This window comes from Callospermophilus lateralis, chromosome 18 (assembly GCF_048772815.1).
Source record: "Callospermophilus lateralis isolate mCalLat2 chromosome 18, mCalLat2.hap1, whole genome shotgun sequence".
Lineage (NCBI taxonomy): Eukaryota > Metazoa > Chordata > Mammalia > Rodentia > Sciuridae > Callospermophilus > Callospermophilus lateralis.
In genome coordinates, this window is record NC_135322.1 from 6,167,439 (window position 1) to 6,293,634 (window position 126,196).

General features: G+C 57.0%; 9 protein-coding genes across 24 annotated transcripts in view; 4 read left to right on the forward strand and 5 right to left on the reverse strand.

Annotated features, from left to right (window-relative positions):
- The first annotated feature begins 10,292 nt into the window (after positions 1 to 10,292).
- On the forward strand, positions 10,293 to 29,703 carry Lrrc4b (leucine rich repeat containing 4B). Its single transcript, XM_076839380.1, has 2 exons — positions 10,293 to 10,589; positions 27,868 to 29,703. Exons 1-2 carry the CDS (start codon positions 10,293 to 10,295, stop codon positions 29,701 to 29,703), a joined length of 2,133 nt encoding a protein of 710 aa, XP_076695495.1.
- Positions 29,704 to 32,599: 2,896 nt separating this feature from the next.
- Positions 32,600 to 34,805, forward strand: Aspdh (aspartate dehydrogenase domain containing). Its single transcript, XM_076839375.1, has 7 exons — positions 32,600 to 32,654; positions 33,019 to 33,163; positions 33,403 to 33,487; positions 33,575 to 33,724; positions 33,806 to 34,026; positions 34,096 to 34,250; positions 34,762 to 34,805. The coding sequence occupies exons 1-7, from the start codon at positions 32,600 to 32,602 to the stop codon at positions 34,803 to 34,805; spliced, it is 855 nt and encodes a 284-aa protein (XP_076695490.1).
- A 378-nt stretch (positions 34,806 to 35,183) lies between these two features.
- Josd2 (Josephin domain containing 2) lies at positions 35,184 to 39,298 on the forward strand. Of its 8 annotated transcripts, none has more exons than XM_077105798.1 (6): positions 35,184 to 35,414; positions 35,847 to 35,875; positions 36,092 to 36,254; positions 37,868 to 37,993; positions 38,741 to 38,935; positions 39,043 to 39,298. In XM_077105798.1, exons 3-6 carry the CDS (start codon positions 36,109 to 36,111, stop codon positions 39,140 to 39,142), a joined length of 567 nt encoding a protein of 188 aa, XP_076961913.1. In that variant the 5' UTR covers positions 35,184 to 35,414; positions 35,847 to 35,875; positions 36,092 to 36,108; the 3' UTR covers positions 39,143 to 39,298. The 8 variants fall into 8 exon arrangements, with proteins under 8 accessions (XP_076961913.1, XP_076694695.1, XP_076694693.1 ...); XM_076838580.1 differs by lacking the exon at positions 35,847 to 35,875 and adding an exon at positions 35,876 to 35,955; XM_076838578.2 differs by lacking the exon at positions 35,847 to 35,875 and having other exon boundaries at positions 35,184 to 35,456.
- Positions 39,299 to 59,972: 20,674 nt separating this feature from the next.
- On the reverse strand, positions 59,973 to 65,947 carry Emc10 (ER membrane protein complex subunit 10). Of its 5 annotated transcripts, none has more exons than XM_076838375.1 (8): positions 65,732 to 65,789; positions 64,936 to 65,026; positions 64,757 to 64,829; positions 63,868 to 63,977; positions 62,961 to 63,065; positions 62,463 to 62,644; positions 62,239 to 62,332; positions 59,973 to 61,169 (listed from the first exon to the last, which is right to left on the reverse strand). In XM_076838375.1, exons 2-8 carry the CDS (start codon positions 64,978 to 64,980, stop codon positions 61,059 to 61,061), a joined length of 720 nt encoding a protein of 239 aa, XP_076694490.1. In that variant the 5' UTR covers positions 64,981 to 65,026; positions 65,732 to 65,789; the 3' UTR covers positions 59,973 to 61,058. The 5 variants fall into 5 exon arrangements, with proteins under 5 accessions (XP_076694490.1, XP_076694485.1, XP_076694487.1 ...); XM_076838371.1 differs by lacking the exon at positions 64,936 to 65,026 and adding an exon at positions 61,362 to 61,448 and having other exon boundaries at positions 61,091 to 61,169; positions 65,678 to 65,947; XM_076838374.1 differs by lacking the exon at positions 64,936 to 65,026 and adding an exon at positions 61,362 to 61,448 and having other exon boundaries at positions 61,091 to 61,169; positions 65,732 to 65,945.
- Garin5a (golgi associated RAB2 interactor 5A) lies at positions 65,255 to 71,009 on the forward strand. 2 transcript variants are annotated; one of them, XM_076838377.1, is made up of 5 exons: positions 65,255 to 66,225; positions 66,442 to 66,560; positions 66,945 to 67,075; positions 70,141 to 70,429; positions 70,780 to 71,000. In XM_076838377.1, the coding sequence occupies exons 1-5, from the start codon at positions 66,183 to 66,185 to the stop codon at positions 70,834 to 70,836; spliced, it is 639 nt and encodes a 212-aa protein (XP_076694492.1). In that variant the 5' UTR covers positions 65,255 to 66,182; the 3' UTR covers positions 70,837 to 71,000. The 2 variants fall into 2 exon arrangements, with proteins under 2 accessions (XP_076694492.1, XP_076694491.1); XM_076838376.1 differs by having other exon boundaries at positions 70,141 to 71,009.
- A 374-nt stretch (positions 71,010 to 71,383) lies between these two features.
- Positions 71,384 to 92,485, reverse strand: Mybpc2 (myosin binding protein C2). Of its 2 annotated transcripts, none has more exons than XM_076838369.2 (28): positions 92,378 to 92,485; positions 90,874 to 90,951; positions 90,282 to 90,368; positions 89,973 to 90,121; positions 89,502 to 89,619; positions 88,791 to 88,839; positions 88,578 to 88,637; positions 86,959 to 87,155; positions 86,573 to 86,705; positions 85,639 to 85,763; positions 85,462 to 85,567; positions 83,987 to 84,159; positions 82,051 to 82,216; positions 80,978 to 81,084; positions 80,663 to 80,692; positions 80,362 to 80,501; positions 79,115 to 79,274; positions 78,931 to 79,035; positions 78,366 to 78,554; positions 77,842 to 77,976; positions 75,736 to 75,903; positions 75,492 to 75,580; positions 75,215 to 75,410; positions 74,904 to 75,043; positions 74,010 to 74,169; positions 73,728 to 73,864; positions 72,281 to 72,467; positions 71,384 to 71,499 (listed from the first exon to the last, which is right to left on the reverse strand). In XM_076838369.2, the coding sequence occupies exons 1-28, from the start codon at positions 92,394 to 92,396 to the stop codon at positions 71,489 to 71,491; spliced, it is 3,414 nt and encodes a 1,137-aa protein (XP_076694484.1). In that variant the 5' UTR covers positions 92,397 to 92,485; the 3' UTR covers positions 71,384 to 71,488. The 2 variants fall into 2 exon arrangements, with proteins under 2 accessions (XP_076694484.1, XP_076694483.1); XM_076838368.2 differs by lacking the exon at positions 71,384 to 71,499 and adding an exon at positions 71,560 to 71,740.
- Positions 92,486 to 94,341: 1,856 nt separating this feature from the next.
- On the reverse strand, positions 94,342 to 101,282 carry Spib (Spi-B transcription factor). 2 transcript variants are annotated; one of them, XM_076838539.1, is made up of 6 exons: positions 101,254 to 101,282; positions 100,348 to 100,375; positions 98,403 to 98,475; positions 97,914 to 98,128; positions 97,423 to 97,573; positions 94,342 to 96,213 (listed from the first exon to the last, which is right to left on the reverse strand). In XM_076838539.1, exons 1-6 carry the CDS (start codon positions 101,274 to 101,276, stop codon positions 95,915 to 95,917), a joined length of 789 nt encoding a protein of 262 aa, XP_076694654.1. In that variant the 5' UTR covers positions 101,277 to 101,282; the 3' UTR covers positions 94,342 to 95,914. The 2 variants fall into 2 exon arrangements, with proteins under 2 accessions (XP_076694654.1, XP_076694653.1); XM_076838538.1 differs by having other exon boundaries at positions 98,403 to 98,478; positions 101,254 to 101,281.
- A 914-nt stretch (positions 101,283 to 102,196) lies between these two features.
- Positions 102,197 to 121,628, reverse strand: Pold1 (DNA polymerase delta 1, catalytic subunit). The gene is made up of 27 exons (XM_076838537.2): positions 121,548 to 121,628; positions 115,120 to 115,322; positions 114,697 to 114,807; positions 113,957 to 114,103; positions 113,760 to 113,885; positions 113,524 to 113,692; positions 113,349 to 113,430; positions 113,154 to 113,283; positions 112,719 to 112,885; positions 112,395 to 112,499; positions 110,926 to 111,066; positions 110,736 to 110,846; positions 110,190 to 110,381; positions 110,007 to 110,095; positions 109,819 to 109,935; positions 109,523 to 109,636; positions 109,068 to 109,215; positions 106,055 to 106,150; positions 105,811 to 105,948; positions 104,785 to 104,960; positions 104,357 to 104,509; positions 104,146 to 104,248; positions 103,462 to 103,594; positions 103,267 to 103,380; positions 102,937 to 102,989; positions 102,770 to 102,867; positions 102,197 to 102,345 (listed from the first exon to the last, which is right to left on the reverse strand). Exons 2-27 carry the CDS (start codon positions 115,319 to 115,321, stop codon positions 102,240 to 102,242), a joined length of 3,321 nt encoding a protein of 1,106 aa, XP_076694652.1. The 5' UTR covers position 115,322; positions 121,548 to 121,628; the 3' UTR covers positions 102,197 to 102,239.
- Positions 121,629 to 123,026: 1,398 nt separating this feature from the next.
- Nr1h2 (nuclear receptor subfamily 1 group H member 2) overlaps positions 123,027 to 126,196 on the reverse strand; it is a 6,475-nt gene continuing 3,305 nt past the window's right edge. For both annotated transcript variants that reach the window (XM_076838728.2, XM_076838727.2), the window contains exons 8-10: positions 125,977 to 126,076; positions 123,874 to 124,082; positions 123,027 to 123,535 (exon numbers count right to left, since the gene is read on the reverse strand). In XM_076838728.2, the coding sequence (XP_076694843.2) occupies positions 123,389 to 123,535; positions 123,874 to 124,082; positions 125,977 to 126,076 (456 nt within the window). In that variant the 3' untranslated portion in view covers positions 123,027 to 123,388. The remainder of the gene's footprint in view (positions 123,536 to 123,873; positions 124,083 to 125,976; positions 126,077 to 126,196) is intronic.

The window sequence follows — 126,196 nt, forward strand, 5'->3', positions numbered from 1 at the left end:
GTGCTCAGGTGCTTAGGGCCACTGTCCGTCCTCTCCTTCTACCTGCCTCATCATTAGTCTCACCTCCACATGGCTCAGAGTCAGCTGAGTTTTCACCCTGCTATTTTCTCTTCTCTCTTCCTCTCACTGGCCCTCTTTTTGCCCCATCACTCCTTCAACTCTCCTCCCCTTGCTTCCTTTGCCAGGGACTCTGTCTCCCCTCCTGTCCTCTATCCTCTTCCTCTAATAGTAAACCTCCCTGGTCTGGGCCTGTGTCCCTCATGCCAAGAGCAGGAAGAGTCCCTTATTTGGGCAGGGCTGGTTCCTGAGTACCAGGTTCAGAGCACACTCTAGTTCTCCAGGGCCAGGGTCTGGTTGAAACTGCCAATCATTCTCCATGCCCTAGGGTCAGCCTTGCATGAAGCCACCACGTGGCAGCCTGTCCTCTACTGGCTGGGACAGGAGTGAACCACAGACCCCACATTCTGGTCTCCAGTGTGTCAGGTGGCAGACCAGGGGCAGGGCTGGGTTTCCCTATGTGATGGGGGCGAGCTGCACCTTTGGCCAGGGGCAGGAGAGAGTTGGGCCTGTCCTAGAGGACATCGGGCATGGTCCTTACAACAAGCGGCAGTTATAGGCCTGGGTCTCTGATCCAGGAGACGGAGGGCCTCGCTTGTCCCATCTCCAGGTCAGGGTGCAGACAACAGGTCCCCTTGGTGTCATAATAGCACTCAGGTCCGTCACCTTGGTGGGGGAGGGAGCACATCTTATTTCCTCTCTGGCAGCTGCAGGAAACGCCATCATCTGTGAGTTTAGGGATGGACCTTCCACCTTTCTCTTCCCTTCCACCTTTCTCTTCCCTTCCTGGTCCCTGAGGCAGGGGTGGCTTTGCCAGACAGAGGGTGGCAGGAGAGTAAGAAGAGTGGCAAGATGCCCCTTGTTGCCTGGAAACCCACTTGCGACTGTTGTCATGGCAGGCAGAGGCAGAGGGGCTGCGCAGACCTCGGAGATGGGCTGGCAAAGACCCTGCAGTCAGGGCCAGACAGGAAGCCATCGTGGGAGACTGGTGGGCCCCCAGAGGGCGGCTAAGAGTGAGAAAGGGGTGGGGGTTCTGGTATCTGGTAGTATGTGGGGTCCTAGTGGAAGGCCACACAGGAAGAGAGCAAGGTGGCTCTGAGGACAGCACAGCAGCAACCTCATAACCACAACCTGCCTCAACCCACAGCTGAACTTAGACCCAGAGCTCTGTAACTATTCCAAACACTGGAACAAGACCCAAAAGCCGCACCAGCCCCAGCTCCACGGGGGAGGGAGCCCTGGAGAGGTGCAGGAGCTTCACCCTCCTCATGCCTCGAACCCTCAGTGCAGAGCTGGAGGCAGCGATGGCAGCAGCTAACGTGTACTGACAGCTTACTGTAAGCCAGGCCCTGTGCTAAGACTCCTCCACCAATTCCTTTTGGAGACCCTGCAAGAGAGGCACAGTCACCTCCAGTGTGGCAGGTGGGGGAACCTAAGCACAGGGGCAAGGCCCATGCCCAAGATCACACAGCTAGAAGGGGCAGAGCTGGGAGTTCAAACCCAAGCACAAGCTTCTTTTACAGACGGCCTCCTACTCTGAGGCCAGTTTACACAAGAGAAATTGAGGCACAGAGGTGAGACCAATCTGGTGCATTAGGCCCACCAGGTGGAAATTAGGATTGTTAATAAGTGATAACGACATTGCTGACAGTGGTAGATGGTAGGAGGTTGGACTTTTCAAAAGACATCAATAGTTGTATAGCTCAGGGGCTCACCTCCTCTGCAGAGAGAGAGGACACTGCTTCTGCTAGTGGAGCATGGCCCTTCCCAACATGGCGCATGTAGGATCTTGTTCATGAGGAAGAGAAAAGACCTCAGACGTGATTCTGTGAGTGTCTACAGGCAGCCAGGTGGTTAGGACCTGGCCAGACACAACGGATTTGTATATGGGAGGAGCAGGGAGTGTCATGGAATGGGGAAAGATTTGTTCTTCTGATCCAGGAAGAATCAATGACAACTTTGAACATAGCTGTCATTTAAGACCCTGGGCTGTACATGTGCCCTTGAATCCCCAGGGAGCTGGGTATCAATCATCCTCAGGCTGCAAGATGGCAAGAGGGAGGGAAGGGGATATGAGAAGGGGAGAGTCAGAGTGTAACCCAGTTTCCCACCCCGGCGCCCTTCCCACCTCCAGCCTGCCTCAGACAGCGTGAAATGCGGAGGGACTTGATGGTCATGGAATAGTTTTATCACGTGCGTTCCCTGTGCCGGGTGTTGAGTCCCTCACCTCACAGACACTGGACCTTCCCATTCACAGATGAGCTAAGGCCCTAGGGGTGATGTCTCTTTTCCAAAATTTTGTGACTAGTAATGGTGGCATTTGAGGCAGACCCAGCCTACCCTGAGTCAGACCCCTCCACAGAGCTGGGACAGGGAGGGGATGATCATTCTTCTTCTGACAGTGGAATGTGAGTGCATGATGACCCTGAGAGACGCCCAGCATCCCACTTCTTGCTCGTGGCCAGCATCCCTGAGCATGGCAGAACCTTGGCCTGGCTGGAGCACCCGCTCAGAATCTGCCTGTCAGCAGTTCCAGGTGATCTGGACGCAAGTCGGAACTGAGTGTCCACTCCAGTTCCAGCTGCTGTCTACCCGCTGTTGCTCTCACTAGTGCCCTTTTAAAACATGAAACAGTTTTGCACAACCCTGAGAGAAACTCAGGGAGACCAGGGTTGGCTTGGATGGTGCCCCTGCAGGCTCCCCCTCACACCCCCGCCACAGCTTCAGCCGTGGACACCTTCAACACCTACCAGTGCAGGCCCGGTCCCAGTTCTCTCCCAGGTAGGTTCAGTCCAGGGTGTGGGCCACCCTTCCCCATCAGCATCCAGGGGCCTGAAAGCTCAGGCCTATCTAGTTGCAGGTGCCCCTGGATTCCAGGATAACTGGCCTGGCCACCATGTGCCCTTCTGTCAACTGGGCTGCTATGGCTCCTCCCTGTGTATTACTGGCTGGTCTGGATGCAGTCTCCATCCACAGAGGCCAGCAGCCAGGCTCTTGGTGTCACTCTCAGTGATGTTGGGTTTCTCGGGAGCTGTGATTTCCATGGCATCTCTGAGAGTCCTAGGGCTCCTGCAAGACCCCTAGGCAGGGTCATGGGGTGGAATGGGCCCTGTTTTGGGAATTCAGACCCAAGAGCTCCAAGCTGGACTGGAATCAGCCTCCCCAGACCACTGCCTACCAGGTGGTCCCTAACACACATAACCACGGGCATTCACATCATCACACCATCACAGATCAGTCCTCAGTCACCTTCCTTCCCCACCTGCCAGACACCCCATCCTGTCTCACTGAGGGCCCAGGCTGGCATGGGTCCCCTTGATATGCCCCAAGCAGCCAGGCATCTCCTGTCAGGGGAGCAGAGGGAGCCAGATAGGCAGAGGGGCACCTGTGTCACCCAGCCAGGGCCTGGACAGGGAGGAGGCAGGCTAGTGTCACCCGCCTGCCGCTGGCATGAAGGGCTCAGTTCCTGTGAGCAAGATGGGCCTAGAGCTGCTCCAGCCTCCTCTCCGGTCCTGGCTTTAAGGATCTGACTCCAGGTCCTTAGAGCCTGGCTCCTCCCCTCCTTCACCCCTGTGCTTCCTGGTGTTCCGCCCCATCTCCCCTTCTTTCTCTCCTCTGCCACCCTCCCCCACCCCTGCCAGGGCCTCACCTTTCCCCTTTCCTTGACCAGGCTCCTTGCTGGCTTCCGGCTTCTCTGCTCCAGTCCACTCGGGGATCTTTCCCATCTAGAGCGGATGCTGCCCCTCCCTTTCACTGACCCCCACCCCATGCCCAACGTGGTGAGGGAGGAAGGTGGCCCCAACCCCCATGGCTTCCATCTTCATAAGTGAACTGGACTCCAAGGTGCCCACCCATTCCTCTGCCCCCAGGCCTCTGCACGCACTTTCCCCCTGACACACGCCCCTACACATCTCCCGCTGTTCTTCAGGTCTCAGCTTTGACATGGCCGCCTCCAGGCCCACCTCCACCCAGACAGGGGGCCACCCTCCTGCGCATTCCAGGCTTCCACCGTGTGCGCCCTCTCCTGGGCCTGGACAGCTCTCCCTCTGGATCACAGATTCCCCCAAGACACAGGTGCCAGCAGAGAGCTCACTCCTTCCTTCATTCAGCAAGTGTGGACCAGGCTCCAGGCGGCCAGGCGCTGCTCCAGGCCCTGGGCACTCAGACCAAGCCCCTGCCCTCGGGAGCCCTTCTAGTGGAGGACAGACGACAAGGTGCTGAGTGTCAGATAAGGAAGCAATGCAAGGGGTTGAGATTCAGGCTCAGAGAAACCTCTCGGCCAGGCAGAGAACAGACCAGGAGGCGCGGGAGCCATGTGGACCCAGGAGCACCTCTGAGCAGAGGCAGTGGAGGCAGAGACCCCCAGGAAGGAATGTGGATGGCCAAGACCTCCTGCCCAAGCAAGTCACCTGCCCCCAGCACCTGCCCCCAGGGCTGAGTGAGTCAGGAGCCTGCTGCCCAGTGCTGGGACTGGGGGGGCAGAGGCTCCCTGAGCCCCCACCCTGCTTCCTCTGCAGCAGCTCCAGGGGCCAGCCCTGTCCTCAGGGCTCTTGTCTCTCAAAACTTAGGGGTGCTCCATTCTTGGGCTGCAGAGCTGCTTTTGTTTTGAAAGCATTCAGACTGACTCAGAAGGACAAGCCTGCAGCCTGCTCTGCCCTCCCTGCCCCCTCTGCCTTAGGCCCTCCTGGCCTTCCCACATGACAGGCTTCCCAACTTTGATGCCTCTGCACCCTCCTGGCTGCAGGCTCCACTTCCATCCCAGTCGCTCACAGTTAGAAAGTTCTTCCTTAGCTCTAACCTCCATTCCTCGTGCTGTGATGGCAATTTCCTATCTTTTCTCTCACCTTCTGAACTTACCCAGAAAAATGAGTGTGCCTGACAGGAATGCTTCCTGCCTCCCTTTTCTCCTCACCCCGCCTCCCCTGGGCCCCCGAGTTTCCGATCTGCCATCTGCCTAAATCCTCTCAGGCACAGTGCCCGAGATCTCTCAGAGCTTGGGTTGGGGAGGACGCGAAGCTGGTGCTGCCTCGGCACCTCCCCTCCAGCGCCCAGGCCTCCATGCCCTGCCTCCTGGCCTTGTCCCTGCGGCTGGTCCTTGCTCACTGCCCCGCCCCCGCCTCTGCCTGTGTGTGTCCCCGCCTCTGATGTCCCACTCTTCCTCTCCTGGGCCTCTGCCCTGCATCTCAGCCTATACTCGCACCAGAGATCTGGGCGGCTGGAGGCAGCGGTGGCTGGCCCGGCTCTGAGCCTGTACCCCGTACCCCGTCTGTGAGTGGGCACAGGCACTAGCCTCCCCAGGAGGGGAGCAGAGCCCGTGGCACCCGGCAGATGCTTCCCCCACAGTTAAGGGAGTTAGGGGCGCCTGGTGTGGGGCATCAGGCACAGGTTGCCCCTGTGCGGTGGCCTACGGGCAGCTCTTGCCCATCATGCCTGTGGCCTGGCCTGCCCCGCCCTGCCACCACCTCCACAGGGATGATTGCTGCCTTCTCAACAAGCTTGTGGGCCTCTGGGCCCCCTGGCCTCTGATGAGACCCACCTGGGCAGCCCCTTTCTAGCTCTGCTTGGCAAGTGGCTGGGCCTCTCTGGGTCCCAACTGCCCTATCTGGGAAATGGGGATAGAAGCAGCCCATTGGCGCCTGGCCAGTGCCAGGAGTGTGGGGACACTACCATCTCTTGATGATGCTGGTTCTCAGTGAGCAGGTACCAGCCGCATGCGTGCACAGGTGTGGCTTTGGCAGTGCTCAGAGCAGTGGTCAATGCTGTCCCTCTGTATGGGCCTCAGGGCTCTGCACACAGCCGCACAGGGCATAGCTCACACTCGCTTTCTGGGTTTGGGGGCAGAGTTTCAGCTTTCCTCCAGGCCTGGGCGTTTAGTAGGATGCACACAACTGTGCTGGGGACCTGGGGCAGCATGTGGGACCCGGCCAGCCAGCTGGGCAGCACCACAGCCTGGAGGGAGGCCAGGGACAAGCTGAAGGTTGTGCTGGGAAGTGCCCCTCTGCTGAGCAGGCCACCTGGGGTGGGAGGGGACATTGGGGTTAGGGGACATCAGGGCTGGTGGGCCTGGGGTGTGCAGCTCCAGGAATGTGTCCAGGTGTCCAGGCCTGGACATGGCCAGCCGGTGTCCCTGCATGAGTGTGGGAGGGCATGTGGGGTCACTGGGGAGACTGAGACAACAGCACTGGTGGCATGTTCATCCACTCCTTCACCCGTGTTTGCTAAGCCCCTGTCATAGGTCCTGGAACAAAGCAGATGCAGGTCCCACCCCAGGTTCCATTCAAGTGCATGGGAGTACAAGAGGTCAGATGGCAGCAAGCCTCATGCAGAAAAGTAACACAGGCTTCTGACAGTTCAGGTGCCGTCTGATGTAGGAAAGCCTGGCCATGAGGGCCTCACTGACAAGGTGACTGAGGAGGCAGGGAGAGCCCTGAAGACTGCTGGGAGCAGTGTTGAGGCAGAGGGAAGAGCAAGTACAAAGGCACTGCGGCCAGTGTACACAGCCTGCTCAGGAAATAGTTAAGAGGCCAGTGTGGCTCTAGTCAGTGAGTGAGCAGGGACAAAGCAGGAGATGGGGTCAGAGGAGCAGTCTGTAGACCATGGAAAAGCCCTTGTCCTTACTGTGCATGAGCTGGGGGCCACGGAGGGTACAGAGCAGAGAGGGGCAGGACCCGACTTGGATGATGACAGTACCCCTCTGGCTGCCTTTGGGGCACAGACAAGGAGGGGCACAAGTAGGAGTGAGCGTCTTGGTCCAGGCTGGGAGCTGGCCTGCAGGTGGGGCTGAGAAGTGGTGGACTCTGCCAGGAGGTAGAGCCCTTTATCCAGCATTGGCTCTTCTACCCTCCAGCTGCCCAGGAGGTGGTACTTTTATCATCCCTCTAGAAGCACAGGAAACTGTAGCTCAGAAAAATGAAGTCATTGCCCTGAGGCCACACAGCAAATAAGCAGCGGCTTCAGGACTCAAACCCAGGCTCTGCCTCAGCCAGTGGGCTCTGCTACTGCTGCCGTCACCTCCTCAGCCCAGGGAGAGCGGCCTGCACCGGCATCTCCACCAATGTCTGGCACATAGTAGGGGCTTTGGGAATAGTTTTGGATGGTGATGGATAAATCAAGTGGATGGACTTGGCTGCCCTGCCCATCTGCAGAAGGGTATCCGCAGGCAGGTGTCAGTCTGTGGCTGAGGTCCAGGGTGGGGGCAGTTGAAGAGGGGCTGGCCCCCCTTGGCGGACGGGTGGTGGTGACGCGGGCCCAGGTTCACTGGCATATCAGGATGGGGGTTGGAGGAAACGGCATGTGGTGTGCTTCGGGGCCTGGGGAGTTCCGGGTACTGAGCTGGGTCAGGGATAGGGTGGTGCCCAAGCGGCAGGGGATCAGCGCAGCCCAGCCCAGCTTTGCCACCATGAGGCCGTCTGAGTGCCACGAGGCTCCTCAGGCTCCTCGGCTTGGCACAGCCCGAGCCCCCTCCCCTGGCAGCCCAGCCGTCAACCTTCCTCCCCCCCCCCCCGCCCCTTCCCGACCTTCCCGGCTGCCCAGAACCAATGGGTTAATTAGATAACGGAGCCTTTGATTAGCGGGGGAGGGGGAGGCCTCCTGGCAGCAGGGAGGGGGTGAGGAGGAGGAGGCCCTCCCCGAGCAGAGGCGAGGAGGAAGGAGGGAGGGGGCGGAGAGGAGGGACGAGGCACAGCTTGGCTCTGCACTGCCGTGTGACTAGAAATTGTAATCACGGAGAAAGAGGGAGAGACAGCCGGGAGAGAGACCAAGACAGACAGACGGACAGACCTGACTGAGCCTGGCTCTGCTAGGAGAGGGCGCTGGGGTGCAGCCAAAGCCAGGGATAGATGGAGGAGAAAGAGAGGGGGCCCCGGCGGTCCCAGGGGGGCCGAGACAGTGACGGGGTAGCCTGAGGAGGGGGCCAGAGCCGGGTGGGGACCGAGCCGGGCAGGGAGCGGACCGAGCTGGGTCTGCGGGTGCAGAGGAAGGAGGCTGCGGTGGGGAGAGGAGCCGGGGCAGGAGCGGGGTGGAAGGAGACCAGGCTGTGAGCGGGGACGGGGCAGAGGACTGCTGCAGTGGCCAGGGACAGCCCTCCCCAGGGGCGGGAAGGGCGACAGGCCAGGGGGGGGCGCGGGGAGACCCAAGAAGCCCCTGCGCCCCCCCCAGCAGCACCTCGAAGGGAGCCCTGGAGAGCTGGGGAGGCAGCGCCCGGCCTGCTGGAGGCATGTGCAGGGGGGCCTGGGGCACAGAGAGGCCCAGCGGAAGCCAAGCCACCAGGGTGAGTGTCCCTCAGTCAGTGTTGGGGGGAGGGAGGCAAGGACAGAGATGGCGGAGGGCGAAGCAGAGGAAGGGAGGGAGGCTGAGCCTCTGCAGAAGCTGCCTTGGGGGGGATGCGGGCTGGCAGCGGGAGAGACGGGGACAGATGCGGAGGTAGATGCGAGGCAACAGCAGGCCCAGAGGACCGGGCGGGTGCTCTGGGGGGCCCTCAGCCTCAAACCCTGGCCCTGCTGCACTGTGTCAGCCCCTTGGCGAGGAGGGTGTGGGTTGGGTCATTACCAGATCTTGGAAGGTGGGAACGGTGGACCCAGGACAGGGAGCATGGACCTCCCTGGTCACCTGTGGGGAAACAAAGACCCTGCCGCTCTCACACAGACGTGCCGGCTCAGACACACACACACACACACATAGTCCGGGGTAGGGTGGCCACGGGCACAGCCACCTCTCCCCTGGGCTCTCTGCCTTGTCCAGCTCCTGCCTTCTCACGTGCACACGCAGGCATTGTTATCCAGGGTAAATGGTTTTGGACGCTGCAGGAGGAGGCGTGGATGTGCCCCTGTGTGTGTGTGTGTGTGTGTGTTTGTGTGTGTGTATGTGTGTGTGTGTGCCCACGTGCGCACCTGCGTGTGCCGGGTGGCCCTGCGTCCCTAGATCTGAGGGTCCACCTGTGAGGGCGTGCCCTGTCGTTGCCGTGTGAGTGGGTGGCGTTGTGGTGGCCTGCACCCGGCTCTGGTGGCTCTCGGGGGCTGTGTTGGGGCAGCTGGCTGCGTGGCTGCATTGTGTGGATCCGGAGACACTGAGTTGGAAGCCAGAGGGCAAGTCCCAGAGCTCCTGCACTGGCTACTTCCATTCCCCTCCCAGTGACTTGGTCCTGTCTGTAAACTTGGCATCTGGACAGCTTCCTCCTGCCGATATTATGAGGCTGAGGGAACAGGGAGCAGTTTGGTGCATGGGCAGGCTGGCCCATGCTTGGTGAGATTACTGCTATTCCTGTCATCATTGTTATTGTCCTCGTGAGCCCCTCCCCCATGGTCTTATGGAGATGAGGGGAGGGCAGATTGAGGAGGTATAGCAGGACTTCTCAGACGACCCAGCTCCCCTCCTGAAACTCAGGCGCAGAGTCCCCAGGTGGCTGTCCCCATGTCCACTGGCTCCCAGCACTGTCCTGCGGCAGCTGCTGGCACGGGTCCCACAGACGCTCGCCTCAGCCTGGAGCACCTGCAATCTCAGGGCACAGGTGGGCTGCAGGGGCCTCCAGCTGTGCTGCCACCCCAGGCCCCACTGGAGCCTCCAGCCACCTCTCTCCAGCCCTCAGCCCCCACCTGTCCCCCCAGTCAGCGCCGTGGACACCTTCCCTCTCCCTCCAGTTCTGATCTGATCCAGGCCCTTGAGCTTCTGCGGGGTCTGCAGGACCCCGGCAGGAGAGGGCCACCCAGGGGTGGGATGGAGGTGTATGGGGGCGGCCACGTGGTTGCGAGGATGCTTACATTCCTGCAAGGGGAGGTGAAGGGACAGGGAGAGAGGCCAGGACACACTGCCCAGGGGCCTGGCAGGTACCATGCTGGGAGCCAGGTCCTAACCCACACTGTGGGCTCGACCTCTCTCCACCTCTGCCTCAGGGTTGGGGTCTTTTTCCATCTCTACCTATGCAGTGACCTTTCTAAAACTTTCTGTTTTCCATTCACTGGCTGAGTAACCCTGGGTAAACCCCTCCTCTCTCCCAGCCTCAGTTTTCCCTTCCTCAGAATGGGTGGAAAGCCTCCCCACATGGAAAGGAGGATGGTGCAGCCTGCGGCCTGCCCGCCAGCCTCTCTCCCGCCGCCTCTTTGTGAGGAGCCCCGGGAAGGGAGGTGGTGATGGAGCTGCCTGGGCGGTGGTGAGACCCAGGCCACCCTGTCCCTGACCGAATCTCTCCTGTCTTCCCTCTCGCAGCCCCCCAGCGGCCGCGCGGAGCATGAGCATTGAGGATGGCGTGTGCCCGCGGCTCCCAGTGCCCCCCGCTGCCGCCCGGTAGGATGTCCTGGCCCCACGGGGCACTGCTCTTCCTCTGGCTCTTCTCCCCACCCCTGGGGGCCGGCGGGGGCGGCGTGGCCATCACATCCGCTGCTGGAGGGGGCTCCCCACCGGCCACCTCCTGCCCCGCGGCCTGCTCCTGCAGCAACCAGGCCAGCAGGGTGATCTGCACGCGGCGAGAGCTGGCTGAGGTCCCAGCCAGCATCCCCGTCAACACGCGCTACCTGAACCTGCAGGAGAACGGCATCCAGGTGAGCCCGGCGGCCGCCGTCAGGCTAGGCGGTCGGGGAGGAGGCGCAGGTGGTGCTGGGGGAGGCGCAGGTGGCCACCACCCCTCTTCCCTCTGGTCAGTCTCGCTTCCCTCACATCCGGGAGTCCGCACGCCCACCCCGGTGCCTGCGTGAGATGTCGTTTGCGTCCCATTTACTAGAGCTGGATGGGGGTGGGGCCAAGGCCAGGTGGGTTTTCCTGGGGCTGTGCCCGCGGCACAAGGTAGGACACGGAGCCCTGGGCCTGGCGCAGCCGGGTGGAGTTGGGGCCGAGGCGGCCTGACGCCGAGCCCCAGTTTCTTCCTCCAGAAAGAGAGGAGAGAGCCCCTGCCCTGAGGGCCACATACTTGTCAAAGATTTACAGTTGGTTCTGGCGCCTCGCCAGCAGTCCTGGATGTAAGTTCTTCCTCTTGTCATTTGGGGTGCAGTGCAAGGCTCGCTAACCCACCCCCTGGAGTTGGTGTGCAAACTGGAGAACCCGCGCTGTTGGGCACGTGGTTGGCGTCCGAATTGGGCTGTTGCCATTCGATTAAATATGATTCTGATTAAGATAGGCCATAAACGGTGCCGGGGGCGCAGAGCAGTGCTGTCGTGAGGCGGGGTTTCTCAGCCTCCGGCTGTAATCGCGCGTGGGTCCGGGTCATCCTTTATTGTGAGGCGAGGGAGGGGCTGTCCTGTGCACTGTAGGTGTTCATCCCCGGCCACTAGATGCCAGTAGCACCCTGACCTCAGTTCCAGAAATTCTCCTGCCATTTCCACCCCTGCTGGGAACCACTGCATTAAGGGCATTTGGTCAGTCTCCTGCCCCCACACAGGCCTCCCTAATCCAACCCAGCTCATAAATTGGGGGAGAAGAAGTTTCCCATGCTGAAGGGACCAGCCACCCCCATCTGACTGTCTGGGAGAGCCAGGCTGGGGGACAAGAGGAGACAGTCCTTCCTGGTGGCTGTGGTGCAGAACCAGGGTCCAGAAACCTGAGACCCATCACCAGCCCCGCTCCTGAGGAACTCTTTCAGGACAGGTGGCCCCAACAGCCACCTCCTGGAACAGGTTATAGGTTACAGGTTAGAGTCACCCCTTCTGCTGATCTTGTGAACCCACCCCATCCTGCCACCACAGCCTCAGCTGAGCAGTCACGTCTCCTTCACAGGACCAAAGTCTGCACCAGGCACCCGCCTTGTCCCCTATCCTGTGTGTCCCCTTCATTTCTTCCTGTGACAGTCAACAGATACCACAGCACCAACTGCCAAGCGTGGTCTAGGCGATGACCCACACAGGCCAAGCCCAGCTCCTCCCTGGCATCTTACACTGTAGAGAGTAAGAGAGAATAAGCAAATGGTCGACGCCCTAGAGTAGCCGAAGCAGACCTGGGGACCATGGGGCCAGCTGAGCCTGAGACTTCAATGGCAGCCAAGGCCACAGTGGGTCCCTTTGGAAGAACCTGCCCTGGATTTCCTTTGGAGAGTCCAGGGGGCAGCTCAGTCCCACAAACACCTGCTGAGTGCCACTCATGAACATGAATTTATTCACGCATAAATCACGCACAGGTCTGCTGTGTCCAGGCACATCGTAAAGCAGCCACCGAGGTAGCTGTGGTTAGAGGATGAGAACAGGAATAGCAACCGCACGCCTTCATCTCCATTCCGGGTTCTCACACCCGACTCCAGACCATGAGCGAGTGCTGGTGAGTGGTCAGTGGACTGGGCCTCCCCCAGAGGACACTTTCCAGACAGCAGCAGGGGCGTGCCATCTCCAGAGCAGGATAATTACAAAGTATTATTTTTTCCAAATGGAAAAATGAAAAAAAAATCACTGCAGTCCCACCACTATAAATAATTTCTGCTTTCACTTTGGGTTAATACCTTTCTGGCTCTTTCCTGTGCATCTGTAAATGTATTTTTAATTATTTATTAATTTAGAAAAATTAGAAAATACACCTAAGTAAATAAAAACACAGACAAAAGCCAGTGGCACTACACAGGCAGGCAAGAGCCACTCTGGGAGTCCCCATGAGCAGCCTCAGCAGGTCACCATGGGACTATTTCCTTTTTTTTTTTTTTTTTTTTTAAGAAAAAAAATTGAGCTGGGTGCAGTGTTGCACACCTGTATTCTCAGCGACTCGGAAAGCACCCTGACCTCAGTTCCAGAAATTCTCCAGCCATTGCCAGGTATTCCCACCCCTGGTTGGGAACTGTATTAAGGGCATTTGGTCAGTCTCCTGCCCCCACACAGGCCTCCCTTGTCCAACCCAGCTCATAAATTGGATCACAAGTTCAAGGCTGGCCTGGGTGCATTAGGGAGACCCTGTCTCAAAACAAAAAAGGGCTGGGGATGCAGTTTAGTGACAGAGTGCTTCCCTAGCATGTGAGGCCCTGGGTTAGAACCCCAGAACCAGGAAAAAAAAAAAAAGAAAGAAGGAAAGGAAAGAAAAATGGAATCACTATTTCTGAAACTGGCTTTTGGCACTAGTAGCATTACCATGAGTATCTTTCTCTGTGGCACTAAATATTCTCTGGTGTCATTTTATTTTTTTTTTTAAAGAATTTTTTAATATTTATTTCTTAGTTTTTCAGCGGACACAACATCTTTGTTTGTATGTGGTGCTGAGGATCGAACCCGGGCCGTGTGCATGCCAGGCGAGCACGCTACTGCTTGAGCCACATCCCCAGCCCCCTCTGGTGTCATTTTAAATGAGTGTATCGTATTCCAGTGCATGGGTGTCCTGTTGTTAAAGAGGGACTTGCTAAATGACAGGATACACAAGCACTAGAACACGATAGCCATTGATAACCGTCCCAGGGAGCAACCAGGGAGCGGTGCCAGGCCCTTCGTAGCTCCAGGCTGCAGTTGACCTGAGCTACGCTGCAGTCAGAGGCCCTGCTCTAGGCTCTGGCCCTCTGGATTCTGCCCTTGGGATAAATTCCTAGAAGTAGACTTGCTGGGTCAGAGGGAAGATCAGAGAAGGGCTACCCCTGAGTCCTGCGTCTTACTCATCTGCACGTCCACCCCCTCATACCCAGCCGGCACCAGAGCCTCTGAAGAGACAGGCTGAATCCCAGAGACTCCAGAGCCTCCCATGTTGCCTGGTTACCTGGCTGTCACCTGGTTCCTCAACTGCACCATCACTTCCATGAGGACAGGGACCTCGTGCTATTCCCTGTGTCCCCAGCATCTGGAACAGAGCCTAGTGTGCAATAGACACTTAGCAGATGCTTGTGGTGAAGGGAAGGGGCGCTCAGGAGCTCTTGCCCTGGCCCTTGGCAGAAGCCTGGAATCATCTGTTGGTGGGATTCCCACGGGGCCCTCCTGGGAGAACTGGGGAGGCTCAAAGGTCCCCATCACCTGTTCCCATGTGCTTCTGGCCTGGGGTGCAGTACAGGCAGCAAGGCCCTCAGCAAGCTCCTGGGGACAAAGTACCCCAAGGGAGGTCCCTATCCTCACTCTGGGGGTTGTCACCTGGGGACAGAGGGGGATAAAATGCCCTCCTGCCACATAAGAGGAGTGGTAGGTGGTGTCCAGATGTAGAATGAAGGATTTATTTCACAGTTTATGTTTTTCTGATGGGGACTGAACCAGGGCGGGGGTTGTTTTTGAATCAGCAATGGTTCCTGGGCCCCAGTGGTTTTTGAGAGAGGTGGGGCTTCAAACGCCCAGACCCTCCTGAGATGAAGCCTTCTAAGGCAGCAGCCAAGAGACTATCCTCTGGCCCTCCACCTCCCAGCCCCAGGCTGGTCCAGGTGCAAGGTGGGCCTGGTGGGCACCCCTCGGCCTCGCCCTCGCCAGCATCCAGTGTGTTGCCCCTGATTCTTTCTACCGAGTGTGCTCTTGCGAAAGCTCCTTGTTGCTTTGTGTGTATGTATTTTTAATTCATGCAAAGGGAGCTGTGTTAGAGATCGCTTTCTTTGTCTTGCTATTTTACCGGGCCTGACCTTCTTAGAACCTTGCATGTGGCTGCTTCTGTGCCCTCAGTGACCTCAACTGTGGCAGAGTTCCCCTTGATGGGCACCCACCCCCCTTGCCCTGGCTTCCCCATCATGGAGCCTCACCAGGCCCCTGTAGGAGCTGAGTGATGATTTCTCTGGATATGTCCCGGGGGAATTGCTGGGTCATTGGATAGCCATGTATTTAGTTACACTAAGTATCCCTGGGACCACCTGAGGCTTTTGCGGGCTATCCCAGTCCCTTCTGGGTCTGCCATGAGGTCAGATGGCAAGGAAAGCTCCCTCCTAAGAAACCACCAGTCCCAACCTAAAGAGGTCGTCTCAGAGAGTCATGTCAAGGAGCCTGGCAGCTGGCATCCAGAGCTGCCTCAGTCCCCGGCCATGGGGACTGCTGTACAGCTGACCATGGAGCACTCTAGGCCTCCAAGGTGGAGGTTAGCAGGTGTCCAAAGCACAATTCTGAAATTATGAGCTTGCAAGGAAGGATCCAAGTAGCATCTCCAGTTCATTTAAGATCAACAATGCTATATGTGTATGTATATGTGTGTGTATGTATATATATATATTTTTTTAAGTTATTGGTGGACCTTTATTTTAATCATTTATTTATATGTGGTGCTGAGAATCGAACCCAGTGCCTCACACATGAGAGGCAAACACTCTACCACTGAGCCACAACCCCAGCCCTCAACGATGCTTTCTTTAAAGACTGGGGACACCCTGGATGTCAACAGCACCTTCTCTCTGCACTCGAATCATGAGGGGGAGTGGTGTTTAATTTCTTCTTTATGTTTTCTCTATTCTCTAAATTTCCTGCAGTAAGAGCTTTTAATACTTTTTGTAATCAGGGAAAAACAATAAATGCAAATATGTGTCGTACAAGCTGAAGAAAAAATCACCCCTGGTATTTGCTCACCTTTGCCTGGAGAATGGGAGTGTGCTTGGTGGGGGGGCCTCCTAGGTGGGAGGGCCTCCTAGGCAGGGCCGCCTCTCCCATTTTACAGATGTGGAAACGGAGGCTCAGCTGGCTCAGAATGACTTGGCCAGAGTCGTCCAGCTAGCTGTGGCCCTCTGGGCTTGCCCTGTGCCCCCCGGAGTCACTGTGGGGAAGCCAGGCTGGAGAGCCATGATGTGTGGCTTCAGGAACAGGAACGCAGCCACCCTGTGGGGCTGTGGCAGGCACTGAGTGGCAGGCACTGAGTGGCTCTGCAGTCACTGCTAGCTCAGCACTTTCCAGGACGGATCCCCTCAGGCAGCAGGGAATATGGAGTTTTTGACTGAAGGGACATTTCCCTGCTAGAGGAAGAAAATGGTAGGGGAGAGATCTAGAAGGGCCCCCTCCTGAGGTCAAGGACAGCTCCCTGCAGGAGGTGGTGGAGTGGGAGGGAGCAGCCTCCCTCTGCTGCCCCCCCAGGACTTCCTGTCTAACTGCAGCCTCTCCAGCTTCCATCCCAACTGTTTCCTGGGTCCCCTCAGGAGCACCGACCAGGGCCCAGGTTTCCACACTTGTCAATGAGACCCCCTTAATTTGTGGGTTCCTGCTTAACCTTTTCATCTCTATATAACACACAGAGAACATGACACTAAATGCCCTTCTCAGAAGATCATCACAAAAGGAACAGTCCTGTAAATACCACCCAGCGCACAGAGGGCTGCACAGGCCTATGATCCCAGTGGGAGGCTGAGGCAGGAGGATGGCAATTTCAAGGCCAGCCTGGGCGACTTAACGACTTGACTTAAGGAGACCCTCCAAATAAAGTATAAAAAGGGCTGGGGGTGTGGCTCAGTGGTAGAGCACCCTGGGTTCAATCCCTGGTACTAAAAAAATAGAGGAGGGTCTGGCACGTGCTGGGTGAAATAGCAGAGGGCGTGGTGAAGGGCAGCAGCTGGGAAGGCTGGTGAGCAAGAGTCGCCAGTCTCTGGTGAGCTCCGGCCATACCCCACGGCCCCACGGCCTGAGCTGTGGTCACTGTGTGTCCATCTCAGTTACCACTGACCCCAGCACCTAGCACAGAGCCCACACACTGCAGGTGCCCAGAATGCAACTGTCAAACTGACGAATGTGCAGAATGGCTTGCCATCTGGCAAAGCCATCTGGCCTCCCCGCCCAGAGGCAGCCCCAGGAGAAGGTAGCAGGAATGTCACCCCCACTTCTCCGTTGAGTAGACTGAGGTCCTGAGGGACTCAAGACCCCTGTTCTTCTGTCCATGAATGAAGTCAAGGCCTCCAGTCATCTCTTGGGGTCCTTTATCCAGAAAAATAGTATCAGATTCCTGCAGCCCCTGGAGGAGGAGGGAGGGGCCGAGGTGGCTCCCAACATTGCTCCAAGCAAACCTTGGCTTCCTCGGTGAATTCCATCCTCAGGGCAACACTAGGAGTAGGTCCCCTTCTTGTCCCCATTTTACAGATAAGGAAACTGAGGCACAGGAGAGGAAGGCTCTCCCACCCAACACAAGATCCTCAGTGATTACTACGGCCAGCTGGCTGCGGAAGCGACTTCTCCAGCACGATTCCCGATGCCTCCTAGTGCACACCTGTCCCAAGCCCAGGTGACTTGATGATAGGAGTGTAACTGAGTCCTGACACTCTGTGCCTCACAGCCCTGGCCTGTCAGGACATTCTCTGGGCTTCCTCCTAGCTTCCTGGCCTGTCAGTGGCCCTGCCAGTTGCCACATCCTCCACCCACAGGGGACTCCCTTCCCCAGCTGTCCCGCCTCCGTCCTGCAGCAGGACTTGGCCAGCACTCCCAGCTCCTCCACCCTCAAGGGCATGCTCTCCTCTGCCCCATATGCCTGTCCCAGGGACTGGCCTCACCCTCCACAGCCACCGCCACAGCGCACCTGCCTCGTAGCCCTCTTCCTCCTGGATCTGGCCAGCCCCCATGGTCCACCTGCAGCACCCAGCTCAGCCCCAGCTCATTGATGGAGCACCTACTGTGTACCAGGCACCACTCTAGGCCAGTGGGTGAGCAGACACAGTCCTCTGTCCACACGCTGCAGATGGAGAGGCAGTAGAGGAGGTGAGAGAGAGCCATCCTCTGTGCTGGAGGCAGGGAGGTCAGGGCCAGGGAAGATGCCTGGGAGGGAGGTGCCCGCCCACGGCTGAGCCTCCACACCGCACCGCACCCGGCAGAGGTTAGGCGCACTGTCCCGCTGCCCAGGCGCAGCAGGCTGCACTTAGCCCTCATGTACCCTCTGCTTGGACCTTGGTGCCTGGCTGTTTGCGCCAAGTTCAGATGCCTGTCTGGGCTCCTCAAGGGGAAACAGGCCAGACCTGGTACCTAGGAGAGGGCTTGTACCCCGGAGCACTCGGGAGGCAACTCAGGGGTTATAAGTGGGAGGAAGGAGGGAGGGAGAGAGCAGCTTGGGCGGTCCAGCACCCACACTGGCCCCTGCAATGCTGCCAATCATGTCCTGGCCACCAGGGAAGTCCTGATGAAGAAGGGGGTATAAATCCCTTATCTCAGAACTAGGAAGAAATAGAAGAAGTCCAAGTCCTCATAAAAACAGAGTGAAAACAACAATGTATTTAAATTTTGAATATAAAAATTTGAGGAGAAAAAAACACCCAGTAAGCTTTACTAGACTTTTGTTATTGGTTCATTACATTCAAAACACATTGGGCTGCGTGTGGCTCAGAAGTAGAGCGCGTCTAGCAGGTGTGAGGCACTGGGTTCCATCCTCAGCACCACGGAAAAATAAAGAAAAAAAGAAAGGCCCATCAACTAAAAATTTTTAAATAAAAAATAGAAACAATTTATCTTAATAGCATTAAGATGAACAATTCACTTAGTCATTTTCCTACCACAGTTAAATTTTTTTTACAGCATGTCTTTATTTTATTTGTTTCATTTTTATGTGGTGCTGAGGATCAAACCCAGTACCTCACACATGCCAGGCAAGCGCTCTGCTGCTGAGCTACAGCCCCAGCCCCCACAGTTAAATTTTTAATAAAGGATTTCTTGACAATTTATTTTCTTAAAAGCCCCAGCAAGGGGGCTGGGGATGTGGCTCAAGCAGTAGCGCGCTCGCCTGGCATGCGTGCAGCCCGGGTTCCATCCTCAGCACCACATGCAAACAAAGATGTTGTGTCCGCCGAAAACTAAAAAATAAATATTAATGGTCACTTCCATGACTGAAATAGAAAGTCCCCAGAAGAGGGCCAGTTGCAGGGTACAAGGGTGAGGAAGAGCCCATTGGAGGCTGGGAGGCAGCCACTGAGGGACCATGTCCCCTGCCTGAATCCCCCTGCATCCTTGGCCCTGGCACAAGTGGGGTGAGCCCAGCAAACGGGGGCTGAAGGGCTGAGGGGTCTTGGAGGCATGGCCAGCTGGGTGGCTCTCCCCCAGGCTCCTGTCCTGGTTCCTCCACTGTATGACAGAACTTCAACATCTTCATTAGGCCAGATGTCAGGGTGGGGACAGGTGTCAACACCCACATGACCCTGCCATGGCTCCAGAGATCATTTGCTCTGGGGTGTTTCAAACTGTGCCTTAGGGAACCCCAGGCCTGCCTCCCCCACAGTCAGGCAGCTGCACAGCCTGCTGACACCATCCCCATGAAGCGATCATCTGCATGATTACTGTGGGCTCTAGGAAGGCAGGCCCCTGTCTGTCCTGCTCCCAGCTGGACCCCCAGAGTCTAGCACAACACCTGACACAGGGCAGCTCTCAAAGAAAATCCTATCAAATGAGAACCTGCCATGTTTAAGCAAATGGGCTCTACACTCTAGGTGGGCATGAAGCCCACGACAGCCCAACTCCATTTAGGGCTGTAGATGTGATGGAGATGCTGTGTTTGGATTCAGGAGAAGCAGACTCTGAGTCCTGGCTTGGAGCTTGAGGTTGAGAACAAGTGATTTTACCTCTGTGAACCTGGGTTTCCTCAGCCATTAGACCATCAAATATGGGGAAGGGCCAGGGGCATATGGTTAATAACCTCCATGTGATAGGATTTCCACAGGATTAATGAGATTATAACCTCAGAGCATAAAGCACATATGGCATATAGTAGGCACCTAGCAAATAGTGATTCCCCTTTTTTACTTTATTGGGAACCTGCTCAGGATGACTCTTTGTTTTAGAGTCAGCCTTGTATTATTTGGGAGCAGAAGAATGGAATTGACAAGCTTTGCTCTTTAGGTAGGCATGTTAAATGTTAAGGAGAAAATATATAAATCCTGAAAGCATAGAGATAGGAAATGGAGTCAGAAGAAATTCACATAATACAAAATAGGATAATAAATAGGAAAGAGTAGCTTACAAAAAAAAAAACAGAAATAGCACAAAATATTAAAGACTATAGGAATAATCCTAAGTATATTATAGTAATTATAATAAATGTAAGTGGACTAAACTTCCAGTTAAAAGGCAGAGATTTCCAGACCAAATTAAAACCAAAACCCTAACTAGAAGATGAGGATGAACTATGCAAGTAGAAATGATACATACACCAGCTGAAAGAAAGACAGTGCTGCTTTTGTAATCTCAGACATGTGGACTTTAAGGCAAAAGGCAGAAGGATTAGGAACCAGAATATTAGAACTTTCCCACTCCCAAGTTCTGCTACTGAGGATTTTGATGTGCTGTCACTGTCACCAAACCAAAATGCCTGTAGGCGCATCAGCCAGTACAACTGGGTGTTCTCCAGTTCACCTGGGTCCACTGCTCATCAGACCTGGCTGAGGTCGACCATGAGTAGGCCTCACACTGGGTGCTGGATGCAGACCTTGTTCCAACAGAATTTCTGCTCCTGGACTCACAGGCTGGACAAGGAGACAGGTGCATTGGACCAAATGACAATCAGCATGATGGGGCCTCAGAAGAGAATGTGTGTGATGAGTGAGGGAGTAGAGGTCAAGGAGGGCTTTTCTGGGAAGAGCCATTGGAATTTCCCAGAGAACAAGGAGGGTGACATTCCAGGAAGTGGTTCAGAGCCTGTGCAAAGACAGACAGTGGCAAGCATAGTGAATTGTGTCCATCTCTCTCTAGTGGCTGGAATAGCAAGGAGGCAGGGGGCAGGTTCCGAAGGGACTCTGACACCAGGTGAAGGGGCATAGAGAGCCTTGGGAAGGCAGGAACAGGGACATGCTGAGTTCTGAACTGCACCTTAGATAATTCTAACAGCCAGTATGAAGGAAAGATGCTGGGGAAGGAACTGGAAGCCCAGAGACAGAACAAATGTCAGTACGGCCATTATCAGCTTGCATGGACGGTTTAGAAGTGAATGCTCTTGTGCATTTGCTCACTGTCTTATCCTGAGCACACACTAACTTGTCAGAGCCTTTCAACGACTCAGGATACCCATAAAGAACATGAGCTCAGAGAGGCTAAGACATGCCCAAGATCTAGCAGCTGGTCAGCAGCACAGCCCAGATCCAAGCCACCCACCTCTTCCACCGCATTGCTCATGCTCAGAGGGGTCCTGCAGAGGAGGACACATGGCAGTTCTGTTCAAAGGAAGGGACCCACTGTCTACAGCAACCCAGGCTTCTTTTGCAGCAGCACCTCACCCTGCTTACTTCTCCAGTGCATTTGATTGGAGTGATTGGCAGGGGGACCCCACCCCCTTGGGGAGTGCCCCTTCATCTCGGTTCACATACATCTTCTCACTGCAACAGGACAAGGCACACTGAGTGGGAACAGGCTCAGGCTCCTCTGAGGACATGCCATCAGCACAGTCCTCTGTCCAGAGACTCCAGAGATGCCTGGAGAGCAGCCTCGCTGAGCTGGACGCTGACCCCAGCCCTGCCTGCTGCACACTCCCTGGCCAGCTCTGCTGAGTCACTTGGCCTCAGTGAGCCTTGGTCTCCTTGCCTCTCAAATGAGTATGATGTTTGCCTGTGGGGTTGGGGAGGGGAGTAAATGGGAGCTTGGGGAGGTGCAGAGGTGGGGCCATGCCTGGGCCCAGACCTGGGCTCTGTCCTTCCTCCCTGTGTGCTCTGCCGAGCCTTCTCCCTTCTCTGAAATGGAAGCCCCAGACCACCGCCTGTGTGGCTGCTTGTTTCAGTCAGCTTTTCCGTTGCTGTGACCAAAAGATCTGACAAGGACAATCCAAAGAGGAAAAGATTCTTTGGGACTCACAGTTTCAGAGGTCTTAGTCCATGGATGGCCAGCTCGGCTGCTCTGGGCCTGAGGTGAAGGACAAGACAGCAGAGACCGGGGTGGAAGAAAGCCCCTCAGGACGTGGCAGTCAGGAAGCACAGACAGCAAGCTCCACTCATCAGGGACACCCCACCCCCGTGGCCTGCCTCTGCCAGCCGCACCCCACCTGCCTGCAGTTATGCCCATTGGACTGATGCACCGAGTGGGCGAAGGCTCTCTCCACACAGTCGCCCCCCTCTGACCTCCCCTGCATTGTCTCACATGTGAGCTTTGGGGAGCACCTCACAGCTAAGCCATAGCATGGGTGAAGAAAAAGCTGGGGTGACAAATGTAGAACGCCCAGCCCAGCCCGGCATTTGTCACCTGTGCTCAGTGCACCCTTACAGGAGCCAAGCCCTGCATGGACTGTGTCTCGCAGAACGCCCAAGTCTCCAGAGCAATGCTGCAGGGCGACCCTGTGACACACCTCCACAGGTAACGACCCCCCCCCGCCCCCACCTGATGGATGATGGTTTCACTCATCCAAGAGCCATGGGTGCCTGAGTGAACCAGAGCCCTTGGGGTTGGGCCAGCAGGGTGACAGGTAGAGGAGGGGGCAAGGCAGGGGGAACAGTGTGTGCAAATGTGGAAGGCCTGGCTAGGTGGCCCAAGGACTGGTACCGGCTATTGGGCATCTGGAGTGAGGACAATGAGGGGCTATTCAGAGGGAAGGGACAGGCGGGTAGATACCAGTCAGGCAGGGCTCCCTGGGAGCACTGGGGAGCCCTGGAGGGGTCTAGAGGAGGGCAGAGTCAGGGTCAGCTCTGGGGGTTGCAAGATCCCAGAGACGGATTGGAGGGGAGAGGCTGGAGGCCAGGCAGGAGGCTTGAGGCAGGGTCCAGGGACAGAGGGTGGCCTGCACTGGGCTTGGAGGTAGAGAAGAGATGGAGGCCATACAGAGGAAGTTGTGAGACTCCCAAAGAGGTAGCAGGGCAGGCCTGATGGCCAACCCCATGCTCGGGACAGCAGAGCACCTTTTGACTGAGAAAGTGAGCCGGAGAGGCCTCTCAGAGAACAGGAGCCCTGGGAGGGGGAAGGGGCAGGAGCAGGGCGCAGGTGCTCCCTGGGAGCTGGGGAGGACTTGGACCCTCCAAGTGTGACCAAGACTCAGGGAGTTCTTGCTGGCACCTGGACCAGAAACCCCTTTGCTCTCAATTTTTCTGTCCGGACTCGTGAGTCCAACCTTTAAAAAGTGCCTGTTCCCTCCCAGGTGATGGGCCTGACCAGAAGCTCCTTCTCTTCTTACTGTTTCGTTGTTGACATTAGTATCAACAGCAGCAGCAACTGAGCACAGGCTTCATTCATTGCCAGGGTCTCCCAGGGCGCAGGGAAGGCGTCCTGTGCTAGGGTCCTAAGGCGGATTCTGTTTGGGGGACCCAGAGCAGAGCCCAGCAAGGCGGCTCTCCCAGCCCAACTTCATGGAACTTCAACACCATGTGCGCGGGAGGAGGCGGGGCAGGTTCCAGGGGAACTTGATCATGAGATTTCTGTTGCCTAGCATCCCGTGGGACAGGCCGTGAGAAGCGCCAGGCTGGGTGTGCCTGAGATAATCTCACTGAGGGGTAAACTGAGGCTCCACGGGCCCGCAGGGAAGAGCCGGGGTCCCTAGGCTCAGAAGCCAGAGACTTTCTCAGGCCCCACCTCGCCTTCCTGGGAGATGCTCCTGCACCATCTCCCTCAGATACAGCCATGGCCACTGGGGACTTTCACCAACCTTCAGGACCCACAGTCTTTCTGAGTGTCCGACCAGTACAGTGGAACTTAGAAAAAGCAGAAATATACCAAGAAAAATAAAGACCACCTTGACAATTTCAGCTCAGTGTCCAAAAGCAGGCACAGCCCTGGGCCTGAATTCCAAAAAGCCAAAAATGTTTAAGCATATTTCATGACATTAGAAAATGCTCCTGGTATAATATTATTAGAGGGAAATACAGGACCCTGGAAAGTATATTACACCATCAAAATTTTCTGAAAAACATTAAAAGATGGTGAAAAACATACCCCAGCACAAGAAGCGATTGGCAGGAGGTTTACACCAATCAGTTCATAGTGTAATTCTCTTGACTGATTTCTTATAATTTTTTACTAAAGTGATCACATATGACTTTTTCAGCAGAAGAGAAAAGCATATTAAAGGGACTTTATCTGTTGTTCTAACTTGGTACCCAGCCCAGGCCTGGCCCGTGGGAGACTTCAATTAGGTGTTCTAAAGGGGTTCCCTTCCCGTGATCCTTCCTACTCTGAGCTCTGCATTTCCATCTTAGCCCAGATTCCACTCATTGTACCCATAAACCATTCAGAGTGGCCTGAGAATCATGGAGTTGTAAGGGCCTGATTATATCTCCTGTCTCTTTCACCTTGGGACAGCGAAGAATCCTCCACCAGGCAAGTGCCCTGGCTGTTTTCTGTGACCTCAGGAAATCTGGTTTCTGGGCAGGGACTGAACTTCAGTTCTGGTCAAGAGGGCCCCTCCTGAGCAAGGGGTACAGCTCAGGGGCAGAAGCATGCTTGGCATGCTGGGGCCCTGGCTTCATCCCCAGCATAAAAACGGGGATGGCAGATGAAACATTCCAGAAGGGGCTATAAGCTGGGCACAGTGGCACACATCTGTAATCCCAGCAGATAGGGAGGCTGAGGCAGGAGGATCATGAGTTCAAAGCCACCCTCAGCAAAAGTGAGGTGCTAAGCAACTCAGTGACACCACGTCTCTAAATAAAATAGAAAACAGGGCTGGGGGTGTGGCTCAGTGTCCATTGCTCCTGAGTTCAGTCCCCAGCACCCCCTCACACAAGGGGGGGAGCTGTTTTCAAATCCACACCACTGAATGCCTGGGAACTGCCCAGAGCCACCATGCTCTCCCAAACTCAGTGGTCAGATGCAGACCCTGTCCTTGCTGGAGGGGCCCAGATTCTGGTGGATGAGATGAAAATAGAAGTCAGCTCAGCACAGATGGAGGCCCTGAGTGGGGGTACCATGACCAGGCTGGGTGGGCAGATGGGGAGGGGGCAGGACTCCTCTGGAACAGGTAACACCAGAGTTGGGTGTCAAAGGGAGCAAGGAGATAGCCAGAAAAAGTAGTGGAGGGAGCAGCAAGGGCCAGAGGGTGAGCAGGTGCAGTTGGCTGTGTTCAGGGATGGGCTAGGACGGGATGAAGGGGAAGGTCCTCAGGGATGAGCTGCTGGGGCAGGGTCCCCTGGGGATGGGATTGCACCAGGAATGGTGGGAGGCCTGGGAGGACTGCGAGCAGGGAGGGTCAGGGGATCTGAGGGTAAAACAGATTCTTCTGTTGCCGTAGGTATGGAGAGGAGGGGCTGCAGTGGGACTCACAGGCCCAGGAACAGGCAGGGGACTGAAGGGCCTGGGCTGTACCAGGTCTACGCTGCCCATTTTCATCATCGGAAGCAGCAAGGGTCTCCCTCCACGGGTGGCGCACAGTATGCGGCCTGTGGTCAGAAAGGCTCTGCGCTCTAACCCCAAGGGCAGGGTTCAGGTTACTACACGCCAATAAAACAGTAAGAATAACAGTGTGATGAGAGGCGCTGAGCGCTTGCACTCGACCTCTCTGCCCTCCGAAGTGGCTTTCATCAGCCTCCCTTCATGGCAGGAGTGGACCCCAGGCACAGAGAGCTCCAGTGACAGGTCCTACAGCCAAGGAGGAGGAGGCAAGATGTGAACAGGGCTCTGCCATTCCAGCCACACCCGCGGCCTCGGTTTCCTTATCCATCCAATGGGAACAGCGGTGCTGCGGGTGCGTTGCGGCCCAGCCAGGGAGGGCGGGCACAGGCTGGCCAGCCCTGCCCAGCTCTGCCCACCAGCTAGCCGCTTCTGTGGGCCTCGGTTTCCTCCGTTCTAAAACGGGGCAGCGATAGTCCTTGTTCATAGGGCCGCTGGAGGATAAGGCACAATTGTGTTCATAAAGCATCACAGGGCGCTGAGAAGGCTCCTGGTGAAGCTGCGCCATCTAATACTTGGGCCCAAGTCCCACCGAAGGTGCACCCGGAGTGCCAACGTGCTCGATTTGGGAGCGCAATTGACTCATTCGTAAGTTTTCATCTTGATTACAAGGATGATATAATTGGTACATCAGCTTAAATAAAATATTATTAGAATTGATTTCATTATGTGTCAATTTTAAAAGAAACAAAGAATTTGATTTCACCTGTTCAATTTTGTTTTGTTTTGTTTTTAATATGTGGATCTAGGAAATTTAGGAAGTGCACATGTGGTTCACATGGCATTTCCACTGGGCAACATGGGTGTAAGTAGTGGCCACTATTATCATTCTGTGACTATGACTTTGCCAAGAATATTGCATTCCTTATACTGAATGCCTTTCAGGTACAGTTTTTTTTCTTTACCTTTTCTTTGTTAGTTTTGTTTTTATTCCTCCTTCTTATTCCTGCATTTTGTTCATTGGGGGAAAAATAACAAAAGAAAAAATTGCCTATAATCCCCAACATCTGGAATTCAGTGCTAAGAACAGCTTGGAGGATTTCCTCCCAGGCTTTTTTGGCACATGTAGACAGATACCTAATTCTTAGTTTTATGAAATTGTGATTGTACAGTATCCTATCTGGGGCTCCCCATCCCCACCCCCAATATTCTACACAAGCATCGCCACATCACTAGGCTTCAGACATGTGATCTGACGGCTGTGTGGCCTTCTGTGCCTCAGCGCACTCAGCATGGCGACAGGAGGACCCTGTGAGACTACCCACCATGCCCCAGCCCAGCACTGTCTCTCCTGTGGTCCCCAGCCCCAGCCCCTACATGTAACTGGTAGCCAAGGTCATGGGCTAGGAGCTGGGACTCCAGTTCCAGAGGGCCTGGATCTAGTGGCAAGTACTATTCCCTCTCTATGTCCTTGGACAAGTCAATGCACCTCTCTGTGCCTAATTCACACTCCCTCAAGTGAAAACCCTCGAGGCTAGATGTGTTTGGGCACTCTGATATTAGAAAGGTGGTAAAATGCAGCATATATTTTAAAACATACTCTTGATCAAATATGTAACTATTTCTATAGTGAAATGTTTCAATAGTCAAGTGAGACCAATAAGAGCCTTAAATAAACCAGCTCTGTGGTACACACCTACAATTCCAGCTACTCCAGAAGCTGAAGCAGGAGGATCACAAGTTCAAGACGAGCCTGGCAACTTAGTAAGACCCTGTCTCAAAATTAAAAAAAAAAAAAAAAAAAAAGGAAAGCTTTTGGGATGTGGCTCAGTGGAAAAGCAGTTGCCTAGCATGCATGAGGCTTTGGGTTTTATCCCCAGCACTGCAAAAATAAATAAACAAAATACTTTCACGTGGAGTTTGGTATCAAAATTATGAAAAATATGGCTTTCAGGGTTTTGTGAATTTGGGGACTGCAGGTATTGAATAAGGACTCCTAACAGTACCTACCTATGGCATAGGGCAGTTAGAGGGTTAAATGAGTTATTACCCATAAAGCATTTAGAGTAGTGCCTGGCACCAAATAATGTTCAATGCCTGTTAGTTACTACTATTCCTATTCTTGATCTTTTATTATTTTTTACAATAAGTATAATTTCCACATAATAAAGGACCCTGTTTTAAGTGTACAGTTGGCAATTTTGACAGTCACACTCACCCACATAACACCACCCCAATAGACAACATTCCCATTGCCCCTGAACGTTCCCTCATGTCCCTTCCCACCTGCCCCCACCCCACCCACACTAGAAGACACCCACTGGGGACCCCTGGAGCGTGGCATCAGGCCTCTGGCTGCCTGGTGGGGCTTCCTCTGCTCCGCCCAAGGCTGGAGGGAGCGCGGGGGGCGGTTCCTTCCTTGAGGGCGAGGGGTAGGGCTCTGTTGTGGGGACGAACCACTGTGCTTGTTGTTCACCCGTTGGTGGACATTTGGGGTTTCCATTCCAGGCTGTAATGAACAGAAATGCTGTGAACACCCACGCCGCGACTGTTGCGTGGACATCTGTTTTCGTTACTCTTGAGGAAGAGCCCAGGAGTGCAATGGCGGAGGCGTGGCAGCCCCGTCTTAACATTGTCAGCAGCTATAGTCTCTTCCAAAGTGGTCTCACCGTCTGATTCTCCCACCAGCCAAGTATGAGAAATCCGGTGGTTCCACACTCTTGTCAGCACGTGGTGCCCGTATGATGGTCAGTATCACTGATCCGTTTCTCCTCCCCACCCCCAGGTGATCCGCACAGACACCTTCAAGCACCTGCGGCACCTGGAGATCCTGCAGCTGAGCAAGAACCTCGTGCGCAAGATCGAGGTGGGCGCCTTTAACGGGCTGCCCAGCCTCAACACGCTGGAGCTCTTCGACAACCGGCTGACCACGGTGCCCACGCAGGCCTTCGAGTACCTGTCCAAGCTGCGGGAGCTCTGGCTCCGCAACAACCCCATCGAGAGCATCCCCTCCTACGCCTTCAACCGCGTGCCCTCGCTGCGCCGCCTGGACCTGGGCGAGCTCAAGCGGCTGGAGTACATCTCGGAGGCAGCTTTCGAGGGGCTGGTCAACCTGCGCTACCTCAACCTGGGCATGTGCAACCTCAAGGACATCCCCAACCTGACCGCCCTGGTGCGCCTGGAGGAGCTGGAGCTGTCGGGCAACCGGCTGGACCTGATCCGCCCGGGCTCCTTCCAGGGCCTCACCAGCCTGCGCAAGCTGTGGCTGATGCACGCCCAGGTGGCCACCATCGAGCGCAATGCCTTCGACGACCTCAAGTCGCTGGAGGAGCTCAACCTGTCCCACAACAACCTGATGTCGCTTCCCCACGACCTCTTCACACCCTTGCACCGCCTCGAGCGGGTGCACCTCAACCATAACCCCTGGCACTGCAACTGCGACGTGCTCTGGCTGAGCTGGTGGCTGAAGGAGACGGTGCCCAGCAACACGACGTGCTGCGCCCGCTGCCACGCGCCGGCAGGACTCAAGGGCCGCTACATCGGCGAGCTGGACCAGTCGCACTTCACCTGCTACGCGCCGGTCATTGTGGAGCCGCCCACGGACCTCAATGTCACCGAGGGCATGGCCGCCGAGCTCAAGTGCCGCACGGGCACCTCCATGACCTCCGTCAACTGGCTGACGCCCAACGGCACCCTCATGACCCACGGCTCCTACCGCGTGCGCATCTCCGTCTTGCACGACGGAACGCTCAACTTCACCAACGTCACCGTGCAGGACACGGGCCAGTATACGTGCATGGTGACGAACTCAGCCGGCAACACCACCGCCTCCGCCACGCTCAACGTCTCGGCGGTGGACCCCGTGGCCGCCGGGGGCGCCGGCGTGGGCGGGCCCGGGGGCGGGGGCGGCGGAGGCGGCAGTGGCGGCTACACCTACTTCACCACGGTGACCGTGGAGACCCTGGAGACGCAGCCCGGGGAGGAGGCCCTGCAGCCGCGGGGGACGGAGAAGGAGCCCCCGGGGCCCACGACGGACGGCGTCTGGGGAGGAGGCCGGCCAGGGGACGCGGCCGGGCCTGCCTCGTCATCCACCACGGCGCCCGCTCCGCGCTCCTCCCGGCCCACGGAGAAGGCGTTCACGGTGCCCATCACGGACGTGACGGAGAACGCCCTCAAGGACCTGGACGACGTCATGAAGACCACCAAGATCATCATCGGCTGCTTCGTGGCCATCACGTTCATGGCCGCCGTGATGCTGGTGGCCTTCTACAAGCTGCGCAAGCAGCACCAGCTCCACAAGCACCACGGGCCCACGCGCACCGTGGAAATCATCAACGTGGAGGACGAGCTGCCCGCAGCCTCCGCCGTCTCGGTGGCCGCCGCCGCCGCGGTGGCGGGCGGGGCCGGCGTGGGCGGGGACAGCCACCTGGCCCTGCCCGCCCTGGAGCGCGACCACCTCAACCACCACCACTACGTGGCGGCCGCCTTCAAGGCGCACTACAGCAGCAACCCCGGCGGCGGGGGCTGCGGGGGCAAGGGCCCGGCCGGCCTCAACTCCATCCACGAACCTCTGCTCTTCAAGAGCGGCTCCAAGGAGAACGTGCAAGAGACGCAGATCTGAGGCCGCCGCGCCTCGGCCCGCAGGACGCGGGCGGGTGGGGACCGCGGCTTTCGCCCCGCCGCGCGCGCTTGGGTCCGGGCACGCGCTTCCGCGCCCCTCGCCGCCCCACCGGCCGGGCGACCCGAGGGGACGCGAGACCAGGAGAAGCGGCCGAGCCCGCGCGTTTCCTCGCGCCCTGCGACCAAGTCCCGCCCGCCGCCTTCCAGGGGAGAGGAGCTTTTTTGAGGGGTGTCCTTTCCCCTCGTCCCAACAGCCCTCCTTTTACGGTTCATTTTTTGCAGTTTGACGCCTCTCCCTCCCTCCCCTCCCCCACCCCCGAGACCCAAGAGACAGACACCGTCGGAGACACCCGGCGTCCCCGCGCTAGCTCCGCTCCCGGCTGCCGGCCGGTGGCTGGGGTCGGGGCGGCGTCCGCGCCCCAGCCCCTCGTGCCCGTAGACTCTTTTGATACTGAAGGGAGGTTTGCGTCAACGACTACCTGCTCTGTAATTACTTTAAAAAAAAAAAAAAAAAAAAACACGGAAAAAGTAAAAAAAAAAAAAAAAAAAATTTTTTTTTTTTTGGTCATGAAAGCATGGAGGAGATCCAAAACAAAATGGATATGGGTGGGGACCACGAGGGGGTGGAACCGAAGCCTCATAGGTCCCAACCAGCTGGGCTCATCTCCAGATGGTCTTAGGCGCCCCCCTCACCCCAGACCCCAGAGAGGGTCATGGTCACCTGGTGCACACCTGCTGCTCCCACGGCACCTCCCGGCAGCCAGTCTCTGCTGGGAATTCTCACACTGCCTCCCACGTCTCGGCTGACAACATGGCGGGGGCCTAGGGCTGCGAAGTACCACAGGCTGGGTGGCTTAAAACAACCGCGTGCATCCGCGGCAGTGCTGGAGGCTTCAAGTCTCAGCTCAGGTGCCAGCCTCGCTTTGCAGCATCGTCCCCCAGTCCTTCCCCTGTGTTGACACATCACCTTCCCGCCGTATGTGCCTGTCTGTATCCAACTCGGCCTCCATATAGGGTCAGGTAACAGGGGATTAGTTAGGAGCCCACCTCCAGGAAAACCGTCTCTTAACCTGATCATCGGAGACACCCAAGCATCAGAGGCCACATTTGAGGTACCAAAGGTCAGGACTTCAACATCTCTTTCCAGATGGCAAAATTCAACCCATGACAGGGTCCAAATCAGAGGGTCGTTCTCCACTGCAAATCCCCCCAAGCCTGCTGGGGAATGAAGCAGGTGGCTGAAAGGGAGCGTGGCTGGTAGGGGTGGGTGTGACAGGAGGGTGGCTCCAGCTACAGGAGGCCTGGGGAACATCAGGGGAGTTGCAGAGACAGGACAAGTGCCCAGGAAGGGGAAGGGGACTGAACTCGGGGACAGACTCTGGGGTCCTTCCAGAAAGAGTGGTGCTGGGCCAGGCCAGGGGGCAGCTGCAGAGGTGAGTTGGACATCTCCGGGGGTACACAGTCTCCAAGATTCAACCTCAAGAAGGCTGGAGTCCCCAGGGCTGTCATCAAAAGCAGGAGGAGACAGAGGGAAGCAGAGGGAATGAGGAGCCAAGTCACCCAATGGCCCCTCCCCCATTTACTTTGGCACAGCTGCCCCTATATACCAGTGCCCTGAACACCAGGGGGGACACTCCAGCCCTTGGTAGAGGCCACCACACAAGGTGGGGAAGGAGGAAACCCCCACTGCATGCATCTGTGTGCCCCAGAGGGGTCTGGTCAAGGGTCTGCATTCCTGGTGCCTGCCCTCTTTCCTGGCTGTCTCTGTGTCCACAGCATCTTCTCTTCCCCCACCCAGGGCACTTAAAGCGAATTCTTATCTTCGGGGACAGTGCCACCCCTGCATCAACAGTAGGGCCTCTGGCCCTATCTGCCTGTGCCTGTCTCCTCTGGGTAGGTCGACCTGGGACAAGGGCCACTAGTTCTGGATCTTTCATGCTTTCTCCAGGCCCTTTCAGTGCAGATCCTGGTTGCCATGGCAACACTGTGGTGGTACCAGGTGGTGGTGGGGGCAGGGAGCCAGGCCTGCTGCAGCTCAGCCATCTCTAGTGCCAGGCCCCGCCAGGCCAGGCGCAGGGACTGTGCTGATCCTGGGGGCACTCGGGGACTCCCCAGGCTGCGCAGGTTCCTCCTCTGTGATGTGCTGCTGGTGGGGAGAGGGAAGGACAGACTGAGACGGGGAGCAGGAACACAGGGAGAAGGGGAATATGGGGGAAGCGGCTTCGAGGCTGGGGGTGAAGGGTGGAAAGACAAGGTGAACTGAAGGACAATGGGCACTGGAGGGAGGTGGGACTTGCTAGGGCTGAGGGGTGCAGAGAGCACACCCCCTCCATGGGACTGGGGGACACTGGGACCTGGAGCCCCTGCTGCCTTTGGGGAGAAGCTGGGGCACAGCCAGGCAGAGGCCTCCCTCCCACCTACCACTTAGGGGAAGTGGGGAGCGGAGGGGAAAATGAGGACCTGGGAGCAAGGGGACCAGCTGAGGGCCCAGAGTCCCTGTCACTGGCTCCTCTCCACAACCCAAGCAGGATGCAGTTTCCATGACAACCTGGCCAGCCAGAAAGCGGGCGGGGGACTGCAGAGGGAATTTTCCACATCAGCAGGAAGGAGCAGTGTGGGCTGCAGAGGAAAGAACTGCCAGGAAGGCGGGGGCCATACCAGGCCTCGAAGCCCCAAGTCCCCACACCTCTGCCCTGTCCTCCCAGCCAGCCCAGGGCAGAGGGAATGCAGGGAAGGAGCCTCATCCTGCCCCATTCTGGCAAACCCACCTCCGCCCACTGTGCAGGAGGCTCAGGAAAGGGACAAGGGTCAACTGTCCAAAGATCAGCAGCTGCCCAGGCCAGCTGGGCAGTAGGCAGCACAAGGAGCTCCTGCCACAGCCAGCCAGACTCAAGGGCATGGCCCTGGATAAGGCCCCTTGGAAGGTGGGGGTGGTGGGCTATGGCCGCCTTGGTGAGTCGATTATCATCTTGGGCTCCTTCCTCAGGACCCTTCCCCAAACCACCACAAACACATTTTTTATCTGTGTCCACCTACCCAGTGCCTTCCCAGTCCCTTTCTCTGTTCCCATATGGGCCTCTATCGCTGCTCTCTGGGGATGTTCCCCTTTCTCTGTAGGACTCTCTGTCCTCCTCCATCTCTGTCCATCTATGTCTGTCTCTCTGGACCTGTCCGTCCTTCCTCCCCCTCCCTCCCTCCCTCCCCCCCCCTCTCTCTCTGAATCTGTTCCTTCTCTGTGTGTCTCTGTCCCCACCCTTCTTCTGGCCCTCATCTCCCTATCTCTAGGTCTCTAGCCCTCTCCTTTCCCTCTCCGCAGGACAATCCCTTGTCTCCCACCTTCTGGCTCAGGGACCCGAACTGGGCCTAGAACTTGTTTTTGTTTGGAATCGTGACCCAGGACGCATGGCAGGGAGCGTGCCCTCTTCTCTGCAGCTCCAGGATCTTGCTGCCCTTGGGGAAAGGTCAGTGGCCTTCAGTGAGAGTGGGGCGTCCTAATGCTCCTGTTCTGGCCTTTGTGAGCTGTGTCTGATGTCAGGCAAGTCCCTGACCCTCCCTGGGCCTTGGGTCACTCCAACATGAAAAGGAACAAGCACACCCAGGCCAGGCCAGGGAGACTGACAGCCCTCCACAGACTCTGAGAGAACCTGGGGAGGGGAGGCCTGATTACTCCCCAAGGCCCCCCATCTCTCCCCTCTTCCAGGCACCCTGATCTTGTGGTAGAAGTGGCCCATCCCCAAATAATCCATGAATCTGGGGCACAAATCCTGCGCCATGCCAACCTCCTGGTGAGTCCCCTAAACCCACACCCAAGCCCTGACCCCTTCAGCCATCTGACCCCTGAACTCAACCCTCCCTTCCTTCGTCCACCCCAGGTGGGGTCCCCCTCAGCCCTGGCTAACCAGACCACAGAGAGGCAGCTCCTGGGGGCCTCACACCGCTGGAACCATGCTGTGTTTGTGGCCCGAGGGGCTCTATGGGGCACTGAGGACATCAGCAGATTGGATGCAGCTGGAGGCCTCCAGGTGAGGACCCACTGAGATCCCCAGGGACAAATAGGGGCTTGCAAAGACCCCAGTCCCCCTGACCACGGCTGTTGCTTCCAGAGCCTCCGTGTCACTATGGCCACACACCCGGATGGTTTCCGGCTCCTGGGACCCCTGGCTTCAGCCCACATCACTGGGCCTCGCACTGTGCTCTATGAAGGTCCTGTCCGTGGCCTCTGCCCATTTGCCCCTCGAAACTCCAACACCATGGCAGCCGCTGCCCTAGCTGCCCCTAGCCTGGGCTTTGACAATGTGATTGGGGTGCTTGTGGCAGATCTCAGGTGAGCCAAAATGAGCAGGGGTTTGGTCTGGGTCCCTGCCAACCAGACTGATTGCCCTGCTTCCTGCAGCCTCACAGACCTACACGTTGTGGATGTGGAGCTGAAAGGCCCCCCAGGCCCAACAGGCCGAAGCTTTGCTGTCCACACCCACCGAGAGAACCCTGCTGAGCCGGGCGCTGTGACTGGCTCCGCCACTGTCACAGCCTTCTGGCGCAGCCTCCTGGGTGAGGCTAGACCCTCCTCAGTGCTAGTGGCCCCTCTCCCTGGGCTCTGGGTGCTTGTTCACAGAGGCTGGGGTCTTGGGCTCTGGTTCTAAGTTTTGCTTCTCTCTGTGAGTCTTTATTTCTGAATCTTCTTAACCTTTCCACTCCACAACTTGAATTTTTGAATGTCTCCATCTCTGTCCATGTCTCGTCTGAAGTCTCTGTCCCACCTTCTGAAGACCTCTGTCCATACCCCAATCATCTCTCTATCCACACCCCAAGTCAGTCTCTATCTGTCCTCACCACAAGTCTCTGTCTCTGCGTCGCTATCTGTTCACACCCCAAGTCAGTCTATCCATGTGTCCACACCCCAAAACTCTCTGGGTTGCCGTCCTTCTTCACGTTTCTTTCAAGTTGGTAGTCCTTTCACTTTTCTGCCCCACCCCCAAGCGTCGGTCTCTTCTCTTCGTCTTTTCCTCGCTCTTTTCCTTCAGTGGTCTTTCATTGTTCATCTTCCCCGCTCTCCCTGCAGGATGCTGCCAGCTTCCCTCCAGGCCTGGGATCCATCTCTGCTGAGAAGCCTCTTTTACCCTTGAGGACATCTTGTCTGACTGATCTCTCCACCACCTCTGCCCCACTCTTGTCCCGACCGCACTTTCCCTGGACTCCCTACTGTCACAGTAAACCAGAGACTTTTCCAGATATCTGTCTATCGGCTGCTTCCGTGATTCCCTCTGTGACGTCACTACGTCTGCACATTGTACAATTGACGCCATAGCAATGGGCGGGCCCACACCTCAACAAACCCCCTGGAAACTATCGCGAGAGCTTACGCACTACATTTCCCAGAAGCCTCTGGGTAATAGTGGGCGTGGGAATACGGGAGGGGTCCACCTTCCGAGACACATTTCCGGCACGTGCCGCAGGGACCGACGGAAGTTGTAGACCTGTTTTTTAACGGGTGATAGTACACTTCCGGGCCACGCAGCCTGGATATTCCGTGAGGAGAGAGAGTTTCGCGGGTGCCGCCGGGAGTCGTAGTCCGGAGCGCGGGTATCGCTGGGAGCTGTAGTCCGTCCCGCCTGTCCAGTCAGTGCCGTGCCGCCGCCTTCCACTCGGAGTCTAGAGCCGCCGCCCAGGGGGATGCGGGAACCCCTGGCACGGGGGAACAGAGAGGCAGGCGGGGTGAGGGGCATTACCAGGCAAAGGGCGAGCGCCGCGGTTGGGGTACGGGTCGGGGAAAGGGCTCTAATTATTCGGTGTCCGGGGAGGGGGCCTGTTTGCCATGTGATAGAAAAAGGAGATCCTGTTGCTTAGTGACTGGGGAGGGGTCCCTGTTGCCAGGTGACAGAGGAGAGGACCTTGTTTAATGACAGGGGAAGGGGAGTCTTCTGTTGCTAGGCAACCCGGAAGGACCCTGTTACCTAGAGACAGGGGAGGAGAGGAGAGGAGAGAATTCCTCTATTGCTAGGTAATCAGAGGAGGGACTTTGATACCTTGTGTATGGGGGAGATCATCTGTTGCTAGGTAACCAGAGAGAGCTCCTGTAACCTGGGAACAGGGAAGAGGGGATCCTCTGTTACTAGGTGACAATGATAGGGACCCTTTTACTTACAGACATGGCAGGAGTGGTTCTCTCTTGCCAGGTGAGCAGAAGAGAGACTTTTTAATTTTTTTTGTAAGAATCGCCTCTGTTGCCAGAAGACGGCCCAGGGAACAGGGTCAGGTACCCAGTGTCCTCCCAGGCTGCTCCTAGCCCCACCTTAATCTCCGTGCCCAAGGGGCCTGCTGGGAGGTTGGACCTCTGAGGTTGGCCCTCCAGATCCTGGGCCCCTGAGCACCTTCTCCCCTCCCAACCTTAGCAGGAGCTGAGGACAGCATGTCCCAGGCCCCAGGAGAACAACCCAGCCCGCCCTCCGTGTACCATGAACGGCAGCGCCTGGAGCTGTGTGCAGTCCACGCCCTCAACAACGTCCTGCAGCAGCAGCTCTTTAGCCAGGAGGCTGCCGATGAGATCTGCAAGAGGTGACTGTCACCTGCCCTGACTCTCTCCGGGCCGGCTCAGAGAGGCAGAACAGCCCACCTGGGATTCACTGTGGGGCCCAGACATGCTCCTTTAGCTGCCTGAACTGGAGCCTGGGACTAGGCATGGAGATGCTGCTTCTTCCACCCATCAGTCCCCGAGTCTCAGCCCAGCCAGGCCTCACCCTCTCTTATCACAGACTCTCAGTGGCCAGTTTTAGTCCTCCAGTACATCCCACACCCAGCCTCCGAGCTGACCCTGCCCCTCCCCTGCTCCTAGTCCTCTGACTCCCCAGCCTTTCTCTGAGGAGTGTCCCCTTGGCCTGATATCCAAGGCTCTGCATGCTCTGGTCCCTGCCTGCCTCTGCAGCTTCATCTCTCTGTTCTCCTCAAACCAGAATCTCTGCAGCCCCTGAAGGGGCTCCCCTGTGGTAATGCCTCTGGAACTTTGCATTGGCTGTCCTTTCCACCTAACATGGCTCCTGCCTCTTGGCAGCCTTCATGTCCTGCCTCAAAATTTCAAGCATCACTTCTCCATATCTCCTTCTTTCCCTCCTCTGGCCCCACAATCTGGCCCAACGCTCTGCTGTCGGGACCTTCCACCCAGCCTTCTCCTCAGCCTCCTCACCTCTAGTCTCTCTTCCAACAGTGCCCCATGTGACCCCAGAGAAATCTCTCTATATCCAAGGATGGTCCCGCCTCCCTCCCCCAGCTCCCCAGCATCCCAAGACTGATTGTTATAGGATTCCTTTGTCTCCTCTGTCATTCAAAATAGGGGTTAATCTACTCTTTTATGCCAAGGCCATGATGGGGGCCCAAAGCAGCCCTGCCTTAAGAGAGGTGCAAGGGAAACAGACCCACAGAAACATAAAACTCATTTCCTCCTTCCCCTGCCCTGCCTTCCATGGGCCCAGACAGGGAACAAAGGTACAGTTGTGGAGAGGAGCAGGGCTGAGGGAGATGTGTGGCAGGGTGGGCCCTGGGCCGGAGAGAGCTGGGGAGAACAGCAGGCAGCTGGGACAGGTGGCAGGGAAGGACCACAAATGCTGGGTGGAAGAGGTGGGGCTCTGCTGGGGAGACAGGCACCCGGAGGGCTGGGAGCAGGGAGAGCCAGGTAGCCCTGAGTGAGAGGCGAAGACCTCAGAACACAGTGGTCTGCCAGGCCTCATACAGGGGGCTTGGTTCACTGGGGGAGCCCGAGAGCCCCAAGCCCAGCTGGAGGCCAGGAGACTCCCTCAGAGGTAGTGACATCTGAGGTGGCTCTGGAAGGACACAGAAAGGAACTGATTATGCTGAGAAGGCTGCTGGGTGGGACTCTGTCCAGGACTGCTGGGAAGCCACGGGGAGGCTGAGAGCAGAGGAGGGATGGGGGCAGCTCTGGGCCACGAGGGAGATGGCTGGAGGGGAAGGCTGGAGGCTGAGTGGGGATCCAGGTAGAAGGAGTCAGAAGCCTAAGCTGGAGCCCTGGGAATGGGGGGAGTCAGGACAGGAGGGACAGAACTTGGGGTTGAAGAGAGGAGGGGTCGGAGGGGAAGCCCTGGGACCCTTGTGATGCATGGGAAGGTTGAGACCTTTCCTGGATCCCAGCTCAGACTCTGATCACCCACAACCACCAGGTTGGCCCCAGACTCCCGACTGAACCCCCATCGTAGCCTCCTGGGCACTGGCAACTATGACGTCAATGTGATTATGGCCGCCCTGCAGGGGCTGGGCCTGGCTGCCGTGTGGTGGGACAGGAGGAGGTAGGACCCAGCATGCTGTCCTGCTTTGGCAGCACAGTGCTGTCTGGCCGGGTGGGATGAGGGAGATTTGCACAACCTGCGCTGCAGCAGGCGGGTCAGAAGGCGGGTGAAGGACAAGGTGAAGGCCAGAGGGTCAGGAGAAGCTGGCAGAGGATGACGGACAGCACGATGGTCACTAGCAAATTAAAGGAGGGCGAGTGAGAGGCTGGGTGTGCCAGGCAATGGGAGTGCATGGATGGGTGGGTGAGTGAATTAAAGATGGACAGCACGCGTGCAGTGGGTCTCTGACAGGTGGCTGGTAACTGGATGGATGGGTGGGAGGTTTTGGTGGGTGAAGGACGTCAGGATAAATAGAAGATGGATCAGTGGGTGGTAGTTAATAGTTGAGGGGGGTTTGGAAGGTGGGTGGCTCGGTGGGATTTAATGCCTGGAGAATAGATGAGCAGGTGGGACGGTGGCCGTGGCAGGGGTTCTGGTAGGATGGATGGATCATGGAGGACCGGTGGGGTGAAGACTCAGTTGCTGGGTAGGTGGATGAATGGACAGATTGGTGGTGGGTGGAGCTGGTGGGATGGTGGAGGTCTGATTGGCTGGGAGGCTTGAATAGGTGGACTAATGGATGGGTAAGAGGGAACAGGGGACTGGGGACCATAGAGGCCCACACCATCAAGAACCTCAGTAACATTTGGCCAGCTCATCAAGGCCAGGCAGAGCAGGCCTGACCCACGTCCCCTTCCCACTCCCCAGGCCCCTGTCCCAGCTGGCCCTGCCCCAGGTGCTGGGGCTCATCCTGAACCTGCCCTCACCTGTGTCGCTGGGGCTTCTGTCCCTGCCACTGCGCCGTCGGCACTGGGTGGCTCTGCGTCAGGTGGACGGTGTCTACTACAACCTGGACTCCAAGCTGCGAGCACCCGAAGCCCTGGGGAATGAGGATGGTGTCAGGTGAGCCAGGGCAGAAGTGACTGAGGCTGGGGCCTCGATGTTGGAACCCCGCTCTGCCCCAATTAAATGTGCTGGCTGGGCCTCAGTTTCCCCTTTTTCCCATCCAGAGCCTTCCTGGCAGCCGCCCTGGCCCAGGGCCTGTGTGAGGTGCTGCTGGTGGTGACCAAGGAGGTGGAAGAGAAGGGTTGCTGGCTGCGGACAGACTGACCTATGGCCTACTCTGCCTGTGTGGCTGCACCCAGCCTGAGTTCCAAGTGCCGGGGAAGGGCCTGCGCTTCAGGCACCTGGAGGAGGCTCTTCCCCTTCCCCAAGTTCCCACTCCCCAATGCCGCTGCTGCCTCAATAAATCTGCCAATTTGTTCCCTGCCTGATCTGTGTCCAACTGACCCCCTGCACCTGCTGAGGGTCCCTTTCCATCCGAGAGGCCAGATACCCTAGTGAGAGAGACAAGGGGACCAAAAATACTGCTATACTCTGATGTGTGTGGTAGGGTAAGAGCTGAGCAGAATTCGAGGTTTATTTTTTGAGTCTCAATTGGGAGACAGGCAGAAAAATGGTCCCCACAGATGTTTAGGAATCCCAGAGCCTGGAATATGTTAGTTGACAGCAAGGTTGCAGTTGGAATTTGGTGACCCATCAGCTGGCCTCACAATAGAGACATGATCCTGGCTCAGGTGGGCCTCATGAAGCCACAGGGGAAGCAGGAGGGAGCTCATCCTGGGTCTGACCTCGAGAGGCGTGAGATAATCCACCAGCTGTGGACAGTGGCAATTCAGGTGGGGTACCAGGCCTCAAAGAAAGGCCACTGGGCAAGGGCTTGAAGAAGGTGAGAGAGGGGCTCGGGGGATGTTGGAGAAAGGCCTCCCAGGTGCAAAGCACAGCCCCACAAAAGCTTGAGGGACCGGGGAAGATGATGGCTGGCCTTTCTGGCCACGGTACAGACCTGGCTCTGACCCAGGAGCCAGGAGCAGAGGAGCCTGCAGTGAGGATCTACTGCATCTCCACTTGGGCCAGGTCTGCCCTTGGGCCTCCTCTGCATGGTCCTGCAGGGCCTGTCTCTCTCCCTGAGATGCCCTTACCCCAGTGGAGCCAGCCTCTGGGTCCAGCCTTGCTGAGGGACACCCTGGGCTAGAGCAGTCAGAGGCCCGCCATCCAGGCTCCATGCTGGGGGAGACACAAGAGGAGGCCAGGTCTCCTGGCCCAGCAGTGTGGGGGCCAAAGGGGGTCTCCCAGGATGCTGTGGGAAATAGCAGAAGGTGAAAGGACAGGGAAAGGGGCAGGTCACCTGCAATGGAAGAGACAAGAGTGGCCGTGGGGAGGGCCTCCAGAATGGGAACCGACTAGGTGAGACAGTGGCAATCCAGGGGGGTGCGGGGCCTCAGAGAAAGGCCACCTGGGCAAAGACAGGAAGAACATCCTCACAAGTGCTGTCCCAGTAGTTACCTGAAGAGGTCACCGGGCGAGGTGATCCTGGCCAGAGCAAACCAGGCAGACCAGGCAAACCCTGAGGAAGAGGAGGTGATGGATACTGTGCTCGCAGGGATGAGACAGGTCAGGAACAGTGACATCCAGGAGGTAGATTCAGGGGTCACAGAGCTGTCCTCAGAGGTGAGAGTGTGAGTAGAGGGAGAGAAGCAAGTAGAGAGAACCAGGCCGAACCTGGGGACCCCCTTACATGCTACCCAGGAGGGTGGAACCAGTGGCACAGGGACACTGGGGCCGCAAGGCAGAAGGGAACCTGGTTAGGTGTGACTCCCCACCTCAGAAGCCACCAGGCAATAAAGTACCCCAGGACCACAGATGCCACACCCTGATGCCAACATGGGCAGGGCAGACGCCATGCAGGACGCCTAGTGAACCCTGGAGACACAGAGGCTCAGAAGTAGGTCCCGGTTTCCCAGATTTCTGAAGTCAGAAGTCAAGTTGTAAAGTGAAAGACAATGTGACACAGGGACAAGCTGCTGGGGCAGTCCGGCAGGCTTCCCTGCTTCCCTCCCTCCACTCCACGCCCCACCCATCTCTGTGCCCTAGGGGTGTTTCTATGCCTCTGCCTTAATCCCCTCATTTCTGGTCACCTCTGTCCCTATCTCCCACAGTCCCTTTCTCTCAGCCCAGATTCTCTCTTCTTATCTCTCACCTTCCTGGTCTCTGGATTTTTCTCAGCCTCTATCGCCCTCCTCCCTGCCCCCTCACTCATGCCTGTCGCCTGTCCCATCCTTGGTGGCAGACAGCTGTCGGGACTCCTGAGTGCTTCTATTCTTGGTGTGAGGGGCAGCAGCTGTGACCTCCCAGGTGCTCCCTCAGCTGTGGCCAAATAAGGCCCGGAGCGGGAGCCCGGACCCAGAGGGGCCCGGGACCCTGGCCGTGCACAGGTGGGGGCTGGGCGTGGGCGCCTCCTTTGCCCGGCTTTTGCTGAGGCCGCCCATCCTCCCCACCCCCGCCCGCTGGCGCCCCCAATGCTCAGGGAAGCGCCCAGGACTCGAGGCGCCCCTCGATGCTGGAGTCGGCCAATCCCAGAGCTGGGGGGCTCCCAAGACGCCCCCGTGCGGACCCCAGGGCCATGGGCGCCAGGCTGCAGGACGGCGGTCACGGGGAGGCGGCGGGCGGGCGGGGTCGGGGGTGCAGCTGTCCCGCCGGCGCCGGTGCCGACAGCTGAGGCCCGATTTAGCTCCCAGGGCCCGGGTCTGGCCAGATAAGGCGACGCGGGGCGGGCCGGGCCCCAAGGCGCCCCTTTAAATTGCGAGGCCCGGGGAGGGGGGCGGCTGCCGCCATCGCCAGGTGAGGGGCTGCGGCCCGACGGACCGCCCTGCCGCCCGCGCTTTCATCTGTCCCCCACTCTGCGGGGTTTCTGCGTCCTGCCCGCTCTCCCTGGGTCTCCCCCTCGCCCGTCCGCCCTCTGTCCCCCTCCCGGCGCTCTCCGGTGCTTCTCTCCCCCGCGCAGTTCCTCCAGCCCGCCCCGGTGCCCAGAGCCGCGCTCGCTGCCCGGCCGCCTCCCTCTCCCGCCTCCTCCCTCTCCCGCCTCCTCCGTCGCTCCTCCGGTCCCTCTGCCCCGCTTTCCCTCTGGGTCTCCCTCCCTCTGTCTCCCTCCCTCCCTCCTTCTCTGTCTCTCTCTCCCTCTCCGTCTCTCCCTCCCTGTCTCTCTCCCCCAATCTTTCGGTTTCTCCCCTTCTGCTCACTCTCTCCCTCCCTCTGTCTCCCTCCCTCCCTCCTTCTCTGTCTCTCTCTCCCTCCTGTCTTCCCTCTTGCTCTCCTCCTGTCTCTCCCTCCCTTTTTCCTCCCTGTCTCTCTCCTTCTCTCCTTCATCTCTCTCCTTCCCTCTGTCTCTGTCTCTGTCCATCTTTATTTCCCACCCCATCTCTCGCAATCAGTATCCCCCCACCCCACCTCTGCCCATATCTCTATCCCCACCACCCCATCTCTCTCCATCTCTCTGTGTCCCCAGACCCCATCGCTCTCCATCTGTCTCCCCCTCCACCCCATCTCTCTCCACCTCTGTCTCCCCCACCCCATCTCTCTCCATCTGTCTCCCCCTCCACCCCAACTCTCCCCACCTCTGTCTCCACAACCCCATCTCTCTCCATCTCTCTGTGTCCCCAGACCCCATCGCTCTCCATCTGTCTCCCCCTCCAACCCATCTCTCTCCACCTCTGTCTCCCCCACCCCATCTCTCTCCATCTCTCTGTCTCACCCCACCTCATCTCTCTCCATCTCTCTGTCTCCCCCCACCCATCTCTCTCCATCTCTCTGTCTCCCCCCACCTCATCTCTCTCCATCTCTCTGTCTCCCCCCACCCCATCTCTCTCCATCTCTCTGTCTCACCCCACCCCATCTCTCTCCATCTCTCTGTCTCCCCCCACCCATCTCTCTCCATCTCTCTGTCTCCCCCCACCTCATCTCTCTCCATCTCTCTGTCTCCCCCCACCCATCTCTCTCCATCTCTCTGTCTCACCCCAACTCATCTCTCTCCATCTCTCTGTCTCACCCCAACTCATCTCTCTCCATCTCTCTGTCTCACCCCACCTCATCTCTCTCCATCTCTCTGTCTCACCCCAACTCATCTCTCTCCATCTCTCTGTCTCACCCCACCTCATCTCTCTCCATCTCTCTGTCTCACCCCAACTCATCTCTCTCCATCTCTCTGTCTCACCCCACCCATCTCTCTCCATCTCTCTGTCTCACCCCACCTCATCTCTCTCCATCTCTCTGTCTCACCCCACCTCATCTCTCTCCATCTCTCTCTCACCCCACCTCATCTCTCTCCATCTCTCTGTCTCACCCCAACTCATCTCTCTCCATCTCTCTGTCTCACCCCACCTCATCTCTCTCCATCTCTCTGTCTCACCCCACCTCATCTCTCTCCATCTCTCTGTCTCACCCCAACTCATCTCTCTCCATCTCCCTGTCTCCCCCCACCTCATCTCTCTCCACCTCTGTCTCCCCCACCCCATCTCTCTCCACCTCTGTCTCCCCCACCCCATCTCTCTCCATCTCTGTCACCCCCCACCCAATTACTCTCCATCTCTGTCTCCCCCACCCCATCTCACTCCACCTCTGTCTCCCCCACCCCATCTCTCTCATCTCTGTTTTCCTCACCCCATCTCTCTCCACCTCTGTCCCACTACCCCATCTCTCTCCACAACCCCATCTCTCTCCATCTCTCTGTCTCCCCCCACCCATCTCTCTCCATCTCTCTGTCTCCCCCCACCCATCTCTCTCCATCTCTCTGTCTCACCCCACCTCATCTCTCTCCATCTCTCTGTCTCACCCCAACTCATCTCTCTCCATCTCTCTGTCTCACCCCAACTCATCTCTCTCCATCTCTCTGTCTCACCCCACCTCATCTCTCTCCATCTCTCTGTCTCACCCCACCTCATCTCTCTCCATCTCTCTGTCTCACCCCAACTCATCTCTCTCCATCTGTCTCACCCCACCTCATCTCTCTCCATCTCTCTGTCTCACCCCAACTCATCTCTCTCCATCTCCCTGTCTCCCCCACCCATCTCTCTCCATCTCTGTCTCCCTCACCCCATCTCTCTCCATCTCTGTCTCCCTCACCCCATCTCTCTCCACCTCTGTCCCACTACCCCATCTCTCTCCATCTCTGTCTCCCTCACCCCATCTCTCTCCATCTCTGTCACCCCCCACCCAATTACTCTCCATCTCTGTCTCCCCAACCCCATCTCACTCCATCTCTGTCTCCCCCACCCCATCTCACTCCACCTCTGTCTCCCCCACCCCATCTCTCTTATCTCTGTTTTCCTCACCCCATCTCTCTCCACCTCTGTCCCACTACCCCATCTCTCTCCATCTCTGTCACCCCCACCCAATTTCTCTCCATCTCTGTCTCCCCCTCCACCCCTCACTCTCACCACCCCATCTCTCTCCACCTCTGTCCCCCAACCCCACACCTCTCCATCTCTGTCTCCCCCACCCCATCTCATTCCACCTCTGTCTCCCCCACCCCATCTCTCTCCATCTCTGTCTCCCACCACCCCATCTCTCTCCACCTCTGTCTCCCCCCACCCCATCTCTCTCCATCTCTGTCTCCCACCACCCATCTCTCCATCTCTGTCTCCCACCACCCCTCTCTCTCCACCTATCTCCCCACCCCATCTCTCTCCATCTCTCTGTCTACCCCACCCCATCTTTCTCCATCTCTGCCTCCCCCACCCATCTCTCTCCATCTCTCTCCATCTCTGTCTCCCCCTCCAACCCATCTCTCTCCATCTCTGCCTCCCACCACCAACTCTCTCCATATCTGTCTCCCCCCAGCCCATCTCACTCTATCTCTGTCTCCCCCATCCCATCTCTCTCTATCTCCCCAAACCCATCTCTCTCCATCTGTCTCCCCCTAACCCATCTCACTCCATATCTGCCTCCCCCACCACATCTCTCCACCTCTGTCTCCCCCACCCCATCTCTATCTCTGTCTCCCCCACATATCTCTCCATCTCTGTTTCCCCCCACCCAATCTCTCTCCAACTCAGTCTCCCCCAACCCATCTTACTCCATATCTGCCTCCCCCACACTATCTCTCTCCATCTGTATCCCCCACCCCATTTCTCCATCTCTGTTTCCCCCATCTCTCCAACACTGTCACCCCACCCCATCTCCCTCCATCTCTGTCTCCCCCAAACCCATGTATCTCCACCTCTGTCTCCCCCACCCCATCTCTATCTCTGTCTCCCCCACATATCTCTCCATCTCTGTTTCCCCCCACCCAATCTCTCTCCAACTCAGTCTCCCCCAACCCATCTTACTCCATATCTGCCTCCCCCACACTATCTCTCTCCATCTGTATCCCCCACCCCATCTCTCTCCATCTCTGTCTCCCCCCACCCCATCTCTCTCCATCTCTCTGTCTCCCCCCACCCCATCTCTCTCCATCTCTGTCTCCCCTACCCCATCTCTCTCCATCTCTCAGTCACCCCCACCCCATCTCTCTCTCTCCATCTCTGTCTCCCCGCACCCATCTCTCTCCATCTCTCTCTCCCCCTCCACCCCATCTCTCTGTCCCCCCATCCCATCTCTCTCTGTCTCTCTGTCTTCCCCACCCCATCTCTCTCCATCTCTCTGTCTCCCCGCAACCCATCTCTCTCCACATCTGTCTCCCCCCACCCCATCTCTGTCTCCCCCACCCCATCTCTCTTCACCTCTGTCTCCCCCCACCCCATCTCTCTCCATCTCTCAACTCCTCCAACCCAATCTCTGTCTCTCTGTCTCCCCCCCATCTCACTCCATCTCTGTCTCCCCCCACCCATCTCTTTCCATCTCTCTGTATCCCCCACCCCATCTCTCTCCATCTTTCAGTCACCCCCCACCCCATCTCTCTCCATCTCTCTGTCTCCCCACACCCATCTCTCTCCATCGCTCTCTCCCCATCCACCCCATCTCTCTGTCTCCCCCCACCCCATCTCTCTCCACCTTTGTCTCCCCCACCCCATCTCTCTCCACCTCTGTCTCCCCCACGCCATCTCTCTCCAACTCTGTCGCCCCCCACCGCACCTCTCTCCATCTCTCTGTCTCCCTCACCCCATCTCTCCATCTCTGTCCCCCCACCCCATCTCTCTCCATCTTTGTCTCTCCCCACCACATCTCTCACTATCTCTGTCTCCCCCACCCCATCTCTCTCCATCTCTGTTTCCCCCTCCACCCCATCTCTTGCCACCTCTATCTACTCCACCCCATCTCTCTACTCCTCCAACCCCATCTCCTTCCTCTCTTGTCTCTCCCTACACCCCATCTCTTTTCACCTCTGTCTCCCCTCACCCCATCTCTCTCCATCTCTTTCTCCCCACCACATCTGTCTCCATCTCTGTCTCCCCACCCCATCTCTCTCCACCTGTCTCCCCCAACCCATCTCTACTTCTCTATCTCCCCCACCCCATCTCTCTCCATCTCTCTGTCACCCCTACCCCATCTCTCTCCATCTCACTCTCCCCCCACCCTATCTCTCTCCATCTCTCTACTCCTCCAACCCTTCTCTCTCCATATCTCTGTCTCCCCCACCCATCTCTCTACTCCTCTGTCTCCCCCCACCCCATCTCTCTACTCCTCCAACCCCATCTCACTCCATCTCTCTGTCTCCCCCACCCCATCTCTCTCCATCTCTGTCTCCCCACCCCATCTCTCTCTACCTGTCTCCCCCAACCCATCTTTCTCCACCTCTCTATCTCCCCCACCCCATCTCTCTCCATGTCTGTCTCCCCCTACCCCATCTCTCTCCATCTCTGTCTCTCCCTACTCATCTCTCTCCATCTCTCTGTCTCCCCCCACACCATCTCTCTCTATCTCTCTGTCTCCCCCCACCCCATCTCTCTCCATATCTCTGTCTCCCCCATCCCATCTCTCTCCATCTCTCTGTCTCCCCCAACCCTTCTCTCTCCATTTCTCTGTCTCCCCCACCCCATCTCTCTCCACCTCTGTCTCCCCCCACCCCATCCCTCTATTCCTCTTGCCCCATCTCACTCCATCTCTCTGTCTCCCCATCCCATCTCTCTACATCTCTCTGTTCCCCTCCCTCTCCACCTTTCTGTTTCCCCCCACCCCATCTGTCTACCCCCACCCCATCTCCCTCCATATCTCTGTCTCCCCTCACCCCATCTCTCTCCATCTCTCTCCTCTAACCCCATCTCTCTCTACCTCTCTGTCTCCCCATCCCATCTTTCTTCATATCTCTGTCCCCCCATCCCATCTCTCTCCATCTCTGTCCCCCACCCCACCTCTCTCCACCTGTCTCCCCTACCCCATCTCTCTTCATATCTCTGTCCCCCACTCCATCTCTCTCCATCTCTGTCCTCCCACCCCATCTCTCTCCACCTCTGTCTCCCCCCACCCATCTCTCTCCATCTCTGTCCCCTCCACCCCATCTCTCTCCATCTCTGTCTTCCCCCACCCCATCTCTCTCCATTTCTGTCTCTCTCCAACCCATCTCTCTCCATCTCTGTCTCACCACCCCATCTCTCTCCATCGGTCTCCCCCTCCACCTCATTTCTCCATCTCTGTCTCCCCCCACCCCATCTCTCCTCATCTCACCTTCCCCCACCCCATCTCTCTGCACCTATGTCTCCCCCCACCCCATCTCACTCTGTCTCCCCCCACCCATCTCTCTCCATCTCTCTGTATCCCCCACCCCATCTCTCTCCATCTCTTAGTCAACCCCCACCCCATCTCTCTCCATCTCTCTGTCTCCCCACATCCATCTCTCTCCATCTCTCTCTCCCCCTCCACCCCATCTCTCTGCCTCCCCCCACCCCATCTCTCTCTGTCTCTCTGTCTCCCCCACCCCATCTCTCTCTACCTCTGTCTTCCCCCACTCCATCTCTCTCCATCTCTCTGTCCCCCCACCCCATCTCTCTCCATCTCTGTCTCCCCCTCCACCCCATCTCTTGCCACCTCTATCTCCTCCACCCCATCTCTCTACTCCTCCAACCCCATCTCCCTCCTCTCTTGTCTCTCCCTCCACCCCATCTCTCTTCATCTCTGTTTCCCCCACCCCATCTCTCTCCATCTATCTCCTCCACCCCATCTCTCTCCATCTCTGTCTCCCCCACCCCATCTCTCTCCATCTCTGTCCCCCCACCACATCCCTCTCCACCTGTCTCCTCCAACCCATCTCTCTCCACCTCTCTATCTCCCCCACCCCATCTCTCTCCATCTCTCTGTCACCCCTACCCCATCTTTCTCCAACTCACTGTCTCCCCCCACCCCATCTCTCTCCATCTCTCTACTCCTCCAACCCTTCTCTCTCAATCTGACTCCCCCACCCCATTTCTCCATCTGTCTTCCTCTCCAACCCCATCTCACTCCATTCTCTGTCTCGCCCACCCCATCTCTCTCCACCTCTGTCTCCCCCCCACCCCATCTCTCTACTCCTCCAACCCCATCTCACTCCATTCTCTGTCTCCCCCACCCATCTCTCTCCACCTCTGTCTCCCCCCCACCCCATCTCTCTACTCCTCCAACCCCATCTCACTCCATTCTCTGTCTCCCCCACCCATCTCTCTCCACCTCTGTCTCCCCACACCATCTCTCTCCATCTCTTTCTCCCCCACCACATCTATCTCCATCTCTGTCTCCCCTCACCCCATCTCTCTCTACCTGTCTCCCCCAACCCATCTCTCTCCACCTCTCTATCTCCCCCACCCCATCTCTCTCCACTCTGTCTCCCCCTACCCCATCTCTCTCCACTCTGTCTCCCCCTACCCCATCTCTCCATCTCTGTCTCTCCCTACTCATCTCTCTCCATCTCTGTCTCCCCCCACCCCATCTCTCTCCATCTCTCTGTCTTCCTCACCCCATCTCTCTCCATCTCTCTGTCTCCCCCACCCCATCTCTGTCTCCCCCTACCCCATCTCTCTCCATCTCTGTCTCTCCCTACTCATCTCTCTGTCTCCCCCACCCCATCTCTCTCCATCTGTCTCCCCCACCCATCTCTATTTCTCTGTCTCCCCCACCCCATCTCTCTCCATCTCTCTGTCTCCCCCCACCCCATCTCTCTCCATCTCTCTTCTCCTCCAACCCCATCTCTCTCCATCTCTCTGTCTCCCCCCACCCCATCTTTCTCCATCTCTGTGTTCCCCTCCCCATCTCTCTCCACCTCTGTTTCCCCCCACCTCATCTCTCTCCATCTCTGTCTCCCCCCACCCCATCTCCCTCCATATCTCTGTCTCCCCTCACCCCATCTCTCTCCATATCTCTACTCCAACCCCATCTCTCTGTCTCCCCCACCCCATCTCTCTCCATCTCTATCTCCCCATCCCATCTCTGTCCCCCACCCATCTCTCTCTACCTCTCTGTCTCCCCCCATCCCATCTCTCTCCATCTCTGTCCCCCACCCCATCTCTCTCCATCTCTGTCTCCCCCACCCATCTCTCTCCACCTCTCTGTTCCCCACCCCATCTCTCTCCACCTCTCTGTCTCCCCCCACCCCATCTCTCTTCATATCTCTGTCCCCCCATCCCATCTCTCTCCATCTCTGTCCCCCACCCCATCTCTCTCCACCTCTCTGTCTCCCCCCACCCCATCTCTCTTCATATCTCTGTCTCCCCATCCCATCTCTCTCCATCTCTGTCCCCCACCCCATCTCTCTCCACCTCTCTGTCTCCCCCCACCCCATCTCTCTTCATATCTCTGTCCCCCCATCCCATCTCTCTCCATCTCTGTCCCCCACCCCATCTCTCTCCACCTCTCTGTCTCCCCCCACCCCATCTCTCTTCATATCTCTGTCTCCCCATCCCATCTCTCTCCATCTCTGTCCCCCACCCCATCTCTCTCCACCTCTCTGTCTCCCCCCACCCCATCTCTCTTCATATCTCTGTCCCCCCATCCCATCTCTCTCCATCTCTGTATCCCCTCACTCCATCTCTCTTCATCTCTCTGTCTCCCCCACGCCATCTGTCTCCATCTCTCTGTATCCCCCACCCCATCTCTCTCCATTCTTAGTCAACCCCCACCCCATCTCTCTGTCTCCCCTCATCCGTCTCTCTCCATCTCTCTCTCCCCCTCCACCCCATCTCTCTGTCTCCCCCCACCCCATCTCTCTCCACCTCTGTCTCCTCCACCCCATCTCTCTCCATCTGTCTCCCTTCACCCATCTCTCTTCATCTCTCTGTCTCCCCCACCCCATCTCTCTCCATCTCTATCCCCACCCCATCTCTCTCCATCTCTGTCTTCCCCCCCATCTCTCTCCATCTGTCTCCCCCACCCCATATTTCTCCATCTCTGTCTCCATCACCACATCTCTCTCCACCTTTTTTTCCCTCCACCCATCTGTCTCCCCCCATCCCATCTCTCTCCATCTCTGTCACCCCCCAGCCCATCTCTCTCTGTGTGCCTCACTCTGTCCCTCCCAGACCCCTCCCTCCCCTCCCTCCTTTCCAGGTCTGGTCCCCTCTGCAGATGGAAGCCCTGCCTGCCCTCTGAGTTTTCTGCTGAATAAAGCCGGTTCTGTCCCCACCTCTCTTGCTCCTTTGCCTCTTCTTTCCTCCCTCCTTCCCCTGCCTAAGCCTGGTGCCCCCAGCCCTAGTCCTCTTGGAGAACAAGGGGATGAGCCTACCCGGGGGTGGGAACAGGCCTCCTCCCTCCCAGACACAGCAATCTGAGAAAGACCAGGAGACAGAGAGGATCTAAGGGAGAACCAGGGACTGGGAGACAACAGGGACAGAGGCAGACACAGGGACGGGGACTCAGACACCAAGGGGCTCCCACATCATGCCCAACAGATCCAGGGACAAGGGCTGGTGGCTGGGTTGCTTCTTCCCCCTCTGGACCAGGACGTGCCTGACTCAGGACAATGGGCCCTTGTCCCCATCCTCAGGCAGCCTGTGGGCTGGCCAGGGAGGGCCTGCAGAGAGGCCTGTGGCACCCTCAGCCCCCTCCACCCTCTGGCCCTCCTTTGGGGGCCTCCGACTGCTCTATCTGCTTTTGATTCTGCCTGGGGAAGGGCATTTATGGGCACCTACTGTGGGCAGTGGAAGCCTCCTCACCTCTCTTCACCCTCCCACCCGTCCCTCCTTGTCCCTGTCCCAGTCCCTTCCTGTGCACCCTCTGCTTGTTTCTCCTGTGCTTCCGCTCCAGCCTGGGAGGAAGTGGGCATTTATTAACCTCATGTTTTCGGGCAGTTTCCACACACTGCCTCTGTGCCTGTCCTTTTGCTATCCTGCACCTTTCACCTAATTCTTCTGATTTGTAGGCTCCCTCCTGGCAAGGAGGTGGGCAATTACTGGGCACCTGCTGTGTGCCAGACACAAACACTGGCTCCTCCTCCCTATATCTGTCCCCCACCGTTTGCTTCCTTCCCTCTTTTGACTTCCTCTCCTTTCTGACTTTCTGCCCTCTCCTGGGGGAGAGAATGAACACATTTTGAGCACCCACTGTGTACTGGGCACTTTTCATACCATCTCGCTGTTCAGCCCCTTTCCCCCTGCCTTCTTCTTTGCCCTGTCCTTTTCTTTCTGGGATCCCTGCCCTCTGCCAAGGCAAGGAACAAACTTACTGAGCACTACTGGTGTGCCAGGCCATTGTGTGCTTTGTTCACGGCATTGGCATCCCACCTCATTCCTCTTGCCTCTTTCTCTCCGCCCCTCTTAGTCTGCCCACCTCTCCCCCACTTGAGTGTGGGCATTTATTTAGCGCCTCCTGTGCACCCCAAGATTCGCCCACACCTGCCCTTCCCTGTATGCTGTCTCCCTTGCTGGCTTCTCCCCTCCTATTCTCCCAGCGCCCCCTACTCCCCTCCTGCGGACCCTTCTTGCCAGGCTCCTGAGCATCATGCCTCCCTGCACGCCTGACCCAGCTCCCTCCTCCTAGCTGGAGCCTGGCTGAGCACCTCCTGTGTGCACCTTGGTGTGCACCATCCACCTGTGAAGCCCCACAGGCTCTGTTCCTTCCTCCTGGCTTCTTTCTCCGTGCTCAGGGCAGGGAACAGACATTTATTAAGCACCTACTATGTGTCAGCCACTTTATGCACATTATCTTCTTCCCCCACAACTTTTCTTCTCTTTGTTCTCTCTACTGACATTTTCCTCTCCTTTCTCCTGGAGAACACTTAAAGAGCACTTACTGTATACCTAGTACTTTCTACCCATTACCCCACTCCTTAGGCTGATTTTCTCCCCCTGTTTTCCTCTGCAATGGCTTCTTCTTTCTTATCTATCTATCCTGAAGAAGGGAAGGGGCATTTATTGAGTGCCAGCTATGTGCTGAGCTCTTCTTCAGCAATTCCTTCCCTTCTCACAATCTGCTCCCCCTTCTCCTCCTTCCTGCTCCCCGTATTCTCCCTCAGAAAAGGGAAGGGACACTAATTGACCACCAGCTGTATGCTAGGCAATCAACACACATTGACGCCCTCTTTCTAGCTCCCTTTCTCTTTCTCTTCCTTCTCATCAGTGGAAGCTCCAAATTTTCTAGGTGGAAGGGGTTTAGGTGTCCTCTGGAGCCATGGAAAGGGCAAGTTGGCATTGCCTCATGGGACTGGGAAGACGGAAATGAGGGCAGATTTGGGTCCCCATCTGACTTCTGGGAAGCACTGTGGGTGAGAGCAGCACTCCCTTGGAGCGGGCACTGGGGTAGAGTCCGCCCCCCAGAGCACTGACAGCCATGGACTGGGCCAGGCTGCAGCGGGAGCCAGGCTGAGCCGCTGCTCCCCTTCCTCTGCCTCCCCCCTCCCCTGTCCAGGCAGGGCAGGGGCTGTGGGTAGCCAGGGCCCCTGTCCCAGCCTCCTTCCTCTGCACCCCACCCACTCTGGGACCCACTCTCGGCCCCTCTCATTCTATCACAGGCTCCCTCTCTTCTCCTCTGTCCCCTCCTCTGCCACACATTTTCCTCCACAAGCTGGTGCCCTCACCTGCAGTTCCCTCCCTGCGCTGTGTCCCTGAGGGCCCCCAGGCCACTGCCCCCTCCTGACCTTCCTTCCTCCACCTCCTCCTCCATGGTCTTTTCCCACTCTCCTTCATCCCTCTGCCATCCTCCTCCTCCTCCTTTCTTCCCCCTCCCCCTCCCGTTCCTCAGCCACCTTCCTCCTCCTCCTTCCATCCTTGCTCCCCTGGCTCCCTCTCCTCCCCCTTCCTCCCCCTCTCCCCCACTCTCCTCAGCCCCTCAGTCTCTTGTCCCTCCTTCATCTTCACGTGTTGACCCCTTCCCTCGTGGTGTCTGTCCCTCACCTCCCCCGCATTTCCTGACTCCCCACCTTTTCATTCCCGCCTTTTAAAGACCTTCACACCACCCCTCTCCCCACTCACCACTCTGCCCAGTGTGCTCCCGGCTGTGCTGCCCCCCCCCCACCAACCTGGAGAGGAGGGGGATGGTGGGGCGAGGGCAGGGTCCAGGCCACTTCCTGGGAAGTTTCTCTTCCTCTCAGGCTCCCTGCACTCCTGCCCCTTCCCCCCTTTCTCTCCTGCTCCCCATCCCTTCCTCATCTTTGCTGTTTTTTCCAGAACCTTCTCTTGCTTTCCCCCTGCTCTCCTCTTCTGAGTCCCCTTGCTCCCTCCCCACAGCGTCCCTTGGCCACCTTGGCCCTGGCTCCTCTGAGGCACTAGGAGCTGCTTCCCTGTGCCCTGAGCTTCGGGGCCTTTTATCTTCTCTGCCTTGACGTCTCCAGCCTCGGGTCCTTCCCGATGGCTAGCGCTGACACCTCCGCCCTGCCCCTTCCCTGTCCCTGAGAAAAGCCAGATGCTAGTGACCAGGAGGACTGGCAGGCCCCCTCCACAAAACTATGACTTTACCCCCATCGGAACAAAGGTCCTCCCACCTGTGCTTTGCCCTGTACTGGGGTCATGTCTGTCCAGGTGCCAGGACTTGGCCCTCGTGGCTCAGCAGCTCCTGATTGATGCTGATGGGACCCAGGGAAGGACATTTGTCCTGTGTGGAAGGTGGCCAGAGCCCAGCCGGTGCCCCTTCCAGTTTCCTCCTGTGCCCACTCTGACCCCTGCTCTGAGCTGCAGTGCCAGGGGCTCACTCCCAGCGCCCAGCGGCTCCAACTCAGAGCAGCCAGGCTCTCGCCATCCCTCCCTGACCATGGCTCTGGCTCATGGTCCCTTCTTCCCTTGCATTCCCCCACGGTTCTGCCAGCCAGAGGTCAGGGCAAGACTTGAGGGTCCCTGATGGCTAGCTGTGTGGGGCAGTCCCCCAGCTGAGTAGAGACATGGTGGGTGGGCCTCTGCAGCCCCCTGTGAGGGCCCAGGGTCGAGACCACCCACATGAAAGTCTAAATTCCCAGGTCAACAGGTCCCTTGGGAAACGATGCACAGGGCCTGTCCCCCTCACTGTCCCCTAACCCTAACCCTCCTCCCTGACCCCCACCTCTGTGGTCTTAGCAACAGTTGGGTGCTTTTCCAATTCACAGAAATGTTTTATCTAGTTGTCAGCTACAGTGTTGGGCCAGTGACCAACCCAGCACCGCAGGCAGGCCGGGGTGACAACCTCCCCCCCATCTCTTGTCTCCTCTCTCTTCCTCCATTCTCTTGTCTCTCTCTCCCCCTGTCCTTCTCTTTCTCTCCCTCTTTCTCTCTCTTCTTTTTCTTCTTTATCTTCCTCTCTCCCTACCTTCCCTCCCTTTATTTTTCTGTCTTCTTTCTCATCTCTCTTCCCTTTCTCTCCCTCCCTCTGTTTCATCTATCTCCCTCTCTCCTCTGTCTTCTCTGTCTCTTCCCTCCCTCCCTCTCTCTCCCTCCCTCCCTCTCTCTTTCCTCTCTTTCTCTCCGGTTCTCTGAGTCTCCTTCCCTCCTGCCCCCCATCCCTCCGCGTCCCCGTGAGGACCCTGCACTGGGCTCTGCACACCTCCTCCGCCTCTTCCAATATCCTTCGCTGAGCTCGGCGGCTGGGTCAGCCTCCCCTCCGCCTCTGTCTCCTCTTCTCTTCCATCCCCACCTCCTCCCTCCTTGGCCCGTCTCTTTGGCTTCCCTCTTTCTCCTCATTTTCCCCAGTCTTCTTCCTTTTAGCCCTGGCCGCCCATCGAGACAGGGGGAGGCCTCTGCGGGGATGGGGGTCGCCTTCGCCGGTGCCGCCGGGTCCTGGCAGCCGTGGCTGGGCTGAGCGAGAGCCAGGGTCCCGGACGGCGCTGGCGCTGCCTGCGGGCTCCAGGGACCTGCCGCCCAGTCGCCGCGCCGCTTCCCGCCCGCACCTCTGCACCCGCCTCCCTCCCTCCGCGCGTCCCCGCAGTGTCCCCGCTCCTTTCCTCTCCTCTCCTCGGAGCCCTTCCTCTCCCGGGTGCGCCCTGCCCAGCCCTGCTCGCTCCCGGGCCTCTCCCCCATCCCTTCCCTCCCACTCGTCTCTCCGCCTCCCGGGCTCTTTCCCCCCTTCAACACCCAGCAGGCCCTGGCGCCTCTTCCGGGCTCAGCTTCGGCTTCAGGTGCGTGGTCCCTACAGTTCGTCGCTGCAGCTGCCCTCTCCTCTTTTCTGTCTCTCCTCCCCACTCCTTCCCCTGACGTTTCCCCTTCTCCCTCGCCCCCTCTCGCCAGCCCTCCCGCTCGGCGTCCCCTCTCGCTGTGCTCCCCTTCTCTTCTATCTTGTCCTCTTTCCTCTTCCCCTCTCACTTTTATCTCTTCTTCTCTCCTCCCCTTGTCCTTCGAGCTTTCTCTCTCTGAATCTGCCTCCCCTTCCTCTCCCTCTTGCTCCCCTCTCTCTCCTTTGGGAGATCCGTGAATCTCCCCATGCCCTCTCCCTCCTTTCCTCTCTGAATCTCCCCACCCTCTCAATCCTCTGGAGTCCAGCCTCCTCCAGTCTCAGGGAGGCGCCTGCACTCTCCCTACTCTTCTCCTGCTCGTGCCCTCTCCCTCCCTCCCTCCCCTGCCCCAGCACTCAAGGTTTCCAGGCTGAGAAGGAGGTGGCTTCCACCCAGTGCAGGAGGTGGGTCACCTGAGGCAGAGCTGCCAAGCCAGAGCCAAGGAGCTGAAAGAACTTTGTGACGTTTGTTCTCTCTCTTTTCTGTCTGTCCTGGACGCTGGATACCCCCTGGAGATATCAAGCCCACCCAAAGCCTGGGAAGGAGGAAATGAGGAATGGGACCAGAGACAGAAGCAAGTTGCATGTAAGTTGCAGGGCCAGGACTGGGTGGGCCCCTGGGGCCGGCTAGGGATCAGCTCCTGGACTGGAGTTTGAACTTGGTGGGAAGGGGATGAGACCTTCTGCTTTGTTCTCCTTCCCAGCACTCCACCCTCTTCTCAGACAGCAGAGAGCACGTCCATGTGGAGGACCTTCCTGGATCTCCTTTTCACCCATGAGAAACAGGCGCCCAGGGCTTCAAAAGACCAGCAGCAGTGAGGACGGAGACTCCAGGGAAGACCTGGCCTGAAGGACCAAGAGCGCCACCTGCAGGGCACTTCATCCATGCAGGGCCCTCAGTTACCACCTCCTGGCAGCAGATGGAACAGCACCGGGGCTCTATTAGAACTGAGTCCATCCTCAGGGATAAGGACAATGCCAAGAATGCCTGGGGGAGGTGGGGAGACTGGGTGGGGGAGGACAGATTTGCAAAATGCTGCAGAAATGACCACTTTTACTTCCAATATATAAAGATCCTGCCCCACAAGTTTCCTCCAGCTTACACCCAGATCCTCCCGTGCTGTCAGGGCATCCATTCAAGGAGTCTCTCCTTCACCCTGTGACCATGCAGTGGGGGCTGCATTATAGGAGAAAAGAGCCTGGGATCTGGCTTACACCGGCTTGCTTGAAAAACTTTTTCCAGGGACTGGGCCTAATCGAGTATGTCCCCTTTGTAAAGGGAAGGTAGATGTGAGCCAAGGTGGGGGACCAACAGCTGGAGGCCCAAGAACAAGTCCCTGTTCCTTGCCTTGGAGTCTTCCAAGGGTAAAAAGCCCACAGACTTATTTCCAGAAGCCACAGTGGGGAGCAGTAGTCTTATAATATCCAAAATTTAGCCTTCCACATCCTAAGGCCACGTGCCACACAATTAGTGCTAAAAACAGCCAAATGCCAGTATGAAACCCTAGATTGGAAAGGGGGAGTACTCACATGCCAGGGACCAGAAAAGGGTATTGGAGGGGTGAAGCAGTCCCCTCACTGAGGCCTCACGTCTTAGACCTGAAGCCATGCTGGGGACAGAGTCCAGAAGAGAATGAGGACTGAGCTGGGGCCAGGACCATGGAGCAGAGGAGGGAACATGGCAGAAAGAGACAGGAAGGATAAGGCTGGGGATGGGCAGGTGAGAACAGTGCCAGAGGTTTGGCCTGGTGATTATCTAATTGATCCCTCAATAAGGGATATGGAATCCCTCAATGCCAGGAGGAGATGGCATTTTGTCCAGTGGATGCTGGGAAGCCACAGGAGGGCTTCAGTAGAGGCAAGCTGTGGTATCAAGCTCCTCATGAGGAGGATGGATCGCGAGTGGGGAAAGCTGGAGGCTGGGAGGCCAAAGAGGATGCTGGGCTGATGGACCAAGATTAGGCTTGAGCTGAGGCTGTGGCCACATAGGAACAGAAAAAAGAGAGAAGGGACCTGGAGGGGTAGAAGAGTGGAACAGGGTCCTGGGCAGGATCCCAGAGCAACTAAGGGTGGGAAGTGCTGACTTCTTCAGTGCTCCTTAAGGCAGGAGCCAGGAGGTAGGTATGGTCCAGGTGATTTGGCTCCCTGGTCACCAAGCCATGCAGCCAACCCACTGGACCCTGCTGAGAAGTGGCAGGGAAACAGTGAATCAGCAGAGTGGCAGCTGGGCACACAAAGCACAGGCTGAACACAGGGTGCCTTGGGAAGCCCGCCATGCCAGCGTGGATCTGAGGTGCGGTGGACCAGCACCTAAGTGAGCCGGGAGAAACCAACCTGTTACCCCACAGCAGCCCAGCCTGCACACAGGCGTGGATGCCTGTGGAAGTGCACTCCAGTGCTGCATCTCCAGACACCTGATACAGTTACTGAGCATGTACAATTCAATGACTTCAACCTCCCACTTCCCAAAGTTAGGAGAAAATGGAAGCAAAGTAAACCTGAGTGGAATTCAGGGCTAACCAATAGCGGTATTAATTTTCCAACCCTACTTAGGTTAAGTTTGGGCCAAGAGCATTGGCCCAAGTGCTATATAAACCCCTATCACACTCAGACAGCAACCTGTCAGGTCCCCTCTAATCCTGTGAGGGTTGTTTCTATGCACCCTTAAATAAATCCTGCTCTTATACTCACTCATCCTGGTCTCTGGATTTCATTCTTCAAATGAAATCGAAAGAGCCAGTTGGCATGGCGGGCTCCCCTAGGCACCCTGTGTTCAGCCTGTGCTTTGTGTGCCCAGCTGCCACTCTGCTGATTCACCATTTCCCTGCCACTTCTCAGCAGGGACCAGGTGAGCTGCTGGGTCTGCCGCAACACTAGAGGGTGTTGCCGGCCGTTAAGAGCTGCAACACTTCCTAGTGTCAGAGGCTGCAGCTTGTGCAGAACCACCAACCAGCGGAAATCTTTCCAATTTATGTTGGAGGAAGGGGTGGGTCAACAGCAACACACTTCTGCAAAACAAGAGCATCTACTTGTTGATGTAGAGACTGTCTCTAAATCAGTGGTCAGGTCACAAAAACCCCAGACTGCCCCCTGCCAGGGGAATTGGGGGCAAGAGCCTGGGGTGGGCAGAAGGCTCCTTGCCATGGATCCTAATGTACTGAAGACCCTGGAAACCCTGGTCAGTAAAATAAAACAGTGAATGAGTTCTATAGGGACAAGCAGGAATGGGAAGAGAAATTTAATAAGGACAAAGTCCTGGGACCTTGAAGAAACTCAGACATCTTCTAAAATACCAGAGTAAGTGCCAGCCTGAGAGCAAGCAAAAGTATTACAGGAAAAGAATGTGATCAGATATATAAAGATCCCAAAGCCTAATCCATTAAAAACCAGATGGCTGTGCAACTGCTGTGGGAAGAGGGATGTGCAAATTTGACCAAGGTTAAGAACTGAGTAGTGAACAGATTCCCAAAAAGCATCAGTAAACACTGCTGGGGTAATCTGAGACAGAAATCCACATGGAACAGACCTAACAGAGCGTGGTGGCATCACAATCTCTCACCATCAGGGAAAGACATGGAAGTCAAAGGAACCCTGGGACACCTTTTGTAGTACAGCTACAAAAACTTATTTAAAAGAGGTAACCCCATGGCTGACAGGCATGTGACACAGCAGACCCTTTGTAAATACTGAGTATGTAAACTGGCCAATGCCTGGGAACTCTCAGGCCTTATGCCAAAGTGCACAGGGGAGGGGTGTGAGCCACTGGAGTGCTGGGAAGGAGTGAGAAGGTGAAGGGCAGGCCCCAGTGAGAACATGCACACCTGAGCTGCCTCCCGGTTGGGCTTAAGTACCAGATGAGCTCCAAGAGCAACTCAAACCACACGCGTGTGCCACCCATGAGCTGGCTGGAGTTCTCCAGAGCCCTTCGCAGGACTCGCGCACACTCTGTTCTGTTTTTGGAAGCACAGGGTTGGAGCAACACATGCCGTTTTGGTTTTTGATGTAGGGCCTGGCTAAGTTGCTGAGGCTGGCCTAGAACTTGTGATCCTCTCACCTCAGCCTCCCAAGCAGCCAGGATTATAGGCATGCACCACCATGCCAGGCTGTGTGATACCATTTTCTAACCTATCAGACTGGCCCAGGTTTGAGAAGTCTGCTGGCAAGGATGTGGGGACAAGGCTGGCTGCCTGTGGGCCGGCCTGGAACCTCACCCAAGTTAGGCCTACGTGTGTGGAGCTGGGACAGGAGGGGTTGAATGGCCCCAGTACATCCTTCTGGCAGGGCAGAGAACAGGCCACTCTCTGTGTTGACAAGGAAACTCCTTGGGTCAAAGCAGGACGTGCAAGACAACATCCTTAATTCTTTTGTTAAAGGAAGATGCTAGGCCTTCACATCTGCTGGGAGGGAAAGAGACTGAACTGTGCGACCCTCATGCCGCAGTGACAAGCCTCACGAAGGTGCTTTTCATCTGCCACAGCAATTCCACTCTCCTCATGACCCAAGGAAACCACCCAAATGCACACCAGAGGGACTGGATAACACTCCCTGTAGGGTTATGTTTTGTTTTTTTTTTTTTTTAATGCTTTTTTAGTTGTAGTTGGACACGACACCTTTATTTTTATTTATTCTTATGTGGTGCTGAGGATCAAACAGCGTCTCCCATGTGCTAGGCAAGTCACAACTGCAGGCCCCCTGCAGGGCCATTAATGACCACTAAAGCAGAAAGGGAGCTACATGTTGGACATTTGGGGAAGTTTAATCAACTGCCATACGACAACTGAATGCTTCATAGCAATTATAACGTTATAACGACAATGATGGCCATTTTCTTATTTCTGAATAAATATATTAAGTGAACAGCAGAACTCAAGCCACACTTGGCTGTTGAAAGCTGGAACCTTCAATATAATGCAAACGTTTTTCAACAGACAAGGGGCAACAAACAGCAGAGGCCCAGCAGCCTGTCCAGGTGCTGCACCCTGGGTAAGGTGACCCAGGTAAGACTGAGGAGGGATTCTATTCATATCACTTGGTCCTGACTCCATTGTCATTTCCTGATTAAACACCACCATTCTTCACACCCAAAAGGCTAGTAGAGGCCTGGCATCCAGAAGGCCCAGTGCTTCCCCCACAGCCAGGCAGGGTGACGGGGGTGCTGCAAGTGGAACCCAAGGGCACCCACAGCCAGCCACTCCCAACCACATCCTCAGAGGGGAGACGGTGGAAGGCCAGAGACACACACCAAGTGAGGAGGTGCCCTTGGGAACCTGGTCGAGGCCAGGCAGGGCAAGAACACCCAGAACAAAGGCACAGAGGCTGGAGAGGACGTGGCATGTTCCCAGACTGCAGGGCTGGGGTGGGGTGGGCCACGGGGTGCAGTGACAGGATTCCCAGAGCTTGGACTCCAGCCTGTGGTTTAAGGGGAGCCCATGAGGCTGAGGTGGGGACATGGGAAAGGGGGCACAGGAGATGCACTCTAATTTGTCACCCCTCTGCTAAAAAGAACAGAGAGGCCCCCGGAGAATATGGGCTCCCCGGGCAGCCTACAGGCCCCCTAGAGAGGGGGCATCTTTCTACCTCCATGGGATGAGGAGATAGGAGGGGGCCAGCAAGTCCTTCTTGGGATGACCAAGGACATGGGAGAATGGGTAAAGGAAGTCCTTGAGTAAAGAGGGTGTGCTGCTTACCGGCCACTACCCCCGCTGCCACCCCCACTCCCACCGCCACTCTGGCCCCCGGCATCTGGTGCTCCTGACATCATGAGGAACAGGACAACAGGAATGATGTACATCCACTGCAGGGCAGAGGGGGACAAACAGAGACAGAAAGGAAAGTAAGTGTGGGTGCCACTCTGCCCAGGGTAGGGAGGGGGTTGGTGTGAGGGGGACCGCGTGAGGGGAGGGGCCCAGGTCCCCTACAGCACTACAGGCAGGGGCAGGGCAGCGGGGTACAGGAGGGTGGAGGCGGGAAGGGGTCTGGTCCTCACTCAGGCCTCCTGCGGTGGTGGCGCGGGCCCCGGGGCAGCAGGACGCAGGGCCGTAAGCAACACGGCCCCCCCCAGGATGAGGTGCCACTGAGGAGGGAGGGGAGCGCAGGTCAGTGGACTCCGGGGGCCTCAGGGAAGGGTGGGCCCTCAAGCAAGCAGCAGACAGAGCAATCGAGCTTCCACCTCCCTGGGCCTCTGTTCCCTGCAGCTGAACTACCCTGACCCCGAAGCTGCCTCAGGAAAGGTGCTCAGCACTCACAGGCCACCAGCACCCTCCCAACCTAAATAACACTGACCTTGCCATGAGACAAGAAGGTTAGATGAAACCAACCTTCTCTAGTAGGGCTTGCTTCTTCAGCACCTCCCCAGCCTCCCGCCAACCTCGGCCTCTAGGCCTCTGACCACAGATCTGCTTCTAGTAGTGCAGGTCCTTCCTTCCTGGGCCCTGGGCCCATTCCTGGCCACCTCCACCCTCATGTCCCTGAGCAACCCTCCCCAGATCCACCCCTCTCTGCCTTCCTGGGTGTCCCCGGAAGCCTCCCTCACTCCTCTGAAACCTCTGCCCATCCCTGCCTCTCCATCTTAACAGGAGCCTGCCCCAGCTTGTGCCCTCCACCACCCCACACTATTTTTCTACCAAATAAGCCTGTGAATACTATGCCCGCGAATCCTTGGCTGGGGCCTTCTGGGCTCCTAGGGCTACTCAGCTCTGAACAGTTTCACAAGCTGACATAAGCAGGAGTCCACAGCCCTCGACCCTGACTCAGCCCAGGTGCCAGAGACAAGCACAGGTCATCGGGGCAGGAGAAGGGAGGTCCAGCCAGCTGGGCAGGACCTGTAGGGAAGAGGGCAGGGAGGGCAGGGGAGCCCCACTCACATATTTGGCAAAAAAGGACTTCTGCTCCTGGGGGTTCTTGGCCTTCTGGGCCTGTTCCATCTCTAGGCGCTCAATGAAGGCTGCTGTTTCTGGACTGGGAAGCAAGTGGAGGGGAAAAAAGTGGGTAAGGAATCCAGGGACCCAGAGACCTGAGGCAGACCGTCAGGATGCCAGCAAAGGCAGGAGCAGGACCCTCCCTCCGCAACCTCCTTTCAGGTACTCACCCTGGGGCTGTGCCTGGGGGCCGCAGCTGCACAGATGTATTAAACAGCTCCAGGTCCACATCCTCCACCTCATGGCCTCGGCACCCCCCAGGGTGTGTCACCACTGACACACCCACCACATTGCCAGCCACATCCACGTGCAGGGTCAGCTGGTCTGAGAGGTGTGACTCTACTAGGGAGCACTGGGATGTGGGGGGGGGGGGGGAAGCCAAGTCAGAGGAGCAGAGAGAACAAGAGCTGCTCTCCCAAGACCTCCAAAGCATATCTCAAAACCCTCCCTCAGCTCTCTGCCACTCTTCTGTGAGCCAATGTTCCATGCCCTACTATGATGCCACCCCACCACCACCTGGAGTGATCCCTCCAGAGCAAAGTCAAGTCTCCAACCACCTGCCCTCTGTTGGGCAAGGGGCTTGGTACACACCAGGGTACAAGTGGCAGGCTGGGGACCAAGGTAGGCAGAGGGAACAAGGATGGGGATAGTCCTTGTAACGAACTCACCGCAGGGACAAAGGAAGAGACATAGCCGCCAGCTTCTGACCCATCAGGGACCCCTGGCTGCCTTGGGACCCGCACCCGGTACAGGCCATTGAGGGCTGCCACATCCTGCAGGTCATGCAGAAGAGGATGCTAGTGAGAACGATGGTCCACCAGGCCATGACCCCACTGGGCCTGTCCCAGCTTCCCCAAGCAGCACACTGCACTCCTGGCCTGGCCTACCCTGGTCTGTCCAGGCTACCCATTCTGGGGGAAAAGCTACCCAGGACAGCAGAGCCCCCAGTTCAGTAGCAGAGTGGGTACCAAGGACATCTGTCCCATGCCTCACTCTCCAGTTCCACTGGAAATAAAATTTTCTTTGGGGGCAGCTGGGACAGTGAACCACAAAGGCACAATGCAGGCAGGCTATCTGGGTCAACCTTGTCCTGCCCTCTTTCACAGGAAGGGCACCCTGGGCACGTGGCTTCCAGAATGAAGCTGATGCTCCCAGCCTCCCTCCTGCAGGGCACAAGTGGGACTGACTGTGCAGAAGAGGAAAGAGCCAGGCCAGGGGGAAGCCCAACCCATGAGGAGGCCCTGGAGGAACACCCTGTCTAAGGAGGGCCATTCTTGAGGACTTTTCTCCTCATAAGCAAGCCTCCTCCCAAGGGGCCATGAAATGACAGTTATATCTGGAAAGGCAGGAGGAGCCAATCATGGGAACCTGTGGGAGAAGAGGCAGAAGCCTGGACCAAGGCCTTGAGGCAGGCACCTCAAAAGGGGCATAGAGGGTTACCAAGGTACCATTCAGCCTGGGCAGCTGCAGGGACAGAGGGCAGGAGGGCAGAAGGGGCACCTGAAGGGAAGTGGCAGCTGGAAGGGCTCACTGGATGCCCTCCATCCCCAGTTCAGCCTAGGGACCCCACCTCACCCGAAGTCGGCCCCGCTCCTCCTCGCTGAGCTGCCGCTGTGATAAGGACAAGGTGCCATCCTGCTGATTCCAGAGTAGTGAGCCCCGTTTCCGAAAGCGGGCACTGTCATCTGTGGGGAGCTGGGCTCAGTGACCACCACCCCACGCCAGCCCTACTGCATGACAGCTAAATTCATATCTTGGTCTGGCTCTGCCCAAGAGTGACCAGGTGGCTTCTTCATCCTGAGCTGTCAGTCTCCCATCTGCAAACTGGGACACCCCTATCGTGTACTGATCCTGGGACAGTTACATAAGTTCTCTAAGCCTAAATTTTCTTTGGGCTGACCAGGGTCTGGCTTGGGAGGTCTGGGGAGGTGCCCCAGCTTCACTGTAACAAATGCCAACACTCTGGAGCCTCTGACTTCGTTACTAAGCCCTGTATAGTGCTGACAGCTGGCTTTGGCTTGCCTGTCACAGATATTTAAGTGTGAGATGGTTCCAGTTCTGTCATTCACTGATGCAGGGACCATGTGTTAAGCCTACCCTAAGCCTGTTCCCTTTTCTGAAAAATGAGGCTAATGCTTAAATCCACAACCTGGAAAGACTGTCACAAGGATATCAGACACATCCACAAAAAAGCATCAAATCACTAATGCAGCAAACTTGGCAACTGGTCAGAAAAGCTCCGAAACCATTACTTCAGCATTGGCATTGGTCCTACAGGTCTAGGGAGGGGTATTTGAAGTCTGGCATTGGTCCTACAGGTCTAGGGGTATTTGAAGCTGATGTTCCATCTCTTTCCTCCCTCCCCAGAGCAACACTGTTAGTGAACAGGCAGATCACACATTGTAAAGACTGGACTTCACAGGGCACCAGATAAGTGTTGAGAAAACCACATCGCTGAACTCACCGGTCTCAAAGGAGTGCTCCAGCAGCAGTCCCACGGTGCTGCAGCCCTCAGCCTCTCGCCCTTCAGTCCCCACCTGCAAAAGAGAAAGAGGGCCCCAGGTGAGGACTAACTCAAGCTCTCTGCAGGGCAGGACCCACAGGTTCCAGAAATGCCTGACAGTAGGACTTAAGAAGCCTCACCTTGATGTTCAGTCCAATTATGCGCATTTCACCAGGACCTTCCATTCATAATTATTCATGACCTGGACTGCCATTCTCAGAAACCAAGACCCTACAGACATGCTTAGGATATACTCTTATTTTCAAGGCAACTACTCCCAGTCACTTTCAGGCCTTGCGTTATAAATACAGGAAACCCTTCTCCCCGGGGACTCCTTTGCTTGCTAATATCTAAATGTCCTCGTTTTCACCTTAAAAATACCAACAGCCAAGACGCTGCCTAAGTACCGCCCCCACCAAGTACATTCAGGATTCTCCGCCTTTCTCTCTAACCCTTCAAATGTCCTCTGCTCTGCACTCCCCACCTCCTCACGCCCCGCTCCTGCGCGACCGGGTTTCCTGACTCATATTCAAGAGACTAAACTCCTCTCCAGGCCTTGGAGCAGCCCGCGCGCCTTTGTTTCATTTTGATCACTTTGACGTCTGATTCGCCAGGATTCCTCCCTGGCCACACCGCTCCTGCGTCTCCACGAACTGCGGGCCCCTCACGCCCCAGCCGAAGCGAACGTGCCCGACCAGGCCTCCGGCAGCCTGCCTTCCCGTTCACCGCCAAGGCCCCCAGAGTCCGCGGCTCTCCCTCCAGGTGGCGGCGGGCTCGTGCCGGGCCTGGCGCCCTCCCACGCCTGCCTCACTCTCCAGGGTTCCTTCACCTCATCTTTCCTCTCCACCCTGCCCGGCCTCGTCACCACCTTAATCCACCTACAGTCCCACGACTTCCGTCGGCCTCTCCTGTTCCACGAAGCTGATGGGCACTCACCCCTCTCGCGGGGGCGCCGGCCCGGCAGCCGCTGCCCCGGGCTCGGCTGGGCGCTGCTGCCACCATCAGCAAGAGCAGGAGCAGCCGGGCGGCCCCGGCGCCGGCGGCCGCCATTTCAACGCTTTCCCATCAACCTAGAGGATGTGAACCAAGCACCGCGGAGCACGCTGGGAGAACCCGGCCGCATCCTGACACAACCGCGCCTGCGTCTGCCCCTTGCGCCTGCGCATTGGCGTGCATCCGCAGGCACCAGGGCCTGACGTCATCGGGCTGCCGCCCCTTTATCCGGGTCTCCAAGGCCTGCTTTTCAGGTGACGCCGCCATTCTAGTAACTTCTATGACGTCATCAAATTTGGATTTGTCGTCATGACGTCGCAGCGCTCGTAGTTCGGCAGTGTGGTTTTCTACCCCGGCTCCTCCCTTCGCTCCCACCAGGGCTCTGGGCTTTGCGATGAAGCGGGGGTACGATCCTAAGCCAGCCCTCGGTGGAGCAGGTGAGGGGGGACATATGAGATTGGACGTGGGAAGGTACGTGGGAGGCAGAGCCAGGCCTGGAGGGCTTGGACCTGGTGAGCGCAGAGTAAGGCATGGGGTCAGCTTTTCGGAGACACCCCATACCATCGCCTCAGCACTTTGCTGCTCTGGGCCCAACCTTCTGGGGGGTCTGGGCTCAACCTCTTGGAATAGACCCTCAAACTTTGTCCCTCTAGAACGTCCCCTGTTTCCAGCGTATCCCAAGGGACGACCTGGACGGCTCCAACGCCACCTCCTGAGCGGCGAGTTTGACCAGCTGCGGGACTTCCCTATCTTTGAGAGCAACTTCGTGCAGGTGTGAAGTCTGGGCACCTCGGCCCAGATCCTGGGCCCGACCTTCATCCTTCTGTCTTGGGGAACCCCATTTCTGCCATTCCAGCTTTTTCCCCATAATCCTTGCACAGTTGTGGACCTCCAGCTGCACCTGATGACACCAGACCACCTCCCACCCCATATCTGGCCCTTTGGCTTGTCTGAGAACTCTGGCCTTGGAGTCCTTTGTCTCAGTTTCCCTGACTTCACACCCTCAATTCTTGTCTTTAATCCCAAGGTATCTGGCCCCTAGCCCCATGTTTACTCCCTTGGTTTGTGACCTTGTATTCTACTAAGATTCCTGACCTCTAGTTCCTTTCCAGTGTTCCCATGTATCCTTCCTCTAATGTCTGATCTCTGGTCCCAGGTGACCCGGTTTGGAGAAGTTGCCAACAAGGTCACCATGGGGGTGGCAGCCTCGAGTCCAGCCCTGGAACTCCCAGACCTCTTGCTGTTGGCTGGCCCTGCCAAGGAGAATGGACGCCTGCAACTCCTCGGGTGACTGTCCCAACTAGGCCTAGATCACTCCCCCGCCCCCAACCCAGGCCTCTGGCAGCAGCTCCTTTCACCCAGACCACCCAGGAGCACTGGGTGGCTTCAGCCCTCTGGGCAGCTGTACATCCAGGAGAAAGAGGACAGGGCAGTCCACAGGAACCAGAAATCAGAGACTAGACAACAGGGCAGGGACAGTTCTCAGCAACACCCTGCAAATGTCAGGACGGTGACCATTTATGAAGTGCCTACTACATGCCAGGTGCCCTTGGGTCATGCACATAGCCACATTTTTACCTCATATCCTCATGGTGGGGCTCCTTAGTTCCATCCTCCAAAGAAATAAAGTGAGGCTAAGAGAAGGGAACAGTTTCCCAGGGTCCCATGTGGGCCAGGGGTCACATTCCTTGTAATCTCAGATATCCTAATTCCTGAATCCCACTGCCATGTTACATGCTGTACTGCCCCTCAAGGTCTTATTTTTTCATTAAAAAGTAACACACACTGGGCACCATGGTGCACACTTGTAGTCCCAGTGACTTGGGAGGCTGAGGCAGGAGGATCATGAATTCAACTCTGTCTCAAAATAAAAAATACAAAGGGCTGGGGATGTAGCTCAGTGGTAAAGTGCTCCTGGGTTCAGTCCCCAGTGACACACGTGCTCCCGCACACACGCATATAAGGACAAAAGTGACATGGCAGGAGATATACCTTTTCCCATCCTAGGCTCCTCCCCCCAACTCCAGCTGCAAATCCAGAAGCACAGGCTGAGTTTATAGATAGCGCTGCCAGGGACTTTACTTTTTTGACCACATCTCATCGTTAATAAAAGAGATGGCAGGTTGGGGAGAGGAGGAGGTAAGGGAGGGAAGAAAGTAAGGAGTGAAGAATGAAGGGATATATCTGAGCCTACTGGAGGTTCACAGCCTTTAGTTATCCCCCCACCTAAGTGGAGAACGTTTCACAAAGCACTATCCTGTCACTGTTGTGTTTTTTTTTTTCAAATATCTTAAATGCTAATTGTGAGCTGGGCATGGTGGCACACACCTATAATCTTAGTGCTCAGGAGGCTGAGGCAGGAGGATCACAAGTTCAATGCTGGTCTCAGCAATTTAGCGAGGCCCTGAGCAACATGCTAACGGGAGACTTTGACCCTCCATCATCTCCTTCAGCTTCCTAAGCTCCCTGCCCCAAATAGACCACCGAAGGAAAAACAAGCAGCTTGCTCTGCAAACAGAGCCTGGGGACTTACCCTGGGTGCCCAGGGTACAGCCCTGGGCTGTGGCTAGCAGGCACATGCGAGTGTTCACCTTTCTGTGCCAGCAGCCGTGTGTACGCTGCCTCCTGCTGGGCTCCCTCCTCCGCACTAGACGCTGCCCCCAGGACATACACCCTGAACAAGCTTTTGTCACAATGTGGAAGGGGACGTCCTTGAACCAGTCTGCCTGCAGATGGTCTGGGTTCAATCCTGCCTTCAGGGTTTCTTCACTGGGTTTGGCCAAGCTTCCCATCTGTGCCTCCGTTTCCTCATCTGGAAAGTGGGAATGAGAGGAAGCCACCTCCAGGGCTGTTGGGGGAGAGGTGCCAGCCCTCTGTGGAGGCCAGCAGCTCCTCTTCCATGTGGGGGCATAGTCAAGCTGCCCACTGCGGGACACTGGTTTTTGTCCAGTGACTTTGAGTTACAGCCAGCAAGGCAGGGGACATCTGTGTGGATACGTCTGCACAGGGGTAAGGGTGTCTTGTTAGATCAATTCCTGGAGGTCACTGCCAGAACAGAGCTGGATGTGGCTGTCCAGCTGTCTTTAAGAATGTTTTGTGGTTATGAACACAGGACTTGGTCCCAATCTCAGCTGTGTGGTCTGGGACAAGTTGTCAGCCCCCCAGTGACTGTTTCCTACTCCATCTTGTTGAAATTTCAGTCCAACTGGGGGCCTGAGCAGTTCATTTATTCACATATGTAACAAGTGTCCCTTGAGCACCCGCTAACATCTGCTCAGGATGCAGGGAAAACAGCACTGGACAAAACCAGATCAGGTCACTCAGAGCCCTCAGGTCACTCACATTCTATTGACAAGGCAGATAGGATAAAGGGCAATTTGCTGGTCAGAGTATGGTCTGTGAGGAAATAGGGGAGGGCCAAGGGAGGTGTTCGAAGATGGATGTGGTTGTATGTAGGCCAGGATCATAAATTCAGTTCTGTCTCAAAATACCACTGTAGCTCAGTGGTAAAGTAGCTTAGTGGTAGGTGCTCAGTGGTAAAGACCTCCTTGAGAAGGATTGCCCAAGAGAGAGATGAGGGAGATGAATAGGGGAATCACAGAAATGACTAGAGAAAGAGGGTTTCAGGTAGAGGGAACAGCCTGTGCAAACGTCCTGGGGAATGTCAGAGCCGGCTGTGTTTATGGACAGAGAGAAAGCTGGTGTGGATGGAGGTGCAGAGATAACAGCAGATCAGATCCCACAGGGTCTTGTGGTCCGTGGTGAGAACTTGGGCTTCAGGTGAGCTTTTTGGCACAGAGAGTGGAGGTAAAGTGTTAACTGGCGCCCTCTGGCGGCCTCTTGGGGAACTGGTTGTAAGCCTGCCTGGCAAAGCCCTGGAAACGAGAAGACTAGGGTGGCAGTGAGTTAGAGAAGGTTGGATTATGGGTATGTTTTAGAGGTGGAGCCATCAGGATTCGGTGGCAGGATAGGATACGGGTATGGAAAAGAAAGTTGAATTAAGGACAACTCCCAGAGCAAGTGTAGGGATGTAGCCAAGACCTGAAGACCCAGAGGGGCAGATTTGGAGAAGGGGAGGCCTTCAGGGATGTGGTTGCTGAACACCTGGGACCGTGGTCGATCCACTGTTCAAACGGGCATGTCACATAGGCAGTTTCATGTTCGGGTCCGGGGTTCAGGAAGAGGCCCAGCGGAGACAAAAGGGACCGTAGGTTGGAAGGAGGTTGGGATGAGCTTAATTCAACACGCAATGAAAGTAAAACCCAAGCCTCCCGGGGAGAGGGCCGCGTGGAGGGGGCAGGCTGGACGGTGAGCAGAGCCGCCTGAGCCCGCTCTCCCGCCCGCCGGCGCAGGCTCTTTCCCTTGCAGTTCGTCCAGCTGTTCGTCCACGATGAATGCCGCCGGCAGCTCAAGGTCAAGTTCCGCACTGGCCGCGCCTTCTACCTGCAGCTGCGGGCCCCGCCGGAGACCCGCGACCGTGAGTTCGGCCAGTGGGTGCGGCTGCTCTACCGCCTGCATTTCCACTCGGCTGAGGGAGCTGTGCCGTTCACACAGGAGTACGCGCTGGAGGACGACGGGGAGGAGGAGGACGACGACGATGATGACGACGACGACGAGGAGTCGCGGATGGGCGGGGAGGAGGTGAGGGGCGGGGCGCCTGGGTGTGAGAGTCCAGGTGACCCACCCTCTCCTGGTCCTTAGGGGTGTCTGAGTAGAAGACAGCAGGGTGGGGCCGCAGGACCTGCCACTCCTAGATAGGTGGCTCTAGCTTGCTAATGGGTCCAGCGGGAGGGATGCCTGCATCTGAGGAGCTGGGCCCCCACGCCAGATGACCAGCTCCCAGAAAGGCCGGAACAGGCGAGGAGCAGCCCTCCCAGACCCTGAGGGTGCTGCACCCGGCTCCCCTGCCTCCCCCACCGCCCAGAGGCCCACCCCACCCCCAGCAGACACCCCTGCAGGTCAGAGCGCTGAGACACACTCTCCCCACCCAGCTCCAAGCCACAGAAGTCAGACTTGACCCGCAGGCCTCTGAACTCTGGGGACTGTGATTCTGCCAACATCCTTCGAGGTCACCAAAAGACCCCGAGATCAAGTACTTTACCTCAGGGCCAACAAATGAATTATAAAGCTTAATAAAGATCATCCACTTAAGAACTAACCACCACAGGCACTTCGCAGCAGGCACGAGTATGGCTGCCTCACAGGGTCTCCGGTTAGCCGCACCCAGCTCCTTGGGCCATTGTCAAAACCCGGTGCCCACCCCTGCCACATGGCTCCCTCAGGAGCATGGCCTTCCTGGCTGGGCCTGTGGCTCATTTTCGATTACTGCAGCTGCAGCTGCGGCCAGCCTGCCTCCCTCGGCTCTTGGTAGCTGGTCCCAGGCTCCTGCATACGGGCTGCACCTCTGCAGCTCCAACCATAAGCCATGGCCTCTGGTTGCCCCCTAAAGTCCCTGCTGCAAGACAGCAGCCCCAGTGCTGGCCTGGTTCACTGTGACTGCCCCATGGTGGTGGCCGCTAGTCCAACATTACCCACCCAGAGAGCTGGGGGACAGGAGGGGGCAGGGGAGCAGATTCAAAGACAGACACATGAGAGTCCAAGCAACACTGTCTTGTTGTGTGAGATAAGTAGAGGAGGGGACAGAGGCAGAGCACTCAGGGTGCAGTCAGGCTTGGTCACCTCCACAGGTTGGAGACGGTTTCACTGCGGCACTGTGGGGACAATGAGAGAGGTGCCTAGATTTCCAGGTGCCTTTGCCAGCTGTGTCCACATGACATGTTCCCATCCAGCGACTGTCCCTCATTTCCACCCCAGAGTAGGCTGTTCTGCTATAGACAGCTTCAGGACTCCCGAGGTCAGGCCATTTTTAAGCAGATTCAGTTGGTCAGAAGGGACAGAAAAATGTTGGATGTTGGGGACCTCAGAAGAGCAACAGCCTGGAACTGCAGCTGCCTGGGTGTAGAGGAGTCCCCCTGAGCCCCTGCTGAGGGTCTGCAGTGAGAGTCTTCTCTCTGTTGGATGGTCACCACTGAGTACAGCCCTGAGGGACCTGTTCTGTCCTCTGCACTGGCCCCTGACTGGCTCCAGGCCCCAGGCGGAGGAGGCTGGAAGAGTGTTGAGGAGGCACCGTGTGTACTGAGTCCCTCGAGGGGGCATCTTACGGGCTGTCACAGTACCAGGGCAGGGGCTCCACGACCAGTCCACTTGCTCAGCCCCCGCGCCTCTCCCCACATAGGCCCAGGCCTGCTGGAGGCCTTGGGGACACTCGCTGGGCTCTCCTTCCTCTCTGCCTCTGTCCTCCTCCCCTTTGGAGAAACCTCACTGAGCCCTGGCCAGGTGCGCAGGCGCCCCTCCCTGCCTGCACTGCCCTTGCTGCCGGCCCCAGCCCCTGCGCCCAGGGCTTCCCCGGGCCCCAGGCCAGCTCGGGTCTAGCATCACTTGGCACAGAGCCCCAGTCAGGTGGGGTGGGCCCGGGTGGGGACCCCTCCTCACCTCGGACATCCAGCTTGCACTCGGCCAGTGCCTCCCCCAGCTCATTGAAGGCCCGGCAGGAGTAAGTGCCCGCGTCAAAGGGCGAAGGGCGGCGGATGTTCAGCGTCAGGACTCCCTGGTGGTTGGTCATCAGGAACTTGGGGTCTTCCCTGATTTCCATCTTGTTCTTCATCCAGACCACCTTGGGCTGCCGAGGAGGGAGAAGAGGCCAACTCAGGGTGTGCCCTGGGCCATGGCAGGCGGGCTCAGGAGGCGGGTTTGGTTTCTAATCCTGCTGGGCCACCTCCTTGCCAGTTTCCTTGAACTTCCATTCTCTGACCCTCAGTCTCCTTTTCTGTACCCCACTGCACAGGTAGTGGTGAGGGCTTCCCACTGTCCTCAGCATAGCAGCCCGCAGCCAGACGTGACTTGACCCCCATTACTCTCTGCCCCCACCCTCCAGGCACTGGCTGAGTGCTGTTCCTGAAATGACTAGATGTACTCCATGGGGCCTCCGCACTGACATTCCCTCTTCAATACTGTCCCTCCTCCTCTCGTCTCTGGTTAGCACCTGCTTGTCCTTCACTCCATAGCTCGTATCATTTCCTGACCCCTGCCCTGGGACAGGGACACTACTCTCTCAGAACTGCCTGTATTTCTTGTCACCCTTTGTAGTTTTATATTATTTGGGTGATTTTGGATCAACCCTCAATTGATCGTTGATCCCAAACTTCTGGGACAGGAACTTCTGTCCTATTTGTCTAGTACATAAAAAGCCTTGAAAGACTAAATGGAGCGAATGGAGGCTTCGTGTCAGCTCCTGGAGGAAAGGGCTGAGCTGTGGGTGTGGGAGCAGGGGAGGGGGCGACGGAGAGTGACTGGAGGGGGCTGGCGAATGCCTCCCTGTGAAGGGCCAGATCATAACTATGTCAGGCTTTATGCCCCCAAGGTCTCTGTCACGACCGCTCAGCTCTGCTGCTGTGGTGCAAAACACAAACGAATGTATGTGGCCCAGGTGCCGATAAAACTTAATTGGGAGAAACAGGCAGCAGTCAGCCTTGGCCCCTGAGCTGGAGTGGGCCAGCCCCGGGTCTGCACGGCTTCCTGGAGCTCAGGGCTGCAGGTGTCCATATTTCCCAAAGATCAGCGGGAAGCCCTGGGGGTTCCTTGCAGATTTAGACCCCCTACCAGGTTTCTGTGTCCAAGGCACCGATGTGTGTCCTTGAGCAGGACAAGAGACCAAGTGGCCTCTCCTCAGGCTGCCAAGACAAGCTGTCCCCTGGTGGTCACACAGCAGAGAAGAGGCAGGGAGATGACTGTCTGACTTGGGCTCTGGCCAGAGGAGGGGAACAGGAAGTGGGTCACAGGGAGTGATTCCCACAGGAAGAGCTGTGGATGGGCCTGGGCTGTGGGGAGAGTCCCCGCGGGGCCCACACAGGGGCACCTGCAGGCCAGCCTGCCCCCACACCTTCGGGTGGCCTCTGACAGCACAGTTGAGAGCCGCGGAGTATCCAGCCACAACCACCCGGTCGATTAGAGGCGTGAGGAACATGGGAGGCGTCCGGAAGTCATGTTCCTTGTACTCGAGGGGTTTGAAGGTGATTCCTGGTGAGAGAGATGCCAGTAAGATGGCCCATCTAGATGGTCCCAGCCCCGGCCAGGGCACAGACTTGGCCATCTCCACCTTGTGGCCAGGTGCCCTCCCTCGGAGCCCCAGGGGTAACGGGGCCCCATGAGAGGGTGGCAGCACCTGTCTTGAGGATGCAGGCCGTGTTCTTAGAGACCCCAGGTGAGTCACTGAGGCCACAGATGTTCTCACTGAAAACGCGGAAGTAGTACTCATTGCCCACGATGAGGTCAGACACAGTGCAGCTGGTGTGGCGGTTGTGCTCATAGACGTTGAACCACTCCTAGTGTGGGGACAGGGGACATGGGAACATACACAAGTGGACACAGACACAGGAGGATCAGGGAGAGTTGAGAAGACCTGTCATTGACAACAGCGCTATTCACCATGGCCATCAAGGGAGACATTAGCAAAATGACATCCCTCATATAATGGAATATTATTCAGCCCTAAAAAGGAGAGAAGCCGTGACAAGGGCCACCAGGGTGAACTCTGAAGACACTGTGCTCAGTGAAGAAACCAGACTACTGAAGCCCCAAGTCGATTCCACTCATGTGAAATGTCCAGAGCAGATGAGTCCATTGAGACAGCACGTGGGCAGCCTCTGGGGACTGGTGGGTGAAGTGGGGGCTGCCAATGGGGACAGGTCTCCTTTTGGAGTGATGAGATGCCTTCACACTAGATGGAGGTGGTGGCTGCAGGCCTTGGAAATGTGCTAGAAGCCCCCGAGGGCTCCTGGAACCTGGGGCCTGGGGTATGGCTTGGTGGAACAGTGCTTGCCTGGCAGGGGTGGGGGTCTCTGGGTTCCATCCCCAGCACCACAAAGGACCAGTCAGTAAAATGGTTACTGCCTAATTCTGTTCTGTGAAGTCTATCTCAATCCAAAAAGAGCTGCATTAAGCCTCAGCCTCGAGGGCCCCCCAGCCCCTGCCCCCCGTTCCCCCCCCACACACTCTCGCCTCCTTCCCTGGTGAATGGGGTCCTGGGCTCCGCTCTCGCCGCCCTGCGTCCTCTCACCATGGTTTTCTTGTCTGCTTTCTGGACGAAGTAGCCGGTGATCTCGCTGTTCCCGTTGTCCTTGGGGGGCTGCCACTCCACCAGCGCGTTGGTGCCCCACACCTCCTTCACCTGCACGTTCTCCGGGGGCCCTGCTTTCTCTGGAAGGAGGCCCCCGTGGCCCCCTTAGACGCCCACCCATGCTGGTGCCCCAAACCTCCTCCCTCTCACCTCCTCCCACCCGTCCTCCGCCCCTCACGCCTCGCCTCCTACCCCCTCCGTCCTTCCCCTCCTGGACCACGCCCCCCGCCCCACCCCCACCCGCTGCGCACCCACGACCCGGATGCGGATGGTGGCCGTGTCCTTCATGTTCTCAATCTGCACGGTCAACTCGTACTCCCCCGAGTCGGAGCGGGCCGCCTGGCGCACGAAGAACACCGTGTCGAAGTCGCTGGTCCGCACGTGCACGCGCGAGGTGTCTATGGGGGCTCCGCCCTTGGTCCACACCACCTGGGGCCGGGGCTTGCCCTGGGGGAGCGGGCCAGCGGGTCAGGGGCCTGCAGCACCGCGGGGCCACCGCCGCCGCCCGTCCCGCCCCAGCCCGGGCACCTGGAAGGGGATGACGAGGTTGAGGTGCTCGCCCACTTTGCGGATGTACGTCTGGCGCAGGTGGCGCGGGAGGCGGATCTTGGGTTGCTCTGAGGGTAAGACGCAGGTGGGGGCTCAGCGCACGGCCGAGGGGACATTTGAAGGACAGAATGGGTGAGATTGTCTGGGGGAGGCCCTGGTGACCACCCAGCAAGGGCAGATGGGATGTCACTGACTTGGGTTCTAGGAGGACTGGGTCACCCACCCACAATCTCCCGGATGGTGACCGGCTGGACCAGGGTGGCCGGCTCACTGCGACCTGCAATGTTGACCCCAACCACCCGGAAAAGGATCCTGGCTCCGGTTGGGAGATCCTTGACCGTGAAGCCACAGCGCTCCACGGGCTCCTTGTTGGCAGGAAGCCACTCCTCGGCTGCAAGAGAAGTGCCAGGCAGGTGCCTCAGTCCCGGCCTCCAAGCTCCTCCGCCCCCTGCTCACTGTCCCTCTGGTGACCTGGGCCCCAGCACAGCCAATACTGAGTATTGCCCAGCGTTCCTGTGAGGGTCCCCAGGGCAGTCATGCATGAGTCCACCTTGCTTTGACCCATGGTCTCCCCATTTTAAGGACAAGGAAACTGAGGCCCAGAGAGGCTCAGACCAGGCAGCCTGGGCAGCAGAACCAAGGCACTGCTGAGCTCTGCTCAGGGGCCACTCTGAGCGCACAGCAGAAGGCTGGGCAGCCACACCCAGGGGTGCCCGAGCAGCAGCGAGGCTAGAGCTCCCTGGACTTCCGCCTCTGCTGCCGCCTCTGGGTGGATGAGACACTGAGGGTCAGAGCAACCACCAGGGGTGTGAGCCCTCACGGCCCAGCTCCAGAGCACCAGGCTTGGGCACAGGGGATCAGCCAGGTCAGACAGGGTGGAGAGGGCTGGCAGGGGGAAGGTACCTGTCAGGATGGGCTCTACCTCCGCCATATTAGGAGGGAGGAGCTGACCCTGAAGTCTCGGCCAGGGCCACACAGGCACAAAGCACAGGGACAGGAGGGCAGCCATATCTGCCTGGCTTTAAGACCTCCCAGTGACTGGCCACATCAGAGACAGTTCCACATCTGTGGCCCTGGGGCTGGCTACAGTCAGTGTCCAGTGAGTGTTCAGGGGCCAGTGGAGAAGTGGAGGATGGAAATATGGATGATGGATGGACAGGTGGAGAGACAATATATAGATAGGTAGACAGGCAGGCAGGCAGTCACACAGGTAGAAGAAGAAAGGGAAGGGAAGGCAGGCTGGGTGGGTGGATAGATACATGGGTGAAAATGTTACTGGATGGATGATGTATAGGTGGGTGGGTGGATGGATGGGTGGGTGGATGGGTGGATAGATGGGTGGTTGGGTGGGGGATGGATGGATGGGTAGATAGATGGGTGAATGTGTGGGGGATCGATGAATAGATGGGTGGTGAGTGAGGGATGGATGGGTGGATGAAGGATGGATGGGTGGATGGATGGGTGAATGGAGGATGGATGGATGTGTAGATGGGTCGATGGGTGGGTAGGAGATGGATGAATGAATGGATGGAGGATGGATAGGTGGGTGGGTGTATGGGTGGAGGATGGATGAGTGGGTGGGTGGGTGATGAATGGCTGGATGGAAGGGTGGATGGAGGATGGCTGGATGGGTGGGTGGATGGATGGATGGGTGGGTGGATGGATGGGTGGTTAGGGGGTAGATGGATGGGTGGATGGAAGATGGATGGATGGGTGGTTGGGGGGTGGATGGATGGGTGGATGGAGGATGGATGGATGGGTGGGTGGGTGGATGGATGGGTGGTTGGGGGGTGGATGGAGGATGGATGGGTGGGTGGATGGATGGGTAGGTGTGGGGGTGGATGGATGGGTGGTTGGGGGGTGGATGGATGGGTGGATGGATGGACAGATCAGTAGCTGGATGATCCAAAAGATTTTCCAATGGAAAGAAGGATGGACAGATGACTGACTAGGCAAGTGGAAGGAAGGATGGAAAGGAGGGAGGGAGGGAAAGAGAGAGAGGGAGAAATAAAAAGGGAAAAGGAAGAAGGAAATATGGCTGTCTGGCTGGATGGAAGGAAAGAGGGAAGCATGTAGGTATGTTTAGTAGATAAATGACTGGAAGGACAGAAGGACACATGTAGAGCCATTGCTGTGTGGGGCCACGGGGAGAGAGGAGAAGCTGGCCTAAGGGTCTGGCTTGACCCGTCCTTCCTGCAATCCACGCCAGTACAGACATGGGGTGAGTGGCTCCCTCCCCAGGCGCCTCTTGCTGCCCAACCCCTATCAGCTCCCTGGACAGGGCTCCCTTTGGGGCCCCCGTGGGCCACCACCCCGCCAGGGCACTCACAGCCCTCGAGGCAGTACTCCACCAGGTACCCGTCGATGCCGCCGGCCCCGATCCTGTCCGGGGGCCTCCACTTGAGCGTGGTGGTGGTGTCTGTCACGTCCTCCACCGTCAGGTGCAGGGGTGCACTCGTGGGGGCTGTAGGAGCCAGGGAAAGGGGTGTGGGTAAATGAAGGGTCAGGGTCAGCAGAAAGGGGCAGGGGTCAGAGGTGGAGTCAGTCTGGTTGGGAAGGGGGTTGTGGGGCTGGCTGAAAGTGCATGAGCAAGGAATGTCATCCGGGAGCCCAACTCAGGTCAGGGCTGATGCCCGCCTGGCAGGCAGAGGCCAGCGAGGTATCCAGGCATCAGCACGAGTCTAGGGTGGTGGGGACCAGTGGTTAGTGCATGGGGTCAAGAGGAGAGGAGGAGGGTGGGGTGGGTGTTGATGGGTTGGGTCAATGAGGGCCCAGAAATCCGCAGTCTGTAGGGTCAGAGGTCAGGGTGCAGGTGTGAGAGGGACAGGGCAGTGAGGGGTTCAGAGGCATCACCAATGGGCATGAAGGGCTTGGTGTTCATGCTGGGCTGGGAGACGCCGATGGCATTGACGGCAAAGACCCTCATCTCGTAGAGGATGCCCTCGATCATCTTGGTGGACTCGTAGGTCGTCTCCGTGAAGACCTCGAAGTTCAGCTTCATCCAGCGCTGAGAGCCCTTCTTCTTCCGCTCCAGGAGGTACCCTGAGGGCTCCCCAAGCAGAGGAGTGGGGATCATGGAGAGGTCGTGGGGTCACAGGCCACTGGGACAGTGAAGATGCCATCAAAAGGCTCCCATGGCCCATGGAGGCCTTAGGCCACAGGTCTTGGGTTGTCTCTGGCTCACAAAGCATTCCAAGGCCACCCCTCATAGGGTCAGGAGTCAAGAAGGTCACAGGTCATGAATCAGGGGGTCGGTGCATAGAAAGTCCCAGGCCTGTCCCGGGTTGTCGGGATGTTGGACAGGCAGAGACCTGGGTTTCCATCAAAGGTGGACCCAAGGCCCAGGCCCATGAGGACATCAAGGAGCAGCAGAGACTAAGGCAGCTCAGGGTCATGGGGATGGCCCACAGGCACTCACCAGTGACTGGCTGTCCCCCATCATACTTGGGTGGCTCCCAGACCAGGATGGCCCAATCCTCTCCCACCGATGTGATACGCACAGCCTCCGGGGGATCTGGGACATCTGGGAGACAAGAGAGTCAGGTGACCCTTCCAGACATCAGGGAGCCACCCACTGGCTCGGCCCTTGGCCCTCTGCTCACCCACAACCCGCAAGAAGATGGAGGCCACATCCTCGCCCGCGGGGTTGGTGACTTTGATGGTGTAGCGTCCCTCGTCAGCGCGCTCAGCACTCTCAATGACGAAGCTGCTGCAGTCCACACGCTGCTCGATGCGGGTCCTGCCCTCGGTGGCTGAGAACACCTGGACAGGCAGCAGATGGCCTTGCTGCGTCAGCTCTCCACCCAGGCCTGCCCCACCTCTCCTGTGCTCAAAATCCTGCAGGGGCTCCCCTCGCCCAGTTTGCGTGAGGCCTGCATGAGGCCCAGGGGCCCTTCAGGTCTGCACACAGCCCACCATTCCCTACGGCCCTCTCACCCTGCAAACACTGTCCCTTATTAAAAAACACCCCATGGTCTGGTCCCCGAGGTCTTGCAAGGCTGTTCCCTGTGCATGCAGCCAGATCCTCTTAGACACCCAGAAGTCACCTCTTCCAGGACGTGCTCTTGGAAGCCCCCAGCTGAACGTGAGCATCCCTCCCTATCCTTGGACTCCTGCTCGCTCCCTTTATCTCAGCCCTAGAACCCTAGGCGACTGCTGCTTGGCTCACATCTGCCTCTCCAAGAGGGAAGGCCCGCAGGGGCGGCGGCTGCGTCTGATGCATGGTTGCAACCTCGGCACTACCAGAGACCTGGCCCAGGAAGCCTCAGAGGATGCTGGTGAGTGAATGAGCAAGTGAGCGCAGACTAAGCTAGTCTGTCCACTTTACAGAAGGGGAAACAAGCACAGAACCGACCCAGGGTCTGGTACATACACAGTCACAATGGTGGATGGAAAGATGGATGGATGGATGGATGGATGGATGGATGGATAGATGCATATCTAGCTAAACAGATGAGTTTCTAGATGAATGGATAGATAACTGAATTGATAGATGGTTAAATGGTCAAATGAATTAATTATTTCACGAGTGGATGGATGGATGAATTAATCAATTAACAGATGCATGAAAGGATGGATGGTTGGATGAGTTACTGGATGGGTGACCCAGTTGATCCATTGATTAATTAGCTGTTGGGTAGATAATGGAAGGAGTACCCACCCTGTGCCAGGCGCCTATCAGGTGGTGTACAAATATAATTCTCCAATCTTCAAAACAACTCCATGAAGAAGGAATCCTTGTCCTTATTTCATACAGGATAAAACTGAGGCTCAGAAAGGGCAAGAAACTTGCCTGGCGTCACCCAGCAGAGCTAAGAGGGAGAGGAATGCGGCGGAAGCCCCAACCTACATCATCTCCCTTCATCCAGGTGGCGACAGGAGGGGGCTCCCCTGTGATGGCCACATCCAGCCTCAGTTTGTTCCCAGCCACAACCACAATGGAGTTCTCTGAGGTCTTCCCCGAGCAGTCCAGGTGGATCTTCGGTGGTTCTGGAGGTGCAGAAAGACACTAGGGATCTTGACAGGCAGCCCACGAGAGCAGCCCCTGAGAAGCTGGGTTCCCAGAGTGGCCGAGGCCCAGGGGCCAGCCCAGCCCCCTCCCTCAGGCTGAGCGTGGGTTCCCAGCCCGCCAGAGCAGACCTGGGCCTCACCTTGCTTGGGGACGTACTCCACCTTGATTTCTGGAAGAACAGAAGGAGGGTGATTAGGTCGAAGCTGTCGGCACCCTCCTCCCACCTTCACAGTCCAGAGGCAGAGGTGAACATGTGGCAGAAACCCTGGGAACTGGTGCCACCGCTCCCCGTTGGGTGTAACTGTGCTGTCTCCCATCACCTCATCTGACCACCCCCAGCTCCGCGACACGCGCTGTACATTAGGGACACTTCACCCACAGGGAGGCATCTGGGGTCCTCAGGTTTGGGAGGGTGTGTTCTGTATCTCTGGCGCACAGGAAGGGGCATCTTTACCCAGGAAGTTGAGCTTGGCGGAGAGGGACAGAGCGTAGCCATCAGGCACAAACGTGTAGTCGCCCTCGTCCTCAGGACGGACATCGTCAATCACCAGCTTGTGGAACCTGAAGGGTGGAGGGAGCAGGGTGGGGAGGCGGGTCTGCCCCCACTCCTTCCTTCAATGCCAGCGTGAGAAACACCCTCCTCAGTGCAATCTACATGCCCATCATTTTTATTCATGGCTTTAGGGTGCTATGGCCTGGGTTTGAGTCCCACTTACTAGCTGTGTGACATTGGGCAAGTTACTCAATCTCTCTGTGCCTCCATTTCTTCATGCATAAATAGGGATGATGATAACACTGTACGTAGGGGTTGTTGAACAGCATTTAGAGAGGTGCCTGGCACACAGCAAGTGCCCTACAGATGTTAGGACAGCTGTCTTTAGCACTCCTGGTTCCTTACACAGAACACAGAGAAAGTCTGCGTCCTTCAGGAGTATTGCCGAGAAAACCAGGAGGGCGTGGCTGCATGCTGCAGGTGGCAGGTGCTGATCTCAGGTGTGACGTGCACCTGTTGAACTCCAGCCTCTTGCTGTCCTAGCCGGAATTCCCGTGGCCCCAGGCTCCCCCGACACATGGCCCTGTGGCCAGGCCTGTCCCCACCACGAGCTGCAGTCTTCCTCCCACCCCTTGAGCCTGGTCTGGCCTGGCGCTTGCTTTGCCCAGTAGATTATGGGCAAATGACACTGGGATAGTTCCCAGCACAGGCCACTGGGCCCACCTTCACTTCTCCACTCTCTAGGGACCTCTGCCTCTCGTGTGGCCTCTGCCTCTGCCACGGAATAGCCAAGACTCGCCTCCTGGACGGGAGGCCACATGGACCAGAGCGCTGTCAGCTGAACTGTCCCAGCTGAGGTCCTCACGGAGCCCAGGCGGGACCAGGGGACATTTGCCGGCCACACAGGCAGGAGGGAGGCCCCCTGCCAACCCACACACTCACAGGAAGTCAGCCCTGGCTCTTGTGAACCAGGAAGAGGGCCCACAGCCTCCACGGAGCGGCACCCACCGCGCCCGGCCCTCCGCGCTCCTCACCTGCCTACGTGGGAGATGGTGATCCTCTTGCTGGGCCGCACCTCCACCCCGTTCTTGTACCACTTGCCGGTCACCTTCTCATCGGACACCTCACACTTGAACACAGCCTGCTCCGAGGCCTTCACGGTCAGATCCGCGATGTCCTGCAGGACCTCCAGTTGTTTCTCTGAGCAAAAGGGAGGCGGCCCCGTCACTACTCCAGATGGCCCACAGACTCATGCGCACCCGAGGCTCTGGCCCTGCAGGGCAGCCCGACCACTCAGAAGCCACCACCGGCCCTGGGTGGTCCTGTCCTGGGGGAGGCTGAACAAGGACCCACCATGAGAGGGAGTAAGGTGGCACGGGAAGAATCCACCGAGGATGCAGAAGAGACTCCCAGGAAGAGGGAACGCTGTGCGGGGGGGCCCCAGGCGGGGTGGGGGTGGCTTAGTGGCACAGCGCTTGCCCCGTAGGCTCAAGGCCCTGGGTTCAGTTCAACTCCCAGTACTGAAAAAAATAAATAAAAGGACTCTGTCTCTGAGTGGGACAGGGGCCACCAGAGGAGACTGGTTCGAATGCTTGTCTCTTGTTAAATAAGATGCCTGATTTAGAGCAAAGTGATTATAGGGTTTAGACAGGGGAGCGGCGCTCTTCCAGCCATCCTGATCCCCTCTGCAGCTGTAAAAGCAAACACATCCCTGTCCCTCGGGATTGGCAGGGCATTGATTCCAGGCTCCCTGCAGATACCAGAGCGGCAGATGTTCCAGTGTCTGTGCCCAACCTCGGGTCCCTGTGCTCTCAGTCATCTCCGGACGACCTGCACAGCCCGACACAACCGAAGTATGCACTTCAGATGGTCCCAGGATAACGACAAGGAAAGGATCTGTGTGCTCAGCTCAGCTGCAGGCCCCAGAGGGACGCGAGGGACGTGGCTGCTGGAACCGGGGTTGCGAACCTGGGGCACGGGGCACGCGCTTGCTCTCTCCTTTCTCTGTCTTTATACACATGGTGAATTCGTTTGTTTTATCATCTGACAGTTGATCTTGGAAATCCATCCTTCCATTCCAGGAAATTCAGCTCTCTTCTTTCCTTTTTTTCTTTTTCTGAGATGGGGATGCTCTAAATTGCCCAGCCTGCCCCCAAGATCATCACCCTCCTGCCTCAGGCTCCAGAGTCCCTGGGGTTACAGGTGCATGCCACCACATGGGCTCCGTGTTGTCATTTATTATGGTAACGCAGGGACATCCCATCATCTCCTTGGCCCACAGGTGACAGGGTTTGTTGGGGTTTTGTTTGTTTGCAGTGCTGGTCTTGAACCCAGGGCCTCACACATGCCAGGCAAGCATGCTACCACTGAGAGACACCCTGCACTTGTCATTTTGAGACAGGGTCTAAGTTGCTGAAGCTGTCCTTGAATTTGCCATCCTCCTGCCTCAGCCTCCATAGTCGCTGGGATCACAGGCATGCACCACCAACTGGGCTTATTGGTTTGTTTTCGCCATTCATTTGTATAGACTTACAGACTCGCACAAACAATGCAGACTCCTTTGGACCCTTCTCCCAACATCCCCCAGCGGTGACACCTTACATGACTGTGAACCAAAATCCCAGCCAGGATGTCACCAACTGTGCCTGTGAGCTGGATGACACCTGGTGCTCAGTGTTCACCACAGTTTAGGTAAACGAGGCTGCCTCTGGCAGGGGCAAAGGTCTGAGGTGTAGAGAGGTCACTGTAAGGGGACGAGTATGGACCTGGCAGCCAGTGAGGAGACTGCTACAGGCACGAGGCGACAGGGGCCTGGGCCAGGAAGGGGCAGCTGAAGATGTACTTTGAAGATGGGACAAACAGGATTTGCCTGGGGTTGAAGTCAGGGTGGGAGGATCCGGTTCAACTCCCAGATTTGGGGCCCAGGCCATGGGGGGCTGCAAGGAGAGGCCCCACCGCCCGAGCCCTCACCTTCCACAATGAGGTCAGCTTCACACTGGCCGCCATTGGTCATGACCTGATAGCGGCCCCCATCCTCCAGGCTCACGTCGGAGAAGATGAGGATATGGCGCTTCCCGTCCTTCTTGAAGCGGTACCGGGCCTTGAAGGAGTCCTCCCGCGTCAGCTCCACGCCGTCCTTCATCCTGGGTGGACGAACGTGAAAGGGGGTGTAAGGGGCCAGCTCAGCTCTGGGCCTGGTCTTGAAGGTGACTGGGGAACCAGAGCAGAGGGACTGAGGGAAGGTCACAGGAGGAAGGGGGACAGGGGATGGTAGAGACATCTGGAGGGCTGGCAGGGTCCCAGGGGAAGTCAGGGGAGAGGTCAGGGACACAGAAAGAGGCCATGGGTAGAGGTCAGAGCACAGTGGAAACCTGATCGTCTCAGAGAGATGTCCAGCACTGACCCCTGTTCATGGTGCTTCTCCCACTGGGATCCCCTCCCATGTCACCCTGCCACCTTGTCACACAGATCTCAATTACAACCCAGGAAGGACCCCTCCAGGAAGCCTTTCCAGACTCCCGAGTCCCTTCCCCCTTTGAAAACGCTACAGCATCTCTCCGCTCCTCTCAATCACTTGTCAAAGAAGAACTTCTATATTTATTTGCATGAAATGTGATTAATGCCTGCCTGTCTCCTTACACACACATGCACACACACACACACCACCAATTTTCCAGATTATAAGGGCCACAGAGGTAGGCACCAGGCTGATTTTTTAAAACTATTTTTTTAGTTGTAGATGGGCACCTTTATTTTATTTACTTATTTTTATGTGATGCTGAGGATCAAACCCAAGGCCTCACATGTGCTAGGCGAGCGCTCTGCCACTGAGCCACAACCCCAGCCCTGATATGTTTTTAGAAGAGCACAACCTGCTATAGGTGCTTAATAAATATTTGCTGGATGGCTGAAGCAATATATGGATGGATGAGTGAAGGGGCAGAAGGTGGGCAAGTGGGTAGAAGGGTGGATAAGCGGATGGAGGGTTAGAGAACCATCCAAATGGACAAGGCAATGAATGGGTGAATCCATGGAGGTGAGTGTGTGACAGGGTGATGGGAGATGGGTGGAGGGAAAGGGGAATGCGGGGATGATGAGTGGATGGAGGGTTGGGGATCTCCTTGAATGGACGAGGAGGTGTGTGGATGGGCCGATGGATGAATTAATGAATGGGGCGGGTGGATGGAAGGTAGATGAAGAGCCAGACCTAAGGACAGATGATGGACTGCATGGATGAATAAATATTTAACGAAACAACAGGGACCCAGGAATAGACCCTGAAAATGATGGGTCAAGGTCAGAAGTCCCAGAAAGAGGCACTGAGGAAAGGTCAGCATTTGAAGAGAAAGGCTGGGGAAAGGTCAGGATCGTCCCTGGTGGTGCCAGCGCCCATCAGGACCAGGGCTGAGACACCTATTTGGAGCTCAGGGGTCAAGGTCACTCACCACATGACCTGGGCACCCTCTTCTGACACTTCGACCGCCATCTCCACACGGTCGCCCACAAACACCTGCTGGTCCTCCAGAGGTGTGACGATCAGTACCGGAGGCTCTGTGTGGTGGGGGCACGGAGGTCAGTGGTGTCAGGTCCCCCTAAAGAGCTCCACCCCTCTCCACACTCACCTTTGACGAACAGCTCCGTGAAGCACTTCTCATCCTTGACAACCACCTCATAGGCCGCATCGTCGGCCAGCGTGCACTTATTGATGGTAAGGATTCGCTTCTTACCAACGTTCTCGAACACGTACCTGGCGCAGAGAACTCACCTCAACCCGTGCACAGAGGAAGGCCTAGCCCCAGGCAGCTCTGCCCAGCTATTCTCAGAACACATGTCCCTCTCCAAGTCAAGGTGTGTGGGAGCGGTAGAGAGCCCATTTCATTATGTGAACAACCAGAGTGAAAATACCAGCTGTCCACTCGCATCCTCCCTCCTTTCCTTTGAGCAGGGGCACATGGCCACCCACTTAGAGAACTACATTCTCCAGCTTCCTTTGCTCAAGGATGGACAGAAGACTAAGTCTGAGCCAGTGGAATGTGAGTAGAAGTCATGTGGGCTCCTTCCAGGAGGATGAGGCAGTAGGACTGCAAATTTGAGGTCAGCCTCAGAAACTTAGTGAGTCCCTAAACAACTTAGTGAAACCCTGTCTCAAAATTAAAAAAAAATAAAATGAAATAAAAAAGGCTGGGGATGTAGCTTAGTGGTAAATTGCCCCTGGGTTAAATCCCCAATACCCCACTCCAAAAAAAAAAAAAAGTGCTCATTATAGCCAGGTGTGGTGCTGCACACCTGGAATCCAAGCAACTTGGGAGGCTGCAGCAGGATCACAAGTTCAAGGCCAGCCTGAGTAACTTATGGAGACTCTGTCTCAAAATAAAAAATAAAAATGGCTAGAGTTGCAGATCAATGGTAGAGAGTCCCTAGGTTCCACAGCCCCAGTATTGGGGTGGGGGGGCTTATGATAGAAAAAAAATACCAAAGCAAAAAAAGAAACCCATCCTTATTGCTGGGTGTCCTCTCTGGACTGGATTTCCACCAGGCAGCAAGCCCCATGCGTACTTGCTGCTTGGTTTGATCTCCTGGCCGTTCTTGAACCACTTGAGAGGAAGGTCTGGGTCGCTGATCTCCACCACCAGCTTGATCTTGTTGCCCCTGTCCACCTGGTAGGCGGGGTCCAGCTTTTTTGTGAAGGCTGGACGTGGAGAGAAGCACAGGGGCTAGAGACGAGGAGCCTCACCACCCTGGGCACCCAGGAGAAGCCACATCTCCCTCCCCAGGCCACGGGCTCTCCGAGGTCAAGGTCAGGGGCCTCCTGTGAACCTCCCTGAGAGCAAGATTCAACTACTCCTTGACCGGGGTCTCCAGGATGGGTCCCGTGTCCAGACAGCAGGTGCCCGTGGTGCTGGGGTCCCTGTGGATGGGCCTCCTCCGCTCAGAGTGCTGACCTGCGCTCTTCTTGACCTCGACCTTGGCCTTCTTGAGCCGCTTCAGCATGCCCCGGAGGTCGGTGATGCCGTACTGGAAGGCGATTTTCTCGTACTCGCTCTTCTTGGCCCCTTTCAGGAGCTCCCAGATCTCCGGGGGGATGCCCAGGTCGTCGTCGTCCTTCTTCTTCTTCTTCTTCTCCTCCTCGACCACCTCCCTGAGGGCGGGAGGCAGGCCCAAGCCACCAGGAGTGAGAAGGTGAGCGTCTCCTCTGCTTGCTGTGGGACTTACCCCAGTCACCTTCTCTCCCTGGCCTTCCACTGTCCCACCCCAGCCTCCTCCTAGGCCTCTGTCCTCCAGCCTCCTCCCCTCTCCACATGGCCCCTCAGATGCCATCCCTAGGCTGCTGAGAACTCTCACGGTCCCCATGCTACTGCCCTCAAGAGGAAGGCCCCACCCCCCAGCCTGGCGGTCACATACCCACCCACCCTTCCAGCACTGCCCCCCCAGGACAGATGAGCCGGCACCCAAATATAGAGCAACAGGGGAGTGACAGATGCGTCAATGGATGGGGAGGCAGAAAGACAGGCGGGGGGTTGGTGGAAGGTGGCTGGGTGAGGGGATGGGCTGGTGGCTAGCCAGAAATGTTGGACAGCTGGGTGAATCTGTTGATGGGAGGTGGACCAGTCAGTGGTTGACTGGCCAGGGAAACGGGTGAGTGGATTAGTAAATGGGGTTGGTTATGGGGTAGGTGGGGGAGTGGGGGATGGAGAGGTTGACCAGCAGGTGGTGAGTACTACATGGGGCAGCATGACATGGCCATCATTCAGTCATTTTTTACCTAGAGAACACTGATTTCCTACAGTTCAACCTAACAGAGAGCTACGGGTGCGGGATGCGATGTGTCAATGGCGAGGTGAACGGTTGGTAGAAGGACGTCTGGATAGACAGATGGGGGATGAGTAGATAGGCAGACAGGATATTGGATATGGTTGGGAGAGAGAGAGGGTACAGATGGCTAGACGGATGGGAAGGTGGAGAGGAGGACAGGAAGGGACCTCATCAGGTGGAGAAGTGTATGAAGCAGGGAGGTGCAGGATGAACTGATGGACTGACATGGATGGCTGAGCATAAGGCAATTAGGTGGATGGACAGGCGGAAAGATGGTGGGTAGATTAAGGGATATGTGAGTGGGGATATTGAGAAATGGGAAGATGGGTGAATAGATGAATGGGTGGGTGGGTGGATGGATGAATGGGTAGGTGGATGGACTGGTGGGTGGGAAAAGAGGATGCACAGATGGTTGGTTGGATGAGTGGGTGGATATGGAAGTGAACTGGAGCCTGAGTGAGCAGGAGAGGATATGGGGTCATGGGTTAAAGAGGAGTAAGTAGGCTAATTGGTGGGCAGGTGGTGGACTGGATGAGATTGTGGGCAGGGGCAAGGGGAACAGGTGTGTAGGTGGGTAGTAAATAGACAGGTGACTGGATGGGTTGGCAGGTAGGAACTGAATAGAGGGAGAAAATGATGGAGGGAGAAGCAGAGAATCCGGGGAGAATTTGGAAGTAACAGGCAGTGGAGCTTCCCCCGCCATCCTCCTCCCCTGGGTCCCCAACTCCCCTCTGTGAAGTGGGCTCACCTCTTCTTCAACAGGCCGCTGAAATCCAGCTCACCAGCATCCTCTGGCTTCCCTTCACCCCTGTGGCCATTGAGAGGGGAAATGAACCTCACTGAGATTCATCCTGGGGTCCCCACTCCCTGCCTTCCATGATCCTCCCTTCTTCCACATTTCCACCGCCCATGATCCTTGGCACCAGGAGATCCCCTCTCCCTGGAATCCAGAACCACTTACGTTCGCTTGAAGCTTTCCAGGCTCTGCCCAGAGGCGTCCTGACGGGGTGCTGGGAGGGGACAATTGGGGAAAGGGAAGGTGAGCTGGAGGCGAGAGCTGATCTAAGAACAGGAGCTCCTCTCCAGGCCCGGAGGCTCTCCCAGGCCCCTTTCCTCTGCCTGCTGGACCAGCACGCCCTCCTGCCTGGGCCTGGCCCCTCCACTCCCAGTCCCACTCACTCACATCCCTGGCCACCAGAACTGTCCCTCGGCAGCTTGCACCGCTCCCTCTGGGGTCTGGGCAGCCTCATCCTCTGCACCCCTCATATCTAAGTCCCCCCATGTCCTGAGCTCAGACTCCCTAATGCCCTCAGAGCTCTATACCTGTGCCCCCATGTGTAGCCTCCTGTTCGTCCCCTATACCCTCGCCCTCAGCCCACACCCCCACGTTCTCTACACCAGGACGCCCTCATCCCCCAAGCCTTGATCCCACTTGCTCAAGCCTGAAATCTGCTCACCTCCTAGGCTTTCACATGCCTGAACCCTTTTCCCCTGAACCTATAGCTCCTCCTCCTCTAGCCCGTGGATGGTCTCCCCAGTTTTGAATACCATGAACCCTGGATCTCTACTCCCAGATCCACACACCCAGCCTCCCCACATGTCTCCACAATCTCCCTACACCCCCAAGCCCAGACCCACAAACCTCTACCCCACCACACCCCCGCCAGCGTACCCTCCACATCAATGTTGAAGCTACAGCTGTCACAGATGTCCTTGGCTTTGACCTCAAGGCGGTAATCCCCACGGTCCCCCAGTACCACCTTCCCAATGTGCAGCTCCACAGTGTACACCTGGGGGCCAGGGCCAGGGGTGTGGATACACCGGACTACCCCACAGCCCCTCACCTCCCCTAAGCCCACTTCAGAACTGTGCCCAAGTCCTCACCCCTACCCCACCCAGGGGCCTTGGAGGCCTAGCACAGGGGCCTCAGCACCCAGTGGCCAGCTCAGTCTCTCCTGGCTGGACAATCTTGACTCCTGGGCCCAAATGACCACACTCAAGTGCACTATACCCAACCCCAAACACCCCCACTGCTCAACAGAGCCTCCACCCAGGGGGCTCCAGACCACAGCTGTGCCTCAGATAACAGGCCTGCTCGGCCCCCAGCCCGCCCGCACACCCCCCCATACTGTGGAGTCCTCACATTACTGGCAGAGTCGTGGGACTCCTTGAAGGAGAATCGGGCCCCACTCTTGCTGCCCAGCTCTAGCCACTTGCCCTTGAACCACTTGATGGCCGGTTTGGCAGGTAGCTCCTTCCCGTTCACCTTGGCTGTGATCACAGCATCCTTTCCTGGGTAGGGTGAAGGGAGAGCCATCAGGATCCCCAGAACTCTTCAGAGGGGGACTGTGAGCTTGAGAGACCCAGTGCGTCCTCCCTCAGACCCAGGGGCCCAGGCCCCGCCTCCTCCCTCGACCTGGGGTCCAGGCCCAGCCTCCTTCAGGCCCCTCACCAGTCTCCACCGATACAGAGTCTGGCTTTTGCAGGAAAATGCCAGTGGGCTCCTCAGCAGTCGGGGACTGGTCCTCAGGTGGGACTTCTGCTCAGGAGACAGGATTAGGATATCAGAGAATGGCTCGGGTCGAGCAGCAGGGCATGGGGAAGAGGCCCCCTGTTCAGTAGACTCAAAGACCATGGGGGCAGAGCGGCTTTTCCTGAACTGGGAAAGACCGTGTGTCCTATAGCTGCCTGTGTGACCTAACTAGACTCCCCCAGCCCTTTAGCCTCAGCTTCCCCCTATGTGAACCAGAGGGTATAGACTAAATGGTCCTTTAGGGTAGGAGAGGCTTAAAGATGGACTGGGGCATTCGGAGCTGGGCAGGTGGTGGTGACCAACTAGCCAGTTGATGGGAGCCTGAGGCCAGGCTGAGGGGCTGGCGCTCTCCTAGCACTAGGGAGCCATGGCAGACTGTGAGCAGGGAGGGCTGGTCACCTCTGGTGCTGTGTGGGACAGACCAAAGGAAAAAGACCAGGAAGAGGCTGGAGAGAAGGCACAGAGGAGTGTAAGAGGGAGACGGGATGACAGGCCAGGGACACCCTCTCACCTTTGGGGGGCTCTGCAGGAGCCTCCTTAGGGGGAGCTTCTTTGGGGGCATCTTTGCCTTTTGGGACCTTTTTGGCTGCTGAGATAGGAAATATTCACACTTGAGCATGTGCTAGCCACCTTCCTCCCTCAGACCCAGGGTCCATGCCCCAGCCCCTATCTCTCAGACCCAGGGTCCAGGCCCAGCCTCCTCCCTCAGACCCAGGGTCCAGGCCCAGCCTCCTCCCTCAGACCCAGGGGTCCAGGTCCAGCCTCCTCCCTCAGACCCAAGGGTCCAGGCCCAGTCTCCTCCCTCAGACCCAGGGGTCCAGGCCCAGCCTCCTCCCTCAGACCCAGGGGTCCAGGCCCCAGCCCCCCTCCCTCAGACCCAGAAGTGGGGGGTGGGCATCCTAGGTGTAAATTTATATCTAATCCTGAGTCTGTAAGATCAGGTTTCCCCTACCCTAGGCAGGTGGTGCCCCAGCTACCCAGGCCACTGGGCCCTGACCTTTTGGTTTCTGGGGGTATAATTAGCTCTTCCTCTAGGCTAGAAACTGGACACCTCCTGCTGACCACAGCAGCCTTCCCCTGGGGTGCTGGTTCCATGGGGGCACAGGGGCAGAAGGGGGCTGGACCCCCACCCCACTCCTAGTTGGCCTGATGCCAGGGGACGCAACACGCCAGGAAGAGGTCCACCACCCAGGGCCTGTCTCCTGTGCAGACTTCCTCATAGAGAGGGAGCCCATGCTTCCATAGAGAAGTGCCCTCCAGTCCCATTGGAAGAGGGACCTCCCAAACTGTACATAAAGAAAGGGCTCCAGGGCTGGGTGTGGCTCAGTGGCACTGTGCTTGCCCAGGAAATGCAAGGCCCTAGGTTTGATCCCCAGAACTACAAAAGAGAAAAAGAAAGATCTTAGGCTCCTATTCCAAGAAGATCCCCTAATTCCTACACAGGGCAGCCCCAATTCCCTTGGAAAGAGGGCTCTCCTCCTCCTTATTGGAGAAGAGTCCCAAGTCCCATGCAGACTGGAACCTCTAAGCTCTATACCCACAGATGATCACTCCTAAAAAGATTCAGTCTTCATCCAGGGAGGAAGCCCAATCCCTGCCTAGAGGATACCCCCTCCAAATGCAAAGGACCCCACCACCACGCAGACTCCCCAATCCACATGCCAGAGACCCTACCCCCACTGAGAAAAAGGAACCCTGATTTACAATCAGAGAATCCCCATTCACCTGAAATGGATCCCTAATCCGCTACAAAAAAACCCTCTTTTTTGCAGGGGGAGGGGACCCCCCATCCTACAAAGACATGTAACACCTCCACCTACCACAAGAAGGAATCTCCCCCTGCTTTCTGCACAGGGCAACCTACTCAGATATGGGGTCCCCATCCCACGTAAAAAATTAAACATTTCCTCACAGAGAAAGCACCCCATTCTCCCCAACTCACAAAAACAGGAGCCCCAAATCCCCATTCAGAAAAGAGGACCCATCCTCTCTTAGAAAGGGGTCCTGGTAGCCACCTGGTTTGGCCTCAGGCATGGCTGCGGATCTCTTCCGGCTCCGCTGACCCAGCCGCCTCTAGCCAGGCCCTAGGGAGGACAGGTGGGACCACAAAGGAGGGGGGGCTTTAAGAAGTCCGGGGACTCCCAGGAGGCTCCGGGAGGCATCGGAAGGCTGCCCCACATTCCTCTTGCGTGCTCTAAAGGGCGAGAAATAACAGCTGGACAGAGATAGATGGGTGAACGCCAGGTCCGCGTGGAGGACAGGCCGCAGGGTTCAAGACACCTGGTTCGGAGGGAGGAGGTGCCAGAAGCGGGGACATCAGGGTCTCGGGTAGGAGGGGGCTGGGTGCCCTGAATCCTAAGTCCGGGAGCAGAGGAACCCGGGCCCCGGGTTCTGGTTCTCTGTCCGGAAGAAGGAAAGAGGAGGCGGAGGGGGGCCAGGATGCCTGGGTCCTGGGAGGAGGCAAGGGAGGGGCAGGGGTCCTAGGTGGGTGAGGCCGGGAGTCAGAGGCTGGCGTGGGGGTTGGGGAGAGACATCTAGAAAGCCATTCTTAGTATCTGCAAGTCAGGAGTTTTCGGGAAACCAGAGCCGGGAGGGAGGGTCCGGTTTCCCAGCGTAGGCAGGACAACTGTCGGGGGGAGGAGGTCTCTGTGACCCCAGGGAGCGCACTGGGGCTCTGGGACTCCCGCGTCCCGCTCTGCGGGCGTGGGCAGATCCAAAGGCCTGGGCCCCCGGCCACCTGGGGCTCTGGACTGGCCGCCGCGCCCCTTGGGACCGAGCCCAGCCGGCTGCCACGACTGTTCCCGGAGCGAGCGAGGCGGGCACCGGACGCAGGGGAAGGGTGGTGTCCCCGTGGGGGAGGGAGGGGAGCTGGGAAGGCCCTGGAGGGCTGCCGGGATGTTGGTGCCCTTCCCAGCAGGGGGACCTGCGGCTTTCCGAAGTGGGGTGGCGGGTGGCGATGGGGCTGAAGGGGAAGGGGCGGGCCCCGGGGGGGGGCGGAGCTTGGGGAAACCAGGTGTTGTGGGGCGCGCTGGGTGGGCGTGGGAGGGAGGGGCAGGGTGTGAGGGACAGGGGTAGGGCAGGCCACCGAGAAGTGAAGCAGCGTGAGGTACCCGGTAGACGTGAAGCCCCTCCCATTTTTCTTCCTAAGCGTCTCCCACCTCCTCCCTTTTTTCAAAATCCCCTAAGAATTGAAAACTTCCCTGCCCCCGGGGAGCGCCAGTCCAACCAGGAGGCAGCCTCCGTGTGACGCCTCGGGCTGCCAGGCAGACAGCCTCGCCTCTCCAGGACCCAGCAGTTTCACAGGGCCTGGTGACAAAGAGGGACTCTAACAACTGGAGCTTCGCGTCCACCACTGCCAGCCCGAGGGCTCAATTCAGAGAGAGAGAGACAGAGACCTAGAAAGAGGGAGATAGAGACCTAGACGGAAGAGAAAGAGAGGAGGAGGTGGGGCAGGGCTCTAATTGGCTGGAAGAAAGGGAGACACAAAAATTAAGCGGAACCCCCAATGTCTGCACATCATATCCTCATTTTGTCATTCAAGGCTCAGCCAGGTCTGGCCGTCATTGTTGCTTTCATTTCCTTTTATCTCCCCCTTCTCTGTTGATCTCGCGATGTTTAGCGACAGCCAGCCCCACTGCATCAGGAGATTGCAAAGAGTCCCAGGACATCCCTCCACTTTGACTCCTTTTGCTTTATTTTTATTCCACGTTTACGGTGATGATGATAGTTTTTGTATAAAGTACCTTCTTTGCAGGAAGAAGCCCCAGGGAGGATTAGCACCAATGCTGTGTGCTGGGTATGCCAACATGGACCTTCTCTGGGTCCTTAAGGCTTCTCCTCCTCCTCCCACCCTCCTTGGGGGTGGATTTCAGGAGATGTGTTGAAGTTCAAGGGGGCTGACAGGTGGTTTTGGTTTTGTTTTTGTGCTGGGATGGAACCCACGGCCTCATCGTACAGGGCAAGTGCTCTGCCACATAGCTAGATCCTCAGACCCTTTTATTATTTTGAGGCAGGATCTCACTAAGTTGCCCAGCCTGGCCTTGAACTTGCAATTCTCCTGCCACAGCCTCCCCAGTAACTTGGATTACAGGTGTGCACCACCCAGACCAGCTTGCAAGGGTTTTTTGAGATCCTTCTCCTCTCCCCCACTTTTCAGAGGGACAAACTGAGACTTCACTTGCTTAGCCCACCCAGCCTTGAGGCTCTGGACCTTTGACTCCCATGGTTCCCAAGTGACAGCTCCCACACAGGCAGGCTCCAGCTCCTGCTAGGCTTGCACAGGGTAGAAACTCAATATTGGGACCAAGGAAGTGCAAGAATAGATGATGCGTTATGAGGAGGCCACTCTCCTGCTGCAACCTCTCCACATCAAAAAGCTGGCTCACTGTCACCAGATCGTCCAAAGATTTAAGCGAAGCCAGAAATCTGGACCATGAAACATCTCCCTATTTCAAAGGTTTGCTGTTAATTCAGGTTCTTCCCCTCAAAACACTTCAGTGAACTAAAGAAAACACCACCAGGGACCTAGTTTGCCTGGGTGGGGGTGGGGATTCACCAGCTTGAGACCTCTCGCTAGAACTGCCATGGGAGGGGAGGCTGCCCAACACACAGAAATCCCCATGGTGGCAGAAGGGTGCTCACAGGGGCCTACAAAGGGCATCCCAGGAAGGTCCAGAGATCTCAGACCTCCTTTGGGACTTCTAAGGGATCCCCTGAGGAGGGGTTGTCTCAGATGTGACTGGAGGATCCAGAGAGACAAGAGGGGCCCAAACTAAGTGCTACTGAACCCCTACCCAGACCCTAGACCTAACAAGTCATTTCAGACATAACCAAAGGATCGCAAAGGGGCTCTAGATGTGATTAGAGAGTTCCAGACTCCCCCCCCCTGCCCCACAAAAGTGACAGCAGAGTGATTCCATAGAACAGGGGATCTCAAAGATGGCAAAGGGATCTGGGGGTACAGAGTGACCAGAGCCATAGATGGACAGAGATCTGGGAAGATAAAGGGTTCCACAGAGGGCTTTAGACATAACCAGGGGACCTCAGATCTGACAAGAGGGATCCAGACTTGAGAAGAGGATCCCAAAGGGACCCCACGCCCCACCCCAGGGTTTATGGTTTCTCGCAGCGCCCCCTCCTGGTGTGATGATCTGATGAGATTGAAGGTTCACAGACACACAAGAGGCTTCAAAGAGGCGACTGGCCTGGATGGGGGGGACCTCAGACATAAGGGGAATCCCCCAGAAGTTCTTGGAATTCTGGACACACTGCCCATGCCCCACACAATACAGTGGTCCATAGGTCCTGTGACTCAAAACATGAAGATCCCGGGGGATCCTGTACATGACAAAAGAGTCCCAGAAACACACTGGGGAGTCCTAGAGGGACCCTGGGCAGGGCTTAGGGATTGTGGCTGCCCCCACCCCAAATGTAGGGATCCATGGATCCTATGTCCTAGAGTGCCATGACGCCAAGGTGACCCAGGGACTCTGGAGGGGTCCTGGCTGGGCCATGAGGTCCCCAAGCGGCTCCACAGGCGAGGCTCGGTGCGCTCAGGCCCGGCGGGCGGCCGGCAGCAGCGCGCTGTCGAACTGGTAGGTGAGCTTGCGCTTGACCTTGCGGATCTCGCCGGTCTTGGCGTAGTTGCGGAGCGCGCGCGCCAGCTTCTGGTAAGTCATGCGCTTGCGGTTGCCCTTCTGCTGGCCCCAGCGGCGCGCCAGGAGCTCCTTGTGCTTCGAGGAGAACTGGAAGACGCCAGCGCCGGGCTCCACCCACCACACGCACTCGCGCATGTCCCCGCGCGTCAGCAGCCCCAGCAGGAACTGGTACAGGCGCAGCTTCTTGCGGGCCCCTACAGCAGCGCGGACACGCGTCAGCAGACGTCCCTCCGGCCCCGCCCGCTTCCGCCCCAGCCTCTGGGTCCGCAGCAGAGGCCGGGGAGTTGGCCGTTGGGTGCACCTGTCTCTGCCCCACCTGCGATCCAGCCACCCCCTCCTGAAGCCATTAGCTCCGGAATTCCCGTCCCTCTGCCCTGCTTCGGCCTTCAGGATTTGTCTGCCCGGTTCCCTGCTCTGCCCGCGGGCACTCGTTTGGTCACGTTTATGTGCTGGGGATGGAACGCGCCGGGCGTTGCGTGGCGGGGGCTGAGCTACACGCCCCGCACAGCGCAGGGCACGGTATTGACCGCGCTCCTATGGGACCGACTGGCGGGCGCTCTGGAGTCACCTTGGACCCCATGGCCGATTCTCCAGCTCCTAGTCTCGAGGCCTCTCTCCCCCAGGCAAGGTGGGGTCCTGGGAGAGGCCAGGGCATAGGACTCCTGGGCTCCTATAAGCAGCAACGGCCCCACAAAACTGGTGACTTCAAAATGGGGCACGCCCACCTGCCCTGTCTCAGCAGTGTGACAACCTCTCTGAGCTGGAGTCTTCTCAGTCGAAAGCGGGCTCCCGTGGGGCTTATTTTACTGTTATAAATTTCGAGGGAGCTTTTCACTCCAGGTGTCTCACTGGGCACTTTCCAAGTGTGAGGTCATTTCGTTTTCATCATAACCCACAAGACAGGGATGAGGACAGCGACGCCCAGTTCACAGACGGGAAACAGGCAAACACCATCCGTGGCCAACTTCCCAGTTGGGTGTGAGATATAGACTGTGGGCAGCAGCCAGGGTTAACAAATTGGGGGTGGGTCCTGGGATGCCTTTTGCAGCTCTTGCCTCGGAAATGATGGTGAAGATATGGATATACTGGGCACACACTATGCCACCCAGGGCTATCCCCTCTGCACCTACAAACCCATTTAGTCCTCCCTACAGCCTCGCGGGGGGGGGGGTACTCACTATCACTCAAAGGCCCCCTCCCACTCAAAGTCATTCCCTCTGTGCAGACTGGAAACCAAGGCACAGAGAGGTGGAGGTACTTGCCCAAGGTCACACAGCCAGCAGGTGGCATGGATCTGGAACCTACTCTCAGAGGTGCAGAATACAGTAGGAGAAGCCATGATTCCTTCAGACCCTCCCTCTGTCTCTACTGGACATTTCCTCCACTTCCCCACTCCCACATACCTGCCTCAGATCCCCTCCCTTCAGGGCCAGTCATGAGGGCCTCGTCCGACTCGCTGTCTGAGACTTCAAGGGCAGGACTGTCCAGCAGCAGGTCTTCCTCCTCTGACAGCACAGGGCTGGGGTACGGGGCACACACCAGGGGGCCCAGAGTCTGTGGAAGGCCAGTGTCACCTGCATATCCAGGGACCCGTCTCTCCCTCCCTCTCCCTTCTCTGTGGCTCTCTTTGCTCCGTCTCCATTTTATTTTTAGTTTGGATGCTGGCCTTGGATCATCTCTCCATGTCCAGGCCAGGGGACACCTGAGCTGCCTCCATTAAAGCCTGGCCAGCACACAGGGCCAGTCTGGGCAGCCCCTTGGTGCACTGGAACAGGGACAGCTCTTGCCCTGGGGGCTCTGAAGGAACAAGAAGGTTGCTGTGAGCACAGTGCCTGGCCCCTCGGATACCTGCACCAGATGATGGCTTTGGTTTTCATTGTCCCCTGCCCCTCACCTGGCTCGTGAAGTCCTCGCTGGGGTATGCTGGGAGGCTGGGCCCAGAGGCCTCCAGGCTGGGAGCTGGGTCCAGATTCCCTGCAGGACTGTAGGCTGAGGGTCCATAGCAGAGCTGGGCAGCTGAGGGATGACCATAGGTGGCCATTGCTGGGTCAAAGCCTTCATAGGAGGTGGCTGGGACAGGGGGGGCCTCGGCCCAGCCCCACAGAGAGTCTGGGAGAAAGCACTGAGTCAGAAGCCAGGAGGTCTGAGGAGGCCCCCTCCCACTCAGTGTCCCCAGCATAGAGGGACTATTGTGGGCTGTGCAAATCTCTGACCCCAGGATTTGCATGGGGGAGTGAGGTGGGGGAGAGGAAGGGGAGGCGGTCTGGAAGCCTGGGCCACCCTTCTACCATGCCACATGAGACCTCCCTTGAGCCTCAGCTTCCCCATCTGTGAAATGGGCCCAAGGCCCAGGTGGAGAGGGGTCTGGGCCAGCGCCACTCACCAGAAGCCCCCTCTGAGTCGGGGTAGCTGGAATGCTTGCAGCTGTCCAGGTCGTAGAAGACGCCATCTGGGTACTGCTGGGGTGTGGGGGAGAGGATCAACCCGGGGTTCAGGGAGCCCCATCTCCACCCTGGACCCCAGGAGAGACTGACAGAGCCAGAGGAAGGAAGAGGAGAGGCTGTGAGGGCAGAGACTGATAAGCAGAGAGACTCAGAGACCAGGTACCACAGTCAGGCAGGGAGAGGCAGGAGCAGAGAGAGACAGGCACACTGTGAGCAGGACACACAGCAGTCGCCCCCAGCACAGTTGTGGCTCCTGAGGACCTGGCAGCCGGTCTACGTGCAGTTGGTATGACAGGGTGTTGAGGAGGTGTGGCAGAGGTGTGGGCTCCACACTTCCTTAAACCACCTCTGTGTGGCTCTGGGTTGCTCCAAGAGTCATGTGTTACATTAGCCTCAGAAATCTAGTGGACACTAAAGCTAGCACCAATATCCACCATCCCTGTGACCCTGCAGCCCCCCTTAAGCCCAGGACAGCTGAAAACCTTGCCCACAAAACAGCCTTAGTCCAGGAATAATCAGAGCAGTTTTGTTAAGAGCCCCAGACCGGAAGCAGGGTCCCCAACAGGATGAATGAACAAGCTGTGGCATAGTTGGCTAGAGTACTACACAGCAAGGAAAAAGAACAGCCACATTTAATGTAGAGGGAAGAGAGTCAGGTCCCCAACAGGACCTGCTGCATGAGTCATTTCATATAAAGTTCAAAAAACAGGCAAAACAGGGCTGGGGATGTGGCTCAAGCGGTAGCGCGCTCGCCTGGCATGCGCGCGGCCCGGGTTCGATCCTCAGCACCACATACAAAGATGTTGTGTCCGCTGAAAACTAAAAAATAAATATTAAAAAAATTCTCTCTCTCTTTAAAAAAAAAAAAAAAAACAGGCAAAACAATCCATGATGCCAGGCAGGTATTTCCTGGGAAGGGACATAAGGGAATGCTCTATTCTGGAATAATGGGAATGTTCTAGATCTGCATCTAGTCAATGGTGGCACAGGTGTGTGCACAATGTGAAAACTCATGGACATATACAAATGTGGACAGTCAGCTGACCTGTAACTTATATTTAATTGGGAAAAAAAAAAAAAAAAGAAAACCTCGGGGCTGGGAAGTGATCCAGAAGTAGTTTTCTTTCAACCACATCAGGAAGGTTTTCTCTCTTGGACTGAATTGTGGCTCATGGGAAGTTGGGTATAGTATTTTCCGTGTTTGAAGAATTATGGAATAAAGGAAAAAAGTTTAAAAGCCAGGTGTGGTGGTGTATCTATAATCCCAGCTACTTTGGAGGCTGAGGCAGGAAGACTTCTAGTTAAGGGCCAGCCTCAGCAACTTAGGCAGACCCCATCTCAAAATCAAAATTAAAAAGGACTGCTGGGAACAGTGGCCCACACCTGTAATCCCAGTGACTCAGGAGGCTGAGGCAGGAGGATCATGAGTTCAAAGCCAGCCTCAGCAAAAGCAAGGCACTAAGCAGCTCAGTGAGACCCTGTCTCTAAATAAAATACAAAATAGGGCTGGGGATTTGGCTCAGCGGCCAAGTACCCCTGAGTTCAATCCCCAGTACCCCCTACCCCCCAAAAAGGACCGAGGCTCAGTGATAGAGCACCATGGGTTCAATCTCCAGTACTAGGAGTAGGGAGTGGGGAAGAGGAATGAATACACTTGCCAAGTGTGGGACAGACAGACACCCAAGTCCCAGGGTGGTCTCAGAGCTTGCAAAAGGGATAGAGACATCAGAAATAGGTCTGGGATGGGAACAGGGTGGGAGGATAACAAGCGGGAGTTCAGAAAGACAAAGAGAGAAGAAGGCACTGAAGGGGAAACTGAGGCAGAGAGGTGACCTGAGGGGGTCATGGAGGGCCATAGGCCCCACCCCAGGGGACCCAACTTACCAGACAGCTGAAGTGTGGCCCATCGAGCCTGGCAGGGGAGAGACACAGGGGCATGTCAGAGCCACCCTCAGCCACCTGAGTCTCCAAGTGGTTGGGGGCTGATGGGGGAGGTGGCAGCAGCTGTGCCACTGCAGCTCTGAAGTCTGCTGGGTGTCCCTGGGTGAGACCAGCCCCGCCACATTCACCCCCCACTCCCCCACCAGGACAGGAAGTGGGGGGGCCAGGCAAATGTCCCCCCTCCCCAGAATTTGCATAGACAAAAGCTGCAGGGGGGCAGGGAAAGTGAAGAAGAGAAAGTCCCCAGAGAGGAGGTTGGGCACCAGCAGGTGGGGGTGGCCAGGGCCCTTAGTGGGCAAGTCTGGCAAATGGGTCCGACTTGGACCAGGGAGAAATGTCTGGGCAGAGGGAGGGAGAGACAGGGAACCAGATGAGGGGGAGCTGGAAGTGGGAAGAGGAGGAAGGCATGGAAAGAGACTCCTGCACAGGACAAGATATTTCTTGGCCCCAGGAATGTAGACAGAGTGGTGGAGACCGACCAAAGGAGAGAAGCCGCGGGACAGAACTGAAGGGAGGAAACAAGAGGAAGCAAGAGGCAGAGCCCGAGGAACAGAACAGACACGGCAGGGAGGCCCGGAGACAGATACAGGGCCACCTGGGAGAGGACATGGCCCGAGAGGAGAGCAGCAAGTGTCCCCAGATGCCACTTCTGGGGACCTGGAGAAGCAGGCTTGGGAAGAAGGGAGGGAAGTCTGTGGTGAAAGAATCAGGGCAAAGGCAGCATGGACCCCGGTTCCATCCACCTGCTCCTGGGCGGGGCAGGCGTCCATGAGGATGAGGCCTGGAGGAGGGGCCCAGGGGATGGCGCAGGATGGGGGTCCCAATGTAGGCTTAGGGGGACCCACTTACTGTGCAGCTTCCAGGGCGAGCATGTTGGTGCCGGGCAGCTGGACTTGCTGTGGGCGGCAGCTGCCACCCCTATATATACCTTGGCCCAGCCCCCAGGGGAGGGGCGGAGCACTGGGCACACCCCAAAAATCCCCTTGGGGAGGGGTCAGGGGAAGGGGCTGGATTGCACAATGCATTTGGTCATGTGGTGGGAAGGGCAGACCCACAGGCCGTCTGGATTTGGGGATCCCCATTTTTGGGGGCTGGCTTTGAGTGGTAGAGATGGGATAACTGGATTTGGTGGGGTGATGGAAAAAGGAACAGATGTGGCTGTGGTCAGTGAGGAGAGATCAGGACAGGGGGCTGTGGACCGTGGAGTCAAATCTCAGGAGCAGAGTGCCAGGGGCCAGCCACCACAGGATAGGGTGACAAGAGGCAGCTGGAGCAGGACAGCACAAGCACCAGGGGCTGTGGAGACAGCTCTGAGGACACAAGGGGATCTCACAGTCACTGCCTGGGGGGACTCAAGCTGGAACCGACCATCAGGACCCCACAGTGGAAACATCTGTGGGTGTGACATGGCAGGGGTGTCCCCTTGGTGGAGCCGGGGAGTGGAACCCTCTTGTCAGGGGCTGCCCCAGGGACCAGAGGAAACAGGTCAGCACCTGGCAGGAGGGGTGGCCACCCAGCCCCCAGGGAGGGGCAGCCACCCAGCCCCCAGGGAGGGGCAGGCTGGGGCCAGACACCTGGCCCCCGGAGCAGAGAGCCTGGCAGAGATGCCCACCCAGAGGCGGAGGGGCAACGGAGGCAGGCGGGGCCCCACAGGCCTGGCAGTGGGAATGGGTGGACCCTCAGGGTCTCACCTGTGGGTGAGGAGACCCAACTGGGGCCTCCAGGGTCCCAGGGAACCAGGGCTCAAGAAATTGGACCTCGTTCCCCCAGAGACCACAAAGAACCACACAGGAAAAGGCCTTAATTTTATTAACGTCCCACGGGAGGCCTCCAGGTCACCAGGCCTCAGGGCCAGGGGGGCCAAAGCGCCGAAGCAGCTGCTCCTGATCCTCCAAGTCCTTCCGAACCTTCTTGCGCATGTAGAAGATGGGGCAGTCCCGGCTGCGGAGGTGGGTGCGGTCAGCTGGGTGGCCAGGCCAGAACCCAGCCCAGGATTGGGGCGGGGGTGGGGGGCACAGGCAACCACCCCAGGGCTGTTCCCAGGACTTTGGCCCCTGCTTGCTGCCCCCTTCCTCTGGGGGCTGTTTGCTCAGTGGCATGGGGGGAGCCGATAACAGCGGGTGCCTGGCAAGGCTTGGGTGGCTGTATATCACCTGTCACCTGGCGTGGGAACCCACCCCGCCCATTTGTTCCCTGGGGAAAGCCCAGCCCCACCCTGGGGGAGGGAGGTGGATTGGGAAGATGGCCATTTCCAGGGGCCAGCACCAGGACCCTGTCCCACTAAGGCCCAGAGGTGATGCAGTGACAGGGAGTCAGGAGTTTGGTTCCTGTGCCACAGGCTGGGAGCAGAGGGCCGAGTGCACACCTGGTGCAGATGACGTCCTCGTGCAGGCTGCCCTGACAGCGCTGGCACTGGGTCCAGAGGCGAGAGAAGCGCTCCTCCAGGGCGTTCAGGTGGGACACCTGGGGACGGCAGGGCCTGAGTAGGGCAGCCCAGCCCCTCTGCTCCCGCCCCCAGGCTCTGTCCCTTACCTCTTTCTGATACAGTTCTGACTCCCTGGATTGGCAGAATTTGCACACGGCTCCTGGTGGGGGGGTTGGGTCAGTACAGGGGTGCTGGCACTGAGCCAGGGCCCAGGCCACCCCATTCCTGTCCCTTCCCCACCCGCTGCCCATCCCGGTTTGTGAAAGTCCCCGGAGGCTGGAGAACAACGGAAGGAGTGTGTGGGGAAAACTCCCCTGGGGAACTCCCAGGGTGCGGGTGAGGACCCTCGGGTGGGGGGTGCAGGCAGAGGGGAGCCCCCGACTCAGGGCCAAGGTGTGTTGACCACCTTGCATCAGTGACAGGGGCTGGGGTCTCACCCTGGTGGTTGAGCACCGTGCGGCAGCCGATGCAGCAGCTGCGGCGCTGGGCGAAGGCCAGGAGCCCGCCCACCTTTCCCGTGAGCACTGTCTTGCAGCGCGTGTGGTCACCCCCTGTGGGAGGGGAGGTCGTGAGGCGAGGTCAGGGAGCTGTGCCCGTTGGTGCCTTCCACTTCCCAAGCCCCTGGCTCTTACGTAGTAGCACGGCCTCTGCGCGGCCCTCGCCCAGGATGGGCTCGAAGATGCGCAGGAGGGGCTTAGCCAGCTGCTGCTCCAGGTAGTACTGCGTGTCGATGGGCAGGCTGTGCTCCAGCACGAACAGGGGGTCCTGCGGGAGGCCACATGGCAGCGTGTGGGCCTCTGAGGGCTCATCTGGTCAGGGGGGCAGTGGCGAGGGGCACCACCCTGGAGGCGTAGCGAGGTTGAGCAGGACTGGAATGGGGTCAGAAGTCACAGAAGAGGCCTGCTCTGTGAACCCATGCTGGAAGCCACAGGTGGGGGCCCTCTGGTCACCAAGGAAGTGCCAGAGTTCAGGGGAGAAGGCAAAGCTGTGGAAGGGGTCACAGGGGTCAGAGGCCATGGGCTGAAAGCTGGGTCAGCACACTTCTTTGTGGGAAGCGGGTGGTGATGAATTAAGGGAGTCAGAAACCACGGAGGAGCCAGCCGGGAGCGCAGGGGACCCCTTTCTGCAGGAGGCAGGGGAGGGGCAGGATGACCAGGCACACTGCAGCGCCTAAGACACTGGGAGTAAAGCCTCCTGGAACTGTGTCCCAGGGGCGTATGGGGGTGTTCTCAGGGCCCATGGGGCCCGCCCATCTTGGAAAGCAGAAGTGAGAGCCGCAGAGCCGGGAGGCAGCAGGCAGCCCAGGTGGGCCTGACCTCGGACTTCATGTAGGCAGCCACGCCCTTGGCAGCTCCGATGATCACATAGGGGACACGGTCGCCCAGGCTGGGTGCACTCCCGGGGTCGCGCTTCCTCATCCTGTGGGGAGACCAAGGTGGCGGGCGGGTGAGGGTGGGGGGTGTGCAGGAAGTGGTGGGCCCAGCTGGCAGGAGGGGCTATTTCTGGACGCCCAGCCACCCAGCAGACCTCTCGGCCAGCTCCACGTGGGCCTGCTTGCCAGCGTAGTCGGCTGCAGCGCGGGTCAGCTCCTTGGTGATGACCAACTGGGAGATGTCGATGCGGTTGCACAGCAGGTCTGAGATGACGTCCTTTGCGTGGGCCACAGCGCCCTCGGGGTCTCTGGGGGTAGGGTGGGCCAGACAGGCAGGTGTCACCAGTGGCAGATTCAGACTGGAGCCAGTGAAGGCACCAGGATGGGCTCTGTGGGCTGAGACTCAGGGCAGGGAGGGGCCAGACCAGAGACCGCGAGTGGCAAGGCAGATGTCACTCAGCTGTGCAAGCCTGTGCACCAGAGGAGAGCTGAGCCCGACACTCAGGTTCCCAGGGGACAGGAGGACAGAGAGCTGGAACCTTGGGTCTAAGGGAGGAGGCTGGGGTCTGGGTAGTTCACATACCTGTCCACAAGCAAGCGGCGCAGTGAGGCAGTGACCAGGTTGGCCACGAGGGGGCAGTTGTCCCTGCGTACAGCCTCCAGGCCCTTGCAGTCCATGCGGTCATGGGCATCTGGGCGGGAAGAGAAGAGCAGGCCAGCGTAGCGCTTCTTGCTGATAAGCAGGTAGGGGAAGTAGACCTGGGAGAGGCAGAGACCCCTGAGACTGGGGACGCCCACAGTTCTGAGGCTCCTCCCAGAAAAAGGACAGGCAGGGCAGGGCCTGAGGCACAGGCTCCAGAAGCCAGAGCCCGATGCGGTGGAGCCTAGGGTTGATTCTGAGCACCCTCAACATCCCAGAAACCCCCAATGTGAAACAGTGGGATAAGTCGAGAGGTGGCCCCTGAAACATGGGATCCAAGCAGGGGTACAACAAGGTATCCCCTCAAAGGGAGAAGAGACCAAGTCCAGATGACAGAGTCCCTCTCAACAAGAAGCTCCGTATTAGTCAGTGTTTGAGCCGTGGGGGAAACGACAGTGTGAGGACTCCAGGTGACACAGTAGGTGCACCCTGGAGCTGGGGACACCAGACAGTGGTACAGACACAGGTGGACCTCCCAAGGACCACCACTATATCTGACAGATACTGGGAATCCCCCAAATCAGGTACACTGTGACAAGATTTTTTTTCTTTTTGTAGTAATTGGATGAAACCCAGGGCCTTACTCGTGTGCCAGGCAGACACCCTACCGCCAAGCCACACCCCTAGCCCATGACCAGGTTTTCAACACACGAATGCTATATTGTATAACAAAGGCCCAGGCCTGGCAGTTCCAAAGCTCAGACCACATTCAGGAGAAACCAGGTAGCAAAGCACTCGATACTGGGTTTATGGTATGTGGAACAGTCTGATGAGGTTCCCCAAGACAAGAGGCCTGAGCAGCACCAGGGCACACCAAGCTGTGCACTCTTAGCTTTGTAGGCACCCTGAGAATCAGAGATGCTGAGCCTGGCAAAACCCACTGAGTGGAGTGCAGAGGGTTCCATGTACCTTCTCAAACTCGAGCCGGATGGGTGGTGGGAAGTGACCGGATACCCAGTTTGCAGCCTCCCGTCCCAGGGCCATCGCCTCAGCCACAGAGGAGACACCGAACCGGCACATGACTGAGTCAGTGTCACCATACACCACCTGGGAAAAGGTGAGAGGGAGGATGCTTTCTGCCAACCAGGGGCTGGGCCCAGCTCCCCCGAAGCCCACCTGCCCCCAGGTGTGGGTGGTCAGGCCAGCTCCTGACCTTGGCATCTGAACTGTAGCCATTCTCCACTGTGTACTTGGACTCAACCAGTTGCTTGGTTTTCTCAATCATCTGACGCCCAAATCCAGTGACGCTCTGTGGGGTACAGAACCAGGCAGATGAAGGCCCAGAAGCTTGCATGCAATGGACACTGGCTGGAAAGGGATCCTGCCTCTGCCATTTCCCAGTGGTGTGGGCTTGGGTGAGCCCCTCTGATTCCCTGAGCCTTGGTTTCCAAATCTGCAACCTGGATTACTACAATGTCCCTCAACAATATGCTAGAAATACTTGGGCTCCCCAGTTCAGAGTTCTGGGCATGGACAGGAACTGACTATGCCCAAGGACAGACAGAAAGGCTGGAATCTGAAGAGGTTACAACTCAGTGCTTCTCTGACACTGATACTGCCAGCCACCTCCTGAAAGCCAGCAGTTTCACCTCCCTGTGCATGCTGTCATATGCTATCAGGGTACCCCAAGCTATGCATTCTTAGCTTTGTAGGCACCCTGAGAATCAGAGATGCTGAGCTTGGCAAAACCCCCTATTGGCATCTCACATCAGGCAACGACCTTTCCACCTGTCTTATTTTACAGACCCCTGAGACTGGACCAAAGAGAGAGGATTTTTTTTTGTTTTTGTTTGTATGGATCCAATCAGATAATTTTTTCCTCCCAAGTACCTTACAGGTGTGTACCAATGTGCTGACAACCTGCATCTTTTAAAAAATATCTACTTTTAATTCTTATTTTAATATTTATTTATTGTATTTTAATACTTATTATAAATAAAATATATTTTTAAAATTTTTATGTGGTGCTGAGGATCGAACCCAGGGCCTTGCACATGCTAGGTAAATGCTCTACTATTGAGCCACAACCCCAGCCTTGCATCTTTTAATTAGAGCATTTAATCCATTTATACTTAGTGTAATTACTTATGTATTTATACTTAAAGTTACAATTATACTATTTGCCTGTTACTTGTTCTATCTGCTCCATGTTCCTTTTCCCCCCCTCATTTTTTGGGGTGACTTACTACTTTATTGTTATTCTATCCCCTGCCCTTATGTGCTTGAGACAAAAGAGTCCAGGGCTGGGGCTAGGGCTCAGCAGTAGTGCACTTGCCTGGCATGTATGAGGCATTGGGTTTGATTCTCAGCACCACATACAAATAAATAAAAGTCTATCAACAACTATAAATAAATAAAGGTCTATCAACAACTAAAAAAAAAAAAGCCAAAAGAGAGTGAAGAAGGTGAGAGAAAAGACAGAGACAGGGTCAGTGACAGGCAGCTGAGGAAGGCTGGTGTCCTCCTGTCCTCGCCTCTGCTTTGGGATGCAGCTTGTTGTCCCAACACTCACCCTTCCCCACCAGGGAGGCACCTGGGGATTGAAGGGCCAAAGAGGGAGCAGGGGTGGCACAGAGTAAGAGGGTCACGGACCAAGGGAAGGTCTTGCTCTGGCTTGGCCCTGGAAGAGGACCTCCAAGTACTTGGATTGTCCTGCCTGTTAAGAGTGGCTTTGTTCACATGAGACCTTCAGCCACACCAGGCAGTTCACAAAACAAGGCCTTGGTCAGGGTCTTGGGCCACACAGTGTGACTTCAGGGTAGGAAAACCTGGAGACTGAACAATAACTAAGGTCAGTCACAGGGGTGGCTTCAGCCTACAGGAGTGACCCCTGTAAAACTCCTGGACACCAAGGCTCTGGTGAGCCTCCCTGGTTGAATGCTCCATGAGTTGTCACAAGCCACTGCTGGGAGGACAGCTATGCTCCATGCTTGGTCCCTCCCAGGTCCTATCCCACAAACCACCTTCCCTAGCTGGTTTTACAATGTAGCCTTTTGGTATATTAAATCACAACCCTAAGTAAACAACCATTCTGAGTGGGAGTACTTCCAACCAGTTAGTAAATCTTCCAGGCAGTAGTCTTGGGGGCCCCAGAACTGCAGATGGGCATCAGTGTGCTCAGGCTCCCCGACCTGGGTTCCTCTGGCCAGCATTCCCACCAAGCCTTCCCTTCAGCCCTATGAAGCCTCACGGGCTGCAGGGGACAGAGGGAGGTCCTCATGGCCAGAGACAACCAAGAGAGGAAAACGTCATCCAGAATGTGCTACAGTCCCCAAAGCCCAGGGAGGGCTGAATAGGAGGTCCCTTCTGAGGTTCTCTTGGGCACAGACTCCAGCTTGGCAGACTCTCAGGCCCTCTGAGGTATCCCTGAGAATGTTTTGTCCAAGCAGCAGTGCTGCCTTGGGTCAGCAGCCAGGCTGGGCTGCTGAGGGAGGCGGGGCTTCTCAGCTGTGATCCTGCTCAGAGCTGGTGTTGGTTAAGCCTCATCACTAGGGTCTTCACAGTCAGAGCAGAGGAAGACCTGTGCCCGGTCTGACTGTGACTGAGGTCAAGTGGCCTGGCTGAGGACACAGCAAATCCAGGCCAGCTATGCTGCTGTGTATCCCCCAGCCTTGCCCCAGTCCCTGAGCAGACATGGCCCTGTCCCCCCATCAGGAAAGCAATCTGCCCTACTCCCTCTCCCCCTTGCAGAGACCTGGGAAGTGGGCTGATGGGTAGACTGTGGGGACAGTGGGTTCTGTCAGGTGATCCTGTGGCACCTGGAAAAAATGGGCAAAGCTGCTTCCCTCCCTCAGGTCACCTGGCTTCCAGCTGGGCATCCTGAGTGCCCCTGCCTGGCCTCACATCCCTCTGCAGAGCCCTCAGCACCACTGCATCCTAAACATTTCATTGTGGTCCATGTCCCCCTAGGCTCAGTGAACTGCATAGAACAGGAGTCCTTGTGTTTTGCTACTATCTGTCCTTCAAGGCACAGAGCAGAGCCCAGCTCCCAGCACATGCTCGACAGGAACCAGCTGCTCAAGCCACACTGGTCCCCTCTCCAAAGGCCAGCAGATGGGGCAAGTAGGCCCTGCCTCCCAGTCAGCTCCTCCCCACAGAGCTCTGCTTTCCCTCTGCAAGCACCCACCTGCCACCCGCTCCTGTCTGCCAGGGGCCTAAAGGCTCACCTGTGAGATCTCCAAGCATGGAAGCTTGCCCACCTGGGCACCGGTGAAGCCATATACAGAGTTGGCGCTCACCTTCAGCGCCAGCTGCCGCCCATCGAGAACCTGCCGCCGCAGGGGATCTGTCTCCTGGGCCAACTCTGCCTTGGCCCTAGGAGGGGACAGGGTTGAAGGCTATTCAGGTAGTGCCCCAGGTCTCGGGGGGAGACCAGAGGCCTAGCGAGGGCCCCAGGCCTGCACACTGTTCAGGGTGCCTTTCTTATGGGGGTGCCATGTACTGCAGAGGAGCCTGACCCACAGGCAAAGGGTCCTGCCTGGAGATGGTGCATGCACAGCCACAGGTGACTGCAGACAGGCCATCCTGTGGGGAGGGGTGAGGCAGTGAGGAGCAGGGATTGCTGAACTCCCCTTGCAAGTCTGAACTCTGAGCAGGGGTGGGAGGGGGCTGGGGAGACCACCTCTTCCGGGCACTGAGCAGGTTCTCCAGGATCTGAGGCAGCAGCCCCTTGCGCACAGACGTCTTTACAAACTCGTCCCCGGTGGGTGTCCTGATGAACTGGTCTGCGGTCAGGCTGGTGGGAAGACAGTGAGCTTCTTCAGGATGCGAGTGCCTCAGGCTCTCAAGATCCGCCAGCTCTTGTGGTTCCCTTTCCCTGTCCACAACTACCGGGCCTGTCTGTCTCCCCTACAGACTGACCCCTAAGGCAGGGCCCAGGCCACCTGGGCAGATACGTGCTGAATGTGGGGGCCATACCCCAGTTTCTGGGCAGCTCCGGGCCGCAGAAGCGTGGTGTAGCACAGGTTGTGGGCCATCATAATGGACGGGTACAGTGAGGAGAAGTCCAGGGTAGCGATGGGAACATCGTAGTACCTGAGTGGCCAGAGGAGAGGTCAGGGCCAGGACCCACCATTTCGTGCCCTCCCCTGGTCTTGGGGCCTCACCCTTTGAGGGGCTCGATGACTGTGGCTCCCGTGTAGTCCTCGCCGCCCTCCGTTTTCACCACGGGCATCAGCAGCCCCTCACGCATGGCCTGGGGAGGGACTGGATGAGTGACCACCATGGTTGCATCTGGCAGGGTCCCTCAGCAGAGACAAGTGCAGATGGGCCTGCCCTAAGCCACTGACCTGCCGCAGCAGCTGGGACACGACCTTGACCTGCTGGCCACGGCTAAGCAGGTAACTGAGGGGCACACCGGTGACTCTCGCCATCTCCACAGTGTTCACTAGCACCATGAGTCGCTCGAGCAGCCGCAGAGGCAGGAAGGCGTCCTTGAGGCAGTAGACGGCCAGGCGGCGGCGGGTCTGGTCGTTCCCATTCTGGGGTCAGCACCACGGGGTCGGGTCAGGGGCAGTGTGGCAGATAGAGCCAGGGGAGGACAGTGCAGGGTGGTGGGGTGGAGTGGGGGGGGTGGTGTAGGGAGTCACAGGATCTGAGGAAGGGGCAGCCTGAGGAGCTGGCATGAACGAAATCAGGGCAGGAGTGGAGCAGACCAAAGGTTCCAATGACGCAGATCATGGGAGTGGGGGAGACTAGGGGAAGGTGAGTGGCAGGCCGAGGCCAGAGTGGATGGGCAAAATCAGAGGTTGGGCCAGAGGTCCAGGTGAGACCAGATGTCAGCAGGGTGGACGAGGCAAGGGCAGGCCTGGTGGAGGGGGGAGTGGGACAGGCACCTGTAGGTCGGTGATGATGCTGTGCTGCACGTCCTCCTTCTGCTCACCCAGGAAGTGGAAGCTCACAGCGTTGAGTGTGTAAGAGCGGAGCTTATACTCCCGAAGCAGCACCTGGGGTGGGCAAGCACAGCTTGGGCACAGGTCTGGGCAGTGGTGTCCTGAGCCTAGGACCTGCCTAGCCAGGCCATACCTGCAGCATGTCCATCTGCACGCGGCCCACCATGCTGACCACCTTGCTCTCTCGCCGGCCCATCTGCTTTGACTGGAATGATGAGTCCCGGATGTTAGAGCGGAGTCCGGCCACGCGGCCCAGGAAAGGGAAGGCCTGCACCTGTAAAGGTGGATGACGGCCACACAGCCAGGATGACATCCCAGTGGGGGGCAGGTTGGCCCCTGCCCAGGGCCTCCCAGGCACAGCAGATGGAGACTAGCCACAACCCTACACATGATGTGAGGTGCTGGGAGCAGGAGCAGCTCTTGGTGCACAGATTCAAGGGCTGGGGGGATTGAAGGTGGGAAGGACACAGGGATGGGGGAGCTGTGGCTGGGCTGACAGGGACAGCAGGGTCCTGATGGGCTACGGGCAGGGAGCTGCACAGGGCTGCACCAGTTGGGGAGGAGAAGGGATCTCTGGGGGATGCTGACTGCTCTGGGGAGTAGGCGGTGCCTGGGGGCAGCCATCAGGGGGCACGTTAGGAGGCAGCCTAGAGAGCCCAGCTGGAGAGGTGGAATGAGCAGGGATGGAGAGGGGTCCTCTCAAGCTGCTGGGGCACACATGGAGGAAGACTGAGGTACTGAGGAAGCACAGAGAGCAGCGGCCTGGCTGCCACGGCCAGGGTCAGGGTCAGGGCTAGACTTGCTGGTGTGGCTGGGGGCCCCTGAGTCTGTTCTGTTGTGTTTTCATTACCAACAAGCCAAACACATAGGAAAATTAAAAAGTAACGCACTACACCCCATTAAAGGTTAGTTACGTCCCCCTAAAAGCCCTAACCTCCAGTGCTTCAGAACATGATTTCATTTGGAAACACAAATCTGCAAATGGATTAAAATGAGGTCCTCAGAGGGGACCTTAATCCAATATGACCATGTCCTTTGAAAAGGGCAAATGTACACCCAGAGACACTCAGGGGAAGGGCGATGTGCAGACCCAGGGAGGAGCAGGCCCCCTGCAAGCTGAGGCCTGGGGGATGCTTCCTCCTGACCCAGAGGGACCAGCCCCCTCCCCACCTCACGCCTTGGTCTTCAAGCTCTGGAACCTCAGGGTGATCCCTTTCGGTGGCTTCAAGCCACCCAGCCTAAGAGTCTTCATCCCAGCAGCTAGGACACAGGGCTCTCACACCGCATCTACAGCCCCATCTGACTCAACAGCATCTGGCCTTGCATGGACTTGGTATGCTCCCCTTTTCCTTCCTATTATGCTTTTGCTCCCCTTATTCTTTTCCTCCTTCCCTGTTAAAATGTTTGGCTCCTGAGCCCCTGCCTGCCGCTCTCTGCAGCTCTGAATAGCGGACACTTCCTTGCTTATCTTCAACGCTCGCCTTGCCTTGGCCTGAAGCCACAGTAGCCTCTTTGAGCAGGGCAGGGCCCGCAGGGCCAGGCCCAGCGTGTCCTGAATCACTGGGGATGACAGGCTGCAGGTATATAGAGCAAAGCCCTCACCTTGAGGGTTTGGGCCCGGGAGATGAGGTAGGGGAGGTCGAAGTTCTGAATGTTGTAGCCGGTGATTACATCGGGGTCCACGGCACGGACGAATGCAGACCAGGCCTGGAGCAGAAGCACAAGGGGTAAGCTTCAAATGCCACTGCTCCCAGACTATTTCAGAAGACCCCCGGCACTTCTGAAAACATCACAGAACCCAGAGAAGAAGTATTTAGGCCAAGCATGCAAACTTCAGAACACAGCTGTCTCCGTGCCCAGGGGCTTATCCACCACAGCCTGGGATGGGGGTGCTGAGGAAGTATCGGGGCACAAAATGAGAGCTACCTGGAGAAGCTCCTCTTCCTGCTCGTAGCTCTGCACCTTGGCACCCAGGATAGGAGCACAGGGCCGCAGGGTGAGCGCCAGACGCAGGAAGGGCTCTGGCTCACCCCAGCGCAGGCCCAGAGAGCAAATCTGGATCACGGGGTCCCGCTCAGGCTCAGGGAAGATGCCTGAGGAAAGACGAGAGGGAAAAGGGGATGCAGAGGACCCGACTCCTGCCTCTCCTCCCAACACAAAGAGGGTGCTGCACCTCCACATTTCCCCCAGAACATCCACACCTCTGTCCCCATGGCCTGCAAGGTTCATGCACTTCCCCCGTCCCTGCTCACTCCATGCCAACCACACTGGCCGGCAAAGTCCTGCTCCACCCTCCACCAGTCAGAGCTTGGCACACCACTGACATCCAGATGGGTGAGGAGCCAAGCCCTGGGGACAGACCTTTGCGACCAGCACACTCAATGTCGAAGCTGAGCACACGCAGGGGTGCAATGCGCTGCCATGGCCCTTCTGGGGGGTGACTGACCACATCTGACCACAGCACATCTGCCTCCAGCTGACACAGCGTAACCTGTGGGGTGGGGAATGTCAGTGGCAGCAGGGTCCTGGCTTCCTCTCCCCCAGGGAGCCACGTACCTTCTCCTCTGGCCTCAGGATGTACTTCCCAGCTGGGAGTTCCAGCCAGTTGCAGCCAACGATGTCCGCATCCACCATGAACCTAGAGAGGAGGGAAGGTCAGTGGGCAGAGGCTGGCTGAGGGCGTGTGGGAGGGAGACTGGGGGCAGAGGGAAGAGGGAGACAGGAGCACTACCGGATCTCAAAGTCCACGTTGGCCTCATAGGGCGCAAAGCTGGGGGTGCCGAGACCTGCCACCCGGATGCCCTGTTCCAGAAGGCGACGCGCAGGAGCCACAAGGCGGGGCAGCGCCAAGGTGATGCGCAGGAATGGAGATGGGCCGTGGCCATGGTACCCGAACATGCCTGGGGAAAGAGGAGGCTGGGACCAGTCCCTAGTCCCAACGCCCCCTGGTCCCCAGGTGACACTCACTTTCTCTAGAACACAGCTCCATGGCCAGCACGGCAGGCCCTGTGAGCTCCTTGCCCCCGCGCTGGTCCCGGCTGATAGCTGCATTCAGCTCCTTCTGTAGGTCGCCCAGGTGCTCGGCTCCAAAACCTGGTGTGGGGAGTCTAGTCAGAGGGGCCTCAAGACCAGGAGTGGAGACTCCCAGGTCAGGGGCCACTCACCAGGGGGTGCTGGGGTGTAGAAGTAGGGTGCGAAGCCGTGGACATGGCAGCAGACAGAGAAGCCCTCATCCGTGACCCCAAAGGCGCGGAGCACTGGCACAGTACCACGGGGTGGCACAGGCCGCCCTGGCAGGGGACGCGCTGGGCCTGGGGGTCACAGGGTAGGGAGGGTCCCTCAGGTTCCTCAAAGGTCTCTTCCCCAGATCCACACCTGCAGCCTGTGTGCCCCACACGCCTGCTCTCCTGCCCACTCGCCCTTGGCAGCCCCAGCCCCAGCACCATTCTCTGTCAATGTTGGAAGAGGCCCCGCCTTGGAACCACGGCACAGAGGACATCGCTCGTAAAGAGCAAAACTGACCATTGGGGCCTAGGTGCAATGTCATGAGACTAACGCATGAGTGGACACAGGATGCGGGCCAGTTCCATGCTACAAGCAGTTCCTTTGGGCTGCTGCTGTCATCCCCCTGGCCACGGTAGCCCCTTGATCTGTCATTAAGACCATAGATATAAATGGAACCAGCCAGGACAGAGACAGTCGGTCTCTTGCGCTGGGCACAATGAGAGTACATGCCCCTCCTCACCTTCTCCTCCGGGCAGCACTCCTGACAGCTGCCCCATCCCTCCCTCCCTCCCACCACCAGGTCACTGTGATGGGGACTGCCTGGGTCCACAGGTTGTGGCTGCCAGAGGGGCAGAGCCAGGGCCCCTTCCCACAGACTACTTCTGCTCCCCCAACTCACCCACATAATGGTCAATCTCCAGTTGCTGGAAGATGAGGGGCTCTGTTTGAGGGTCCAGGGGAGGTGGGGCAGGCCGCACCCAGCGGGAATCTATGGCTTCAGAGAACTGCCCTGGATGGGGGTGGGGAAGCAGGGTTTGATGGTCTGCCCTTGGAAAGAAGTGCCTACCCCCCAGGCCAGCCCTTGGTTCCTCAATGGCCCAATTCATAGGATGTCAGGTGGAGGTGGTGATCTGAGTCAGGCAGGAGACTCAGGAAAGACTGGGGTCGAGGGTCAGAGTCATAATGGAAGCTGTAAGCCACGAATGATGATCCTGATGTGGGGTCAGAGGTCACCCTTTTCGAGGACCCCAAGTGAGCCAGAGGTCAGTTCTGTGGCTGAGTCCAGAAGCAAGACTGCAGGGGCTCCCACTCCAAGCCTCACCACCCACGGCCCCCTCTAGGGCCGGCTGCAGCTCCTCCTCCTCCTGCTCGCACAGCCGCTGTTCTGCCTCCATCTCCTCCATCAGTGCCAGGTCCTCTTCAAACTGGGATGGTGGAGGTGCCTCCTCCTCATCCCAGAGTCCCCTACGGGCCCGCTTCGGGGGCACCCCAGGACCCAGGCCTGACTGCCGCTTGCCATCCATCCTGCCGAGAAGGGGGAGCTTGGTGGGTTTCTGACCAGACCCTCCTCCCCTTATCTTCTCCCCACCTCCCAACCCCCACCCTGACCATGAGTCCTTTAGTACTCTGGAGTGGCCCAGGAGTAACCCAACTCCATCCCACACTCCAGACACTCAAGTACCCTTCTACCCCACCCATTTAACCCCTTCCTCACCCGCTCCAGCCCCCACTGTTTACCAGAGCCCTATCTCCCTGTCCCCCATCAGGATCCTTAGCTTATCCCTTAATTTCCAAGAAGCCCCTGTCCCTGATGCCCTCCCTACCCACCATCCCACATGCCCTTCAGGTGAACAAGGAGCCTGTAGCTGTGCTCAGTGCCAGGAAGGGCCTGAAGCACATCTGACTACGTCCCTTCCCTTCCTGAGGTTCACACAAACACAGGACACCACACTGTGGCTGATTCCTGCTGTGATTCACGGCCAAATTCCCCCTTTCCAGGTGAGGCAGTTTCGCCCACAGTACCCTGTGCCCTTCCCCCAGAGGCTCCATGCTCCTGTGCGAGAAAGCTTGCCTGTCACTCTCCGGCTCCCTCTGCAGCATGCACACGCCCTGGCAACTGCTCTTTATGTTTTTTGTATTTTTTTTCTTTTCTTTTTTGTGCTACTGAGGTTGAACCTTTACCACTCTGAGATACCCAGCCCCACCCCTGTTCTCTGGGGATTGAACTCAGTGAGCTCTGTCAGGAAGCTGTATCCCCAGCCCCCCCTTTTTTTATCTATTTACTTTGGGGAGTACTGGAGATTAAACTCAGGGGCACTCAACCTCAGAGCCACATCCCCAGCCCTATTTTATATTTTATTTAGAGGTAGGGTGTCACTGAGTTGCTTAGTACCTCACGGTTGCTGAGGCTGGCTCTGTACTCGTGATCCTCCTGCCTCAGCCTCCTGAGCTGCCAGCCCTTTATTTTTGATTCTGAGAAAGTTTTTGATTCACTAAGTTGCCCAGGTTGGCCTTGAACTTGTGATCCTCCTGCTTTAGACCCTTGAATTTCTAGGGTTACAAGTGTACTCCTTTGTGCTCAGCTTAGTCCAGACCTTATCAAAGAAACGCTGCAAGATGCTGAACTGCCAGACGATCTGTGAGGGCAGGTGTGTGGGCATGGCACACAGAGGAGCAGGTGACTGAGAAACACACAGGAGACAATCTCAAATACAAACCGTGTGCATGGCGGTGTAGCTCAGGGACAGAGTGAGCTCAACCACCAGCACTGCAAAAAACAAAACTAAACATGCTGCCGGAGAAGCCAGACACAGAGCGTGTGTGCTTGGGGAACAGGGACTGACAGGGTGTGGGACTTCTGAAAGTGATGGAATGTTCTGAAACTAGACAGAGGTGCTGGATGAACTATAGAGTGAATGTCATCAAACGCTGAAGACTTGTTCACTTTACAAGGTTGATTTCATCTCAGTACCAGAGGAAAGTCCACACCATGTGATGCCATTTACGTGTAGAACAGACACACTGGTCTATGGTACTAGAAATCAGACTAGTGGCTGCTTCTAAGATGGGAAGGGTTGACAAAGAAGGGGTACAAGAAAATTTCCTGGGATGACGGAAACATACTGTACATCAAACTGCACACCTGGGACCTGTGCATTTCACTAAGCGTAAATTACAGTTCAATTACAAATTACAAACATAAAGGTGATTCCATATCTTAGGATTTATGCTGCAGATATATTATCACGTCTGAAAAAAACTGCATTTACAAGGTTATTTCCGGCAGCATTGTTTGAAATCCCAAAAGACTGGAAACCACCTAAATGCCCGCCCCTGGAGAACTGTCCAAATACATTAATTCTACTCCAAGGAATACTATGCAGCTCTATAAAGGGAGGAGGAAGCTCTCTAGTGCTGATAGGGAAGGCGCTCAAAGAGGTATTGTTCAGTAGACAAAGCAAGGTACAGAAAGTGAACTTTGACTTTCATGTTTTGCATTAAAAAAAAAAAAAAGATATCGAAGAAAAAAATGTTTGCCCTAATACTAGTCACTGGGTAACAATCAAACAAATCCCAAGTGGAGGCTGGCCACAGCTGGTCTGGATCTTTAAAACTGTCGTTGCCATAAAAGAAAGAGAAAAATCCACCATGATGACAAAATGCCATGTGTGAGCCCAGATGTGACCCTGGAGTGAAAGATCAAAACCAGCTCTGAAGGATGTAACTGGGACAACTGGGATTTGATGACAGAACAAACCAGCTCATGTTAAACTGCCCAAGTGCGGTAGCTATACCATACTTGTGCAGTGGACATCCCAGTTCCTGGGGCATCCCTGCTGGAGTTTTTGGAGGAAGAAACATCATGATCACAACTTTCAAATGGTTCAGCAAAAAAGAAAAAAAGGAATACATGTCCATGTGCTTAAGACAAAACACCCCAGGAGGGGCTGGGGTTGTGTCTCAGCGGTAGAACGCTCCCATAGCATGTGCGAGGCCCTGGGTTCGATCCTCAGCACCACATATAAATAAAAGTATTGTGTGCAACTACAACTAAAAAATAAATAAATATTAAAAAAAAAAAAAAAAAAAAAACACACCAGGCCTCGCTAATCATCAATGAACAGGCAGAGGGGAATGGTACCCTGCTCATGATACTCAATAGGCAACTTCTCTGCAGGTTTGAAACTTTTCAAAATGGTAAGTTTGGGGGGGGGGGGCGACACATAAAAGAGTAACACTGTTTAACAAGGTGGGTGGTAGAAAACATGTGTCCCTAATGCATCACTCTGGTAGTGCTGGTTTCCAGGGGCAGAACGGACAGATGGTTTTCTGAAGTGCTTTATTCAGATAGTAATCCAGACACCATGCAACCCACCTGCAAGTACCTTCAGTGGTTGTGAGAGTATTTACAGATGTGCAACATCTCCACAATTCGATTTAGAACACTTTCACCCCCACCAGGAGACAGACAGTCGCTTCAGCTATCACCCCCACTGAGCCAATGCCCCAGCCCTGGGGAACCACAAATCAACATTCTGTGGATCTGCCTCCTCTGGGCATGTCCTGTACGGAATCTTAGAACGTCCTTCTTCCACTTGACATCTGCAAGGTCCATCCTGTTCAGTGCTCGGCTCTTCCGTGCCTGTTTTCCCTCTGCATAGACAGACCACACTTTCTTTTTCTATCACCACTGATAAACACTAGGAAGGAAAGCCCCTCACCAGGGTCTACCCCTCTCCCCATCACTGGCTTGGGACAAGCCCCTGGCAAACACTGCTCTTCCCCTCTCCAGGCCCTTCAGTAGCACGTGCTCAAAGGCAACCAACCGCAGTGATCAAACACCACCAAGGCTCACTGGGGCAGAACTGAGTCTCCTTTTCTCAGTGACCTCATCCCATCTCACAAACTTGACAGCTGTTTTTTTTTTTTAATTTTGTTTTTTTGAGGTGCCAGAGATGGAACCAGGGCCCCCACATGCTAGGCAAGTGCTCTGCCGCTAAGCCACGCCCCCAGCCCTCCTGGGCAGCTGCAGACTCTCCCGACTTCTCCCCCATGTGTCTCCAGCCTGGGACCTCTCTCCAAGCTGCCAACGGCCCTCCCAGTGTCTCCACTGGGAGCTGAGAGCATGTCCTTCCAGGCATCCTGGACTCCAAAGGTGAACAAGCTGCTCTCTACACCCCATGGTCTCCCCCAATTCAGCAAGTGGCATTTTCCATGAGGCCAAGACCTTGGAGCCACCTGGACTTTTCTCTCCCCCCAATACACACACTCCACTGCAAACCTTGCCCATCTGGCTGTCTACCAGATCCAAGCCCAACCGCTCCTGGGCCTGGCAGCTCCCCCTGGACTGCGGGCCTCTTTTCTTTTGTGCACGGCTGCTGTCTGCCTCCCTCTGCTGGAAGGTGAGCTCAGCGCAGGCAGAAAGGGCCAGTGTGGCAGAGTTCCCAGGAGCCCCTAAGGGTGTGTGGCACAGAGTGCTCTGGAGAAACAAGAATGGATGAATGGCCCCTCTGGGCCTTCCCCATCCCCCGCTGCCAGGGTATTCTCCACATGGCAGCCAGAGGATTCTGCACCATAGGCAGGACCATCCTCTCTCTCCGCTCAGACCCCACCTCCCACCCTTTCCCTCTGACTCAAGTGGCTCCAGCGACTAGGCTTGTGGCTTTGTAACCACCAGCTGCAGCCCAAGCTTAGGACCTGGCACAGGTGGTTCCCACCCAAGCTCTTCCCCAGGCGTCTGTCCCCTTGCCCCCCCTTCGCGCCTCTGCTCTGGCTGCTTCTCAGCAACTCCTGCTAGCTGGGCAGCTGCCCTCCTGCCCGCCCCCCAACCCCTCTCCTGCTGTTTTTTCTGGGTGGCGCTTACTCTCTAGTGTGCTACACCCACCCGTTCTCAGAGTTTTCAGAATGGTCCCAAGAGCGGTGACAAGAGCTTCGGGTAAGAGTTCGTAGGAAAAGCTCATTGTCAGGCTTCACCCAGACCTACAGAACCAGGACTTCTGTGGGGCTGTGTTGTGGTCATCTCGAGGAGTTTTAGCTTATGAATTCCTTGAAAAGAGATCAGGGTCGCCCATGTCAGGGTCCCCAACATTACAGGTCACTTCAAGATGTGAATGTAGTCTCCTACCAAGTGTCCCCAACTTTGATGAGTCTCCCCTGAGCCTCCAGATACTTAACTTGGCTCCCAAAGACCAGCACTGCCTCCCTCACCCCCAACTTCAGCATTTAGCACTGACTTTTTTTTCTTTTTCTGGGATACCAGGGATTGAACTCAGGGGCACTCAACCACTGAGCCACATCCCAGCCCTATTTTGTATTTTTTATTTTTATCTAGAGTTGCTTAGCACCTCACTTTTGCTGAGGCTGGCTTTGAACTTGATCCTCCTGCCTCAGCCTCCTGAGATGCTGGGCTTACAGGCAGCTCTTACTTTTGAGAGCTCACAGCACCCTGAATTGAGATCTCCTGCTCTCCCAACCAAACCGAATTATCACTGGCTCCCCAGTACCCTGCAAATGGTCTGCCCCAAGAGCAGGTGCTTGAAGGGCTGAAGAAGGTGCTGGCAGGAAAGGCCAGGCTTAGGAAAGGAACCCCTCTAAAGGACAGGAGAGGCCCAGGAGGAAGAAGTACAGGAAGGAGGGCGAAAGACAAGGTACAGATAGTGACATCATCTTTCCCTGCCTCCTCACTCTGCCCTCACTCTGCCCAGCTCTGTCCTTGATGGCACAACAAAGCTGCTTCTCCCTCAGCTTCCCATCTGGACTGTTGCTCAAACCACAAACCCAGGAGTTGTCCTGGGCTCATCCTCTTCTTACCCACATGGTCCATCTATTCTCTCTGCCTGTCCTGTAGGCCTAAGACCCCCACTGCACCCTTATCTCCTGGTTTGGCTCTCCTTCCACCCTTACTCCTGATTCAATACAATCTCCAACTAGCAGCTGCTGAATTTTCCAAAATGCAGGCAGATCTTATTGTCCCATGCTCAAATCCTCCCATGGCTCCCCAGTGAACACAGAATAAAAGCTAAGCCCCAAACCAGCTTACAAGACCCTACAGGACCTAGTCCCCATGATGTTTCTGACTTCATCTGCATTTTGTATCTCTCCTGTTTCCTCACCTTCAGCTACAAATACACCAAGCTCCTTTCTACCTCAGGGCCTTTGCACCTGCCAGTCCTTTGCCCAGATCTTTCCTTACCAGGCTGATTTATCTCAAACATAACTTTCCCGATCAGGTTGATTCCGGGTCACTCTAGCTAGTGACGCTCCATCGTGATCACATGAGCCTGTTTCATTTCTCCTCCTACAAGGCACCACTACCTGAAAGCATGGCTTTACTATCACTTCTTACACGTCTGTCGTCTGCCCTCCCCTGAGGCGAGGACCTTCTCAGACTTGGTGATGCTGCAGCCACTGCGCTCCTAAGATAGTGCTCTGAACGCAGTTCTATCAACTTCTAGCGAATACGGGACCACACCGTGCTCTCACGTGCACTAACCAAACCCCCAGCACCTCGCGGGCCGGGGCCCCAACTCGCGATGCGCCCCTCGCAGATTCCCTGCAGCCGCACAGTCCAGCGCCGCCTGGAAGACCACTGGCCCCTGCCCCGCTTCCTCGCGCCACCGAGTCAAAGGGGTCCCTCCCGCCACCACGTCCCACGCCACCTGTTAGTACACCCCCTCAGGACTCTTCCCGGCTCCTCGAGACCCCCTCCCTGCCTGGCGGGGATCCACAGATGCCCTCTTACTTACTCACCCGCTTCAAACAGCGTTTCCCGCCACAGCGTACGCCGCCGTGACCCCTGACTCCGGCGCGCGCAGGCCCAAAGCCGCCGCGCGCCGTGCCGGGCCACGCCCCTGACCGCTCAGTGCGGCCAAGGCCACGCCCATCCAGGCAACTTGCCCCGCCCCTTTCCCCCCAAGACGAGGCAAGCCACGCCCCTGGGCTCCGCTAAGGTGATGACTACCCCCGCCCCGTTGCAAATTCCCGACAACCCCACCCCTCATGACGTATAGGACCCGAGGCCACGCCCCTCCCGGCTGCAGCCCTCCCAGCTCCCGGGGTCGGCCTGGCCAGCTCCCCCGCTACCCCTACTACCCCTTCGGGCGCTGTGCGTGCACACTCCTCTCCTAACCTGCCCCCCTCCGAGGTCGCCTCCCGGGAACTACTGAAGTGGACGCCGCCCTCACCGCAAAGGTTGGCCGTTACGGGTCGGCCCCGAGCCTGTTTCTCCATCTGCAAATAACTAGCGCAAGGTAGAGACACCTTTGGGGTGCCCAGCACAATACTTGGAATAAGGCGATTGCGTATAACCACTCATTTCCATTGTCTCCTGCCCCCAATAAATGCACTTTTCCGGTTTCCTGTCGGTTCCTCTAAGCAGCCCTCCCCCTCGCCCCGGGCTCTCCACCAAGCCCACTGCCATGTGAGAACTTCACAGCTTGCCCTGTGTGTGTGGTCCCTCAACTTGGAGGCCCAGCCCCCAGGTTCTCATATTTTGGGTGCCCTCAAAGACATCGCCTTGGGAATACCTCCCCTTCCTCTCTCCAGTTCCCACTGTCCTGTGCTGCCGCCAAACCTCCTTGTCCCTCCCCTCTACCAGTTTCATCCATGTCCCATGTCTCAACTTTATTTTGTTCACTGCTTCCAGGCCAAAAATTGCTGGGCATGTCTAAGCTCTCCATCAGCACTTGGTGGATGAATGGTGCATCCGTGGAAGGGGCAGCACAGTACCCACCCACCCACGAAGGGCCTTGGCAAATACTGACTAGACAAAAGTCCCAACCCTTCACCAACTTATATCTTATTTGTCCTTCAAAAGTGGTTCCAAAGCCAGGTGTAGTCAAAGACTTGGGAGACTGAGACAGGACTGAAAGCTCCAGGCCAGCCTTAGCAACTTAGCAAGACTCTGAGCAACTTAGAGGGACCCTGTCTCAAAAATTAACTCAGTGGTAAAGCACCCTTACACCCAATCCCAGTACCAACCGGAAAAAAATGACTCCAATCAATCTTCTTCAGGGAGGTGAGTCTTAACTTGTCAGGCACATGGCCTGGACCCCCCTCAGCAGCCAGCCCCTATCTCCTTAGATTGGGATGGTCTGTCACCTCAACAGCCTGGCAACCTGAAGAGGCTGCTGGTCTGTCTACTGAATTAGATTCAGAGGCTGGTGTTAATGAGGACCGTGAAAGCTCACCCACTCTCTACCTATACTTAAGGGTTGGCTTGTTCTCATATTTTCTTGTTTTTGTTTTTAGTTTTTATTAAATAAAAGGAGCAGAGGAAGAGGGGGACCTATGGTCTCCAGGGCTGTGAAGTTATGGGCCCTCCCCTTCCCTCCCTCTGTTCAAGGTGCATTGAGCAGTAGAGGTGTAAGCTGGGTGGGAAGGGCAGCTGGGAAAGGTCGGAGGTCGGGACCAGTGACCCATCACCCTTCCTGGAAGACTCAGTGGGAAGGGAGGGACCACAAGGGTGCTTCAGGTCACAGGTGAAACCATAGGCCTGCCCTGGCCCCTTTCCACCCCAGGAAGAAGAGAGTGACAGCGTCCATCTGTTGGAGGGTGGTCAGGCAAGGTTGTGGACCAGGATGACCAGCCCCTTACTCATGGACGTCCCAGATCTCAGACAGCAAAGGTGGCAACTTCTTGTCCTGGAGTCGCAGGGCAAAGACCTGCTCCGAGTGGACGGAGCTCAGCGTGCGTAGGCTCACAAGCTTCATCAGCATGCGTGGGAAGCGAAGCTGGTCCTGCAGGCCGACAGGAGGGAGGTGGCTGCTGGCAGGGCCCCTGCCTGCAAGGAGGGCCTCCCTTCTCCAATTAGCCAGGAGAGCCAGGGTAGGGAGCAACCAGGCATAGTACAGGCCCCACCCAGGGCTGGGGAAGCTGTCCTTTGTGAAAGGATAGAAGCCTGAGGACAGCTCTGATGAGCAGACAGTGCCTGGAGCTCAGAACATCACAGTGGGGCAGGCAGAGTCCGGGCTCAGACGAGGAAGCAAGACCCTAGCCCCAGAGTAATGCTTTGTGGGCATGGACTCCCCTCCCACCCCAGGGGGCCACAGGCTCTAGGTGGCTCCAGTCCTAGTACCTGTGGCCTCTTGATGCGAGTGTAGGAGAGCAGAGCCTCCACATAGGGCTGCTGCAGGGCCTCCACGCGGCTTGGCTCCTGCACATTGGGTCGATCAGCAGAGAAGATGTTAATGGCAATGAGGAGTGCATACTCTGCGTCGTCCAGGCCCAGGCGCCGCATGGCCCGTGAGAACTCGAAGATGGGATTGATGAACTCCACTTGCAAGCCTGTGGGGAGAGGGCCACCTGATCAGCTCTCAGGCCTAAAACCAGGCTCCAGACCCCGGTCCCCATGCCCAGCCAGCCAGTGAGGGGATCAGAAATGATCAACGTCCTGTCATCTCTACACCTGTCCTGTGCAGCTCTTCCCTGTTTTCACAGACTCTGTCCTTGCCTGCACAAGAGCAGAGGAGGGTATTTAACCCAAGTGGTGTTCTGCCAGTCCCTGCATGGTTCCACTGCTTTGGAAGTCAATTCCAAACTCATTTGAAACTGATGTGTTCATTTATTCATCCAACATTATTGAGCATCTTCTTGGGCCAGGCCCAAGGGTAAAGCTGTTCTTAAGATAAAGTCCTGGGGGGGCTGAGGTTGTGGCTCAGCGGTAAAGCAATCGCCTAGCACATGTGAGGTGCTGGGTTCGATCCTCAGTACCACATAACAATAAATAAAATAAAGATATTGTGTCCAACTACCACCAAAAAAAAAAAAAAAAAAAAAGAAGATTAAAGTCCCAGGCTGGGATTGTGGCTCAGTGGTAGAGTGCTTGCCTAACATGCATGAGGCTCTGAGTTCGATCCTCAGCACCACATAAATGTAAAATAAAGATATTGTGTCCACCTAAAACTAATAAATAAATATTAAAAAAAAAAAAGAGAGAGACAAACTCCCAATTCTTGTAGGACTCTGGGGTTGAAGGAACAGATGACAAACATATGAATAAATACCCAGCTTATCAAATGGTGATGAACTTTTGGAATAATGCACAGCAGAGTAACTGGGACAGTTGAAATCTGTTTATACTTTACATGCGGTGTACAGGAAAGGCCCCACTGTAGGAGAACATTTGAGCAATGACCCAAGGAGGTGAGGGAGCAAGTTCCAAGACTATGTGAGTGTCCTGGGCAGGGCGACCAACTGTCTGTATCCAGGCCACAAGACTTTGTGTGTTCAAACTGGGCAGGTCCTGGGCAAACCTGAACAAGTGGGTCACCCTGGTTCCAGGGGAGAGAACAGCAAATGGAAAGGCCCTGAGGCTGGAGCATGTTTGATGGGTTCAAATAAGAGTGAGAAGGTCAGGGATCGAGGGGGAGAGGGCAGAAGCTAAGGGCAACAGCTGAGAGCAGAGAGGAAAAAGCCAAGTCTTGAAGGGCCTGTTGGCCACAGTGAGAAGTCTGACTTTCTCCCAGGAAGACAGGAGCCATGAAAGGTTGTGAGCAGAAGAGGTAGGAGTTGACTAGGGTGTTGACAGGATCTTTTGAACTGCTTAAGAATAGACCCATTAGGAGGGTAGAGGCAGGAAGCCCAGTGAGGGGCCCTTTAAGTGTTCCAGGGAGCCATCCATGAGTGGTAGCAGAGGAGGGGATGGGAAGTGGTGGGATTCCTGACCTCCTCTCCAGCCTCAGCTCTCTCTATCACATCTCCTCATAGTTCCTTAAAGCCATCCAGCTCTTTCCCACATCGGGGCTTTGCACATGCCAATCCCCCTACAGCAAACACTCTTCTTCTCCCAGACAATGCCTCTTACTCCCCAGGCCTCAACTCAAATACAATTTCTCCAGGAGCCCCTGCCTAGGTCATGCCCAAGTACGTGCTCTTGGAGCACAGGATGTCCAGGTTGTCCTACACACCAAGGGAAGCTTTGTTTTTGTGATGGGCTGGATTGAGCAGCCTGCCTCCCACTGAGACAGGTTTGGAGGGAGGTGCCTCTTCCTGATTCCCACTAAGATGCCCTATGTGTTGGCAGAGACTCCTTCCATACAGGGCTCACTAAACACACTCTCATCTTGCTCTCATGTTGGCTCCATGCTCAGCACACTTTGGAGGCTCAAACAAGAATGAGAAGCTGAGGTCCCCTAGCCAGTGGGCGCCAACCTCCCCTCATCCCGGCCCCCTTGGCAACCTGCACGGTGGAAATCATCCTTGCTGTAGGTGAAGTCCTTCAGGAAGGTGATGCACTCTGTCTCGTGGTTGTAGCGCCGGGCCGTCTCTAGCAGCATGATCTGGGGGCAGCAGGGGGAGGGCATCAAAGGGGTCCCACAACCCTTCAGCTGTTGTCCCTCCCACCCAACCTGAATGGGAGTCCAATCTGGCAAGGATCACCCTCCTGTGCCATGACAGCA

What these genes read in the sequence shown, in the direction of transcription:
- Lrrc4b (XM_076839380.1), top strand. Translation starts at nt 10,293, where the DNA reads ATGGCGTGTGCCCGCGGCTCCCAGTGCCCCCCGCTGCCGCCCGGTAGG. An exon ending in TGCAGGAGAACGGCATCCAG is followed by an intron (nt 10,590 to 27,867) that starts GTGAGCCCGGCG and finishes CCCCACCCCCAG; the next exon opens with GTGATCCGCACAGACACCTT.
- Aspdh (XM_076839375.1), top strand. Translation starts at nt 32,600, where the DNA reads ATGGCCCTGGATAAGGCCCCTTGGAAGGTGGGGGTGGTGGGCTATGGC. An exon ending in CTTGCTGCCCTTGGGGAAAG is followed by an intron (nt 33,164 to 33,402) that starts GTCAGTGGCCTT and finishes CCCCTCTTCCAG; the next exon opens with GCACCCTGATCTTGTGGTAG. An exon ending in GTGCTTGTGGCAGATCTCAG is followed by an intron (nt 34,027 to 34,095) that starts GTGAGCCAAAAT and finishes TGCTTCCTGCAG; the next exon opens with CCTCACAGACCTACACGTTG.
- Josd2 (XM_076838578.2), top strand. Translation starts at nt 36,109, where the DNA reads ATGTCCCAGGCCCCAGGAGAACAACCCAGCCCGCCCTCCGTGTACCAT. An exon ending in GTGTGGTGGGACAGGAGGAG is followed by an intron (nt 37,994 to 38,740) that starts GTAGGACCCAGC and finishes CCCACTCCCCAG; the next exon opens with GCCCCTGTCCCAGCTGGCCC. An exon ending in GGGAATGAGGATGGTGTCAG is followed by an intron (nt 38,936 to 39,042) that starts GTGAGCCAGGGC and finishes TTTCCCATCCAG; the next exon opens with AGCCTTCCTGGCAGCCGCCC.
- Emc10 (XM_076838370.1), bottom strand. Translation starts at nt 65,845, where the DNA reads ATGGCGGCCGCCGGCGCCGGGGCCGCCCGGCTGCTCCTGCTCTTGCTG. An exon ending in CCGACGGAAGTCGTGGGACT is followed by an intron (nt 64,830 to 65,677) that starts GTAGGTGGATTA and finishes TCTCTTTTGCAG; the next exon opens with GTGGGGACTGAAGGGCGAGA. An exon ending in GGAGCACTCCTTTGAGACCG is followed by an intron (nt 63,978 to 64,756) that starts GTGAGTTCAGCG and finishes AGCTCCCCACAG; the next exon opens with ATGACAGTGCCCGCTTTCGG.
- Garin5a (XM_076838376.1), top strand. Translation starts at nt 66,183, where the DNA reads ATGAAGCGGGGGTACGATCCTAAGCCAGCCCTCGGTGGAGCAG. An exon ending in GCCAGCCCTCGGTGGAGCAG is followed by an intron (nt 66,226 to 66,441) that starts GTGAGGGGGGAC and finishes TTGTCCCTCTAG; the next exon opens with AACGTCCCCTGTTTCCAGCG. An exon ending in GGACGCCTGCAACTCCTCGG is followed by an intron (nt 67,076 to 70,140) that starts GTGACTGTCCCA and finishes CCGCCGGCGCAG; the next exon opens with GCTCTTTCCCTTGCAGTTCG.
- Mybpc2 (XM_076838368.2), bottom strand. An exon ending in CTCTGTATCGGTGGAGACTG is followed by an intron (nt 90,122 to 90,281) that starts GTGAGGGGCCTG and finishes CACCCTACCCAG; the next exon opens with GAAAGGATGCTGTGATCACA. An exon ending in CTGGAAAGCTTCAAGCGAAC is followed by an intron (nt 88,638 to 88,790) that starts GTAAGTGGTTCT and finishes CAATGGCCACAG; the next exon opens with GGGTGAAGGGAAGCCAGAGG.
- Spib (XM_076838538.1), bottom strand. Translation starts at nt 101,276, where the DNA reads ATGCTCGCCCTGGAAGCTGCACA. An exon ending in CTCGCCCTGGAAGCTGCACA is followed by an intron (nt 100,376 to 101,253) that starts GTAAGTGGGTCC and finishes CTCCCCTGCCAG; the next exon opens with GCTCGATGGGCCACACTTCA. An exon ending in AGGGAGGGGATCTGAGGCAG is followed by an intron (nt 96,214 to 97,422) that starts GTATGTGGGAGT and finishes GCGCTGCTGTAG; the next exon opens with GGGCCCGCAAGAAGCTGCGC.
- Pold1 (XM_076838537.2), bottom strand. Translation starts at nt 115,321, where the DNA reads ATGGATGGCAAGCGGCAGTCAGGCCTGGGTCCTGGGGTGCCCCCGAAG. An exon ending in CCCGGGCCCAAACCCTCAAG is followed by an intron (nt 111,067 to 112,394) that starts GTGAGGGCTTTG and finishes CCACCTTTACAG; the next exon opens with GTGCAGGCCTTCCCTTTCCT. An exon ending in TGTCCCAGCTGCTGCGGCAG is followed by an intron (nt 110,096 to 110,189) that starts GTCAGTGGCTTA and finishes GTCCCTCCCCAG; the next exon opens with GCCATGCGTGAGGGGCTGCT.